This window comes from Sceloporus occidentalis, unplaced genomic scaffold (assembly GCF_023333645.1).
Source record: "Sceloporus occidentalis isolate IW3139 unplaced genomic scaffold, rSceOcc1.0.p SCAF_122, whole genome shotgun sequence".
NCBI classification, from domain to species: Eukaryota; Metazoa; Chordata; class Lepidosauria; order Squamata; family Phrynosomatidae; genus Sceloporus; species Sceloporus occidentalis.
In genome coordinates, this window is record NW_028317102.1 from 2,060,746 (window position 1) to 2,204,924 (window position 144,179).

General features: G+C 41.4%; 3 protein-coding genes and 1 pseudogene across 3 annotated transcripts; 1 reads left to right on the forward strand and 3 right to left on the reverse strand.

Moving 5' to 3' along the window:
* Positions 1 to 28,110: 28,110 nt before the first annotated feature.
* LOC149282149 (metalloendopeptidase OMA1, mitochondrial-like) lies at positions 28,111 to 59,958 on the reverse strand. The gene is made up of 9 exons (XM_089498588.1): positions 59,849 to 59,958; positions 58,523 to 58,751; positions 55,690 to 55,863; positions 53,747 to 53,854; positions 52,265 to 52,393; positions 51,631 to 51,705; positions 48,762 to 48,911; positions 41,582 to 41,728; positions 28,111 to 28,350 (listed from the first exon to the last, which is right to left on the reverse strand). Exons 1-9 carry the CDS (start codon positions 59,956 to 59,958, stop codon positions 28,111 to 28,113), a joined length of 1,362 nt encoding a protein of 453 aa, XP_089354714.1.
* A 2,552-nt stretch (positions 59,959 to 62,510) lies between these two features.
* Positions 62,511 to 75,123, forward strand: LOC149282150 (histone H2A deubiquitinase MYSM1-like). Its single transcript, XM_089498589.1, has 19 exons — positions 62,511 to 62,566; positions 63,264 to 63,342; positions 63,681 to 63,751; positions 64,281 to 64,358; positions 65,135 to 65,213; positions 65,327 to 65,425; positions 66,398 to 67,095; positions 67,542 to 67,672; positions 67,772 to 67,875; positions 68,660 to 68,737; positions 69,068 to 69,153; positions 69,967 to 70,021; positions 70,449 to 70,499; positions 70,617 to 70,691; positions 71,240 to 71,428; positions 72,052 to 72,184; positions 72,797 to 72,902; positions 73,685 to 73,742; positions 74,914 to 75,123. The coding sequence occupies exons 1-19, from the start codon at positions 62,511 to 62,513 to the stop codon at positions 75,121 to 75,123; spliced, it is 2,436 nt and encodes an 811-aa protein (XP_089354715.1).
* Positions 75,124 to 80,181: 5,058 nt separating this feature from the next.
* On the reverse strand, positions 80,182 to 82,500 carry LOC149282151 (CARD- and ANK-domain containing inflammasome adapter protein pseudogene; annotated as a pseudogene).
* A 22,981-nt stretch (positions 82,501 to 105,481) lies between these two features.
* On the reverse strand, positions 105,482 to 106,429 carry LOC149282152 (transcription factor Jun-like). The gene has a single exon (XM_089498570.1). It carries the CDS (start codon positions 106,427 to 106,429, stop codon positions 105,482 to 105,484), a length of 948 nt encoding a protein of 315 aa, XP_089354696.1.
* Positions 106,430 to 144,179: the final 37,750 nt, after the last annotated feature.

Consider the following 144,179-nt stretch of genomic DNA (forward strand, 5'->3'; position numbering starts at 1 on the left):
AACACACACAGGTGCTAACATATAAACACAGGCACATGCACAAACACAGACAGTCTAACATACAGTCACGCACACATCCAGATACTCACACACATACCCAGGTACATACCTTGCTTTCTCTGCATGAAGCCTCGGATTGTCTTTGATACAGCTCTCACACCATACAGTGTAGTGATGATACAAGATCTAGTATCTCTAGATCAAGGAACTATGCAGAGATTTTCCTATGAAATATTGTCAGACATTGACACTCACACCCCAAGACACACACACACACCAAAACACTGACATTCACACCCCTAACACATAGACATTGACACTCACACCCCCAGGCACTGAAACGCCCTTGAACACTGACACTCACACACAGACACCCCAGGACACTAACACACAACCTGACATGCACACTCAGAGACACACACTGAGACACTGAGACACTGACACACACCCTGACACACACCTCACTTCCCCTGCATTGAACCTCAGACCTTCTTCAATGCAGCTCGCACAGCCTAAGATGCTGTGTTACAACCAAATTTGCCTCTTCTATTTTGAAACCTACACCAGGACTTACCTCTTTATACTGGGTTTGCCAATATCAAATCGGGACAGATAACAACCCTATGCTGGAGCGACATATCAGGTGCTGCAGCGCTGCTAGTGGCTGGATGTGCCCAACGGTACGCTACGTGAGCATGAAAATCTATCATGTAGGTAGGCATATTCAGCCTTAAAGTGCCAGGGTGGCCCTATCATCTCCATCTGACCCTGTAATCAGCCATAGGCATCCAACTACATGGTGGTAAGGGGTCCACATCTTACCCTGGAAAGTGTGTTTTTGTGGGTGATTTTGTAGGACGTAGCAGAAATAGCCAATAGAATGGAAATGCTTAAACACCATATTATACAGCACCATATTAACGATCAGGTTTTGGCAATATTTTATATTAAACAGGCATAGGTCATAACTAACGTTCATCCTTTCATTGAGAATTACAATGTTGTTGAGATGTGCAAGGAGCAATAAAATAACTCATGAAGGTAATAAAGATTCACGGGGCAGCCTTCCTAAACGCTTCACATCTCTCAACACAAGTGATAAAGTCATAGATAAAGAGGAATAAACGCGGCATTGCTTGGCAATCAATAGGATTTAGTGTTATGTGAGCTAATACAACAGGGTCCCTCAATCTCGGCGTGTTCCAGTTCGTCTCACATTGACAAGTCAAGACAGGAGAGTCAACCTGCAGACCACGAGAATGAAGTCAGGTCACCACTAATAAGCAAAAAGTGCTGATTTTAGAACTTTCGCCAGATACATATGCCAGGGGTGATGGATTCTTAGTACGTACATCCTAGTTAATATCAGAGGAAACCTGACATGATATGAAATATGTATTAGACCATAGAATGCATGGTGAGTAATAGCCTATTTAGTGCTTTGTAACACAAAACCCACATTTTTTGACCCGGTACCATTTTTTTATTATTATTTTTAGAAAATCCTTTACAAAAAAGTTTCAAAAGTTAATTTGCCCCTTGGTGCTATTTCTTCTTCTCTTACCCAGTCCACTCTTGTTCTTATCCTTAACATCTTTAATCTCTCCTACTCCAGTGGGTCCTTCTTGTCCTCCTTTAAGCATTCCACCATAAAGTAGTAAAGAAAACTTTGTTACATTACATGTAATGTAATTATTTTAATGCCATATATTGAGATAATCATAGCCCACTCCGGAAATCCATTCAAACGTTGCCCTGGTAACCAATATAACTGTATAAAATAAGATAGGACTCGCCAAAATTGACAAAAACAATATATGGCGTATAGTGTGACGGAATCTCCCAAATTTATGCCTCAGAAGGGTGTTTTTTGACCGGTATTCTCTGGGTACCGCACTGATTTCTTGCTCTGTTTAAGGTCAAATAGCGCTACTGGGATCCGGAGGCATAAGGTTACAACTCGCCCTTCATATTGATTGATTAAACGAGCCAGAGGGACCGATCCGTTAGATACAGGATAAAGTCTTCATTTAGTCCGATCAAATGCAGCTTTTATCTTTTTTGTTGAGAAACAAAGTCGAGGTACATCCCATCTGCCATTTTCTCTAAACCTCGGGAAAAGATTAAAAACGCTAAGCTGCAAATACGTCCTTCTGAAAGAACATCGTTGAAAATTCTGAGGGTTTTTCAAGTTTAAGGAAACTGCTTCCAAAATGAAATTTCTCATTTTTGAAAATGAAATTAAAACTACAAATCCAATGCCACAAACAGGCCAGGATTTAGGTAAATCCTTGCTTTGAACAAGGCCTGGAGTTTGACATCCCTGATATAAATCAATAAAAATACTAAACAATATATATTGCTACTGATTGGTCACAAAGTCCAAGTAATGTAGCATACTAAAAAATATATATATTTTTAGAAATATTTTTATTCAATGAAAAATTCCACATTAAAATATCATATCAATAAAATAATATTTTATTTACAAAGCAGGTAGCGCTATCCTCTACAGTAGCGTACTAAAAAATGTATATTTTTAGAAACATTTTTATACAATCAAAAAATAATATATCATACGTATTAGATTTTATTTACAAAGCCCCAGCAGATTGCGTAGTGCTATGATCTACAAAAGTATACTAAAAAAAATGATTTTATTCAATAAAAAAAATCCCCAAAAATAAAAGAGCTTCTGAAAATTGTTACATTATAAGAAAATACAAATATGTCTTATTCTTAACAGAGGTGAAGATCTCGGTACTATTTGTATTAGTCATTTCTACATAACTAAATCAAAATGTAATTTTTTGTGGTTTTTAAAGGCCCCTGTTCTAGAAAAAATTCAGTATTCAGGGCCCGCTGCCATGATTCCACAAAGAAATTGAAAGCATGCCATCTGGCTGTATGAAATAATATATAAGATATTAGGAAGAGCTTGCTTCTGCTGAGGAGGGGGTTTTTTTTCCTTGTATTTTCTATAAATCATCTGTAGCCTTCAGATAACAATTTCAGAGTCTTTAAATGCCTTTAGTTCTGTGTTATGATACGGTGGATTTCTCATACTCCTTGTTAAGACTTTAAGTTGAGAGAGAGAAAAAAACAAAAACAATAATTAATTAATTAATTAATTAAATTAATTAATTAAATAAATAAAATTCTAGAGCTCTGAAAATGTACCATTACATAACTTATGGTGAGTAAAGGTGATGGAAAACCCTTCCACTAAAATTTAGGGGGTAGTAGAAGTATTATTAAACAGACACCATCTACAGACACCAGATATCTACAGACACCAGATAAGCCAGAAGGCTTATTTTTCCCTCAGAAATCTCATGGTGCTGCCACAACCACAAGGGATTCTGGGTAGGCACATGCAAATAAGGTCAACAATGATCACCTTTTGCCTCTATATGCACTTTATACATGGATCCCTTGAAAGTAATCGCCCGCTGTACAGGACAGCCTTTAGACAAAACTCAAGAAGAAATGCGATAGCCAGATCACCGCTCATGGAGAGCTGAAAATGTAGCAAATCTAATAAAATGTATCTTTGTGAGCGAGTCATGTTTGTCTTCCATGAAGCCTAAATCCTTCTTATTTAAGAAACCAAAATAGTTTTCTACCAATCTCATACTACTGTAAAATAAATCAGAAGTAGAGCGGATGTCAGCTGTTTTACCATTCGTAATTGTCACATTAAGATGATAGGGGTCTCCTCAGCTTCCGGGGAAGGACTTTTTTTTTTTTTTTTTGTTTTGTTTTTTTTGCGATAAGCACAGAAAATCATTAATGCGCAGGTAGCGATACAAAATTGTTAGTTAGTTTCCACCGTGGCCTTATCACTTTGGATCATCTACACTCGTCTTCAAACGACGACGGGAAAGAACGAGACATCTCAGACTTCAAGGAGATGAAAACAAAACTTGATTATTGTTACCCGTATTTTCTGTATTGTAGAAGCAGCGAGACAATGATGACGAATGATGGGAACTGGAACGGCAGATCGGATGAGTATGCGGTGATGGCACCCAGTGGCCCACTGGGCATTTGCCCGATGTGTCAGATGGCCAGTCTAGGGCTGGTGTGTGGTTTGCAGGATAAAAAATATTAGACAAGACTTTAAGTCTCAGAGGTTTAAATATAATTTAAGGAAAGGTTACTTTACTGAGAAGACGGTAGATAAGTGGTACAACCTCCCAGCAGAAGTGGTAGAGGGTAATTAAACATGCATGGGATAGACACGGCTCCTGAATCTAAGACGAGACCAACGACTGATTAAGGTTTGAGTCTTTATAGCCATCAAATTCTTTATTTCTCTGTTTAGATTTGGTTCTGAAAAAAAAAATTCAGAATCTAGAAAACAAAACACATTATTATTTACAAGAACGGTAATCCTCCTTCTTATCTTAAGGCTCCGGGGGATTCTGTGACATTTTTTAGCAATGGAAAATATCAGAATTCTCAAAATCTCCAAAAGCTTTAATTACCATCCCTTGACCTCTCCCCTCCCTTTTAATAAAATGTTTTATTGCATTCTCTGTAAACTTCAGGCAAAAAAAAGTGAAAAAAATGATCAAAAAGACAGTTCGGAGTCAAAATAATAAAGCAGTACAAGACCTTTCAAATAAATATGAAGAGGAAAATAGACACAAAATAAGGAAAATCTTAGAGGTGGAAAAACATGTTAAATATATTAAATATAATATCCCTAGGGGGCTATAATGGCGGCAAAATACATTTCACATTCTCTGCTGACTTTAACAGCATAAGAGTCAAGAGAACAATTACCTTGGAAACTGACTGATCATCCAACATAAAATCTGAGTTCTGTTCAAGACGTTACCACCAATGGACCAGAAGAAACGGTCAATCGCTATATTTCAGTATTACCCCCAAAATAGCTCAAAGTTGAAGACTTGCTTGAAATAACTGCCCCCCCCCCCAAAAAAAATGGGGTACATCAATAAATGCTTACATCCTGAATGTTATGGGGTGGTGGGAATTGCTTAATGGAAGCCGAACCCTGTCTATGATCACCCCATGTTCACCATGAAAGAGGGTGAGCTGTGGGTTAGTATCTCCAAGCTCTTGGCAGAGGAGTCATGCCCACTCCACTCATTTCTTTTGTCTTCTTGCCACACTACACTCTCACTCTTGGTCACTCTCTCTCTCACACGTTTGCCTACCTTCTCTGCCGACCACTTCCGCATCTTCTTCTGCATCTTCATCTTCTTTGGGTTCTTCATCTTCTATCTTCTCCCTTCTCTATCTTCAGTCTTCAATTCTTCATCTTTCTCCTTCGTCCGCATCTCCGCATTACCCGGCAGCAACCAAAACAGCGTCACTGCCTTGACGCGCCCCCCGATCCTCCAATCAGGGAAGAGGACGTCACCGAAAGCGCCGCTCTATTGCCCTCAGTTCACATGAGGGGAAAATGACGGCGCTCGCGGCCTCAGCAATACTGAATGTGATAGAAATTATTTATTATGTCTATAAAACAAGTTTATTTCTGATGACTCTTCCTTTATTGTTGCATCAAATTTATTCCACTAACTACAGCGCTTGCTCGCTGCTCTGTCTATAACTTATTTAAAAATAAGTCCTGAGTTTTGGGGGTTTTTTTGCTACTTTGGACATCTTCTCCAGCATAATAAATAGGAAATTATATATATCATATTAAATTAACCTATAATTTTAGTTCTTTGTTCTTTTTTTTTTTTTTAGAACCAAATTAAATATTCAACGCGTGTAAAATGCATCCAGAGAGGCCAATACATTGAATTAACAATCATATTGAATCGGAGAAAGTAAATTACATCAAACCAGTGGGTTCTACCGAACACGCATGAATCGAGACGACAGTTCCAGTGTCAAAAATGAGATTCTAATCAATTTTAAAAACCAGCAAAGATTAAATCGCAATTCAGATTTTCTTTGGTAAATTAAGGACTGTAAGAAAGCAAAATGAAAGATATGTTTTGTTCTGATTTTTACTTCCTAATGAAATTAATTGTTAACCCTATAAGTGCAGGAATGGATAGTCAGACTCTAGATTAGATTCTGTTAGAAATCATATTCTGATTCTAAATTAAGTATTTATAATTTACAGTCTTGGTCGATCACAGAACTTTATTACCTATTGGTAGCTGTTGAAGAGATTAAGACCAAATAAATAAAAGGCCAAAATCATTTTTTAGCTCCAAACTTTTGGGGGATCAAAAGAGGGACAGTTTTGTGAATCTGTGGGGTTCAAAGTAAATTGGACACCCAAGGAATTAACCAGGATAGCATGATCACAAATCTAGACTGTCCCACTGTGACACCTAGCAGATTTGTTGTACTATTGTGAGTTTTTTAAAAATATATATTCTTATATTAGCCAGAGGAATTTAGGAAGCTTTGAAAGGTTGCTGTGATGATAAGACCACTTTTTTAGCGAAACACAACAATAATAAATTAGAAATCCAATCTTGGTACAGGAATACACGGGACGTATATAGCTACGTTCGTGCTGTAGATTTATTCTTACGTCAATGAGTTCTTCCAAGAAAAATATCGCGTATTTTCCCATTTTGAACCTATTTCATTGTATTTTGTTCCAGCCTGCCGTCGGAAGACTATATCAAGAGTAAAGATCCACAGCGGAATGCTGAGATGGTTTCTTACATACCTCCTGAGATAGCCCAAAAAATCAAATATTTTCCCAGAACATACATTATTCTTGTACGTATCAGATAAAAGTGTCAGGATCAAGGAACGTTGTATATAGTTTCCATCCTGCCTTCCACATCACAGGGCTGAATGTGGCTTAGAACATCAATCATAACGTGGCAGGCTGATTTAATAAGTTTTGTGTTCTAACTAAAAATGAAAGATATGTTTGTATAAACACGAAGTGAGGGCAGATTGAAACTTGTTTGATAAGATCCAATTATTTTTTTTCATCATGTGCTCTCTAATTGATAGCATACCCATTAACCCTATGTAGAATGAAGAGTTCAAACTGATGCTAATACTCTAGTGGATTAAACATATAAATATCCATAAATATATATAAATATACATAAATATATATACATTAGAAGGAAAAAAGTATTCATTTTTAATTGACAGTTAATGTCAAATCTATACAAAACTAACTATTACTATTATCTTTAGTTCATATAGAGTGAAGACGAACCATAATATTCAGTGGCATGTTTTCTAGGACTAACCTAGGGCAGCCACCTTTGCTCCATGATCTTTAATGCTGGGTATGATGTCATATTCCAGGGCTCCGGTGAGGCGTGAGGCGACAGGCAGGAGTGATCTATGGAGGCTATGTCCTCCATGCTGTTAATGGGCAAGTTGGGGAAATCATTTATCTCTCTTTTAACCAACAGCGGTGCCCAAGAGGGTAAATGGCTCCTTGTTAGGCAGTTTTCACCCACCTCGACCTACCAAAATATACCAGACGGGGCCTATTCAAGGCTCTGGTGGGCCCTGGGCAAACAATACAATCACCAATGTTGATAGACATGAATTGAGGGGCCAGTGATATGCAGTGACATCACTGAGCTCACTGTATTTTTCATTTGTTAGTTATTTTGGATTAACAAAAAAAACATTTTTCTTAAAAAAAAATAAAAAATAAAAAAAGTTTTTCCCTTTGTGGGAAGAGGGATTAACAGCCTGGTCTCCCATGTAGCAAATTCTATCCTTCCATGATACCAGATTTGGTATCACATGACGATTTAATGTTCTCAGCATAAATACATTTTTCCTTGATTAAAGATTTTCTTTGGGGACGGGTTTGGACATTTAGCCGCACAAGGATTGATGTTTCTAATGTTGCTTTTAGTTACAGTAGTGCTAAATCGCACTGAGTAGGTGGAACGGCACCTTTAAATAAGATATATTTGGCTGTTAAAACCCACCAGATGTAGCTTTAAATGGAAAAAAAAGGGGGGGGTATAAAAACAGAAGCAGAGAAAAAAAAAAAAAGAATAAAATAATATTTATGTAAGGAATAACCCCGGATCCGTGTATTGTGTATCACTTTCCCGGACGATCGCCGGCTGCACGGCCCATTTCATTGGCTTTTATATATATTTTGGTTATTTAACTTTTAATACCGTCTGCAAATGCAATGGGGGTAATCTACGTCGGAGAGGTTTAATTCCGTGCAGATATATAAAGACATTTCATAGCTGTAGGGGAAATGTGACCTTCCTCCGGTTTTATGGCCAAAATGACATTTTATTTTCTTGACTAACTAAAAAACTCCAAGTTTCTTGGCTGTGAGGTTTTCTTAATAAGTAATTTAACTTTTTTTTTAGACTTTTTCACATAGTGAAGAAGAAACCGATTTTAAGCACGCAAAAAAAAGATGGTATATTTACTGGGAATATGGAACTAATTAAATTAATAACAATATTTATTAGTTACTCAGAATCTAGATAGATATGTCAGGTGTTTTTCCTTTGTCTTGTTCTCGCTTTTAAGAATGTGTAGGAGGAATCACTAAATGGTCATTTAAATACATAAAGGGATTTAATAAAGTACAGAAGGCACGTTTATTTCAAAGGCAGAGAAATGTTACAAGAGGCCAGAATCTGAGAGGGTGGTATATAAGCGGAACAGTCTCCAAGCAGAAGTGGTAGACGATAATACAGGGAGGGTATTTAAAAACGCACAGGATAGACACATGGCTCCTGAATCTAACACGAGACCAACGACTGATTAAGGTTCGAGTCTTTACAGTAGAAGAAAGGGACTAGATGGGGCCGATCTGCCGGCAAATTCTATGCTTCTATATAAGTTCAAAATATTTAAGTGTTAACACTTTGATAATAATGAAGGTTTCTGGTAAATAAAAGTATTTTGTAACTTATATGCATACATACTCTCTATACAGCTCCGCATGGGAGGTAACAAATAAGTGGGCGTTGTGCTAGCCCCAAAAATTTCTGAATGGGATATGGAGTAGGTGGAGCCAAGTGTGTCCACATTGAGGTGGTGGTGTTGTGATGACGTTTCAAAAGCTGATCATAAGTAACTACAGGAACTACTAGGAATAGTACATCTGCAGAGGCCATTAAAGTATACTTGGTTCTGCAAAAAAAGTCTGGCCCCATGGCCTTGCTCCTCCAATATATCCCATATATTTCCCATCAAGAAATCTCTATATTTTTATTTTCTTAGGGTGCAGTTGTCTTTGTGCGGCTCCAGGAATCCCAATTATTTAAATTTCAAATATCGTATACAGAAGATAATTTTACATGGTGGTTTTGTGACATTTCAAGGCCTTCCTGGGGATATTTGTGTGATATATAATAATGTGAATGTCTTTCTTTCCAAATTATGATCATTCAGCGAATCATATTATTTAGAGAACTTGCAGTTTATTTATACTGTTTGACACCATAATTTATATACAATATCTACCTATTTATTTCCTGCAACAACTGCTATTTTTTGTAATTTATGGTTTGTATGTAAAAAAAAAACTCAGTTTACATTATCATTTAGATTGATATCACCTCCAGTTTTCTTACTATTATTCAGTTCTTGACAATATAAATTTATTTTTTTTTAACTTAAATAGAATTTGGTTCTTTCCGCTTTATCACTATGTGGTTCTGTCACAGAAAAATAAAATATCCTTATACCCAGTAAAAAGGTATCATGCAGTACACATTTTTTATGAGTCCTTGGTTTGAAGAGCCTTATGGTCATATAAAAATAATCCTGAATCCAAAATTTGCATTCTTCGCTATTTGTTTTGAATGCACTTTAAAGGTCAACTGTTACTTTCCAGTTTAGCCCCAATACTAATTACAAATTATAAATAACAGTTTTTCTGTATTTTATCTTTCATTGACTTGAATAGGGCTGCATTCAAGTCTACGCAGCCCATTCAAGCTAATGGAGGATGCAATACATCCTCCAACCACTTGGGGCCGCTGGTGCACAGGAGTATATTCACACTGACTTTGCACTCAGATAAGATTACTTTTTTGGGGTGTTTTTAATATCTGTGTGGTTTTGCTCTTATTATTTCATTTGTTGGATGGTCCCTTTTGGTTACGCAGAAAATGAGGATTATTAGCTTTTTGCAGACCCATCCAGCAATTAACGGTAAGTGATCTTTCTTCCCACGTGCAATCTAGTGTGCCAAGAACTGGCAAAGCACCATGGGTATTGTTGTCCTTAGCCTGCTAAAGCATCAGAATCTTCCTGAATCTGAAATACCTAGATTTTTTTTTTGTAGCTGATACAATTAATGCAAGGTCATAATAAAATTATACGATTCCTGTTGAGGTCAACATTATTTCTCTTCCTCTGAATAGTCAGGTCCCATCGTGTCCTCACAATTGACCGGTTTGTAATGGAGCTATCACTCTGCACTGTTTTACAGCCATTAAACTGGGAAAACGTCAACAAATTGTATGAGAGTAACCTTTTTTATTGTGGCAATATTATTGTAACCTTTCTTATAGCAAACTTTGCAGACCCATTATTTTTTGTGATAAAGGAATAACACTTTCCTCTGCTGCACAGCTTACAATGGGAAGGCATGAAGGTCAGGGATTTGTTGGCACGATGCAACTGCTCGCCAAGCTGATATTAGTTTAAGGATGGCTCCCTCCTTGGGCGATTATTCCTCCAACAGAAGGTTTAGCTCAATAAAGCCCTTAGGTGAAGCAGCACCTTGTGGATACCACAGCAGTGAATCAGTAGAGTTCCTCTTGACGTTGGGAGATATGGTATGGGACAAATTCAAGAAACACCTGTGGTTAAAACCTTTGTTTCTTTACTGACATAACTACAAGTGCTGTTAGAAATTGGCTTAAGGTTAAACCCCTAGACAGTGTTTCTACTACACCACTAACATACAGAACTTCTGCAGCGCAGAGGGGCCTGAGGTCCCCTCTATAGACATTATGAAAAATGTAATGAGTGGACCACAAAGGATCCTTAACACAACACATTAGGTGTCAGGCTTCTTCAATAGCATGTGAACCCCTGCAAAAAGTCCATAAAAATGAGTAGTAGGAGAGAAATTTCCTCCCCAAAGAGTCAATTCACTGAGAAGCCAAGCGGTCAGTTGAGTAACCTCACTCAACTGAGGTCACATGAGGCCATCACCTGGACCCACAACATTTTGCAGGTTCACTAATGTGTGAGTTGTTTGTGTGCGCATGTGAGTGAAAGTCACTTTAAATTGTGCAACTTACACGCAAGGGCATGCAACTTCAACATGAACTTACATGTCCTCACCTGTAACTCCTAAGCTGCTTCTGAGCCCACCTCTTCACTAAAAATGGAAACACTTTCACATTGTGCTTTTATGTTATTAACTAAAAAAGAAAGAAAATATAGTGTGACAGTCCACATTTTAATATATTTTAATTTCTATACCAGGTTTGTTGGTCATGGAGATTCCAGTATTATATCATCTTTTTTCCATAAACTTTCTATATCTCGTTACAATCTGTTATAACTTTACTGTAAGCCAATAGCAAAAGTTTTACCATTTCTCTTTCCTACAAACAGTAACAAATTTGAAAACTCTGGCCACGGATCATCTGGGATTGGAAATAATTAAGTGTAAATTGACCTTTACAATAATTTAGTGTCAGTGTCCCTTTAATTACTTTTGGGAAAATAGGAAGGAAAAGGCATTACTAATGAGCCTGATTGTGGTGAGAGTTAATGAAGTCACATGGGGAATCATTGTTATAGCATTTGCGAAAAAAGCAACACTTTGAAGTTCCGCTTTAATGAAGAGTATACAGAACATGCACGTTTAACCCTTTAAGAGCCAGCCTGCTACGGATTATCTACTCGCTCTACTAAGATCCAAACAGATGCTTTGAGCATTAAAGCACAGAACCCAGTGTGCATGACAATGTATGATGTATTTACAGGCGATTAAAAATTCATGATTGATTCTCTTTAACGACGTATGTTTACATTTGGGACTTCAAAATGGGATGATGGATTTTCACACGCGTTGGGCTGGAAAGAGGTTAACTGAAAACAAAAAGGTGTAAAAAATATAGAAAAGCACTAATCTTTCCATATTCACAGTTTCTCAGCAGTAACATTTGAGCTGTGATATTTGTTATTTAATTAGCCGTGAGGCTCAAGGTCACGGTGTGACTTCTCAAGGTCATTGAGGAAGCAGACGCTGTATGGTGTCAACAGATGTCAATTAGATGCCATTCTTTGGGCAAAAGATGTAAAACATTAAGAATCAAAGATTCCTAATGTTTTAAGAATCAAAGAATCAAAAGAATCAAAGATTCGGAAAAATAAAATTATATATATATATGTATATATTGTAAATACATGTTTAGGCCTCACCAGAGCTGGCTGAAAGGGGACATTTTCTCGGACCACAGACATCTTTAATTGTGATGACATCACAACACATGCAACAATTTTACACACTTCTTGAAAAGTTGCACCGTGACGTAAACGTTATAACAATGTAGAAAGGATCTTAGGTGGAAAGTAAAAACACATACACACTAACACCGTATTATACCACTCGCGTACTCTAACATCATTCACTAGCACACAGTCACACACCCTCTAACACTCACACAATCTAGCAACATACATTAACACTCACACTCTAACACCATGCACTTACACTTACACAGTCTCTAGCATCATACACTAACACACACTAACACTATATCCTAACACCTAGTAGCATTAACCCTTCAACAACCTTTTTCACTTCTTTTCTTAAGCCTTAGAAGGTCAAGTGGACAGGAATATAAAACTAATACGTCCAAAATGTTTATAACAAATATCTTGGAACACGTGATTGGAGACCCCTATGTCCCAGCATCTGCACAAAGCTATGCCTTTGGGCTTAGTTGCGTATAAGGACCAAAAATGGTTCCATCTTATGGAAATGCTGGCAGCATTATCTGGTCTTCTCTTGTAAGTAACATTTTTTCCCCTTGATAATGAAAGTGTCATCTTGTGTAATGACTGTGAGTATATCATCATTAACAGAATCCCAGGGACACTTTGCCGTTGGGCATATATGTATAATGACACAAAGCTACAAACTCGTGCTACTGTAGCAGAGAGAAAATGGTAACAAGACATTTTCACGTCATGTTAAATAAAATCAGATTGATTATTAACTCTTTAACCCTTTCAGCGCAAGTCACATCCGTGATATGCGGTAAGAAAAGTGGACCCGGGATGCCAGTCACGTATATCATACGTGGTGTCACATCAGGGACCTTTCTCCCTTTTATCCCAGAGAAGTCTTGCATGTTTCACTGTACACGTGAAAGTTTGATTAAAGAATAAAGCTCTGTGTTTACTTTTAAGAGCAGTGGTTTGCTCTAAAGACAAGAGAAAGACAAGAGAAAGCTGTTGATTGGTCACAGAAAAAAACAAATAAATAAATATATTGGTCCAATATGGGTCCATGGAACAGGTGGCCTAATATGGCTGTTTGCTACCATGGCAACGAGCTGTGTGTAACAAAAAAGTAGCATCCTTTATTGTGAGGTCAGCAGACTGGCTTTTAAAAACCCGATCCCTGCTTACATGCAGGGATCATTGATCGTTACTTTAGAAGTTTCTCCTCCTTCTTGCGTCTCACCTTTAAAAGAAATATTCACAAGACTAAAAAAGCATACGCGATAGGGAGTTTCAGAATAGGGTTTCATTTCGGATAAATGCTGTGATGGTTACGGTTCCCGTTAAAAGAAAGATTTAACACAAATTGAAATGTTGGATCACAAGGGCTGCCCTTTCTCCCTTTCTAATCTCTTCTTATTTGCTCTTGTCTTTCCTCCTTCCTCTCTTCTCTCCCTCTCTTTTTTGTCTCTCACCCCCTTCCTTTCTCTTTCTTTCTCTCTTTTCTCCTTTCTTTATCTCTCTCTCCTTTTTCTTCTCTCTTTTCTCCTTTCTTTATCTCTCTCTCGTCTCTCACCTCCTTCCTTTCTCCTTCTTTCTCTCTTTTCTCCTTTCTTTATCTCTCTCTTTCTCATTTTTCTTCTCTCTTTCTCTCTCGTCTCTCACCTCCTTCCTTTCTCCTTTCTCTCTTTTCTCCTTTCTTTATCTCTCTCTTTCTCTTTTCTCTCTACTAAACCAAAGAGTTTAGGTGTCCCCGGTAAAACCATTAGGAAGGTTAGACACCATCTGTGTTGTCCTTATTAGCCCACTTTTGGACATATCCCCCCCCCCCTTCATCTATCTCTTTAGTAATATATATAAAATAATATAAAATATAACCAGCAGCACGTATTTATTACAAACACTCGTCTCTTCCTTTTTGGAAAGTAATCTCTCTGCCACTTTATTTAATCACAACCCAACATAAAAAGGAAAAATGCATAGTTAAAGCATTCGACGTGATCAAGCAATTGTAGATGATAGAAGCAATTTGTAATCATTGATTTATTAAAGCCAGGCTTGTGTAATAATGCGGTTTCGTAGAGTATACGCTCGGTGCCACAGAGGGGCCTTTTCAATAAATCCTGAGCTCACAAACTCAAAAGCGGTGATTTATCAAAGCTAAAAAACTGACTAATGCCGAATGCAGGAGGCTGGTAGGTTTTATTTATAAAAAAAAAATAGCTTTATCTGTCTACTACATTTTACTAAGTAGCTGGAGGCAAAGTTATATTATGTACCGACTTAAAGAGAAACTTTCATTAAATGATCGCATTTGTTTGTGCTTTTAATTATGTGTTAACGTGACGTAGACGGCTGCCTAGGGGCTAACGCTCAATTGTATTATTTTCTACATCTGCTGGTGTATTTAAATGTATTGTTTGTATTATAGGTGCCCCGTTATAAATATCTTTGCCCTGTTTCTTCTTTTTCTAGGCAATCAGAATGTTTGCTGGGTATGAGGGTATCGCAGGGTTCTACAGCCCTAAAAGCCCCGATAATGTGTAATTTATCAATTATTTTGATAAATTACATAAAAAGCTATCGATCGGTCACGGTCAATAGGTCAGGTCACGGTAAAGCCCCAAACCAAGTCGCCCCCTCCACGGCAGCCGTCCTCACCATGGGGCATTGGGATATGATGTCATATCTCGGAGCTCTGACATAAACGTGGCTGAGTGTCAGATCCAATAATCCCGTGTGTCGCCATCCTTCTAATGCCCACCTGTTACTTTTTTACCATTATCTTTTTTTTGTCTCTAATTGATTGGGCGTAGTAATTGTTGTGGTTTTTGGCAAATCTAATAGCCGACACCCTGCATCCCCGTTTATCCTTCTCTTATGACCAGCGATACTTCGATTGACAAAACATAGCGGAAACAAACTATCCAACGCAATCCAGAAACAACTACATCCTCCAAATGATTCATTATTTCAAATGAAGAACTTTACATCTACTTACTCCTGGTACTCGAGTGCTTGTACCTTCTAGACTTCACCTCTGAAGAAGCCTGTTGGCGAAACGCGTCAGGTGTTCACTTTTTTTAACTCATACAGGCTGTTAATACTATACTTAATGTATTGTTTTATTTATACATCATATTGAAACTGTATTTTATATTAACAGTCGCTTAGCCCAATAGCGCTTCCATATTGTTTCTGGGTGTAGTATTTTCGCCTAAGGGTGCCTCAGAGGGACACCAGCCCTGCCTTTAGATGTAGTCTATGCTTTTTTGCTAATACAAGTTGATTGTGGCAGCATAAACATAAAACATATGCCCTCAATAAAGACCAAACACTATTAAAGCCATCAGATCTTGGGTTTTTGGGGCACAATTTCCATTTTCCGCACATGGAAACACAACAGATTTGGGGAAACTGACACATTTATTTATCTTTTTCTGTTTCAACAAAGGGTCAGACTATTGCTCCCTATGACTGCGGCCAGCTTCGTTTTGGATCTGTTAAAAAATTCTCCAATGAATTAGACTCCAAATGCCAGATACTAGGGGGATGGTAACCCAACTGCAGCAGTGTCAGGTTCAATTTCACATTGTGTAGAAACAGCAGCCTCCTGTGGCTCCCATCACGGCAAATCCAGACAGTTCAGCATCCACAGAAAAAGACATTATTATCCCTCGCTGAGGTCTATTAACTCTTTAAGTATCCGTGGGTAAACAATGCGGTTCACTAGATGGGTCTACCAAAGGGTTAAGTCGTAACCTACACGCAAACTGGCCGGTCACACATTAGTTTGCTATAGAAGGATTTATTTTGCACTAGGAAATAATTTCCTAATATGATTTATTAAAGAATGATTCAATAGCAGTCTAATGATAATTGTTACAATTTCTCGCAGTTGTCACAAAATATCAGATCATTTTAATAGTTTAGGTTTTCTCTTTATGCCGAACTTTATAAAAAAAAAACAACAACAAAAAAAAACAAAAAAAACACTTTTCCAACATTTTAACGAATACTGTTTTTAAAGAATCTCCTATTCCTCTAAACTTTGAACTCTGCTTATTCCAGATCGGTCACCAATTATTTCAACCCAATACATATAAAATAACTCGCCTGATCGTGTAGTAAAAAAAATACATAAATAACTGAGTGCATTAGAAATGCTGCCAGAAAGTGGGTGATATGTAATTGGAAATGACATATTTTCTGTTAGCAGAGCTCCTCACAGGAGGACCGCATTTAATTGGGAAGACCCAATAGATAGATTCCGAGTATGGCATCAACCATATGTGAGATGTGATGAACATCACTCATGTTTGGTTGTAGTATGTTAATAATAAAATAATAAAAAAAAATGTATATGTATTATAAAATCTTTTAAGTAGTATAAAAATGATATTAGAAAAACTAAAAATTGCCATAACACAAGTTAATGTGCGCTTGAAGATTGTCGTTCATTGGCTTCTAGACGTGCATTTTTTTCTCTCTTTTTTATATTTTTGTTCATGGACCTTTTTATATTATGTTTTGTCGATTGATGTCATGATTATTTTTGGCGATAGGTGACTATTAATTCAGGTCAGTGATATCCAAACGTTTCCCAAACCCACACACACACACACACACACACTAACTCTGCTATTAGAAGCAAAATAATACAAGCTGTTGGCGTATAAATCGGTCCAGAGCATTGAACTGACCAAGAAAAGTGATAGGATTTATACCGGCTTTGGTCAGATCCTTATTTAATTGTGATTTACAGATCATTAACGTAATTAGTCTTCCCCAGTGGAAGAATTATCCTAGTTTTACTGCTAATAAGAAGATTGAATGATTTCGTTTTCCAATATAAATTATTTTACTATTCTTCAAATGGATACAAGATTTTCAATGAAAAGTTACACTGGAGACACGAAACCAATTCCGATGCGTATGCAGCCTTAGGAAAGACGCTAAGAATCTTAGCAAACAAATTAGTAACAAAAATAACAAAGTAAGAAAAAGAAATAAATCAGGTGCCGCAGCGTGGATACATATGCCCGGCCGCATGTTACATGAGCATAAAAACGCAAATTGTGGCCACACATATCAAGCCATTGGCCTGACTTATCAGGTGGCCGCTGGCCTTAAAGTGACAGATAGCCCCAAATAAAAACTAGTTGAAAAGTTAATAAGCTGAATGGGGGAATTACATAGCTGGTGCTTTTTGGGGTTTTGGTTGGGTAAAATTGGGCTGGAGAGGTTTAGGTTCAAAGTTTATCACAGGGAGGGTGACATGGTGGCACAACGTGGCACATTATGTTTCTTATCCTGAGGTTCTCTCCCTTCTCTTCCTCCCCACCCTTAGAAATACTGTCTGAACCAATCAAAAACAATCAGCAACTTAACCAAAGTGGAGAGATAACATAAATGGGAGGAATATTCATACAGATCAGGATGGCTGCTCCCATGGTAAAAATATAAGATAAGTTAATAATACATATATATTTCTTACTTTGCTATGTAAACAAAAAAAGTTTGGTTAATTTAGTGCATAAAACTGTAATATATAAATGAATTCTAAGGGTGAAAAAAACTAGTTTAAAGCAGGACCACAGTTATAGTTATAGTTAGTTATATAGTGTATATAACATGACTTTTCCTAAAACTAGCAGATTTTTATCAAAACTGATTGGAGGACCTTATCTGAAGACCAACGTGGTGGGAATTAATCCAGAAGACTGAGATCAGACTCCAATCAGCTGTATAAACTGTGATGGGAGGCCAGATCGCTAATCGAAAACGTATATTAATGATATCCCCTGTTCTAAGACATACACCATTATTCTCTCCTTTCTATTCGTTTCGGCTGCGATCATCAATCTCAAGGCTGTATATTTGCGATTTTCAAAACAAGACAATTCGCAGGTAGATTAGCCCGGCTGTTTTCACCTGCGTTCTATTGACTTTTCAATTACACGGGAAGCAGAATTTAGTGATAAAAAAAGGAGCATGATACAAAAAGAATAACTCTTAGGAAGCAGCAGAAAAAAAAGAGGGGATATTTCATATTTTGATGTCGACTAAAACAAGTTGGGAAAGAGCTTTATAAGAAAGCACTATTTTTCAACAAGGACGTGAAAGCTTTTGATGTCATAAAACACACACAATTCCCTGGTGTGAAAGTAATTGACGTCTCTATGCTGATGGCTTAGAGGTGTAAGCAATACAATTTACACGTTTATAATTTGGATCTATGCATTTGGCAAGCACAATGTATGGCCACAATTTGGCAGCCTGGGTACATATTTAAGGGACACTCCAGCTGCCATAAGTACTTAGCATATATGTGATAACTGCATGAAGGTGCTCCTACTGATTTTAAGGGGAACCTTTTCCTGCCACTGATTGGCTGCTTGAAAGAAACTTTGAAAAATATTGGTCTTCATTCAATAACCCACCTCAACCATAATTGGTGTTAATGGGAGTGAAAATCGCACGGTTTGCAGTTCAACCGCTAAAAACACTACAATAATAGTTAATGGAAACATATATATAACGTACACTAACACACTCCCTAACCTCTTTCCTTACCTCTTCTGTGTCCCTGTCTTCTTTCTTCTTTATTTCTGCGCTTCTTCTTTCCTTGTCCACCTCTCCGTGAATCTGGCGCACTTCCATAAAATGGCGGAGCATCTGGGCACACCCTCTCCCCCGATTGGAGGAATGGGGGAAAGTGACTCAGTTCTGTTGCGGAGGTACTCTAATGGGCCAGAATAATGCAGACAGATTCACAGAAGGAGAGGTGCAGAAAGGAGAGCAAGAAGAGGCCAGAAAAAGAAGTGGAGCTGCGGGATAGGAGAGAGAGCGAGACACAGAAGGGGTCTGCGCAGAAGGTAGTGAGAAATTAAGACAGAAAGTGGGAGAGAGTGAATGAGCGTGTGAGAGAGCATGAGTGAGTGAATGAGGGTGTGCAACACCAAATTTTGTTTTTGAGTGGTAAAAACCCAAAGGGCAGGAAACTAAATTATATACGCTGGGTACTCTCAACACGCTTCAATGCACAAGCCAGCCCTTTTATTGTCGGATGAAATAGAAGGTGAGAATAGTGTAATGTATGTAGTGCATATGTATATAACATGATTTAATATATGCCTGGACTGGCCATCGGGCAATCTGGGCAGGTGTCTTGTGCTTTCCTTTATTGCTGCTTGAGCGGCAGATTCCGCCTTAAAGTGCCGGGGCCCATTGTAATCCCCAGTCCGACCCTGTGGGTAATATACTTGGTTAGATCGATGTTATGTCACGCCGTAAGACAAATAGCTGGCCCTCGCGGTATTTAAAAAAAACACTAATACTTTTTCCTTTCTGGTAACAGGTAATCGATAAACACCAACTATCTTCCTCCTTAATATGAGTGGACACATTGAAACATGAATGAGCGTGGAATGACTGAATGCCCAAATCCGGGGGAAAATCCCATCAATACTTGGCGCCAGCCTAGCAAAAGGAACCTTTAGAAATAGAACGAGGGGACGTCTTTATATTTTATAACCACGTTTACATTGAAACATTAGACACCCGGCCTAAAAGGGTTAAAAAGACCTAATGCTAAAGAGCACCTCATTTATTTAACTAAACTGATTCCTAGCAGTTACGGTCCTTACTTTGTATCAGGAGATGGAATGGATTTCCAGTAACGTATCAGATCCATCCCTGAACATTCCGAAACGTTTCCAAAATACATGTAGACACAGAGAGCAAAGGGCTCATTGGAAACATCATAGAATGTGATGGCAGATCGGCCCCATTCGGCCCCCATCTAGTCTGCCACTTATTCCTGCTGATCAGTCGCTGGTCTCGTCTTAGATTCAGGAGCCGTATGCCTATCCCACGCATGTTTAATCCCCTCACTGTTTTACCCTTTACCATGTCTGCTGTGAGGCAGTTCCACTTATCTATCACCCTCTCAGTAAAGTAAAATGTACTGAAATGTGTGTCAGGGGCCGTGAATAGGCCTTTGCTGATCAGTTTGCTTCTATGTATTCATGTGTCAGGTCTCCTTGCGTGTTAGCAGTGTCTAACTGTTCATATTAAAAGGTGTCTGGCATTAAGAATTAATCTGTGACAATGACCTTTGCGGCTTCTCTGAAGGCTAATTAAGTAGAGCTGTGAGCGACTTTAAGTTCTTATCAAATAAAGCAAATTCATCAAACCTATTTATGAAACGCGCGCCACGTTAGTTCCCGTAAGAATGAGCATGAAGTTAGCTGCGTGATGAGTCTGGATCTTCCGTGAGCTTGAGTATTTTTATGATTAGACAGAGGTGCTAATTAAAAGGTGATGGTTGGGCTACCAAAATCCCCCGGGGGGGCACGTTTTCAATGTTAAGCATTTTAAATCGTCTTCCATACAAAAAGTTTGTAACACAAAAGAACCAACAATTTTTATGTATTTACAAAATGTTACAATGTAATTGTTTCCATTTTTTACCAAATGCTTTAAATAATCCTTTGATGTTTGTTATAATTTATCGTTTCTTATATTTGGTTTTCTTTTATATACACAGCAGGCTTTGAACTTTAGCAAATTAGGTGATTATATGAAATTTACATAAAACAAACTGATTCGGAGGTCTGTTCACAAAGGTTTGAGTTGTTTGGGATTAGTTCTTCTGGGCAGTATGATTGTCTTTGTTTAAAATGAGCAAGTTGTCTATTGACTAAAGAGAACTCAATTGTCAACGTCACAACAAGTTAAGTCAAGTAGACTACACTGTTTACGTGCGACGAGTGGCACAAAAATTCAAGTTGACTTGGCCATTGATTGGGAAAAAAGGAGTCAAATGGGCAAAGTCAACTCTGTTCCTCAGAAGGATGGTTGACCCAGAAGTTTATTAAGCACAATAGGGTTGACCAACTAAAGTGCTCACTCAGCTGATAGAGTTAACCGCTGACAATTAGCGGGCCTAAAAGGTTCAAGATCACTTAACTTCAACAGAATCCAACTTGACCCAAGAGTAAATTGTCTTTTCAACCCATTAGAATTACCTCTATAAGTCTCCTGATAACTTAAACTTTTGTGAATTGACCTTAAAGACATACTAAAGGTTCATATCATAGGGGTCATAAAATGGTAAAGATAGTATAAGTGCAACCACCTCTCTCCAAAAGTCATTGTAAAAGTCATCTCAGCGGTGGATTAAGTCCCATATGGACGGAAGGAATATGTAATTGAGACATTTGGTTTGCTTTGACATTGTGTAATAGTTTTACTGATGTATTACCAATCAAGACAAACTTTTATTCGGAATTAGGTCCAGCCTTGTGAGTCCTGACAACCAGAATCTTGAGTCTTTTTAGTGGTGGTGGTGTCGTCATATTTTGGACATGAAGGTGAAAGAGTGGACCTTAAGGCGTGGGCTTGGCTTGGTGGTAAGTCACCTCTACCTTCTTTATTCCTTTTTTACAGATCAGGCCTAAATAAAGAGTAAAAAAAAAAAAGGAGGAGAGAAGAGAGGTTTCCATGTGTGTTGATCACCCGTGATACATTTCCGGTTGAGTTGGATGTTACAATGGACCCAAAAATGACATCATGCTAGAAGCTGACAAGCCATCCATGATGGGGCTTCAGCTGGTTCTTGGATTATCCTTCTGGACTACAATCAAAATATGAAGATGGGAGATGTTTTAGCTACTTGGCTCTCCTTCTGAATGGCAGAGCCCAGACGAGCCTGGCATGGTCTCAAACCACACATTAAGACGCCATCAACGTGTAATATCAAATACAAAACGGTTGATATAATCTGTATCTAGGCATTGGATTCTATTTCTATTTCAACCAGACTTTCTTCCAAGGACTGGAGACTTGGTAGAATTCTGCAATAACCTGACTATATTTAAACCACATCTTTAGAGAGAAAAAAAAAGGAGATTATTGATTGTTTTATCAAGGTAGATTCCTTTAAGCACATATTCCATTTCTTTTTGTCCATTTGGTAATAAGGTGCTGTCACATTTCTTTTACCAGGTGTAATAAACATGAACTATTCCTCTATTAAACCGCTTCTGACACATTCTTTCCCTTTCAAGGAAGTTTTATGGAGCTGTACAACATGATTGATCAGAAGCGGTGGCGGCACATCAGTAAGAATGCATTTTTGTGTATGCAGCGCGGGGAAATTGTGTTCTGTCTCCCGGATCTAATGGTCTTTTTATTCAGTATACTTCTCAAAAATTCATAAAGGAATTCCTTCAAAACTATACAACCATTTTCTAGAACTTTATAAATACAAATGGCTCGTCAACCGAGCGGTCTTGTAAAGGACTCTACAGGGTGAACCTGATTCAACGGAGACCATAACCCGCCAGGGTGCATGCGCCGCATCCATGGAGCACCTGATGCTTTTGCAATATTATTTATCTCATTGTACAAAAATGACACATTTTTCCTCCCCTCACTGTCCCTTTAAAGGGAAACTATCATATCTAAGATAAAACCAAAACTGAATAAAGCATTTTGGTATTGTTTACATTTTTCACACTTATATTTTCCAGCTCTAAGAGCCACTAAAGATTATAAAATGTCTTGCTATGTTACCTTCAGCATACCAAGACATTTTGGACGATGCTCGGCTTCCAACTTTGTCGGAACAGTTTGGTGAAGACCCTTTTTCTATTCCAGTATGACTGCGCCCAGCGCACAAAGCAAGCTCCATAAAGACACGGCTGGATGAGTTTGGGGTGGAAGAACTTGACCGGCCGCACAGAGCCCCGACCTCAACCCCATCGAACACCTTTGAGATGAACTGGAATGGAGATTGTGAGCCGGGTGTCTCGTCCAACACCAGCGCCCGACCTCACAGACGCTCTACTGGATAAACGGGCAACAATTCCCACAGAAACTCCCCAAAATCTCGTGGAAACCCTTCCCAGAAAAGCGGAAGCCGTTATAGCTGCAAAGGGGGGGACCAACTTCATATTAATGTCTGTGTATTTAGAATGTGATGTCATCAAAGTCCCTGTTGGTGTAATGGGCAGGTGTCCCAATACTTTTGTCCATATGGTGTATATTATATACAGGTACATAACTTCGGCTCATGGATAATCAGAAATGTGACCGTTCCTCTTTAACTTTGATCTCTCCCCGAGAAAGCTAGAAACATTTTCTCGCACTCCAGTTTATTGGGAGTGACGGCTTCTCCTGCATGTAATCTTATTACCATTCTATATCTCGCTTTGTGTTGTAAGAACATTCTGGGAGCGGGCAGAATAAAGCACTTTAATATGCATTATGTATTTTCACATCGCTTGGCCCCTGCAGGTCTCGTAATGAGATAACAGACAGTAACATTTAGATTTCATTTCGAAAATTACCTTTTACAGTAAACAGCGCAGCCAAGAAAGAGGGTATGGCGTCTTCTAATAACCGGCCAGGAAAGCGGTATAAGTGCACTTTTCCAAACAACCAAATAACCCCGCAATTAAAAAATAAAATCCCATTAGGAAAGTACGAGTAATTAGCCCTCGATTTCCAGAATCTCGCGGGTCTTTTTGGTATCCTAAGCAGATATATGCAGGCAATAAGCCTAAAATTGCCCAGGCAAAGGTTGAGGGCTATGTAATCAAGAAATTATCCCTCTGAGGCTCAGAGACATGTTGGTTGGTGGTTAAGCACGTAATTGATGGCCAGACGCATCTGATTTTGTATTACATAGTAGGGGACACTTGTAATGAAAGGGTTAATTTTAATGGAGGACTTCCTTTAGGGGGGGGAATTGTATAATGTCGAGGTACCTCGCGCTTCTCCTTCGCCGTGTGGAAAAGTAGTGGCCAGGTGCTTCAAAAGTGGTAGGGTCACAGTGAAAACCAGGTCTTCTATGACCCTTCTGAAGAGAGGACTCACTGAAGTCTTCAAGGAGACATGGAAGCCAAAAGGCGCAGCCCACCACCAAAAAGCCGAGCCTTCCACTTTAATTTTATTATTATTATTATTTTTGTATTATTGTTATTAGTATTATTATTTTTGTATTATTGTTATTATTATTATGACTTATTTATTATTATTTAAAGGGTCTCCATCACCTGTCAGATTATCACCATTTACCTTTTATATTACATTATATTTTATGTATAGAGCTTTAGAAGATTCCACGCGGGAGTAAAAATTAACAAAACCAATAAAATTGACAAAATACAAAATTGACTTTTGTATTTGGCCCCGGCTCTATTAAGAATGTGAAATTGAGAAGTTGAGAAGATAGTTGTGGAGAAACCCTTGATTTAAAACTATTTATAATATATATATACACCATTACATAAGTTGTGGTGAGTAAAGCTGATGGAAAACCCTTCCACTTAAAATTAAGGGGGTAGTAGAAGTATTATTAAACACTCATCTACAGACACCAGACAAGCCAGAAGGATTGTTTTTTCCTCAGAAATCTCATGGTGCTGCCACAACCACAAGGGATTCTGGGTAGGCGCATGCAAATAAGGTCAACAATGATCACCTTTTGCCTCTATATGCACTTTATACATGGATCCCTTGAAAGTAATCACCCACTGTACAAGACGGCCTTTAGACAAAACTCAGGTAAGAGGAGCAGCAGCCAGACCACCACTCATGGACAGCTGTTTCGTCTTTTATGGGTAGTTTTAGTAAATTATATTAAAGCTGTGACAACATTTTCCCTTTAAAGTAATAACTTCTCCAACCGTTACTTACCTAAAAAATTGCTAATTGCTATTTTTATTTTTTAAATTGTGTTATTAACATGAAATATCCTCTCCTCACAGAGAATTAGGTATTATTATTTTTCCAGGAGGAAACGTTGCCGGTGGAATGATGTTTCTAGAGGGACATTAACAATGTGAAATTACTGCCGCGATTGCCAAAAATTGACCATCTTGCCTTTTTTTTTTTGCTGACACGCGCTACGTCTCGCCTGACATTTGGTGGGGGAGTCAGTGGAGAGATGCTGGGACGTAGGAAAGCTGACCTTTTCTTTTATCTCGGAGGCCCACAAAGTATCACTTGCTGCTTGTCTTGTTCAATATTGAATGTTTCTGCTTCTCTTTCTTCCCAAGTGCGGAACTTCAGCGGAATCTTGATTAGCTGTTTCCAGAACGATACGAGTGGAACCCGGATCTGCTTTTGTGTCACGCTAACAGAAGATGAGAACAGCCCGCCTGACGGGATCTCATTTTCTTTGTTTGTTTTCCTTCAGTAGTCATCTTTCTTGTTAACGGCACATGGTTTCTGGAGGATCTTCATTGTCCTCACGGAGAACGTCAAAGAAGAAAATAAATTAAGATTCCTATTCATCTCCTAGATGTCTTTCTGCTATTTTTTATCTGCTATGTACGCGGACGGTGGCATCGCGTGATATCAGTCACGCCAATACAAGAGGGTGCAAAGGCCATTGAGGAAGACCAGTCTAGAGTGGAAGAAGCTGAGCCAAGATAGACCCAAGGTCCTAGTGGTTGGAACATATATGTTGTTTGAGGTGTGGAGGCAGGGGCTGGGGTCAGAACTGAGACCGTCCATCTACATTACCTGAAGAGCCACCTTCAGAACATCGTGAGGGGCATTGTGGGAGCTGCAACGGCACAGACCTCCATAGCTTTTCCAGCCCCCTCGGCTGGTCAGAGGACATCAGAAGATTTCACCAACAAGCCCATGACCAGCTGCAACCTGGCGGGATAGGGCTTGACAATCAGGACTGTCCTGCGAAAAATGGGACAGTTGGGAGGTGTGAACAACAAACGTTCTTTATACAAGTCCTAAGTGTGTCATACCACTTTTGATGATATAATTCTTTGTGACAGATCCTAAAAAACAAATATTGTCCACGTACATGTTTTTTCCCATCCCCCAACACCATTTAGGTTTATTAACCTACCGCTACTTACAGCTCAAAGACGCCATTATTCCTGATATACTGTATATCGACAGGACACAATGACATCATAACGCTAATTGAATAATTCACACTTTCCCTTTTCATACATCAAAACACTCTCAGCACCCGACAAAGCTGTGATTTAACGCGGAGAGCATCTCAGAGTAACAATCATAAGTCCTCCAAAGAGTACTCGGCTCCGTCTAAAGCGGACATTAGTGTCATTTCTCAGCGGAAACTTATTACCGACCTCATCGGGGAGTTCGGATAAAAACACGGTGGACGCCTGCCACGGAAGGCATGGAATCACAAAAGCTTCTAGAAGCATCCTCGAGGAATTTAAGGGAACGTTCTAATTACACATAAGTGAACCGTTACGCTCGGATTTTATTGGCTTTACATGCCAGGAACACGTGGAGAAAGCCACTGAGTCTTTACAACAGGGCAGACCAGACAGGGGGCCGAATGGGGCCGATCTGCCGACAGATTCTATGTTCCTAGTTTTCAGCTCCATCTTGTTTTGTATTGTTTCCTAACTAGACATGGAGGAACACCACGCCGAGGGCCGCTAATAGACTTTGGATAGAAACCGTCCATTGTATATTGTTGCTGAATATGAATCTATAATATGAATCGATAAATAATAATAAATAACTAAATCATTTATAATCGTTTTACTTATATTCACTTGTGATGTTCTCCTGGAATAAAAAATAAGGAAAAGTTCTTCGTGTGAAGCTCCGGAGCTCTGTATAGAACGACGACGCATTTCACTGTAAATATACAATAAAATAGTAACATCAGAATGGATAAACAAGCAAAAACACTTCATACTGGTGTAGATTGTAAGCTCTTGCGAGCCGGGCCCTCTTTATCTAACGTATCGGTTCGTCTTAATCGGTCAGATATTTTTTTTGTTTTTATTTATTTTTATTATCCAACCTGCCACCCCCCCGTTACGCACATCTGCCCCCAGGCTTGCCACTCTGCCCCAGAAATGCCTTATACCCCCTATATGCCACTGTGCCCTATGAAATGCCTTTTAACCCTCTAAATGCCACTGTGCCCCATGATATGCCTTTTAACCCTCTATATGCCACTGTGCCCCATGATATGCGTTTTAACCCTCTATATGCCACTGTGCCCCATGATATGCCTTTTAACCCTCTATGTGCCACTCTGTGTGTACATAGGGGGTAAAAAATATTTTTGCAACCTGCCCAGATAAGTTTAGTAAAACGTAAAAGAGTAAAAAGCCACTTATTACGACTCCGCCCCATTAAAATTGTCTTCAATACAACAATATCCCCCAAAATTTAGTGATCTGACTATAAAAATTAAGTCTCGTTGTCGCTAAATTGACAAGAAAATCCAGCAGGGCTTCCCTTCGCGTTTCGCGCGGCCTTTCCATACCGTCGTGTCCTCTTACAGATAATTTTATTTCCCGGAATTGATCTGTAATTTCTGTATTGGCAACCGAGAACGTTCTAAAGCCGAGCAACTCCAAGCCCGCCTAGAAAATTGGATTTCGTCTCCACGAAGTCGGCACGACACGGGATTCAGTAAAATATTACCCTCATTTTACCCACACGCCATCTGGTATCATAAGCTTTATCACAACGTAATGTTAGATCCCAGCTGGACTTGCTTGCGCGAGAACATGCTATACCGCATGTTTAAAGCCTCGCTATTGATACATTCGCTGTTCCTGATCGCTGATCTGTAATTAGTAACACACTTACTTAAAGCATCAACACTTTTAAACGAGGCTAAGAAATACGGCGAAAAAAGAAATAAATCAAATAAAAGATCTTCTCGAGTTCTTTTACCTGTTTTTTTTTATGTTATAACCAGACCAGGACTGGATCTGCCGCCATTTTTATTTTTGCCGGACTGGCCTTGACCTTGTGGCTCTGGCGCTTTAAGACCAGCAGCTGTCTAATGGCGTAAGTGAAGTCAGCGGCTGGGTAACCGTAGAAACGTAGGCAGCCACCGGCTACACTTATGCCATTGACAGGCTTAATAATTCCGGGGGCCGGCTCATCCTCACCCATCCGGTCCTGGTTACAGCAAATTAAAAATATCTGAAAAGTAACAAAAAATTTAAAATAATATTATATTCTACATAGGCTGTAAGCTCATAAAGATCGAAAAAATTGGGTTCTTTTCTTTCGATTTTGGATATTGTCAAATTAAATGTTTTTGTTAATTTTTGCTATTGTAACAGAAAAATGTAACGTGATATAATTCTTCCATGTGGGGAGTTCGGAAGGATTTTTTGGGTGTAAATTCATGGAAATGGAGGAAAATGAGGAGGTTCCATGAAGAACGTGTTGTGAGTTTCTCAGGATTTCTAGTCCTAGACGAGCCTGGATGTCAAAAATAAGAGAAATGAAACCCCAAAAACCCAAAATATTTTATTTGAAGCCGCGGATCGGGTATTCTCAGCTGGAGCCAGACCACAACAAGTATCAGCTCCATGGGCAGACTTTGATCTCAGGGTGCCAGACAGTTATAAATGATCTCTCTCTTACCCCCTGACAGCCCGCTGGCTCCGTAACGAATGAACCGGCGCGCCAAAGAGCTGAGCCCGTGTATTTAGCAAACAGCAAAAACCGAGACAGCGACTGACTCCACGTGGACACGAGAAAAACAAATATGGGTTTTTTTTCTTACATTGACGTGATATGATGGATGTGTCCTGCCTAAAAGCTAGTTTCACTCAAGGCTACCCTTTTTTTAGGGTAAATACAACTAAGACGCCCCATAAAGACACAAACCCATCGAACGGTCCTCTTATAAATGACCGCAGTAATGATTAATCCGTAATCACGGCTAGAAGACATCAATTAGTCATTAAAATCATTGCCATGAGAGTTCCACGGCTCATTGATGCCCCTCTTTCCTCCCTGATGCCCCTCTTTCCTCCCCTGACCCCCCTCTTTTCTAGAAGCTCAGAATGTTTGCTGGGTATGAGGGGATCGCAGGGTTCTACAGCCCTAAAAGCCCCGATAACGTGCATAGAAACAATATGAAAAGGGTTAATAATTTCAAATAGATTAAATTCAATATGTAGCTGCCAACAGGCCACAAAGCCACTTAAAAAGTCTTGGTAAAGCCCCGCCCCAGTCACACGAAAAAATGTCCTTCTTTGCCAATAAAACAGGGTTCATGTTCTTCAGATGGCCATGTTTTGGAACATGAGAATTCTAGAGCAAAGGCAGATAGTGGGTTAAATCTTGGTAGATTTGTGTTTTGGTTTCTTATACGGACAAACTGGCAAGGGTTGCAGTTGTGGGACATCAGGGCTTTTCCATGTAGCCCGGCTAGAGATCCCTTCATGCTCCTCAACATCTGGTGGCGCTAACAAAGCATGGAACGTTAGTGACAAACGGTGACCTTCATTTAGTGAGGTCCGAAATCTGATGACCAAGTACCTTTTCAGAGCCGCCAACATTCCAGGTGGAGATAAGGAAGGCCAGACCGCAAGTGAGAAGTCCAGGGCTGCCCAACCACCTGAAGAGCCACCTCTCGATGCTCATCTACAGAGCCACATGGAAGCGGCAATGGAGACCTCAATCCAGTTACAGCTCCCTGGGCCGGTTAAGGGGGACCGGAGGGTCTTCACAACCAGCCCATGACCCCCGCGGCTCACAGAAAACAGGACAGTGGTGTCGCTCGGGACACTTGGGAGGTATGGATTTTATTTTAGAACTTGACGTGAGGAACACAATGTTCCACTACTCAGCGGGTAACCCTCAGCCGGCAGCCAAAAGGGCGAAGGCTACGTCTAAATGGCTTGCGGTTTGTAGTTACAATAAAATTGTCACAGAAATCCCGATTCTCTTCCCGTTATGTTTGTTTGGCTCAGAGCTGAAGGATTTAATGGCTAATAGAAAGCCAGAAGTCTGTCCTCGGACATTTCATTACTGTCATATTAGTCCCGTTAGAGTCCTCTGTCTGCGGCCAAAGGTTTTTTTTCTTCTCTCTCAGGGGACATTTGGAGCCTCCAGGTCTCAAGACAGAGCAGAGACAGCCATGTGTCATGGATACACGTCAACAACACGGACAACATCATTCCAGGCACCGATCCCTGTTATACCAACTAAAGTTTAAAAAAATACGGTCACATTTTAACAATAATTCCTGCAAATAAATAATTTAATTAAAATTGTTTAAAAAAATCTCTTTTTTTTCCAACACAAAAATTATCTGTGGTTTATTACTGGTTATACAGTAATAACCCCCAGCGCTGTATACAGTAATAACCCCAGCGCTGTATACAGTAATAACCCCAGCGCTGTATACAGTAATATAACCCCCCAGCACTGTATACAGTAATATAACCCCCCCAGCGCTGTATACAGTAATAAACCCCAGCGCTGCATACAGTAATAATAACTCCCTAAAAACATTATATTATGGGGCAAAAACTACAACTGGTTAAATAAGGGAAACAGCTGATTTTTTTGAAAACTTATTTTAATCTGATGCATAATAAAAAGAAATAATCGGTGGGCGTTCTCCTTGAAGTCATATTGCCAAACGTCACCTAAAAGACCTGTTTGTAGGAAGGCCGCTCGGGGGGCCCCATAACTGGAGGGATATCGTCTACACCAACTCGACTCCTTTAAACGCTGTGTGTACTTTATCCACTACTTCATCTGTTTTATTCATTCTGCAACTCGAAGAATAAATCCCCGGCACCGCGTTTCCAGCAGAAATAAAGAAATCTGATTCTCAGAGCGCACACATCCCGTTCAGATCAATGTAGCCAGAAGGAGAGAAATTTAATTACCCCGAATGCTGCTTCAATGCAAAAGACGAAGCAATGTGTCTAAAGGGGACCGAGGGTCATTAAAAAGTCAATGTAGGTTTGTGCGAAGCCACAGCGGGTTTGGAACTAATAACATTGTGAGTGCGGCGCGTAATAAATGTTACAATATTCAGGAACAAAACTTGTTACGCGAGATCGATCGTGGATACAGATGCCATACGTCATAGGAACAACCTTTCACAAACAAAAAAAATCTGATTTAACGGTAAGTTCCGAAAACAAATAATTGTAATAATCATGTTTCCAAATGCATAGGGTATTTGGCCTTTTCATAGGTCCCAAGCATCCCAGTTTAGGAGGGACAGTCCCTCTGTGGGAATGTTTGCAGGGTGTGAGTCTATCACAGGGTTCTACAACTCTAAAAGTCATAATGATGTGTATAGAAACAATAATAATAAGCACACACACACTCACATATACACACTCATGCTAGCACATACATACTCACTTACTACCTAATTCCCTTACCCTCTCTCTGACTCCTTCCTTCCACCCTCCCTCCTCTCACTCCTTTAACTTCCTGGAGCCATCCTTCCATACTGTGTGAGCAGCTGAGCGTTTATCGCAGGGTCACATAACATCACATTACGTGATCCTTGCCAAGTTCCTGCCTGCTCAAGTGTGCTGGTTTCCCATAGGGCTGCATAGTTATTAATACCTGGGACCATTAGGACTGTCTCACAAAATGTGCATGCCGAAAGAGCTAAAATACCAGCATTTGAAATACCCTGCAGTATCTAGTTTTCAAACATATAGTGTTTGATGGGGGTAAATTGAATTGAGCGGCTTTTTAAAATTTCCGAAATAACACATGGTGGCAGGATGACCTGATGTCAAAATTCCAAAATGAAAAACTGAAACGTGCATGTCCCAAATGTTAGCACCCAAACAACCTAACAAACAGGATATACTGTCCCTTTAAAGGTGGACGTGTTGTCCGATAGCCGGTAAGCATTGCTTCTGGACAATAACAAAAAGATATAAAATGATGGTTACTTAATAAAGAGGAATAAGCCAGAATATATCCTTAGACCAGGAAGTTAGAATGACTGCTCCCTTAGTGTTCACATAAGGGGGGGTTTAATAGATGCATATTGCTTAATAATAGCCAAATGAAGTGATGCGTCCCTTTAAACCGTACACAGGAGCTGCTCTGTACTCATGTAGAAAACACACTAAATAATATCGACTCAGTCCCCCCTGTTACCCGCTACTCCCGCTAGAGCCGCTGACATTATTTACAGATTAAACTTTGTTTGAAGTCATTGAAAATCTATTGTACTGGATAAACATGACCTTTATTTGTCGAACCCGCAAGTCTATTCAAAGTGGAACATGTGTGATTTATGACCCGTAAGCATATTGCCTGTACATACACCCTCTTACATACCTCCGACATAATAAATAGCTACATAGCCTTTCAAAGCCATGAATAGAGAATGAAGTTCTTGAACAGAGGTTTCTTTTTGTTTTTTTTGTTTGTTTGTTGTTTTTTTTCCCCATTACAAAGGCTGGCCTTTTGCTGGGGCCAAGAAGTCAAAATAAAAATAAAAATTGTAATAAATAAAATAAATAAATATTAAAATAATAATGGTATCGGCCATTTTTTTCGCCACAACAAATGGTAAATTCTATAATCACATGACAACCATGTTAAGGTTATTCTATACAATTACATTCTTAACCTCTTAAATGCCTGACAAAAATGCTGCCAACTGGTTTTAAACTTCTTAGTGGTATGATACAGATCACACGTCATGTGATCTAAAATAAAGTAGAAAATGGAAGAATTCAGCCTTTGAAAAATGTTTATTTTTATTTTGCCTACGTAGTAATCATACGATTAACCAATGTGGTCGCTTGTAGCATGGATATGACTTTATCTCCTGCATGGAAAAGAGCTGGGGGGGAAGGGCTATTGCATATGGGGGACTTCTGCAGCATCCCCCCCCCCTTACAGGTGCAAATGGAACATCCCGAAAGTTTAAAGGGACCACGCAGTTTTATATGCAGTAAAGCGCATATAACGGCTGGAGCGTCCCTTTAATAACCTCCGCTGAGATATTGCTGTTCAGACTGAGAAATCTTACTCCACTTCTTAGCAGTGTGAGGAAGACAAAGAGATCAGGAGTAATTTGCGAAGAGAAATGCAACTAAATTACATTTTTATGCTAACTGAAATCAATAAGTTATTTTACAACAGATAAAGAGAAAAAGTCACATTTGATGTAAAACTGTAATTGAATTCTGCTCTGAAAAACATCTGTCATTCCTTTTAATGTTCTCATTTTTTTCCTTTACTTTGAGATTTCTGTTTTGAAGCTCTGACATCACATCTGCCTCAACCAAAGGCAAAGCCGGGGCATTTATCCTGAATTTAAGACTAGACCAAGGACTGATTTAAGTCTTTACAGCAAGAAAAATCGTGCCGACTGGACGGGCTGAATGGGTCTGATCTGTCAGCAGATACTAAATTGTAAACACATTTCCCACAATCCCCCAATTGAAAATTGAATTGAAATCTTACTGTCAAAAAAATTAATAAATAAATAAATAAATTTAAAAAAAAAAAGTAATGTTTCTCCTTTAGGCTTAGAATTAACAAAAAAATGGTGGTAAAAATAATTTAAAAACAAATTAAAAAATTTCTGTACATGATCCAACTTTAACCCTGTAATGTCCAAAAAAAACAAAAAACACACCATGGCATATGAGGTATCTCTAAAATCAGGATAAAAAAACTAAATGAGAGGTTAATTATGATTCACAACAAAAAAAAAGCGCTAAAAAACCACACAAAAAAAGGGAAAAATAGCCTTGGTCCTTAAGGGGTTAAAGAGACCCAAAAACCATGATTTGTCTATTTCCATGGACTCTCTTGCATCCGAAGCTCTGGCTCTGATGATTGATGGAACAAGACATGTAAAATGCGCTTTCCCCCAGCATGGAATCTGACATTCAATTTTATCACAGCGCAGGTGATACACGAATAACTACGGGGTGTGTAATTCTGCTACAACGAGAAAAAAAAAACGACGTCCCCAAAACATTTTGTCACCGGCAGTGATTTGATCACAAAATGTTCTTGCGCAGGTCCAAGGCATTTATCACTGTGATTCCGCTGGCGTATTTCCATGGTTTTTTTTCGCCGCCTCAGTCTTTATTCTGAAAGACCGAGCGTTAACAACAGCCTCCGCAGGTGCCTAACTCGTATAATTATATAATTACTCGATTAAGCCTCCACTCTCCTGTTCTCCGCTGAGTACAATGCATAGACATTATCTGTACATTTAAGCTCGCTGCGACTCCGTGCTTCCGATATGCCTATGCTACTCTTACAAGCGGTAATTGCGTGTTTCTACCAATTTTGATCTAAATAATACCTTTTTTTTTTACTTTACTGAGACGGTGGTAGATAAGTGGAACTGCCTCCTAGCAGAGGTGGTAGAGGGTAATACAGTGAGGGTATTAAACATGCATGGGATAGACGTACGGCTCCTGAATCTAAGACGAGACCAACGACTGATGAAGGTTTGAGTCTTTACAGCAGGAGAAACGGGCGACTAGACCGGGGCCGGATGGGGCCGATCTAAGGCTACATTTAGTTACATTAGTGTTATATGCAGTAGAGAAGGTAGAGCGGCGGCCTCTGGTCAAGCCTTCCCTTTAGCAAACCAACCAAAGGCCACTAAGTGCAGACTTTGCGAGGCTATAATATTAATAGCCGACGGCCCGACGCTGTAAGATAATATATATTTTAATTAAAAGCTTTTTAATCTCACCTGGCCTGCAGCTCACAGTTTACTGAATAAATGCCTCAGAGGCGTAGTTTATTTCTGCTGATCTATGTAACAGGTCACATCTTCAGGTCCCTGTGACCTATAATGAGATGATTCCCGGACGCAGCGAGGCTATTTATTGTGGCGTGCCGCGCAAGAACAGAAGAACCTCACCTCTGGCCAGCATTCTAGAGAATTGTGACATAAAGCGCCACAAAGTCCCATTCAAAGTCAATGAATCGCTAAGATGTCGTGATGACTTCCATAATAAGATCGCATCGTTTCAAACATTCTATAGAGATTTAGGAGGATACTTTGTATACGTGGAATGGAATATGAACCATGAAGCCTTTTTTTAATACCGAGGCGTGATTTGAAGGTGGAGGACAAAATAAATAGGCTTCAGAAAGCATGGTAGATACCTGGAATTGGTCTACAATAAACCTAGAGGCTATCATTCTGGTCTACAATAAAATTAGAGGCTATCAAACTTTTTAGGTTTTTATAAACAATTTCAATAGAACTACTTTATGAAGACTTGGCACGTCTTGAATGGCCACTTAGTCTTCTCATCTACCACCTATCAAGCAGGCCAAGCTGAAGGAGCAACTCTTCAAGTCATGTAAAGTCAAAGCCATGATTAAGGATCTCGGTGCCTGGGACAAGGCCGGAGCTCCTATCCACCTCTGATGTGACATCTACCTTCGGAAACAGAAGGAAGCACAAGAAACCACATGGGGCATTGCTACAAAGCGGCACAATCGTACCTATCTTGGCCCATGGAAGTTACGGCCTCCGTGTCAAGAGTGACCAAAATAGAGGCCAAGGCATAACGAGATAAGGAGTTTACCAAAGTCAGTTGAGTTGGACGCCAAATAAAATCATGGTTTGTCAAAAGCACTAAGAATGGAGGTCCAGCCTGGGATTATTACATCATAATTAATGGTATTAAAAGAAACAAGTCAAATTTATGCATTCTCCGAGACTCAAAGGGTTAATTAATTAAATTTTCCATTTTGTTTGAGCTGGGTAAAAATATTTGCCTCTGCAAATGGACAGAAACTAGGCCTGGAGAAACTCTTACGGGAAAAAATGGCGCCCACTAAAGTACATGCCAAAACCGTAGTGACGCAAACATAATGTGACCACTTGTGCCATCACTTGCCACGTGGCATCAGCAGGGAGAAACTGATTTTGCCCTCATCGTCACTTTCGCAGGAGATACAGTAACTCGGGTCAACATTTGACATACTAACCCTACATTTAAAAAAAAAAACATTTCCGCAGAATCCACAGAGAAAAAGAACTCTTCCCAGTAAAAAACACCAAGCGCTAAGGGAATTGCTGCGTTTGGTTTGCATTTGTAAATGTTTCACATGAAAACGTTCCGGAGGTACCATCCATCATTTTAAAATATTGCACGAGTGGGGAAAAAAAAATCCCCCTAAACATTTTGTTTTGAGTGTTAAATCTGTGTAAACTCTGCACGCTTGTCAAACACAGTAACACTCCAGTAAAGGCAAAGTATGATGGATTCAGTTTGTGGTTTTGCGACGCCTTGAATCTTTTTATAATTGGCTGCGGAGGACACGGTGTGGCGGTGTAAGGCACCGGGTGTCTGGGTCGGCTATTTATCTCCCTAGACTGGTCTGTCGATGCCCTTTGCTGCGATTCCATTTTTTGGGTGCTGTCTCCGAACCCTGTGTTACAATCTTACCTGGGAACTTTACAGGTGGCGGCCGGGCTGGCTGGCTCAGGGGAACAAAATTCTTCACTGATGTCCACTCCGTCCTGGACCAGGCCACTCGCAGAAGCGGGAACAAAGCGGGGTCAAGTGACAACATGTTACATGACCCCACGGAAAAAATGAGGCTGCTCACACACAGAAAGAAAGCGGAGGGTGAGCTAAGGGGTGAGGAAGAGAGTGAGAGGGTAAAGGAGGGAGAGAGCATGTATGTATGTTAGAGTGAGCAGTGGCGGATCTACCGGGGTCGCAGGGGTCGCGACTGCGACCGGGCCCCGGCGGCAGGGGGGCCCAAGCCAAGGGGCCGCCCGAAATCTTTTTTTTTTTTACGTTATTTTTTTTTTAAATAAGGCAGGGGCGTCCAACATGCGGCCCGCGGGCCAAATGCGGCCCGCGAGACCTCGAGGTGCGGCCCGCGTAAGATCGGCAGCCAGGGCAACCGATCTTACACGAGCCGCACCTCAAGCCCTGCTACTTACTTGTGGGAGGGTCTTCTGGACAGCACGGAGGAAGCGGAGTTCACGTGACTTCCTACTTCCTCTGTGCTTTAGCAGAGAAGGCAGAGGGAGGCCGCGCCCCCTGCTGAAGTCTGTGAGCGGCATCGAGGGAGCTGCAGTACAGGTAAGGGGGTGGGGAGGGTGTTTGAATGAGTGTGTGATTGAGGGAATGAATCTGTGAATTAATGATTATATGAATAAATGAGTGTGTGTGTGTGTGTGTGTGTGATAGCATGGATGTGTAAGTGCTGGAACCTAGGCATGATGGGACTGTGATTGCTGTTAGCAATCACACTCCTATCATGCCAAGTCAGCCAGTACATGCTGAAACCTGGCCAGCTGCCCCCCTTGTGTAGTGATAATGCCAGCAGTATGGGGTCTGCACTTACAGCCACCCTGTACCAGCATGTACTGGCTGACTTGGCATGATAAGAGTGTGATTGCTAACAGCAATCACAGTCCCATAATGCCTAGGTTCCAGCATTTACTGGATGGATGTGTAAGTGCTGGAACCTAGGCATGATGGGACTGTGATTGCTGTTAGCAATCACACTCCTATCATGCCAAGTCAGCCAGTACATGCTGAAACCTAGCTAGCTGCCCCCCTTGTGTAGTGATACTGCCAGCAGTATGGGGTCTGCACATAACTTACAGCCACCCTGTACCAGCATGTACTGGCTGACTTGGCATGATAGGAGTGTGATTGCTAACAGCAATCACAGCGAGCACAGTCCCATCATGCCTAGGTACCAGCATTTACTGGTTGCCTAGGCTAACAGCAATCACACTCCTATCATGCCAAGTCATATTGCTAATTTTGTCCAATTGCGTGTTACCTACTTTTATTAAACATGTGAGTTTTTATTATTATTTTTAAAGGTGGGGGTCATTTTCGGTTTTGGCTAAGTGAACCCTGAATGTTTTGGTCCAGAATTTTCATTTTAGTTCATCCCTAGAATAAATCTAGGGAATCCTGAATTTGTAGTCGCAAAACTTTCAAGGCCCAGAAATCAGTGAGAGGAAGAGTAAAGGTTTTGTGTCATTTTACTTTATTTTAATCTGCATATTTTATTAAAGGCCATATTTTTTGTCACAGTGAAAAATGAGTGCGGCCCGCGCACGTATACAATTCTGATGAAGTGGCCCACTGCAGAAAAAACTTGGACACCCCTGGATTATGCCCTTTGTACATGCGCCCCTTTTTCTTTGATTATGATTCAATATGTAAATTGAATTTGTTGAATTAGTTGAAAAAAAATTGTTGGGTAAAAATCATGTTTTTTTGGGGGGGGTGAGGGGGTGGGTGGGTGGGGGGGCCCTTAACAGATTCTCGCACCCGGGCCCTGAGGCGTCTAGTTACGCCCCTGAGAGTGAGAGTGTATGTGTAAGTGTGTGTTAGCATGAATGTGTGTTAGGGAGTATGTTAGCATGAGTATGTAAAGGTGCGTTAGCTATGTGTGTTAGTGTGTGTGTGTGCTAGTGCACATGTGAGTTACTGGTGGGGCAAAGGGCCAAAGAAGCAACTTGGCTTTACCTGGGGAGCTGGTGTGCCTAAACGCTGCTCCCGCAATCTGGAGATAGAGCCCTGGAGAAGCAGGGTTTCACCTGTAGAGTTCCCAACTCCCAACTCTGCACCCCTTATTATTGAGGATCTAGCCAGAAGGCCAAAAGGGGCAGGTGTCAGGAGCTTCTAAAGCCCAAGAGGTCCATCTATTCTCCTACCACCAGTAGAAAAGGTAGGAAAACATAACAGGACGAACGTCTTCATCTACTCTAAATTCTAAGGAGCGGATAGTTTGAAATATGCTTAACGAGGAACAGTTACCTTTCTGATTTATTCCAAATACTAATTCATATACCTCTACCTGAGTTATTCTTCAAATATTTCCCAGCATTAATATAAAAATTCCCCTTATTATATGGGCCCAGGGGAAATAATAAATAAAATAAGCCATGGATGATTTTCAGCACCTAGTTATGAACCAGTTATACCAGTCTTGGATGAAACAAGTTTCTGTTCACCACTCCAGAGCACTATAGTAGTGAATAGTAGTGAATAGCGCCATAAGCTTTTATATACATTCACTGCTAGAAGCTCAATAGTTGGGTGCAGAAGATGAATGTCCAAATCTCCTACTGAAGGCATATAACTGAAGAAGGCAGGCACGTCGACTCCATCCCACCACTGAGAACATTTATCAGACATGGGGAACTACCAGCATCACGATCATACAATCTAATGCTTTTTTTTAAATTTTATTATTGTTTATTATCAACATGGTCAGCAGCGTAACTAAAATGTAGGAAATTATTCTTCTCCCAGCAGAACCTGCTTGTCTTGGGCTTTGGTCCGGACAATGACTAGAAAGGAGAATTTGGAATGGTTGGATGGAATTTTGATCGCATCTCCGTACAGCCCATCCGCTTCGATTTGTGTTTCCGGACAAAAGGATCTGAACAGAACTACTGGAGCTTAACAGATAACCGTCCACACGATCTACAAAATATAATTGCAGCCGAGATCCTCTGCTTTTTAAAGGAAAGTCGTAGGAACGTAACGGGGACGGCCCTGCCATTTAACGGTTAGATGCCCTAAGCTCAAATACAAGGCATATCACAGAAAGGACCTAAACTAATTGTGATAACTCCGTGTTACAATGAAACAGCTAAGCCCATCGAATTTAAGTTACATTGTGATTGCTAAATTACATGGAAAAAGTACAAACACTTTATATATATAAACAGCCAAATATAACCAAATTGGTTATAATTTAACCCCTTAAGGAGAATGGGTTGTCCTTAAACCCATTAGAAGCAATGCATTGTGAGCCTGTACATGTACGGGCTTTGTCATGAAGGGGTTAATAATCCAATTCAATCAGTTATTTGAAAAATAATTATTTTGGAGCTGTAGGTTTTTAAACATTAAATAAATTGTAATTCTTTATAATTTAGATGTTGGATGTCTTTTGTGATACTGGCCCTTTAAGGGACCATTTGTCCCCCTGAGTTAAGAATAAACTAATTACGGTCGTTAAGGGGTCTGTAATGTACTTTATTATTCCAGATGAAAATAAAATAAACAGCTGGTGAATATTCATTACAGAATTTTTTTTTTTTTTTTTTGCATATTTGCATAATGTTTTCTTGATCAAAAATACTTTCACTAGCGGTGGATATGCTAATTATAAATGGAGGCCAGGGATTGATGACAGGCGTCTGGGTTTTACAATAATCCATAATGATTTTGGATCAGATTCTGATCTTTAATGAGTCACATTGGGATTACCCCTAGGCTTTGATTATCCAGAGCTTGATTACAGGATTTCTATTTGCCTCTCTTTAAAGGGAAACAGACACCGTTTTTTTTTTATTTCTGGGATTATCTTGAAAATATATTTGTTTAAAATTGTGCACTTTTTTTTTTTTACAAAAAAAACCTAGTTTTTGCACAATATTTTTTTATATAGATGCATATTAGCCGTTATCATATTGCCTGTGAGAAACAATAGAATGGCTCAGTCTTAATCACCTGTGGGACAGTCTGACTAATGAAAGTCTATGGAGGAACGGACTTCATTAGCATTGCCGTAAAGCATCAGCTCAGTGTGGTGTTTGATCCGGGAAAGTCACCCAAAATATCACATGACTGACAACAACGGCGGCTCCAGGTCTGCAGAGAAAGGGCGTTTATTGGAGCAAAATGAGATAAAACCCCGTTTTTGTTGATGCTAAAAATATTAAATATTAAATGAATTCTACCTTTTCAGACCCATTCATCCTTTTTTTTTGCAATTTTTTTTTATAATTTCTACTTTTTTTTTTTTTAACTTGGACATTGTCTGTCACTTGTGCACAGAAAACTTTTCCCTGCATGCACTCGGGCTTTAATCGGATTGGCTACTCAGTTTGTATACTTGTAATTACTTGATATGTGCTTTATCACCTGAACAGAAATCCAGGGCATTGGTGAGGGGCAGCTGAGAGTCCTAAAGACCCCCCAACCTGATCCCTTCCAAATCAGATACAGGAGTTTGAAATGAACTACCGAAAAACCTTAAAAATGGCTATAAAAAAGTGTTACTAGAAAACAGACATTTTATGTAAAATTCTTTTATATAAATTAGTTTGTTTTTCCCGTTACAGATCGAAATTGTTTTCATAATCAGCATTATTTGTGAAAGTTACACAATTACCACTGTCCAAAAAAAAAAAAAAAAAAGTCTTACCATTTTGAGATTATTAAACTAAATCTTAAATTGAAAATAATAGAAAGAAAACCATAATATTTCCCCGAGGAGAGCCGAGAACGTGGTAACCCCGCCGAGGTCTAGAAGACACTTTGAAGCGAAACGTTACATGTTGTCGCACTTTTTCGCGATCAATTTAGTTTTCGAAGTGTTGCGTAATCCACTAAATGGCTTTGACTGCGGGAGGCAGCGGGACTCGCTCGCTCACTCCGATGGGCACGAGCTCTCCTTTTAGCGCCTTCGACTCCCTCGTCTCAGAGGATTGTAGGAGACGATTCACGCTCAGGCTGAAAATTAATCTCGGGTCAGGAAGAGGTAGAGGAGGACAGTTGCACATTTCCCTTAGTTTCAGAGCCTGGAAAACAGAAACACGAAGAGCTTAATATACAATATTACTTTATTTAGTGAATATATATATATATATATATATATATATATATATAGTTAAAGCGAAGCGGTATATATAACCCGAGCAATTGCTCTAGCAAAATGATTGCACTTAGTAGATGCAGCCCTAGGATTTAAAGGGCAGCCGTCACGTGTCAGATTAGAGCACATTTTGTACATTTAGTGATCCATTATCAAATTACGGATTTTTGTATTTTCCAGTTTTATATGGGTTTTATATGCAAATTTCCCTTCCTTTCCCATGATCCCTCGGTGACAACAGCAATGGAATCCTATTGGCAGCCCAAGTTGTAACCCGCGTCCTGGGTTTGTTTTAGCGCTACCGATTTTACGCAGCTCTGTAAAGTGATTACTGCAAATATGTTAGGGTGGAGAATCGATTTAAAATGTGATGTAATGGCCCCAAAACAGCACAAAATAAAATAAAAAAAAAAACACAAATATTTTTATATTAACATATGACAATCTCATACGTCCCTCTTGAAAGCCCCCAACGAAAAAGGAATAAGGCGCGACTGTCCGATATTCTTAACCCTAAGCAGTCCACGTTGGCTTTTCTTACTTGTTTAAATGTAAAAATAATACATGATGGCAGCTGTCGTCTGATCTGATTGGTCCCTTTAAGTTTTCGTGGTGCCCCCAATTCTGAAAAAGTCCCCCATATGCTTGTACCCTCCATTCATCTCTTGCCACCAGTAAGCTCAGTAGGCATTCCGGGGGAGGGTCTAGCAAGCCCCACCCCCGCCAAGCAACCAATCTTTGGCAGGGAACACTGTACTACAGAGGAATCATTTGACTGCAGCTTCTCCTTAATGTATTTCCTTTTTTTTCTTTGCAGGTTTAACAAATACATATCAAAGTACTTACAAAACCCCCTTCCAACCCAGACACACTTCTTCCCCTGTGATATATAAGATATAATATCACTTACACATCATATTAATATGTATTATTTACAGACATGTCATATATATATATATATACACACAATGTCAAAAAATAGAGTATTGCAGAGTATGCGGTGATACCTTTTTTATTGGACTAACATAATACCGTATTTGCTCGATTATAAGACGACCCTGATTATAAGACGACCCCCCAAAATCTGAATATTAACTTAGGAAAAAAAGAAAAAGCCTGAATATAAGACGACCCTAAAGGAAAAAAGTTTTACCAGTAAATGTTAATTCATGTAAACTATTTTTTTAAATAAAAGCTATGATTGAGAAAAATATTTTTTTTGTTTTTATTTCCTTGTATTTTCCAACCTGTCCCCCAGTTACGCACATCTGCCCCCAGGCTTGCCACACCAATATGGCACTGTGGCCCATGATATGCCTTTTAACCCTCTATATGCCACTGTGCCCCATGGTATGCCTTTTGACCCCCTATGTGCCACTCTGCCTCCAGAAATGCCTTATACCCCTATATCCCATTCTGGCATTTAGGGGGTTAAAATGCATATTATGGGGCAGAGTGGCATATAGGGAGGTATAAGGCATTCCAGGAGGCAGTGGCATTAAGGGAGTTAAAAGGCATTGTATAGAGCACTCTATAAGGCATTTCAGGAGGCAGAGTGCTCTATTAAATGCCCCCTTAACGCCACTCTGCTTCCTGAAATGCCTTATAACTCCCTATATGCCACTCTGCCCCATAATATGCCTTTTAACCCCCTAAGTGCCAGAGTGGCATATAGGGGTATAAGGCATTCCAGAAATGCCCTATGTCCCCCATTTAACACACACACGCACACACACTTACCGGTGCTTCCAAATTCCTGCTGTATTGCCGGGGCAGCGGGTTGACGTCTCCTTCCGCTGCAGCCGGAAGGAGGTGGAGTTGGCAGCGGGGGGTTGTCTGCGTCCGTCGCGGATACCTTTCCCGGCTGTCAGAGATCAGAGTTCCGGCACCTGTGCGGGGAACTCTGATTTCTGACAGTCGGGGAAGGTATCCGCGACGGACGCAGACAACCCCCGCTGCTAGCCACACCTCCTTCCGGCTGCAGCGGACGTTGTCTACGCGGATCGCGTAGACGTCAACCCGCTGCCCCGGCAATACAGCAGGAAGCACCGGTAAGTAAGTGTGGGGGGGGGGAGACAGGAGGATCCAGGTCCCCTGCAGCGGTGCGGGGGATCTGGATCTTAGTCTCATAATCAGACCTCTATTTGAGGTCTGATTAGAAGACGACCCCGATTAGAAGACGAGGGGTATTTTTCAGAGCATTTGCTCTGAAAAAAACCTCGTCTTATAATCGAGCAAATACGGTATTAAAAAGACAAGCTTTCGAGAGTTATCCTCCCTTCATCAGGTCTGAAGCAATACTAATCAACATGATAGAGGTTACAACTTAAAACAAGTGATGGTAGGTGACACACAGTATACATGATACAATGCTCTGCATGTGACAAAGGAGGCTACATTGGAGAAACGGGGCTTAAGCTGCACCTTAGAATGAACCTGCACCGAAGCTCCATCAAAAACCATGAGGAAGAAAAATATCGCACCCCGGTAGGACATCATTTCACACAGAATAATCACTCCATCCAAAACCTAAAAATTAAAGCACTCAAAGGAAATTTCAGAGACTCTCAGGAAAGAAAAACATTTGAGATGAAAATGATTACACATTTTAACACCATAAAAGAGGGACTTAATGTGGATTCTGGCTTCCTTACACACTACCAGAACTTCATATGAACTTCATCGAGTCCTCCAATAACTAATTGCTGTTATCTTTGATGTTTTACTGTGGTTATTGGTTTCCCTAAGTTTATTTGTTCTGTCCCTGGGTTATCTCTCTACCTCTCTGCATTTCTCACCTCCAGCCCTATTATTTACGACACCCCACTCAACCCCCCCCCTTCTCTTATACCATCACTTGTTTTAAGTTGTAACCTCTATCATGTTGATTAGTATTGCTTTGGACCTGATGAAGGGAGGATAACTCCCGAAAGCTTGTCTTTTTAATATTATGTTAGTCGAATAAAAAAGGTATCACCGCATACTCTGCAATACTCTATTTTTTGACATCGTGTCTACTGGACTGATACGGCTTCACCCTTTTACATTACTATGGATGATATATAGATATATATATATATTTATATTTTTTTTCAGCTCCAGAGAGATCATAATCTAATTTTGACAGTATCCGTAAAATGTATACATCACAAACAATATCAAAATTTTATATAATTAGACTAAATTTAACTTGATGGAAACGTCCCCCCCCCCCCCCCCACGTGACCAGCCGGATTGTGAACATTCTGTTTCCGTGGGGCTAAAATAATAAACCACCTCTTAATTAACACCTTTAGCGCTCGTTAAAAGGTCATTAATGATATTTGGGACTTTCCCGAGGAGCTGTCGCTTTTTGACAGATCGTCCTGTTCGGTTTTATCGCGGAGAGACGTCGCATCGAACCAACGGAACATTCAAGGACGTTCGTGCTTCGTCCGACTAGAAAGATTTTCCAGATCATTTGCCTTTCAGCCCTGGCATGGCGGATGCGGCTGTCAGAGTAACTCTCGCGCGTCAGACGCTTAAACTATTAAAAGGGAAGAGGACGCTGCGAACGGGAAAAGAAACACTGCCAACCGGACCTGCGACTCGCAGAGCTTCAAACCCCAAGTAGACCTCAAATAAACAATGCGGCGGATACAGGGCTGGGGGGCTTATACTCCATGGAATATATATTGTATTTTCTGGAGCACAAGACAAGCGCAACAATTCCAAATGGCCAACCCAGTTCTTGTTGTTTCTATACACATTATTGGGGCTTTTAGGGCTGTAGAACCCTGCGATACCCCTCATACCCAGCAAACATTCCCAGCTCAGAGGAAAGAGGGGCATCAGCAGAGGAAAGAGGGGCATCAGCAGAGGAAAGAGGGGCATCCGGGGAGGAGAAGGGGGTATAGGGATCAAGGTACAGAAGATGGACAAGTTTCTCGGAAAAAAGACATAGCGGAGAAGTACACTAAAGCTTCAGCACCAGTCACGGTAGTTGCCCTTGAGGCACCAGTATCATACCGTGTTGTCATACTGACGTTATCATTATTAAATCCCTAATAGGTTCCCCATCCTGTCCATAACATCCCCATGCAGATCATTACAAACATATTTGATCACTTATAGATTGACACATTTGGTAAAGACGATACATTTATCGGCTAACGGTCTCTTCTTCTGGCATATAGATGGTCCAGAGAGGCTGCATTCTATAATTCTTCATGTTAGCCGATAAAAGTAGCACCTTTGCAAAAGTTAATCTAAAAAAAACAAAAACACAAAAGAAAAGAAAAAAAATAAAATAAAAAGCAGTTAAAAAACAGGATTCTCCCCGCAATCTCCTCTCTCTCCCCTGCGCTTGGAGATCAGATCACGCTATTCACATCTTCTGCTCGGGAAGAAAGCGGCTTTTGATAACGTCGATTCGCAACTATTTTGGGAAGCATCTTGTTGCCAAGAGACGGGTCTATGTTTAAATAATACCACGGCAACGGGAGCAACACAGATCTTTGCGAGAAAACAATCTTCCAAACTATTTTCCAACATATTACAAAAAACGCACATTTTTTTTTATTTTTTTTTTTTATAATGTCAGCCCTGACTAACTTGCAATATATACTGTTATACACGACTGTTCAAAAGTTTGGGGTCACTGAGCTGTTTTCATGGAAAACAAGAAAATGTCTTGCTGTAATATAATTGCAAAAGGGTTTCTAACCATCAATTAGCCTTTTAAACTTAAACTCGGATCAGCGAAACACAACGTGCCATTGGAACAGAGTGATGGGAGTGATAAAGGGCCATTGGAACACAGAGTGATGGGAGTGATAAAGGGCCGTTGGAACCCAGAAGTGATGAGAGTGATAAAGGGCCATTGGAACACAGGAGTGATGGGAGTGATAAAGGGCCACTGGAACACAGGAGTGATGGGAGTGATAAAGGGCCACTGGAACACAGGAGTGATGGGAGTGATAAAAGGCCATTGGAACACAGGAGTGATGGGAGTGATAAAGGGCCATTGGAACACAGGAGTGATGGGAGTGATAAAAGGCCATTGGAACACAGGAGTGATGGGAGTGATAAAGGGCTTCTTTACACCTATGAGATTCCATTAAAAATCAGCTGTTTCCAGCTACAATAGTCATTTACAGCATTAACCCCGTCTGCTCTGGATTTCGGATCCATTTCATATTATTTTAATGGACAAAATTTGCTTTTCTTTTAAAAATTGCACATTCTATATGAACTAGTCCTTCACTCGCACCTTTGTATAGAGGAAGCAAGTGTCTAGAACTAAGTGTTTACCAGCTTGCTAGCAGATGTCCGTGAGCGAGTCACTCCGAACCGCACAGCGCAGAAAGTGCACTTTTCCACAACGCAATACAGGCCACCTGGTGCAGTGGGTCGCTGGCCGGCGCCCTATACTCACACCATCTGATGGTCCAGCGGCAGACGAGATGGCCCCAAGAGAAAAAACATCTTAACCCCCCCCGTATATATATACATGTTTGCGATCCCCCACCTTCCGCCTTTTTTTGGCTCAAATAAGGTCGAAATCTTTGTGGACTACAAATCCCATGATCCTCTGCCAGCCTGAAGATTGAGGTGTTCCTCATCTCTGAGCCGTTGAATGATAGGCAGGTGCATTTACAAGATTAAATGTTTTTTCCCCACAGGGTCGTTTGGGGGAAATACGGTAAATCAAAGCATTCTTTCGGACTTTGAAGCTTCATCTTTTTAAATGGGAAAAAAAAGTTAAAACCTCAAAACCGGTTAATTGGAGGATGATGGACTTGATGAGCTTCCAGAACGCAGTCATTGAAGACCTTCCGATGTCTTCTCCAGGCGATTGCTCAGATTTACCCCCAACCCCTTTCTTTTTCTGTCCCGACGACGTTATTCTTCCGCTGCACCTTCCGGAATTCTGATACAAGCGTATCATTCTTCTGGATGTTCGCCCGTCCACGGACCATTAAGTATATTTAAAGGCAGACTTACCGCGTTCAGTATTTTTTTTTTTTTTATTTTTTTTTTAACATTAAAAGAGTCGTCTTAACAGCTCCTGACGGGATTTTGGTCCAAACCCTTGTAATTTAACCCCAAAGCGTGGAGAATTCCTGCATATTTAAGATCACAAAGTAAAAGCGGCGCGACAGTCTGCAGCCATAGAGATTACCGGAATCCGCCAGCGTCTTCTGTCTGCGGGATTTACACGCTCAGACACATGAGAAGCGCAGACTTAATAAGACCAATTGAAGTGAATCCAATTCTATCTGTATTCGCAGCATTATTCGGCTCATGCGCGAGGAACTTTCCGGAATAATATTCTCGTGTATTTTCTCTTGAAGGGAAACTAAGAACACGTTATTGGACTCCTTGGTAGGTAGGAACTCATCATAAAAGCTTCATCATCTCTCTGACAAAGTGGAGCGTTCTTCATCTGAACAGGAGACCTCTGAGGTATGTGCAACTACATATATAAAAAGGTATCACCATTGACTAAGCAACCCATTATCTCTTGGGCTAACAGCCTTCTATCTCATGAATAGAATACATGATTTAATGGATAGCAAAAAAAAAAAACAACACAACATAGCGAATCGACAGGTAGAGTGTCAGCTCACAAGATTAGGGCCCTCTTCTCTTTCTCCTCTTTTCTTGGGGGCCGATTTGCCGGCGGATTTTAGGTTTCTAAGAAATCCGGCTCAGTTTCTATGGCAACAAAATGAGGGTGAGTGACAGGCCCCTCGGCCAAGTCGGCTGTGCCGCGGATCTGAGGTCTGAATAAAAGACGACTTTTTCTTGTCTTATAGATCGGTGAATCCGGCACGAGGAATGCGGTTTGTGACGTAGGGTTATCCAGCAAAGCAGGTGGAACAGAAGCTTTAATATCGTCATAGTAATTCTGAATGATCAGTCCGCTGAGCGAAGGGTCCATGTACTGGCGGCAGGAGTAAGAGAGGGGCACTCACCTCCGGTATGAGCCGGTCGAGGTGGTCGGCGCGGTTTTCGTGGGATGGGTGGGTGGAAAGCCACTCCGGGGTCCGCGGCTGCCCTCCCAGGGTCTCCGAAAGCTCCATTTGTTTCCAGAAGACCGAGCTGGATCTCACGTCGATGCAGGCCTGCGAGTCACAAGCAACACGTCAGCGAAACCGGGAACTCATAACGCCACAATGTATCACCGTATACATTCTATAGGGTATTCTATGGGGCAGTCTAAGGGGCATTCTATAGGGTATTAATGTCTATCACATCCCTGAATCAAAGCACTCGGCCCTTGAACTTCAAATCACGGCGGCTAATGTCCGATGCCAAGACTTTCAGACCTAAATAATCTACTACTCACCCCGACTCATTATCATACCGCCTGTGGGGAACAATAGAATGGCTCAGTCTTAATCACCCAGCTGGACACCATGACTAATAAAAGTCTATGGAGGAACGGACTTTATTAGCATTGCCATAAAGCATCAGCTCAGTGTGGTGTTTAAGCCGTGAAAATCACCCAAAATATCACATGACTGACAGCAACGGCGGCTCCAGGTCTGCAGATAAAGGGAGTTTATTGGAACAAAATGAGATAAAACCCAGTTTTTGTTGATGCTAAAAATATTAAATGAATTCTACAATTTCAGACCCATTCATCCTTTTTTTGCAATTTTTTATTTTTTTTTATAATTTCTACTTTTTTAACTTGGACATTGTGTGTCACTTGTGCACAGAGAAAGGGAGTTTATTGGGACAAAGTGAGGTGACTGTATACAGCGCTGGGGGTCAATCCTGGGGGGGTTTTATTACTGCATACAGTGCTGGGGGGGGTTATTATTGTATACAGCACTGGGGTTTATGCTCGAGGAGAGAGATATTTCCATCGGACTTCCCCTTTACATGGAGTGTTGAGGTATCCATCATTCTAATGTTTCTGGGAATCCACCTGCTCTGCACCGTGTATTTCTAATAACACCTCATTTACCTGCGGGGGGGGGGGAGGGGGGGGAGTCAAATCAACTTTTCCCGCGCTGAGATGAAAAGGTAAAAGTTATTGCGTATTGATACCAACTTACGACTGCAAAGACAGAAATACACACAAAGTGCTGCACAAAGTGTCATTTCCATTCCGGTTTCCTGGATACATTTTACACCCAGAAACGCAGAACGTGCCGGCAGATCGGCCCCATTCGGCCCCCGTCTAGTCTGTGAGTTTCTCCGGCTGTAAAGACTCAAACCTTAATCAGTCGTTGGTCTCGTCTTAGATTCAGAAGCCGTATGCCTATCCCATGCATGTTTAATACCCTCACTGTATTACCCTCTACCACTTCTGCTGGGATACAGTTCAATTTATTTACCACAATCTCCGTAAAAAAAAAAGGAGTTGTAGTTTCCCAATTATTCTAGAGAAACACCCGTTGGCTATACAACAGAAAATGTAATATGCTCTCTTAAAAGTCTAGAAAATAATAAATATTTGTCTTAAAACAAATCAATTTCCATAATTACCCGCTGGCTCATAGGAGTTGCAGTTCTGCAATTATTCTATTGAATGACCTGTTGGCTAAAATATATATAGATTATTATATATGCTCTCTAGCAGGGGGTCTTTAAAGCAATAATGAATATCTCCACCAGGTGGCGCTGTCTAAAGAGTAATGCAAAGTATCCAGGACGTTGTCTCCGCGCCCGGCGGGGTTCCGTGTTCCGTCAGCGTTCTTCTGGCATGTGCCATGTCTGACGGTGGGATCAAGACGCCGCCGTGCAGCGCCCAACCTCGTGCCGTGACATTTCCGAGGATGACTTTCAACATACAGAGCGTCAGACGATAAGACACAGAGCGCCCAGCGGGATTTCAAATCTGGTATTCAGAACAGAGGCGCTATTTGCATGCCTACAAGGATTCGCACAAAAGGAGGTTATTCTGCCGCGTCCTCGGCCTGCTGCGCAGACAAATTATCACGCAGACCTGCCCTGCTTTTCCTGCGCGTTACAAAAACCTTCAAAGCGTATGCGGCTGCTCTAAGAACACAACGTGAACTACAGGCCTCCGATAACATTTACTGTATTTACGATTAACTTTGACCGTGATGATCAAGAAAAGGGGATAGATAAGTCAAACAGTCTCCCAGCACAAGTGGTAGAGGGTAATACAGCGAGGGGATTAAACATGCATGGGATGGGCATTCGGCTCCTGAATCTAAGACGAGACCAACGACTGACTAAGGTTTGAGTCAAAACTGGTGACTAGAAGGGGGCCGAATGGGGCAACAAATCCACGTTAAGATTCTGAAACCCCTTTCAGGGCAACAATAAGTAGCCCGAGTCTAACAGCGCATGCATCTAAATGAAGTGTTAGCTCCTGTGGCGCAGCTTCTGCTGGTGTGGAATGGGTTAATGTTCTCTGGGCCTGTGGCAGCCGGTGGGGATAAACCTGCCCCAATCTTCACCAACCCGTTCCAAATGTGCCGCTTTTTTGCGAACGCCTGTACTGCCACCTGCTGGTGAATGAACGCAGGGGTCTCTCTGCTGACACCACAAGCTGTATAGGTGCGGGAGGGAAGTTTGTTTCAAATGATAAATGGTAGAAAAGGAGGACCTAAGATGTAATGTAAGGTAGCTTTGATGAGAAGGTGGTAGATAAACCCAACAGCCTCCCAGCAGAAGTGGTAGAGGGTTATACAGTGTGTGGATTTACGAAGGGTCATCAAAACTCGCTTTCGGCTCCGAATGTGGATTAGAATTTACCCCAAGCTTTTAGCTACTTTGTACACCAACTTGCTCAGCCCCAATACGCCCCCCCCCGGCCGCAGATACCCCTATGTCATGCGCGCTCTAGGACCCGTTGAGTACCTTGGCGGCCAGCTGGAGTCCCACTCGGTCGGCTTCCGCCTCGAGCGTCCTGCTGAAGGGTCGATCAAACATATACTGCAAGCAATGGGAGATTCTGCTGTGAGATCAGGACACTGCGGCGCTCCAAGAGTTAAACACCGAAGAACGCAGAAATAACAGGGAAAAAAAAAAATGACAGTTTTAAATATTTCCTCCGAGGGCTGAGAGAGGGAAAGGCCCGGCTCGGGCGCTACTTATTGCCGCGCTAACACGCAACATGAGATCGTTATTCCGACTTGACATTTTTGCGCCGTGACCCACCAGATCCCGGCGGCCGCGGACTTTTTTTTTTTCCCGAGAAGAATTATTGACATTTTTTTCTCCAGGCTTCCCAGTCAATAACAGTTTTATGAAAGGGCATTAGAGCCGCGTTAAGAACGTCGGGATGGAGATAATTGCCAATTATTCCCCGTGGATTTTCCAAAACGCCTCCAAAATAAACGGTTTTACAGCCGTGGCGTCTTTTAAAAGGGACTTTAGAGACCCCCCCCCCCCCCCAGCGGACCCGTGGACTCTTCTTGTGCTGAAATCTACGATCTCTAAGGGCTTTATTCACTAAGAATAGCAGCAGTCTGGAGGGCCACGTACGTCTTACCTCTTTAAGTCTGGACTGGATCCACTGGCCGACCACTGCGAGGCTGTCCATGGGGCAGAGAGCCCAGATCGCGGCAAGCGAAATGAGGAAAAGGAAGTCCAGGAAGTGGCTGACGCTGGCCATCTCGGCCTGCAACGAACAAACCAACAAAGGGAATTATTAGGAGTGTGCGGATGATGCGGTATAAGTAGCAAATCCACCCCGGTCTCTAAATAAATGGAGAAAGTCCAATTTTGGTCAAAACGTTGCGTGTTCTGCCCCAGAAAGGCTCCGTCCATCTATTACTCCCTGAAGATTCTATTTCTGTATGCGGCGGGGATAATTACGTTATGAGGTCACAGCGGTATCGTAACGTATGGCGTATGCAGAAAATAATCCCGTCCTGATCATGTTCATTATTTACCAAGCGCAGGGCATGAAAAATACTCCTTAAAAAGGGAGAATCCGGGTATTCTGAGAATTTTTAAACGTTGACGCACATCTTGAGCACTGAATGCAAGTGGGATACGTGGGATCTTCCTGGGGTAAAGCTCAGCATTCACTAGTACTGAGAGTGCGAGCGGCCAGAAGGGAGTGAAGGAGGGGAGCGAGAGCGTAAGGGAGGAAGTATGTGTGTACGTACAGTGTTATAGTGTATGTATAAGTGTGCATGGACGTGTATGTGTAAGTGTTTGAGTGGGTCTATGTGTAAGCGTGAGTGTGTTAGTTTGTGCAAATGTGAATGCGTGTGTAAATGTGTGTGCCAGGACGTATACAAGCGACTGGGGGGGGAGGGGGCTCATTACTCCCCAGGTGCTATACTGGTCATGAAGCTTCCAGGGACCTCAACAAATCCAGCTGAAGCCTAAAATAATAATAAATAACTCCCCGAACTCAAAGGAACGACCGGTCACTTAAAGCTTTGGAAGGCGCAGACACCTAATATCCATAGAAATGGGTCCCCCCCTCGTTACGACCGAGGACGGCCCCCAGTATCGATCTCCGAGAAGCTCCGTCCGTCACTCCGGGCCTTCATCACACGGCATGAAAACAGATTATTTGCCATAAAATGATCCAATTAAGGTTTTTATAGCCAAAGCCAATGCGCAGATTCGTGGTCTAGAACAGGGGGTATTAACCCGTTATCGTCCTTACTATAACGTATAGATTCTTACATTATAGAACCCAAGAGCTTACAGTCTATGTGCCAATTACACAACGGAGGGAGTTTGAACACACTTACGCCACCAGACGTCAACGATAACAAAAGGGAAGGCATATTATATGAATAAATACATATTAATATTATACGAGCTTCAAGGTACAAAGCGGATCAGAAATAATTACAGCTACCCTGATTTATATATCGGCACCATATTCCGTGGCGCTGTACAACAAGCAAGCATCTGATGATGTATGCAGACTGTGGTGTCATATAATGATATTAACAGAGGGGTTTATTATACTCTGTAAGTCTCTTTGTAAAGTTGAATCTGCGCTTACCGTGTGCTCGAGGAGGGCATGGGCGAGTTCGTGGCCCAGGATGAAGGAAAGCTGGTGGGTGTCCGCTACGGCCTTCAGCATGCCGGTAAAAACAAAAATCTGGCCGTTCTGTAACACAAAGAAGAGAGGAGCACTATAAACATATATAAAAATATAATAAAAGATGAAATACATATTAATATACAATATTTATATAATGTATAAAATAATATAGTAAAAAATATATAATAACAGAATTCTTAAGACTTAAAAACTACGCACCGCTGCTGGCCAAACTACCTCTGCGTAGTATGTATCCTTGTAACAGGACATAAAACTTCCTTACATTGCATGTAAGCGTATGACTTTCTAAGCTTAAAGGGTCAGAGGCTTAAATATAATGTAAGGAAAGTTTACTTTACTCAGAGGGTGGTAGATGAGTGGAACAGCCTCCCAGCAGACGTGGTAGAGGGTAATACAGTGAGGGGATTAAACATGCATGGGATAGACATACGGCTCCTGAATCTAAGACGAGACCAACGCCTGATTAAGGTTTGAGTCTTTACTGCAGGAGAAACGAGCGACTAGACGGGGGCCGAATGGGGCCGATCTGCCAGTGGATTCTATAGTTTCTTGTAGCCCCGTCACCCGCTTGGTATTTAAGCAGCAGCCAGGAGACGAGAAACGGTTACATGGCTTCAGAACGCGTGACTTTGTTACAGAGTAACGCTCTTTAATTTCTGTTTGCCGTTTCTCGGCTTGCCTTTAGAAGCCGCGGCTGAACTTGGGGGTAGCTGCGCAGTTAAAGCCGTTTTATGTTCTCTTTGAACGTTAAAAAAAAAAAAAAAAAAAGCAATAAAAAGAGCAATAAAAAGAATAATTCCCGTCCCCAGCCCCAGGGCGCTCGGACTATTTAAAGAATTGAGATAGTATCAGCATCTCATCCGAGTCTCAGGCGGCGACGTCCGTAACCCGCTTTATAACATGAAAAGCCCCCCGTTTCAATCAGCGGCAATTCCTCCGGCTTCTGAGAGAACACGCCGGGTCCCGGGGACTACACTCTGTTTTAATACTTCTTGTATTCTAATAAAAAGAGGGAGTTATCATTTTACTTTGTTTTCTTTTATAGGTTTAATGGTCGTAAAAACAGCTCAAAAAAAGATTAGGAAGCTTGGCTGTTTTTTTCTTTTATGCCAACAACCAATCAGGGCTTGCTTTAGTGTCACATGACAATTAAGCATTCCCTGCAAATATATGAATACGTCACAATTTAACGCAGTTAAAGAATTGCCTTAAAGAAAGGGTTTGGGGATCCAACAGCATGATAGTCAATAAGAACGGATGTATATTTTTATAAGGTATTGGCTATAATAAATACATTTTAAAAGACATTTCATATCACCTAAGGCAATATATATAGATATATATATATATATATAGGGGACATTAAGGGAACTGTCCCTAGAAAATAGGGTCATCTTGTTACTTCATGCTAAATATGTTTTTTTTTGTTTTTTAATTTTTTTTATTACCCCATTCTTTTATTTTCATTATAAATCAATACAGAAAATTATTTTATTCTCCCCAGGTTAAGACCAATAAAAAGAGCAGATAAAGGCTGTATCACCAAAAAAGTCCTTAAACCCGACAACTCAAGGTGAGTGAATAAGATGATATTTTTATTTACTGACAGGGGTGTAGATAAGTGGAACAGCCTCCCAGCAGAAGTGGTAGATGGTAATACAGCGAGGGGATTTAAACACGCATGGGATAGACATATACGGCTACTGAAGACGAGATCAACGACTGATTAAGGTTTGAGTCTTTACAGCAGGAGAAACGGGCGACTGGATGGGCCGAATGGGGCCGATCTGCCGTCGAAGCCTATGCTTCTATAAGCCGGGTGGTATATTTTACTCTATAACTACATCAAATATGAAATTTGATGTTTCCTTTTTCCTTACCGGCAGCACAAAAGCGTTAATATCTGGTTTCTCCACGACGTGGACGACCCACTCAATTTCAGACACCCCTGGAAGGTCACCGTTGCAGGCGATAAGATGGTCTACAATTTTCTGGACAAGCTGATAACGAGAATCTTCCACGGGAAGCGTCGCATCCTTAAATTCTTCAATCAGCTGGAAAGGTAACAAAAAAAAACCAAGAAAGATACAGAACGACCTGAAAAAGCAAAACTCAGCAGATTTGGAGCTTTAATCTCGCTTCGATTTTAAATGGAAAATCCGCCTTCGCCTCGCAGAGCTTCGGGAAGAAAACGCAGGCTGCAGCTTTGAAGTTAGAAAACCCGAAAGGATATTACCTGATCCCGTGTTGGAGAATTTAAATAAAATAATTGGTTTTATTGTTTGTTTCAGGGAGATAATATGCACAAAAATAGCCTTTTATGACTTTTTTTTTTTTTTTAACACTTTTTTTATGATTTAAAAAAAAAAAAAATTATAACGCTTTTAAATATTAATTTCACAAGCAGCTTGTCAGCGATTTATTTATTTATTTGGCCTGGCATTTATGGGGTTATTACTATTTATTGATTTATAGTCATATTTCGCAGCTCTTTATAACGGATTAACATCATTTGGATTTGCAGAAGTAAGAAGGGCCGTGCTTAAGCCCAAAACATTTGATTTTCTTCCCAAAAATAAAGCTCATGTTTAAAATAATAATAATAATAATAATAATAAAAAGCAATCTGGGGTAAATCGCTCAGAGGGAAGCCATTGGTTGCTATGGTGACTGCACCAACTTTACAGAATCAACATTTTTTTTTTTTTTTTTATATTTTACTAGTAAAAGCCACATTTTACTTTTTTAATAAATAAATAATCAGATGGATGTATTTTGTACTGAAAAGACCCGGCTATTTTTTTGTTTGTTTTGTTCTCAAGAACATATTGAGCTCTCCGTGGCTCAATTGAACGCGGTGATTACTGCGTGACGCAAGGAGAAATTCAAGTATTTTTTTTTTTTATTATTACACGTTCGTTCCATGCTGTTTTACTAGTTTGGTCTTGAAAAATGTTACTTTTTTTGTTTGCACTTAAGTACTTCTTCTAAAATTCATTAGCTTTTAATCAAAGGGAATTGTTCACAGCTGGTTCCTAACAACACACACAAGATCCATTTTCAATTCCTTAAGTGGATGACAATTTAATTCCTTTTTTTTTTTTTTTTTTTTTTACCTAATCATTGGTAATATTAATTCCAACAAAAAGAAATTATCCTTTCTGGATAAGAATGACATAAGAGAAATAGGTTGCGTGGTTGTAAGGTTTAGTATTTACTCCCCCCGCAAATACAGTGGCATGAAAATGGACGAAGAAAAGGCGCATGTCACTGCAGCTTCTCCTAAAGATCAGCGCCTTTGTTTTAATGTCTAATGGGTTGAAGAATACATTTTAAATTATGCGTTATTTGTTGTGAGGCTTCGCAGCACCATTTAATCTTGTGATAACCCCACTAAACACAGAAATCAGGGCCCATTCACCAAACTAATAATTTGTAACACACACACATATTATATATATATATATATATATATATATATATATATATATATATATATATATATATATACACACACACACATACACAATGTTCAAAAGTTTGGGGTCACTCAGCTGTATTCATGGAAAACAAGGATATTTCTGTCTGTAACATAATTACAAAAGGGTTTCTAACGATCAACTAGCCTTTTAAACTTAAACTTGGATCAGCGAACACAACGTGCCATTGGAACACAGGAGTGATGGGAGTGATAAAGGACCATTGGAACACAGGAGTGATGGGAGTGATAAAGGGCCATTGGAACACAGGAGTGATGGGAGTGATAAAGGGCCATTGGAACACAGGAGTGATGGGAGTGATAAAGGGCCTCTTTACGCCTATAATGAGATTCCATAAAAAATCAGCAGTTTCCAGCTACAATAGTCATTTACAACATTAACCCCGTCTGCGTTGGATTTGTGATCCATTTTATGTTATTTTAATGGACAAAATGTGCTTTTCTTTCAAAAACAAGGTAATTTCTAAATAGTAGTATGCGTATATATATATATATATATATAATTGTCTATTAGGGTTGTGAAGGTACCGTTAGAACATTAATCACATATATTGTTAGATAAGAGCATGATCTGTGAGCTCAGATTTCCTTATCTGTGGGATAATTGGTTATTAGAGGCTTCAGATGCGAATCAGTAATACTTTGATAAACACAGAGTGTTTCTGATTACATACGGCAGGGGGGCTGGAAGAACAGAACAAAGATTATCCATCAGTCTCGCAGCTCAATGAGAAACTCTCAACGGGATATATAACGGTAATACATAATGACTGACACCGTACTACATGGGGTTAATAATTACGTGTAAAATTTAGAAACCAGAAGGACATATTTAGGCCCAAAAAAAAAAAAAAACGAGAATAAAAAAATGACAGAGAAATATACACCCTACGCGGGTACAGGACTAGCATGTTATTCGTAGTATATAGAGCTGGGTGCAATAAAAACATTTACAGAGAGGGTGGTAGATAAGTGGAACAGCCTCCCAGCAAGGGGGTTTAAACATGCATGGGATAGACATACGGCTCCTGAATCTAAGACGAGACCGACGACTGATTACGGTTTTAGTCTTTACGGCAGGAGAAACGGGCGACTAGACGGGGGCCGATCTGCCAGCGGATTCTTTGTTTCTATGTATTACAGCTTGTAGACTTTGTTTATTACAAGTCGTGCTTTAGTGAATAAACGGCTCTCCCCCGTAAACGCAAACTCACGCTCTCATACTCCAGGTTAGTGAGGAAATCGTAATGCTCTTTTCTGAACACCAGCAGCCGGCTGCGCCCCGTGATGGGACTTTCCTCTAAGTGGGTGCAATAGAAGAGAACGAAGACGATCCCCAGCGCGGCGACGCTGCCCGACAGCTTCCACTTGTTCCGTCTGACGTTCTCTTTGAACAGCTGCCGCTTGTTGGAGGGAAGACTTTTCCACCATTTCCTTACACTCCTGGAAGACAAAAACGACACGCGTCTAAATCTGTGACGGACCCCGCGGGGTTAAATTACAAACGCCCGAGACAAATCCACGACTCTGCTGTAAGAGACGAGCTTCGCCATCGCGATCCCGAAACCCTACCCAATCTCGTCGAGGGGACTCAGCTGCTGCCGTGTTGGCCGCCGATGGAATCCGTGGAATACAATAAAGGCAACTTAGTAGCCTTTAAGTGGGTAGAATTTCTACTAAATGTGGGTTTCATTGGGATTCCCCTTTTTCTGTGTTTGATGATCCCACACAAATTATACATCCTTTTCATTGAGAACTAACGAGGCTTTAACTTGAAACCATGGCGACGTGCAAAAAGTGATAATTCTGAACGCTAGTGAGTAAAAAAAAAAAAAAAAAAAAATTATATTTTTTTCAGTTTAGCTCAGATTTTTTTTTTGTGGGCGCTGCTGATGAACAATGACCCCCCCGTTTACAGAAGTACACCACATCCATCCCATACATAGTACCCTTTAAAAGGTAGTATTTTTAATACTTCTGGCTTAAGGGGTTTGGGGGGAAAGTTATCATTTTTTACATGTAGTATACTAAGGATGAAATGGGATGTGGGATTTTTTATTATAATTTATTTTTTTGCAATATGGATAGAGGTCCCTTTAAGGATCTCTTTCAAATCTTATGTATGCCAGTGATGTCACAACGACATCACCGTGCCACTCCTACGATAGCAGCGTGGTCCCTTTAAATTTTCATGGTGTCACCATACTCATTTGCCCCTCTTTCTGCCCCCAGTTATATGCCGTGCATCTCCATGCCCACGATATACTCACCTCCGGCACTGGCTTGGACAACGGTGCTGACTCTTCAGATCCCAGAGCGCATGTGCGGAAAGTGCTCCCATTAATGTCAATGGAATGAAAATTCCTATCTTTTTTTGTTAGAACGCTTATAAAAGAAGGACCTCTGAGGTTTTGAAAGCTTGTGCAAATGTACATATTTTTCTATGTTGGCCGAATAAAAAGGGTAAAAAACTTTTAATGATGGAGAAATTAAAAAAAGAATAAGAATTTATATAAAATTTTAAAAAAAATAATTTTTACCTGCCAAGGATTATCGCAAAGAGCTTCTGTGCCGGTTTAATAAGAATCCACACGTGGGGTGGCAGCAGAACGTTACGTTGAGCAGTGGTGTGGATGGGTCTGGAGTACATGGGCTGACGGGTCGGCGAACGGACGGCGATTTCATCGATTCTTGGCACGCGCGGAGTTAAGCAGCCCCTCTGTGACCAGTCAATACTTAACACCCCGTTCGTTCTGTGAAATGCGTGTTGGCTTCTACTCTGTGTTCTGTCCTTCATAGAGAAGTCCGATCTATGGGACAAAAAAAAGCTGGGACGCTGGAGATTCGGATCACGCCGATAAAGTCCCGGACTTATATTCTTGCTCCATGTCGGTGAGGATTTAGTCTTTAACGCAGAGCAATGAAACGTATTTCTGGGCAGACTCTCTGAAACGAGTCCGGCAAAAGTCAAGATCTTCTGTTTAGCGCTCCGAAAATGGCAGAAGAATTCCATTTTCTTTCATGTAAATGTTGAAATGAATCTATTAAAAAAAAATAAAAAATTAAGCATGTTATTTAAATGAAATTTTTTTTAAAAAAAATCTAGCATATTATTAAAGAAATATTATTCTGACGGCTTCAATAAAGGAAATCTGTTCAATAAAGAAATTGGAAATTTGTATAAAAAGTGGTCTTATAGCAACCAATGGAACGGCCCAATCATAAGAAACAGCCATTGGTTACTATAATGATAAATTGCGCGGTATAAACATAGGGTAAGCTGGTGCCCAAACTATTATCTGAATATAACGCGATCTGAAGGTACATCGAATATACTATTGAGAATAATAGAGCTCTACGGAGGACAGGGACCATCGAGGAAATTTGCACCTCTCGGGGTAAAACTGGACTTTAGCCTGGGTTTCCGAGAGGAACTAAAGCCAGAAACCACCAAGAGGAGTCTTTTTTTTTTTCTTGGAACTGGATTATTACTGTAAAATTTTATTACATTTTTATTTAATCTTTAACTATAATATTTTTAATATTTTTGTATTTTTATATTTATAGGGCTCCATTGCCTTGCACAGATGATTGCAGTACCCGTGATCAGCCTGCAGGGGGAGAGCAGCGGTCTCAGGAGGTTCTGGACCTTTTTCCTGTCATTGGTTCTGGCCAGCATAAGGGCGCCGCCATCTTGGTACAGTCATGCTGCCTTCCAATACAGCGCTTGTGATCGCTCCAGCATCGCCATAAAGCATCAGCTCAGTGTGGTGTTTGAGCCGGGAAAGTCACCCAAAATATCACATGACTGACAGGAATGGGGGCTCCAGGTCTGCAGATAAAGGGAGTTTTTTGGGACAGAATGACAACATTACGGTATACAGCACTGGGGGATTATTACTGTATACAGCTCCGGGGAGGGGTTATTACTGTATACAGTGTCTGGGGGGGTTATTACAGTGTACAGTGTCTGGGGGGGGTTATTACAGTATACAGTGTCTGGGGGGGGGGTTATTACAGTATACAGCGCTGTGAGATCTACCTGTGGCAAAACCCCTCACAAATGAAATTATTTTAAAATATATGATCAAAATTGCATACAATGTTGTGACATTCCATTTCCATTTACAAATAAAATATACTCTGAAATCAAACAATTCTCATTTTATTGTATATACCATATGTGTATCATACAGCGTGTGTGTATGTATATATATATATATATATATATATATATATATATATATATATATATATATATATACACACAGTTATTAAGTACATCAGTATTGAAATGTCCCAATGCGGCAATAAAAGCGACCCTTGCCCTGCAGCTTATACAGACTGTAACTCTAATGATATATAATTAGTTTAATTACGGTCTAATAACTCCGCCAAACTTTATTGCGGGAAGAGCCTGGCTGTAAACAGAAGGAGGAGGCAGAAGCCAGCCATGTCTGTCACATTCACCTCTGCCAGGCTTAGAAATGTACCCCCAGGACTTACCCCAACTTGGCTTGGAGGGCAGACAAGGGCAGGCCAGGATCACAGGCTACAGCCGGCCCGGTCCCAGGGACCACATGTGTAAACGTTACTATAACGACCACCAGCTACAAGTGCAGGTCAGGAAGCTGTGCCTGGGGGCAAGGAATGCCCACACTCGGAAGGGAGACGGTGGCAAAGATCTTGCTTCCCTACAGAGGGCGCCATATTTGTACACCCATCTAAGCCACCAGCTTGTTCATCTCGTTATCGTGCAGAAAGTTTAAACAAACAATGTGCCGTGCATATATTTTCACCTTTATGGCGGTTACCCCGACAATAGTAATTGTTGTGGGTGTACAAAGATGGCGCCTGCCTGGCTGGAAGCGTAAATAAGTATTGGGTGTCCCAATATGGCTCCCGGAAGTCTCCTTTTCCATTTCATGCTGCGGTACATAGAGTGTACAAAGATGTCAGCTTGCGAGGGACACAGGAGGCTTCTGATTGGCTGTTGGGTTAGTGACGTGTTATGTTGGTGTCTGCAGGCCCAGTTACCCAGTGTGCGACTCTAACGAGTCCGTGACGATGTTCTACCCGGTCCAGGGCACTCTGTCTGTCGCTTCCTCAAGTTGCGGTATGGGGTTCAGCTCCTGCCGGTAGAGGCTGGATGGGGGAGACTGGAATGTGACCCCCGGGCTCCCTCTGCTTTACCCGAGCATTATGGCGGAAGAAGTAGATGTTGATATTGAAGGGGATGAGAATGAAGCCAGTAGGGGGTGAGGAGAGATATTCCTTTATTTAACTGACATATAATTAATTGACGGTGTGGGGGGGGTCTATTAAGGCACACCCCTGTGAAATTTAACGGGTTAAACACATCCTGAATGGCTTAACATTACATTGCTAAGGCACTATAAGATTATGGCTCCAAGAGCTGGCACTCTAATACTTTAGGCTTAAAGGTTAAGTTATACACATTTAAAACCGAATGCGTCACCAGAGACATCATTGATGGGTTTGCGCATGCAATAATAACTTCTTGCTGGAAAACACCTAACTGTACAACGCCGCGGAATATTACGGAGTTATATAAAACAATAATATGACGCGACGGCCACTGATTTGGTTGGCGTCACAGAAACCGGAAAAGGCGGGTTTTTTGATGTATATAAACATTTAAAATGAAAAAAATAAAGTGACAGATCGGCTTATTTGCTTTACATGATTAATGGTTTATGTAAGTGGTGATTGTAAGCTCACGAGCCAAGCTCGTCCCTGCTTTGTCATCTGCACTGTAGACTAAATAGTTGCAATTCAGCCTCCTTATCTGTTAGACCCCATCAGACAGCTAGAAATGAGACTAATGGGCTTTAGAAATAACAGCCATTGTTACGCGTAACCTCTATAGTGCTGACATTATATATATATATTATATATCATAATGACGTGTGTTTTGTTTGCTGCATCTTACAGGGCTCCAGAGGACCTGCCGTCCGAGTTTGGTGCCGATCATTACTTGGACTCCGTGTGGAGAAGCGACAGCGACCTCACCGTGAGTACTTTGACTGTCCAGTCTCTGCTTGTAAACGGTTTTAGACTTTAGATTGCAAAAAAAAATAATACAAGATCCCCTAACCTAACATTAATATGCCCTTTAAATTTGTCTTAAAGGGACAGTTACGTGAATTGTTGTTATTTAGGTGTGTGCGTGGTGTTTAACCCCTTAAGGTTTTTTTTTATAATTCTAAATGAGAAACTTATTTTGCTCTCGTGAGCTTTCCTTCTCTTAAATCGTGCTCAGCTCCTTTGCTTAAAAAAAAATAAAGCAGAACCACAATAGGAATTATTTGCTTTCAGGAGATTCTCACCATTTAATCTTGTTTCTTTCAGCCGTGGACGCTGGACAGCACCATCAGCAAAGAAAACAAGGCAGCCATTGAGAAAATGCTGCTTGAGGAAGAGTATCCTTACAAAGGGGCGCACACACCTCAGAAGAAAACATATATATATATATATATATATATATTTACAATTTAATAGATTTTAAATATATATATAATATTTACGCTATAATAATTATATATATATATATATATATATAATAGGTTTTATACTGTGTGTATATATATATGTATATTTATATAATAGATTTTATATATATAATATTTACAGTATAATAGATTTTATATATATATATATATAGCTATATTTACAATATAATAGATTTTATACTGTATATATATATGTATATTTATAATATAATTTTTTTATATATAGAATATTTACAATATAATAGATTTTATATATATATATATATATATATTTATATCCCTTTATTTTGAGCAGTGTATATATATATATATATATATATATATATAATATTTACAAACATTATATACTTGTTTAGAAACTAGGCATGATTTGAAAATGTTCCTTTTAAACCTAAACCCCCATATGGAGTCAGCGGGTCTTCCTTTAACAATTCCATAGATATTATTTGTCTAACAAGCCACTTTCTGCAACGTTCTGGCCACAGTCCAAGGATGGAGAGAAACGCTGCTTCAAAAGGTCTGTCTAAGAGGGAAGGGTATATTTTTTTGTGTTGTTTCATATGTCCTATTTACTTGTCTAAATAAATCGGGGCTCATTAGGTATTAGCAGTGAGGATAAAGGGGTGGTCAGCTGTCTCCTGCATCCATACCAACATACTTTGTGAATACTTTAATATGCATTGTTTAACCTGTATGAAGAAAAAAAAATAGAAGCTGCAGAGCTGAAGCTCACTCTTCAAACATTTAAATTCTAATGATCACTAAAAATGACTTTTTTTTTTTCTTTTTTATTGGGGGGGGGGGATGCTAGAAGCCCACAGAAGAAAATATCACGCGTTCTGTAAGTAACTTCTCTAAATAGAGATTTGAATGTCCTTAATTTCTCATTTCAAAAAGTATTCAGTGCAAAAGAAAAATGCAGCTCTAACTTTCTTATGATTCATTTCTAGGAAATGTTTGTTAATTTTCAGACATTTCAATCAGCCTTTTGTTTTATTTTTTAGTGTTTGTGAGCATTTTACATTAAAACTAAATGCTTGAGAAATCGATTTTGTACGCTTTTAAAATTAGAAATACTTTTGTAGTAAAATGGCATGCGGGGTAAGAAGTCTTATAACCTGAATTTCCATTATTTTTTACTTAAATAAAAAAATAAATAAATAAATTATATTAACATACATTAAGGCCTGTTATGATATCGTAACTCTGCTTAGTTAGCATGGTTAGTTGTAAAAATTTTTCATATCACTAAGAAGCCTGATTTTGACATTTATTTGTTTTATTAATATGAAGGATACGTTCATCGGCTAAACCAGCAACCAGCCCGGTGAAATGGACCACGGAAGAGAAGGAACTCTTTGAACAGGGGGTGGTAAGTTCATTAATTACTGATTATATTTTAAAGGAAGATGTTACCCTCAAAGCTTTTTAAGTAGCAATTAAGACTATTTATTCATTCAGAAAGACCAATCTTTTGTGTTTTAGGCAGAGTTTGGAAGAAGGTGGACAAATATTTCACGGCTGATTGGAAGTCGCACCGTTTTACAAGTTAAGAGTTATGCCAGGCAATATTTTAAGAATAAGGTAGGAACTTTTGTTTCAGATGTCATTGACTTTCCATACATTATGTTATGTTTAATTAAAGCTGCAGTAATAACATAGGGTATAAACGAGCGCCAGTCATGAGTATGTGATTTCTATAGATTGTGTGGATTCAGGCGACCACGTGCCCCCCCCCCCCTTTTTTTTTTTTTTTTTTTTTTTAACACAATTATTATTCTAACGTTGGTAAAACAAAGAAATATTTTCTAAAATAAAGAATTTAAAATCTCTGATAATTGGTGAAGCAGTTTAAATCTAAATTGGATAAAATGTTTATATTGCTACAATTAACAGTAAAAAAGCAAAATGTTAAAAAAATAAATAAATAAAAGGTTTTTGTTCGTAAACGCTTGAGTAAATAAGTAGCACTTTTTACCTTCATATATTTATTAATAGCTCAGAGGTAGGTCTGTTATGTTCGTATCCCCATTTTGGTTTTTGACACATTTGTTTTGTGTCAGAGGTGAGGGAAACAATTTATTCTTACTGCTCACCTCTGCCCCATAGAAAAGGTTCAAAGCCTTTCTGTGTTCCAGAATTTCTCATTAACTTGGTCAGAATCAACAAAAACATAGTTTAATCCTTTTATTCTTCCTCAAAATGTGCCCCCCCCCATCCAATGTTACACCCTAAAGCAGGGTTCTCAGCCATAACACATAAAGCAGGGGTTCTCAAACTGCGGCCCTCCAGCTGCTGCAGGACTACATCTCCCATACTCCTCAGCCAGCCCCTTAGCTGAAGGAGCATTATGGGAGATGTAGTCCTGCAGCAGCTGGAGGGCCGCAGTTTGAGAACCCCTGACATAAAGGATTGTAATTCCTTTCGCTGCCCTCGTGGGTGTCCCAGGTGTTGTGTGGGAAATCAAGTCAGGCGTCTTCCAACAAAATGAGATATTAACTGTAGATATTGGATGCATGTCTGCCGAGCGCTAATAGTGTGGCTTGTGTTTGACAGTGCAAGCTGGAGGACTGTGAAAAAGAAGAATCCAAAAGTAGCCCTACGGGTCTGCTGGGTTTCTGTCATGGTGACCATGAAGAAGACGGCGTGATCTCAGATGAGCTCCCAGTGTTCAGAGGTCGCGCTGACCCAAACCTCAATGCTGTTAAAATCGAAAAACTTTCCGACGATGAAGACATCGATATAACGGATGAGATGGATGAGATAATCATCGAGAAACCAGATCCTTCATCTACCAACCGTGACAACGAGGGGACATCACAAAGTGTTGCGCAAAAAACTCCTGTCCTATCAGAACCATCACAGACGGAGGATCTAAACTCCGATCCACTTTGTGAACAGGCGGACATAGCAGACAAGGAATTATTTCATTCATCTGCCTGTCTGAGCCATCACGATAATATAGAATGCACGGACCCATATGGGCCGGGGCTTGACAGCTCCCCCGATCCACAACAGCTTCCGGTTGATACGGACTTTGCGGCCAGTGCCAACCAATCACCCGCCGCGTGTGACAACGACTACGACAACCAGGAGGAAGGGGATGAGCTTAAACCACCTGACCAGGAAATGGAAATAGACCGGAATTCCATAATGGAGGAAGAAAAGCAAGCCATTCCGGAATTTTTCGAAGGTCGCCCAGCAAAAACTCCAGAGCGTTACCTTAGGATCCGCAACTATATATTGGATCGATGGTAAGGTTACACGCGGTATCAATATGATTGCTTGTTGCGATACTTGTTGTGTTCACATTTTTATTCTTTTAAAAATATGTCCGTGTCTGAAGAATAAATGTGTTTTTGATCCGACGTGTGAACGAGAATCTGCTTCAATACGGTCCTCGATCTCTAAATGAATATATTGAAGTAAGAGAAGAATAAACATTCTGGTCCTTGAGGGCAGCTTACACAGGGCTCCAGAAGGCATTGTTTGGATGCAGAATTTTAATTTTCAGTTGTATTTTAATTACTATTCTTAGAACTTTGACACAATTACCCCTGTCAGGGATGGTGCGGAGCCAATGCTACTTTAAGAGCTTCAGTAAAAACTTGTTATGAAATTGTAATTACCCATAAATACTTTTTTTTTCTTTTTTTTCTTTTTCTTTTTTTTCTTTTTTTTCTTTTTTTTTCTTCTTCAGGGAGGAATGCAAACCCAAATACCTGAATAAGACTTCTGTGCGCCCCGGCTTAAAGAACTGTGGGGATGTGAACTGCATTGGGCGCGTTCACATGTACCTGGAGTTAATTGGAGCCGTTAACTTTGGATGTGGTAAGGCTCTGTGATTAAAAAAAAAAACGGATATTTACCCAAGCTGAGAAGACCATATTTCCTGATTATTTATCTGTGCATTCGGAATGTTTTTTTTAGAGCAAGCGGTTTATAACAGACCCCGGCCGGTCGATAAAATAAGGTCCAAAGAAGGAAAGGACACTCTTGAAGCGTACGAGTTGGCTCACAGGCTGCAGTCCATGGTAAAACGACTCTAGGGTTATGTAGTTGTGTATGTAGAGACTTTACATTATTAAGCATGCCCCATGGGTATGGGCAGCCCTAGAAATGCCCGTGTTGTATATTTTAGGCTAGCTATTGAGTAATTGGGGAAAATAACAGGTTTTTTTTTTCATATCAATTCACAAGAAGGTATCTACTTAAAAGTTTGGGTTTCTCTGTATTGACTTAAAGTTGCCTCTCAACCAAAGTACAGCATTAGAAAAATAATTCCTTGTACTATTCAGTTTTAGTTTACTAAGAGGGTATGTAGATAAATGGAACAGCCTCCTGGTAGAAGCGGTAAAGGCTATTACCGTGAGGGCAATTTAAACACGCATATGGCTCCTGAGTCTAAGACACCTCCAAGGGGCGAATGCATATGGGGGGGGGGGATTCTGCAGAATCCATGTGGAGCTCCAAAATTTAAAGGGACCACTCCGCTATTATATGCATTAAAGTGCATATGAGTATTGTATTAAGAGCTGCGTTAATGGTTGGCGCTATGTAAAGAAAAGATGATAATAATAATGGCTGGATTGTCTCTTTAGGCTGAACATCATTGTTGGGTTAAGCCGACGGAACCCTCATTGTTGTAAATGAGTATATGGGGTAATGATCAGAAGTCGGGGATTGGGGACTCCTCCACTGCCACGGAATACCCCACAGGGGCTTCCTCAAGTCTTGTCGTGGACACTGCTGTCTTTAGGGGGGCAGAAAGCGTTTCTTACTGGAACCTGCCTTTAACACCCGTTTTCCTTGTCCTAGCGTACCCGCCGACGGCGTGTCCGAGACCCTTGGGGGAACTGGTGTGATGCAAAGGACCTCGAGGGACAAACATTCGAGGTTTGTTTAAAAATGAATAGAACCTCAAAAAAACCGTAAACTTTTGTACTCTTTAAGAACCAGCTGTTTGAAAGTTAAATTTCAAGAGTGCAGGAGGAGCGTAAGAGTTTAGGATAACATCTGAAACCGCTTGTTATATTAAGTCTATTTGAGTCCACGGCCCATTGGGAGTATCTTCCTGTGGGGAAGCTGAAAGAGAAAGCATCCGCTTTTACACAGGAAAAGATTTATGATTCTCTGTAGCGGCTGGACGTCGATAAGATACTCCGGAGCGTCAGGGGCTGTCTTGCTAATTATTACCCTAATGAAAATACCGTTCCTGTCTGCCAGCATCTCTCCGCAGAAGAAATCGCAAGAAGACGAGAAGACAAGATCAAACTCCCGAAGTGCTCCAAAGGATCCAGGCAGACCAAGAGGTCAGAATTAACATCTTAACGCTCTGCTGTTTTGTTTGAAGTGCGAAAGATGTACCAGACTTTGAAGTTTATCCAACTTAACTCTTTATGTCAACAAGGAAAGTATATCCATCAAGTATATTATACCGAATCTATATAATAATTATGTAGTGGCAGCTCTCTTACCTCTGTCCTGTACACATCTTCTAATACTTCATAATAATGAGGGTATATACACCAAAGATCTGGCAGATGGTTTGAACATTTCAGATCCTTGACTTCGCTGTGTCATAGAAGAACGGCAGCGAGGAGGACCAAGGTGGTCCGCTTTAATGCATAGTTAAAGGAACACTCCAGCCGTCCCATACATAGGATAGCTGAGTGGTCCCTTTAAATTTCCATGTGGTCCCCACTGCTAACGCATGCGGGGTTTCTGCAGAATACCCCCCAAATGCATTGGCCCCGTTCACCAACCCCAAGCTATTTGGGATACAGGAGATCAGCTGAATGTCAGATACTTACTTACCGCTCGATGAGAGAGCTCTCAAGGTAAGCTTTCCTAAATTAAACGTGGCTCTGTCACGTTTCCCAAATCCTACAGTTACATACTCTAAATATACCTATGCAGAGCAAAGGCATCTTTTTTTTTTTTTTTTTTTTTTTTTAGTTAATAATTCCTCCCCGGTGATAGGAAATAATTCTTTAGTTGTGTGATCTTCCCAGTTCATTTCCATAAGGTTTTACAGGGTACTGTTTTTTGGAACAATACCTTTTAATTGTTGTTTTGCGGTTAATTCCTTGGCTTTTAAAGAAGATCTTTGGTTTTTTTTTCAGTTCTCTTGACCCCTTCAAGTTGATCCCCTGCTCTGCTTTTAACGAAAATAAACCAGTAAGTATGCTTTTTTTTGTCACTTTAAAGGGGTTTGAAGAAACTGAGATGAGGCCACAAACCATTTACTTGTCTGAAAAGAGTTTCACGATCCGACACAAACACAGACGATCTAATAAGCGGCTTCGCAATTTTTGAAGGATCCTCCCCCAAGACCCCCCAGAACCAAGCAGTCTTTTTTTCTCTACGGATAGACAGATCCTGAGCAGCCGGCTCTGACTAAATAGTTTGGGTTGCCGGGAACTCCATAAGTGATAATCTATTGGGATCTGGCGGAGTCACTGGTAAGACCCCATTTGTCCAAGTCTGGGGGGGGGGGGCGTCTGCACTGCGTGACTCCTTCACATTAGAACAGGATTGGTGAGCCTTGGTCTGGGGAACGTTCGCATCTCGCTTTGTAACATCTGCCTGTCACTTTCTGCTTTAGGAGCCGTTTCGGGTGAAAGTAGCCGCCGAGGCCATGTTAGTGTTAGACTTGGTAAGCGTTGTATGTAGCCTGGACGATTACTGTCACCCTGCCCCTCCCCCCTAATTCTGTCTGAAATTGCCAATGAGTTTTCATCCTCGTTTCTCCTTTTAATTATTTTATTTGAAGCATGCTCACGTGTCCATGGCAGAGGTGATCGGCCTGTTAGGAGGACGATACTCAGAATCCGAAAGAGTTGTGGAAGTAAGTCATTTCTTTTCATTTATTCTCGTCTATTTCCTGAGAGTCGTTGGCTATCTGTAATTCATGTACACTTTCCCTTATACCGCCCTATAACTTCTCTTCACACACGCTTAGTTCATTTTTACAGCCTGATTTATATCCTGAGTGCCTAAGTGTCCTAATTCAGATAACCCAGCCCTCCATGTATGTAAAATCCATATTGAAGGGGGCTCCACATGGGCTCCGTATCAATTTTCTGCAACTGATGCAGACATTCTTTAGTTATTTGTTATAGAAATCAAGACCTCTAGACTTATTTTCCTCCCATGGCCGCCTCCACTGAAGCCAGAAAGCATACTTAAGTATGCTTCCTGCAGACGTGTTGTACCTCTCATTGATTTGAGCACTTGGATGGGAATATAACTGTCCCTTAAAGTCATTGTGGATGGGGTCAGTCATCTCTGAGTGATTTGGACACTTGAGTCCCCTTCTGAATCTAACCTTCTACCATACGCCATGTTTGTACATGAAGAACCGTTCGTAGACATGTTGGCGTGTTTTATTCACAGATCTGGGCAGCCGAACCATGCAACAGCCTCAGCACAGGGATGCAGTGCGAGATGGACCCCGTATCCCAAACGCAGGCGTCGGAGGCCTTGGCGGGGCGAGGGTACGGCGTCATCGGATGGTACCATTCGCACCCTGCGTTTGATCCCAATCCCTCCATCCGTGATATCGACACGCAGGCTAAATATCAGGTACGGGGTAACGAGCAGAATCAATACGTTTGAAATATCGCCTTTGTGCGATCAACAGCGCTCCTTCCTCCCTTTTGAAGTAATAATTGGCGGCGTATCGATCCGGTGTAAGGAGCTTGATTAATGATCCGCAGGTCTAACCAGCCGGTCCCAATCTTTTTCAGAAATATGTCATTACTAGCTCGTTTACCATTAAACACGGCGACATAAGCTGCAGCATGGTATAGACGGCAGTTGTCACACCCCTTAAATATATGTATTGTATGATAAAATGTTGGTGACATATAAATAAAAGATAATAGTCATAAAAATAATAACCTTTCATCGTATCCCAGCATATACATTGAGCTCTATGGAAAAGCCCTGATGGAGCCAAACGCGTTGTCTGTGTGTCACGTGTAGAGCGTGTGTTTACATACATACATACCTTGTGCATGGCACTCGAGATGATGATGATGATGATGATGTGTAGTACCTGCACCCGACCCCACCACGAATTGCAAGCTCTCTCTGTAAATTACTAACAGATCCCACCTCCGATATTGCGTAATCATAGTTAGGAAGACCCCCGCCGTGTTTTGTGTTAAGAAGTATTTTAATGTTTGTGTTCCGTTTTCTTACAGAGTTATTTTTCTCGAGGTGGAGCAAAATTCCTGGGAATGATTATAAGTCCCTACAATCGCAGTAATCCTCTGCCGCAGTCCCAGGTGTCCTGTCTGATCATCGGAGACGACCTTAGCGAGGATCAGTCTTACAGTATGTTATGTCGCCTGTTGCGTTTTATAACCAGGAATGATTATAAATGTCCATTTTTTTTCTTTCTCCTTTTTTTAAATATGGCGCCAGCAGATACAGTAGTGCAGCTACACAGGAGTGATGGAGTGATAAAGGGCCATTGGAACACAGGAGTGATAAAGGGCCATTGGAACACAGGAGTGATGGGAGTGATAAAGGGCCATTGGAACACAGGAGTGATGGGAGTGATAAAGGGCCTCTGTATGCCTATAAAGAGATTCCATTAAAAATCAGTCATTGCCTCTCAACCAAAGTACAGCATTAGAAAAATAATTCCTTGTACTATTCAGTTTTAGTTTACTAAGAGGGTATGTAGATAAATGGAACAGCCTCCTGGTAGAAGCGGTACAGCATTAACCCCGTCTGCGCTGGATCTCTGATCCCTTTCGTGTTACTTTTATTGACAAAATGTGCTTTTCTTTTCTAAGCGACCCCAAACTTTTGAACGGCAGTGTAAATTCATAGACAAACCTTTGTTACTTTGCATCAAGCGCGTATTATTTCGCCCCGTGCCTGCGCCGTGACATACATGCTAACGAGGCATCGTGCGTTTCCGTGTTTCCCGTCTCCCAGGAATGCCGTACAGGTTTGAAGTTGAGCTCATGTCGGGAGAACCGCTCTGGGATGTGGTGTTTGAAAAGACGAGATGGATTATCGCGAAGTACAGATTGTCTCATAGGTATGGAGTATGGTTTAAAGGCCCAGTTTGTGTAACGCAGGATGATCTGTTTAATACTCATACACAGCTGTTAACCCTAACAATTCCAGTGATCACGGGGAGAGGGGCACGGAAACCTTGCGCACGACTGAATGACCCGTCTGCGCCTTAATTCGTTTTAGACGTCGACCTCTACATAAAAACAATTCGCCAATGGGAATATCTGCCCTTTATCGCTCGGCCGAGTCTGCAGAAACGTACAGCTTGTTAAATTCATCCATTTTTCTCACGTTTTTCCTGCGCAGAGCAGTCTAAATACACTTCATCACCGACAAACATTAACTCTTTCACTGCCAGAGGACATTTTCTAAGGGTCAGCATTGCATTGTTACACCGAATAATTGAAAATATATATATAATGTTGGAATTACTTAATAAGAGTTGTTAATAAATGAAAAGTGCATGGATTTAATAATATTATGGAAGAGATATTTTTATAACCCCTCTATTTAATCTTTTTTTTCCCCCATACTTTTTTTTTTTTTTTACTTTTCATATTCAAGCATTAGTTATTTTCTGTGTGTCATAATTTGTCAGATATATATATATATATATATAATCTCTCTCTCTCGTATTAATAATGCAGATTATATGATTTTTTTTTTTTCTTCACCTTTTATTTCCATTTAAATTAATATCTCTAAACAAAAAGCACAAGCCGAGGGTAATTTTCAGTAAAGGAGGGCGTTCTGGCGGATTCCTGTTCTAACGTTTGACATCGTTGTTTGTTTCTTTTCGAGCAGCAGCGTTCCGATGAACAGAAAGTTTCGCCGAGATACCGACATGACCTGTCTGCAGAAGGTACGAGCGCCACTCACAAACGTTTATTCCTGCTAGAATGGTTCTGGCCACCAACAGTGGTCGGTTTAGTCTCTCGGTTCTAGGTTTCTTGTTAGTCCACTTTAAAGTTACTTTGGAAGTTGATGTGTCTTTTACAAGACAGATGAAAATTTCAGAGATACATCTCTGGGGTCTATTTACTAAACGGAGAGCTGTGGTTTCCCAAAAAAAAAAAATTAAAAAAAAAAAACAGCAAACGTTGTCCATATTATCCCATATATAACCCTCATAATATCTATCGGTTTGTCATTTTCCGATACTTTGTAAATCATACAGCATCATGTAGTTATTCTGATGCTCGGTAATAAAGAAGTTATGATACCAGAGGTTTTTTTTGGTTTTTTTTGGGTTTTTTTTTTTAACAATGGGATTTATTCACTAAAGGGAATGAATACATTATAAAGGCCCTTTCCCAATAAGCTTCAGCTGCAGGAAGAGCTTGGCTCGACCCTGTACAATGTATAGTATAAATACTATCATTTATATGGCGCCAACAATTCCCGCAGTGCCTCTTACAGTCCCTGCATTCAAAGGAGCTGACAAAACTAGAACTGAACTAACAAGATGACCCAAAGCATTAGGTAACGAGGGCCCGGCTCGCAGGCTTACAGCCAGTGGGACTTCTTCAGTATCTTTACACATTGAATTATACATTATACGGGGGCTGCACAGCCCCATCCTGCTGGGGGAACCTGCTGACGTTGGCCCTTCATAATGAATGGTGAAGTGAGGGGGTTGAAACCACAAAACTCCGACAAACCCCCCCTAATTAGAGAGTAGACCCCTTCAGCCAAATGTAATGCGTTGATTTGTGTGCAGTACTGATTATCTGCCAGCAGGTGGCGCTGCATTACACATAGGTGCATTTACCTGTCTGTAAGGAATGCTAGCACTGTATGTTTGTGTAATGTATATGTTTTTAATGTAGATGTGAATCGTATTGAACGATTCCTGTACATAATGGGGGTTAAACACTCCCATGATGCATTGCATTTTGTGTGACCGGGTGCGTGTCCCTCCATACCCAACGTGGTGGTGGTGGTGTTGTTATTACTTATTGTTTTATATAGCGCCATCAAATTCTGTAGCGCTGTACAGCGGGATAACTACAGGCTGACGTATTCTCTTACAGCTCCTGTCTTCTATGAGAAAAACGCTACTTTCTACAAACTGCACCCACGTCGCCGATGCTTTCCTGACCCGTATCGAAGATCTTTTCCGTAGCAGCTATACAAGTGCTAAGGATGCAGACGCGATGGAAGAACCGGAAGAGTCTCAGAGCCCCGAGTCACGGAGCATTGCAACAACTACCGCCGAAATGGACCATTTCCTGGATAACTAAGACCACCTGGACCTCATCAAAACTTTACCCAGTAATCCCGCCGATGAAATGGCTAAGCCAATCAGCTTACTGCATATTAATCTACATTCACGTACGCCATTGTGTTCAAAAGAAAAACAAAAAATATACTTTTTTTTTTTCTGCCGAATGAAACCTTCTACGTTGTGACTTCCTTTTTTCAGTCTATATTAGAAGAAAACAGATCAGATGGAGTGTGTTGGTCAATCTCCTGCTGTGTATCGTCACATCTTCACACACACTTTATTTTTTCATCTGGTATCTAAAAATAAAGACGTTTAATGTTTTTATTACCGGTTTATTACCTTAGCGATCTTAACAACTTGTTTAGATATCGGGCCCTGGGTGAAACGTGTTTTATGTGAGTGACCCATAGTCCTTGTGGTGGTGGTGGGGGGGTATAACTAGGGTTTAACCAGGTTAAAACATTTGTGAAAAATATCCACTCAGGACAAAAATAGAAAAACCTGACAGTCCCATAAAATGCTTAATACACACACATATACACACTCACACTCACACTGCCAGCATCCTCAAGGTTAGTGCCAGTACCCAATGCACAGAACACTGTTTACAGAACCCAAAATTCAACTTGAATTCACTCGAGGGGCATCTCTGTCGCTGAATATGCCCGGAGGGTCTTCGTAGCAAGGGGTACTCAGTGCGTCAGTTCTCTTCATCTGAAGATGTGTAACAATCCAGACCTAAAATCCCTCCACCGGTTCGGCTTTTTTTGCTCCCCGCGTTAACGCTTCCTATTTGCCGCGGACGATCGGACAGCAGTATGTCTCTCAGCGCCTGTGTCTCGCGGCCGTCTGTGTTGTAGGGCGACCTGAGCCACACGTGTTTTGGATCGGAGGTCTCTGTATTGAACACGAGGGGTTTATCCTGGCTGCCTGGATTGATAACGGCGCAGCCCGGGGTGAACGCTCTCTCTTCTTTGCCCGAAGAAGCCTCCTCTTCCGAATCGCTGTCCTCCTTTACAGTGGGATTAAGGATTGGTGTGCTGAGTAATTTATCACCTTGGAGGAGAAAAAGCTTGGTTAGAATGGGCTAAATAAATAAGATTATTTTTAATAACCTCTAAAAGAAAAATCCCACCGAGCCAGTGAGATTTTTTTGTACGGACGAATAAAGCTCTCGCGCCCCAGAGTCTTTGGTTTGTTTGGTATCGTACCGGGGGGGTTTGATTCTACCCACGATGGCGCTTTCCCCTCCGCCGTCCTCTTCCTCGTGTAACCCCGCGGCTTCCAGGGGTGCTCCTTGCACTCCGGGTCTAACCTGCGCAGCTTCCAGAGGTGGCTTTGATACTCCTTCCTCAGGGACTCGATCTTTTCTTGGAACTCCTCGATCTTTCTCTCGGGGTAGTGAGGCAGCTGGGATTGCTGCAGAGAATACAGTAAAAGGACTTGGTAGACTATAACTCCCATCATCCAAAAAATACATTCATGCAAACAGGTGCAGAGGTAAGAGATGGCTTTTAATGATAAGAATGCATTATGCATGTTTAAATCCCAACATTGTATGAACTGCTACCTCTTTTGCTGGGAGGCTGCTCTACTTATCCACCACCCTTATCCATCTAAGCCTCTGACCCTCTAGTGTTAGATTCTGGCCTCTTGTTGTAACTCCCCTCCTGTACTTTGTTAACCCCTTTTATATTCATACACAGCCAACCTCAGCCGATTGTAGAAAAATTAAACTGCAGGCCGTCTCGGAGGAATTTTTTTTAGATAGTTTTTTTTGCTGCCTTACCTCTAAATAGTAGTTGATTTCATTTTTAATGCTGGGTATCCACTTCTTTACATCTGATGCTGTATTCAGGACAGACTACAAGAGGAATTCAAGCCGTTAAAACAGATACATCTGCATATTGCGTTACTTTGTGTGTGTTAACGTATATATTATACGTGAAATAGTTTATCAAGTTATTTCAGGACATATTTTAAGAAGAGGCTATTTCAATTTTGTCCAACATCATTGAAATTGACAACAATTTAACAATGTTAAATGTTTACAAAGGATTCCCTCACTGTATTAGCCTCTGCTACCTCTGCAGGGAGGCTGTTCCACTTATCTACCACCCTCTTAGTAAAGTTAAGCTTCCTTACATTCCAGAGACTATTTTTTTTTTTTTTTTTTTTTTAAACTATTAATTTATTTGCTTCTCATACAGCATCCACCCAATACACCTCACCCCTGGACATTTGCTAAATTTGCCCCATTAACTTTCCAACTCTAAACTGTATTGCATTATTCAATGCATGCTGGAGTCTATGTTGTACGGTCCCCGATGCATTTTACTGCATGCAAATCGGTGCAGGCGTTCTTTAGTTATCAGGGTAAGAAAATCAGACTTCTGTATCATGTAACTCCTCCCCCTGATCCATCTATTGAAACCAGGAAGCATTCGTCGGTACACTTCCTGTACGTGCTTTTTTTTTCTTTTTTTTTTTTAAGAAAGAGAGCTGCAGTGGTAGGGCCAAGGGGGCAATTGAGTCCCCAATCTTAATCTTTCAGGACTGCACTCCCTTCCTTTTCTCCTAGGTTGAAGCAAGGGCAGGCCAGATATTCTATGGTTATCCCCATAGATGAGGGGTCACTGAAGCAACAGCCAATAGCATGTATGCCAGCAAACCATCCGTTCAGATAGCTTACATGTGATTGGTTACTGTGTGCTGGGGAAAGAGTTAAATTGGACAGAGGGCTAAGGTTCTAACTCCAGAATGCCTGCACAGATTTGCCTGCCGTGAAATTCGTTGGACTCCACGTAAAATGTCCTCGAATGCGAAGATAGGGCAGGAGCGCTCCTTCGATAACTTACCAGTTTGGGCCGGTTACCGCCGACATCTTTAATGTGTCCCTCTGTCAAAGAAAACGAAGAATTCACGACAAATTCATCGCTTATAAATGTACGATTAGAACCTTTAAGGTCTCAGAGGATCGTTAATTCACCCCGATCCCCAACAAAGCCAGATATTTCTTATACGCTGTAAGCGCCATCCGTCCATCCATCCATCTGTACCAATCAAAGCTCATGCATGGAACATGTTATTACGGCGCACGGAACGCGTTAATACGGCGCACGGAACGCGTTAATACGGCGCACGGAACGCGTTATTACGGCGCACGGAACGCGTTAATACGGCGCACGGAACGCGTTAATACGGCGCACGGAACGCGTTAATACGGCGCACGGAACGCGTTATTACGGCGCACGGAACGCGTTATTACGGTGCACGGAACGCGTTATTACGGTGCACGGAACGCGTTATTACGGTGCACGGAACGCGTTATTACGGTGCACGGAACGTGTTATTGCGGCGCACGGAACGCATTATTACAGCACACGGAACGCGTTATTACGGTGCACGGAACGTGTTATTACGGTGCACGGAACGTGTTATTACGGTGCACGGAACGCGTTATTACGGCGCACGGAACGCGTTATTACGGCCCATGGGCTCTCACCTTCCCTCTCCTTCTGCAGCCACAGCCTGTTCAGCTTCCCAAACTGCTTCTCTTCATTCCTGGCCATGTTTTCTTCCACTTCCTGGTGTGTGATGTCACAGGGTCACATGATAGGAGCCGTTGCTATAACAACGAAACATCAGCCGGGCGGTTCTCCTCTTCCAATCAGATGGTGGAATAAGCAGGGGGCGGGGATTAGAGTGTCCGTAGGGTGTGTTGCAGATTTTTATGGTTTTTTTAATGCTTTATTTCTATGATTTCAGCAGTTTATAGAAAAAATATATATTTAAAAGAGAGAGGCGGGGGATGGGAGGGACATTTAAATACTTAAAGGGACAAAGGAGGAGAAAAGTTACAAGAGACCAGCGACTGATTAAGGTTTGAGTCTTTACAGCAGGAGAAACGGGCTAAACGAGCTTTAATTTGTTAATTATATGATAATTTAGAAAAAGGAAAAAAAAATCCTAATCCCCGGTGTAATCAGTGGTGAAACCGGTTTGCTTATGTTTCTACTAAAGGGTTAACAGTGAAACTGACAATTTTGTATTAAAGAAAGTTTTATTTAGAATACTTTTTTTTTTCCCGTTGTGTGTGAGTGTATACGTTGTAGGAGCGGAGCTTTAGGTTGAACCCTTTCAGTGCTGGGCTGAGTTGATACCTACAAAGATTTTTTTAAGGCGCGACCAGGAAGTTTCTTATTAAAGATTAAAACGCAATTTACAAGTAATCAGAATTCTCTAAATTCATTACATTTTAACCCCTTAATTACAGGCCTAACGTTTCTCTTCCAGCAGGAGAACGTAGCGGGATCAGCAGAAAGAATCTATCGATTGCTATGGCGATAAGACTTTCACATTTTTCACAGTCTATTTTTATACAGTTTATGTTTAATAAATTATATTAATTATTTATATTTACAAATGTATGAAATCAAATCAATTATGGCGAGATTTGTTAGTACATATAGAATGCTTAATCCATACATTTGGGCGGTGTTATGCAAAAGCAGGTAGGGTGTGAAAAAAATGGTGCTAGTGGGTGGAGCTAAAAGCAATCCACACCAATTTTGGCTCCTGTCTACAGAAGGCCAGATCCTCGGGGGAGGGACCAATTAAAATATACAATAAATGATCATTTAATGTAACAGCAACTGTGATACAATGTTTCATCTGTATCCCTCCTGCTGCTGCTGGAGCGCAACTCCCATCACTCTTCTACAGTCACAAATGATTGATGATGATAACACTGCAAATCCATATACACCCAACAGCACAATATAATACCAGATGGATTTATACAGCGAGAACAGACCAACCTGCGGGCCTAGAGCTGCTGTTCCTGTACTGCAACTCCCATTACAGCCAGTACTTGTCAGCAATCTGTCGTGGCTGCCTGAGAATGATGTGAGTTGCAATCCAACAACAAAGCATACGACTGCAAGATGCCAGACCTCACATTTAACCCACTGGGTATCATTTCCCCATCTAAAGATAATCACAATGACAACCTGTAAACAAAATCTCCAAAGGGTATCGTATTTCCGGCGGTCAGCTGTTTTAATACGATGTATTATTTGATTAAGTGCATTTTCTTTTTCAGGAAGGTGACGATTTGCTGGTGGCTGTCGGTGGTTCCGGACTCCGCAACCTGCAGCGGTGTCTTCTTCAGACTGTTGGTGAGCTGCAAGTTGGCTTTTTCTCCTTGCGCCCACCCCACGAGCGTTTGCACCGAGGAGAGGTGCCCGGCTCTGCACGCGCAGTGAAGCGGGGTGTCTCTGTTGTTGTCCAGAGAATTTACAGCTGCCCCGTTGTTTAAAAACAGGCCGATGAGGTCGCTGTGGCCGTGCTCAGCCGCCACGTGCAGAGGGGTTTTTCTCCAAACGTTTTTATCGTCCACATTTTTATTCTTTCCAGCTTTCATCAGCGCTCTAACTATGTCAGCGCTTCCCGCGGTCGCGGCGTAGTGAACGGGCGTGCAGCCGTCCATGTCTTTGGCTGTAGACCTTGCTTGGCTCCTCAACATGGCTTCCACCATCTCCACCTGTCCAGCGGCTGCGGCCACATGCATTGGGGTCTTTTTATCTTTATCTGTAACGTTGGGGTCCGATTTATTATTTAGAAGCAATTGCACCAGATCTCCGTTGCCTCCGTCAACAGCGAGACGCAAGGGCGTCCTTGAACCCTTGTCCTTGGCGTTGACGTTGGCTCGGTGGTGTAGAAGACGTTGGGCGACATCGAGGTTGCCCCTCTGGCTTGCGATATGCAGAGGAGTCACTAATTCTTTGGTTACGGCATTCACGCTGGCTCCGGCATCAATTAAAACATCGACGATGTCTTGCTTGTTATGGAAAGCAGCCACATGAATCGGGGTTTGGTCTCCAGGGCCAGTGATATTAATATTCATCCCCTTACGGATGAGGAGCTTTGTAATGGAAACATTTCCTCCTTGAACGGCTAAGTGTAAAGCCGTGTTCTGATTTGGCGTCCGAACATCAAGATGAGCACCCTTCTCGACCAAAGCCTGCGCGGCTTCGGGCTTTCCGAGTTCGGCGGCCAACAGCAAGGGCGTATATTCAATGTCGTTCCTGGCGTTAACCTCAGCACCCTTATCGACTAACGCGTTGATTATTCCGGACAGATTCATCTTGACAGCTTTAAATAACGCAGATATCATGGTGTCGGGAGACAGTCCTTTGGAATATTCCAGAAGTAACCCAAAAATGGCTTCGTTGTTGGTACTAAAGGCTGCGTCGATAATACCGGAGTCAACGGACGCTCCATTTTCTAGTAATACTTTAACGGTGGCTTCATGCCCTGCAGAAACAGCGTTAAACAAAGCGGTGCGCCGTTTGTCATTAACAGCGTCCACCGGCGCTCCATTTTCCAAAAGCAACTTCACCAGTTGGCTATCGTCCTTCTCGGCCGCCATATGTAAAAAGTTGCGTCTGTTTTTGTAACGTCTGGGTTCCTCGTCCAGAAAGACCTTCAATACTTTTCGATGATTGTTCCGTGCGGCCAGGTGGACAGCGGTTAGGGAGTCGCCATCCAAGCCGTAAATGTTAGCTCCGGCTCGGAGCAGAACCGCAACGGCCTCAGAATGTCCATTCTCAGAAGCTTTGTGCAGCGGTGTCCTCTTTTTACGGTCTCTGGCATCTACTTTAGCTCCTCTGGCGATTAAAAACTCGATGGCGGGAACGTGGCCATTAGCTGCAGCCACGTGCAACAGAGTTTCACCCAATGAATTTACAGCATTAATATCCGAACCCTTTAACATCTCCTCCAGAAGCGAGAGGTCCCCACTTTTGACAGCATCAAAGACTGAAGCTCCTTGTGTTCCTCTGGGTGTTCCTCTGCTTGTTCCTTTGGGGATCTGAGATAAACTACTCTTTCTCTTGTCATTAACTTCCCCATCAGGCAATTTCCTCGGGGTCCTTTCAATTTTGGGTAGAATCTCCCTTTTGGACGTTTTCTCCACCTTTTCCTTGGGAGGTTTCTTAAGATCCTCTTTGTCTCTCTCAAGCAAATATCCCACCAGCTGCCTTCTGCCATCTCCAATCATCTCATTCACCGTACTGACATATTGTCTCATGCTGTTATACAAAGTGGGCTCGATTTGCTTAAGACAAGGAAAGAAAAAAAGGCGACAGGCCCGCTCACCTTTAGAAACCAAAATGTCCAGCAGCCTGGAGTTCTTCTCTGTTCTGGTCTTGTAATAAGACATTGCCGCTTTTTTTTCTGGAGAGAATATTCCATGGTCGACGAGCCAATTGAGGAGATTATCCGGATTCTGGATCCCGTCTACAAGTTCTTGTTTTTTGGTCTTTAGTACCTCGATTGCGTAAGGATTTGCAAAAAGTCCTGTGGAAGGGACAGTTGGCAGCTGTACCATAGAGACAGTACTCATTTTCAAAAACAGAGAGAGTCCGCTTCATCTATGTTTGATCTCCTTGAGACCCCCTTCGTCTACGTTTGATCTCCTTGAGGTCACCTTCATCAATGTTTGATCTACTTGAGACCTTCTGGTCTTGAAGCTCATGATCTTCACATCAATCGAGGTAAAAATCCAAATGGCTTTTTCGAGATCCAGAAAAGTTCAATCCAAGTCACAAACGTTCAACGCGTTCGCAGCAGCAGGTCAATACCTTTGTTGGGAAGGAACTGTTTGTTTGCCGTGTGAGTGGAAGAAATGCACTTTGTCAAGATTAACAAACAAGCATCAACACCTTAGTTACAGTTGCTGTAAATACAACAGCTTAAGTGGTAGATTCCACCCAGACCTCTCCCAAAAGTAAAGGAACGGACCCAACGTTACATAAAGCATGACTTGTAAAAAAGTCAAGGTGGGTCGGAGAGACAAAAATTATATAATAGTAGATCTGTCATCTGTCAACTTATGGAATAAATAACCGCAGCCTTAAAAATGTTATGAAAAATCAGAAATATATAAAACATATATTTGTTACAACACTCTTCTCTGATTAAAGTTATATATATATATATATATATATATATATATATATATATATATATAAAGAATATTTAATGTCGTTGGTGTAGCTTTTCCATTGATTCCCTTATTGTATTAGTCTCTGCCACTTCTGTTGGGAGGCTCTTCCACTTATCTACCACCTTCTCAGTAAAGTAAAACTTTCTTACATCTTTACTGGAAGTCTATTCTAAATACCTACTAACCATTCTGTAAAGTAGAGCTTTTTCAGTCGTCCACCCTCTAAATCATGTTCTCTAGCTCTGGCTCTCCTTTTTTCATTAAAAATGTTCCTTCTTGAACTTTATTTATTCCCTTGACATATTTTTTAATGTTCCCATCATGTCTCCTTTCTCCCTGATCTAGGGTGTACTTTTTAAGTCTTTCCTGGTATGTTTTGCTAATAATTGTTCATTTTCATCCGGACAGTATACATTTTTTAGATAATATTTTTAAAGAGCAATAATGGAACAAAATTCAACATGTGGGTCAATTATAATAGTAAGCAATGGCACCTGCAGCATATTTAGTGAAATAGCCCATATGTGCCTTTTTTCTAAATAATAAACATCAATCTGCCACTAGGTGTCGCTGTTTCGTCACCAAAAAAGGCTAAACTGGAATGAATGACTCCGGAGATAGCGGCCGCTGTGGCCGCGCTGGGCGCTTCTCCCAAACTGGATTCTCTGCTTTTGAGATGTTCTCTGGCAGAGTATAATCATTTACCCAAGGAGGTTATATTCCTAGTATCCTTAACCCTTTATGGACACTGTTAGAGTAAAACGAGCAGAGTTGACAGGGTTAAGTTCCAAAGGGATTAAAGTTGACACTTGGTATGTGATGCCTTTGGACCCCATTTCTTACCATACAGCCTTATTTGACTTAGTATTTATTTAAAGTCAGGATTCTCTTACATCTCGATATACGACTGGTGATAACGAGGGCGCGCTGGCACTTTAAGACCAGCAGCCGCCTAGTGACATAAGTGTGGCTGATAGCCGCGTATCTGCGCGGCTGCGCGTTTCATTCTTATGCCCACATAGCGTGTGGCCGGGCATATCCAGCCGGTGGCCGCAACACTTGCAGTATATAGCGTGATGTCGAGTAGCGGCCCAGCGTGCCAGATGTCCGGTCCCTGTGTTGATGTATTGAAATCGTTACATTAAGCAGAGCAAAGCGCCTCCTTTTTTTTTTTTTTTTTAAAGATCTGCAAAGCGATTCTTGTAAACTCAGAATTTACACGTGTTTGTATGATTCATGGTCCAAAACCATGTTTTGAGAACCAGCTGCATAGTTCTGGCACGCGGTATGCCTCTTAACCAAAACGAGCAACGAAAGACGTGCCAGACAAAAAATAATCATTTCCATGCTCTCTAAAATCTTTTCCAAACCGAAAGCTCTAAGTCAATGGTTTCTGAACCAAAATGGATTCTAGAGCCAAGTCTGGATTGACTTAAAGGCACCATAATGCACATGCCTATTTTTTTGGGGTGCGATCCCACTTCTTCGTACTATACATAGAATATGCCCTGGATATCTTGTTGATTGGTTCATTGTAATCTCGGGTGAGCAGGACACTCCTTACCCTTTGTTTCTGTCCAAATTATTATGTCATGGACTACTTGTTATGTCCAGTTGGCCCAATGTATAACGCTGCGGAATATGACGGCGCTATATACATCATTTAATAATAATAATAATTGACTTTCTGGCTGATTGGTTGAAACCTTATCTTGACGATTCGTCCGCATCCCCGATTACATTCCTCATTTACGTCTCGTAATTTTTTGCTCCCTTATGTTTTGGAAGTCGCCTGATCCCCACTGGATCTCCCGTAACCTTCCAGATTCCACTATAATGCAGTGTGTTTGAGAGAGTCCGTCGTTTTTTTAACAGATCTACGGAAATATAAAAATGTTCTTGTCTTCCTTCACAAAATAACTTTCTGGTTTGCCCCGGGCAGTAGACGCTCCGGTAAGGCAACCGACTTCCATTGAAGACATTTACCCCGGTATTTTCATTTTATATACATTCTCAGCTAAAAAATGTGGTTTCTTTATCAAGTCAAATTCCTCGCTACAGTTCAGATATTTCTGGGGTTTTTTAGGGTGTTTTATCATATATTTTTATGGTATCTCCTCCTATTACGGGAGACAAAGGACATGTTGTGCGGAGAATGAGTTATTGATGTCGGTATGAGGGGAGGGGGGGGTCATTCTATGGATGTTCCTTCAGCAGCAATACCCTATTCAGAAAGAGCTTCAAGACCGGCAAAAGGACAATAAGTAGTCATTGGCGACTCTTCATAAAGATCTACTGTACATTCATTGCTTTAAAACAAACGGCTTCATGTGCAAAAAGCCTGTTATTGACCCGTTTGCTCTTGCAGCGGAATGTTTAAATTCCATGAATTCCAAATTCATTGTTACTGGTTTTGTTCTGATAATAATATATTTGTTCTGATATAATGTTAACAAGTGTATGAAAAATACTTCTATTCTAACTGGCAACATATGTGCACATGTCTCATATAAGATATCCAAGCATGCAGCTGACCCCTACTCCTTCTTGGTTTACGGCTTACTTGATGAAGGTTTATACGAGTTCCCGTAGTTTCATAGAGTCAGTAGTTGAGTTGGCCTTTAGGTGTCTCAGTCCTATGAGGTTTAATGGTGTTTTGGGTCAACTTACCTGCCCTTGAAGAGTCAGGTTGACACTTTTCCATTTGGAGCTTCTCAAGCTTCTCTGGCTACTCAACTCTATTCAACGTTCTATGACCAGACAAGGTGTTCTTCATGTCATAGCAAATTGGGAGTTTGTAGCCAACCCGACTTACATTGAGTCACCTACCTGAACCGTGGTTGAGTTTGCAATTCACTTGAGTGAATAGATAAATTACTAAGTTTAAGTCAGGGGCTTGAGAACGTCGACTCATCTGTTGACTTAACTTAGGGCCGAACTAGAATTGGTCATGCAGCCCTGCTAACTTTTGCCTGCTCACATAGCATGCAGCTATATGTTAGCCCTGCTGTCCATAGGTCCAGTCCAAGACAACCCTTTTGACCAAAAAATAAGTCATATTTTAATTTTCACACAGTTTGAACTTACCTGCCCTCAAGGAGTTAGGCTGATCTTTTTCCATTAGGACCACTTTTCAAGCTTCACTGTCTACTCAACTCAGGTCCACTTGAGAATTTCCAGTCAACCCATCCTGAATCAAGTCAACTACCTGAACTGCGGTTGAGTTTGCACTTGAGTGAATAGACAAGTTGCTCAATTTTGAGTCAACTCAGTCAACGGCTGTCACCTGTCGGCTAGACACAAGTCGAAGCTTTAACAGCAGATCCAAATAATGCCATATCTCCGATTCCTCCTGGTTTGACGCTGGTTTATCAATTTGGTGCATTTAACTCAGGAGCAAACCAGCACGGAAACTTTTAACCCCTTAGTAAATGCGCCATACTGGATATGTTGTACTTTATAAGCTGTCAAGTCGCCGAGCTCAGTTATAAGGTGATTTTTTTTTTGTGCTCAAGATGAAAGACGACCAAAGAGAAACAATGTTCCACATCCCTGCCAAGTACCAAATGCCAAATTAGCAAAGAGAACAACAGATCAAAGGCAGAGGACCAAGGAATGACATTATCTGGCGAGATTCACAGCCGTATTAAAGACGACAAACAACGCAAACAAGGCTTGTGTGCTTACAGCTCATAATCGGAGACTTATCCACCGGTGCTGTTCTATAGATCCCATGAAGATATTCAGGTTTCATCCGTCTTTCTTTCACGCACCAAAATTCACAAATTCAAGGCCATCATTCTTTTTCTAGAATCTGTAGAAATGTAGTAATTTTTTTTGGCTATGTTCTCGTTGGCTTCAAAAATTCTGGCTACTAGTTGCACGTGTAGATATGTATGTCTCACGTGTCCCAGCGCACGCGCATGCCTACATGTCATACAATGAGACGGCGAAAGAAAAGAACTATTTGCAGAAGAAAGGCTGCGCGGACCAATCAAAAACAATCAGCAACTTATAGATGAGAGATAACTTAATGGGGAGAAATAAGCATATTATGAGAATAGGAAGTAAAGATCTTTAGTATATTGTGGATGTAAGATATAATTATGGGTTTTGTTACTTAAAATGGATAAAATAAGATAATAAAACTGCTGATTTTAAGTAGCCAGAAGTGGTTATTTATTTTGCCCCCCTTTGCCAGGGGTAACTCAGAATTATACTATTACCCCCCGGTGTGGATAAAAGGCAATGAATCTCTTTTCATATAAATGTTATCTAATCCTGTTTATGTCCGTTGGCTTTTTGGTTAAACTTTCTTTAAAGTCATTGTTTGTAGCGCAGGCGGGGAATATCCTTTGTTTATACGGAATAGGAGGCAGGCAGTCCGGGGATAACAGCGGAGGCAGGAGACCAAGTCATCATTTTAAGGACAGGCAGGAAAATGTCGAATTTTGGGCAAAAGGGGAAATGAGACCTCTGGACCCCAAACGCTCTCTTTCTGCTATTTATGTGACAGGCGTTTAAAGCGTGATTGTGACGAGTGTATAGGTAGCCTTTGTCGGTCGTGACAATACGGTAGCGCTTTTCCTGGAAGCCTTGACTTGTCCTCCAGATGTTATCTGCCCCTGGAATACAGGTTGCCGGCGCCTGCAGTAGTTATTAACACATGCCCTGCCATGTTTGTGCGTTTAACCCTTTGGCCAACAAAGATTGTGATATCTGATAACGCAGCTGCTTAATCTGGTACTTGTTTAACCCTATGTGTACCATAATAAGCCAGCCGCTCCTCACCAGACTTCATTTTTACCCGCCGTTTCTCTCTTGGTGAAGTTTAGGACAGGCACCGATCTAGAGGCTGGTAGATGAATGGAAAAGCCTCCCAGCAGAAGTGGTAGAAGCTAATACAGTGAGGGTATTAAACATGTATGGGATAGACATACGGCTCCTGAATCTAAGACGAGACCAATGAATGATTAAGGTTTGAGTCTTTACAGCAGGAGAAACGGGCGACTAGATGGGGGCCGAATGGGGCCGATCAGCTGTCAACTTCTATGTTAATAGAGGGCCCTAGGCATGTCGGAGATACGGCAGGTTTGCAAGAAAGGCAAAAAAAAGAGAGGAAGAGGCAGTTTCCTGCAACAAAAGCTAAAAAAATTAAACCCAAGAGGGTGATAAATGCTTTTGCGTAAAAATCCAGAAACAGAAAGTGTTCCACCTGCAGCTGCAATCTACGAGTTACGCGACGCGAGGAAACCGTTCATTAGCTGCCGCGGTTCATTGTGTTTTAGGATTCGGTTTCATGTTACAAATGTAAATTTCAGATTTTATTTCTGTAGACATTTCTCCCGTCTAAGTCCTTAGGATACATATTAGTACATAATAATAATAATGAAAAAAGCTAGGAACGCTGGAGAAAAATGTCTAAGTGGAACGGCACCTTTAAATGGCCTAGCCGGCTACTGATCCTTAGGGAAATTATACTTTATTAGCTCATTGGAGCATAGCTGCCAACAGTCTCAAATTTTTGGGAGACACTTCTAACAACTTGGAATATGTCCTGGTTGTCCCCACTTATGTTTTCATTGTAGTCACAACATGACCCAAGGTGAACGTACAGTTAATTTACAAATGTTTTCATACCGTATCAGCAGAAAAGATTGTAAAAAAAGACTTCTTATCTTTTTTTAACTTATTTAAACCTGTTTATGACACAATAAAACGACAGAGCCTAAGCCCAAGCCTGTTACACAAAGAAGCGTAACTTTACTTTTATCCATGTTGAACACCACCTTTTACATTTTGATTTAATGATTACTAAAAAAAAATGCAAGATCTGCAGGAATGATTTCTATTGGTTAATTGTTCCCTGTTCTTTTTAGTAACCGGCATTTTTTTATGGAATTATAAAACACTTTAATTAAAGAGTAAAGTAAAAACTGGTTTTGTTGTGAAATGCCGAGCCCGTCGTCACGTAGCCGTGCTGTGTAAGTGAATCTCATATGAAAGAGTATTAGGACAGCTAATCATACTTTGCGGTAAGGGCGAGCTACGAGGAATCATTTCAAAAAATGCTACTATTCAGTTTTTTTGGCATCCGGGTTTGGAACGAGAAAAGCAATCGTTATAATTAGTAAGTGGTTTGGAGAACTGGACGTGCCTGGGAAGGGAGTCATTGCGCAGAGGAAGCAATCAGAAAATTAAAGGGAAATTACTCCTGTGAGATAAATATATGAGAAAAAAAATGAAATCACCAAAAATAGCTCCAAATCGGCTTGAAAAAAGGTTTTTTTTCCAGCATTTTTTTATGTGTTTTTTTTTTTTATGGGTTTTTTTTCAGCTTTTTTTTATTGTTTTTTTTTTTTTTTACGTTTTTTTTTCCCAGCATTTTTTTTTTATTATTTTTTTCCCCCAGCATTTTTTAATTGTATTTTTTTTTAACGTCAGTTGGTTTACCAAGCAAGGCTCCTGCAGAAGACGTTCAAAACTCCTCCCTTAAAACATGAAATGCAATTTCTGATGTGTTACAGAAACAAATCTCCGCGTTTTCTCCTTTTATTCATTTGCTCTGAATGTTTAATCTCATAAAACAAATAAAAAATTTATTTTATGGCAACAACCAATCAGTGCTTGTTTTTGTGTCACATGGCAATTAAGCGTTCCTTCAACAACAAAAAAGTACAAAAATTGTTGATTCCCCATCAGAGTCAGTCGGGGGGGCTTCCTAACGGGGGGGGCAAAATTCCCGATTTTAATTTGTTGGGCATAAGCCTGCTTAACACCAGCAGTAATTGTTTAAATATTCAAGCACTGGATAGCGCTCGCTCATTTTAATCATTTGTGAAAAACATTCTGCTAAACGAAACAATTAACAGGAAATCAAAATTAAAACCGACAATTAAAATGACCCCAGCGGGAGGAAGTTGGCAGAGACTGGAAATTATTGCAATAATTGTTTTTTTGTAAGATATCTCTTTACCAACGTTTCCTGCTCAAAGAACACGGGTGTCGATCAGACAGCGGAAAACGTTTCTTTTAATGACAGCGACTCTTGGATCCGAGTGGACAATTGGTCGGGCCCATGAAGTTGAAAGTTTATAGCGGGACTCTAAAATTAGATTTTCATTGTAACAAATAAGAGAATATTAAAGATCTTGGGGTGAAACTTTTTCAACAGGTACACTTTTTTTTGTTTTTGTTGTATTGGTTTTTAGCCAATCAAAAATCAGAAACTGAAAAAAAAGTGACATTTGGGGAAGTCACGTCACGTGACTTCAGGACTAGCCACGTGATTTAAATGCCTGAAAGTACTCACACATGATTTGTTTCTGTGGGTGTTTCTAAAAGGCATGGACACCCCCTACACAGAAGCAGATATATTTTTCTCTAGAAGCCCAGGGTATCTCCTTGCCTTGTGAAGAAAGGAGCCATTGTATTGAAGTTCCACAGGGGAAACTGGATCCCCAATCATCCATTTTCAGGGCTGCTCTCCCCACATGGAGGGGTACGTGGCCCCTTCCTTCCCTTCCAGGCTGAAAACCCATTGAAGGCTTCAAAGAGGGATGGTTGACAAAATAGTCAGCTCACCCTCCCCTCCTCTAAAAGTAAGTCTTGGGGGATCGAGCTCTATTTCCAGCTCAAAAACAAGAATCCAAATAAAAAAAAAATAACAATAACACACATGCATAAAAGCCCCACAACAACAAAAAAAAACATACTCATGGATGTGAGAATATGAAACAAAAAAAAGTCTCCCTCCACCAACCATTGACTAAGGTACCTTTACACTTGGGGTGATCGCCAAGAGATCCTTGAAGGGTGAAATACCACACAATAAAGGCTTGAGATCTACTCACCGAGAACAGATATCTACCTCCCTGCTCACTTGTGCCTATGAGAATACGAATCGCACCCCACTGACGAGGGCCATAAAGGCCGAAACGGATGTCTGGGGTTGTTGGTTCCCTTGTGCAGAGGAAATTAGCCTCATAATTTGGTTCTGGACTGCCCTTTGGGGGGGCGGGATTAGATTGATATGGAGATTTTTCCTCTGTAATGGCACAAGAGAGCGAAAGCTCTGAGTGGGTTTCCATCCTCATTGAATTAATCTCCTACCTTTTTTTGTATGGTATTTCGCCCTTCAGGGAGCTCTTGTGGCCCACCCCAAGTAGAAGGGTGAGTCTAAATGTGTCCCTCCATGCAATTGCATCCTACTGTTGACACCAATGGATGTGAGAATGTATATGATGGTGGTGGTATTTACATATAGCTTGTTACTGGACTCCTTTTATGGGTTGAATTGGGCTGTCATTGCTTAGTGGGGCTGCTTAGTGGGGCTTCTGGGTGGGGGCACAAAAGTTGTTAAGCAGCTATTTCTTCTCAACTGAGTTGTTATTTAAGGGGAGTTTTTTATAGAATCTGTGGATGGGGTTCAATGAAGCAAAGTGGGTGCCGCCATTAAACAACTTGTGTATTGAGTAACGCTATGTATGTTAAAGATGTGTCTTCTTCTTGAGTTTTCCCACTCACTTCCTATATTACTTTCTGGTGTAACTGATGAAAAATCAAAGCATACGGGTATGTTAAGCAATTTCACGTGAGATTAACCCCAACATTCCCAGTTTGCCATAAATATTGTTTCAAAAATAACATTCTGTCCTACCGAAATTTGGAAATTAGCACTTTTTTTTTAATTTCATTGACAATATGATGATCTTGCACCTATGCCATGGTTTTTGTTTTGCAGGACAGCGTCTGAAAGAATTACATTTTTTCTTTATTTAAAGAAATTTTTTTTTTAATGAAAATTAACATTTATGTAAAAATCCCCATTGCTTTATACAGTAAAAATAACACCCCAGCGCTGTATACAGTAATGTCAGTCAGTGACAAAAATCTGGTTTTATCTCATTTTGTTCCAATAAACTCCCTTTATCTGCAGACCGCCATTGCTGTCAGTCATGTGATATGTTGGGTAGGTTTCCCGGCTCAAACACCGCAGTGAGCTGACGCTTTATGGCAACGCTAATGAGGTCAGTTCCTCAATAGCCTTTTATTAGTTAGAGCATCTGGGTGATTAAGACTGAGCCATTCCTTCGTCCCCCACAGGCAGTATGATAAGGAGTCGCGGTGTTTAGTAGATCAGGGCTCAGACAACAGAGCGAGAATTATACAAATGGCTGATATGCAGCTGCCTGAGAACATTATGTGGGGGGGGGGCTACAACTATTTAAAAAAAGAAAACAGCGCAGTAATTTTGAAACCATATTTTAAATCTGATAATAATAAAAAAAACCTTGGTGGGATTTCCCATTTGGTTTATGCGGGGCCAGTCCAGCCATCCTGCGTTTCCGGAGAAACTTGCTGGGATGGATCTGTCGTAATGTGGAGTGAAGTCAGGGGATTGAATGTCTGAACACTCTGGGTTTAGTTAAGGGTTACATTTAGAGTTCTGGCAGGGGCAGGAGTATGGAGTCTCTCATCTGCTTCGACTTCTAAAGAAAGATAAACAGTCTTGGTTCTGTGCAGTGAATCACACATCCGACCAGCTCTGTATAGTCTTCTCGCTGGGACCGTGAAACTTACTGTCTGGGAAAGCCCATCCCCGAGGACCCGGCAGGCAACGAGCACATCCTGGCTTTTCAAATGAATAATGTTGCAATCCAGATCGCACGTATCAAATAAAACCCTTTGGCAGCATAAGAAAGCTTTGGACGCTGAGACGTTTTCCAACTTGAATTGAAATGTGTGAAACGTAGATTTTTACATTTTTTTTTTCTTTTTTGTACTTTAAGGGAAATCGCACCGGGAAAAAAAATGTATCATAATCTTAATGTCTCAATTATCAGACATGTGGATATTACGTCATCCAGAACGTCAAACCTCACAAGTGTCCCTCTTAGGAGATAGTCCACCTGGTACGCGGATCCTTCTATGTCTCTCTTTCCTCCTCTGATGCCCTCTTTCCTCCCCTGATGCCCCTCTTTCATCCCCTGATGCCCCTCGTTTCTAGGAGGTCAGAATGTTTGCTGGGGGTATCACAGGGTTCTACAGCCCTAAAAGCCCCAATAATATTAATAGAAACAGCAGAAAATGGGTCTACAAATGGCAATTTTAATAATATTAGAATTTAAGAAAATGCAATATATTTATAGTGATTGATAGGTCACAAAGTCATTAGAAGCCCACCCCTAGCCACACCTCTAAACAGACCCCCTAAAAAACAAAAGTGCCCCTCTATGGCCATTGGGGTTTATTGAATATTAGATGCCTAAAAGGTGTTGTGGCTTATTTTTGGGGGGAGCACTCTAATAAAACGTACAATTTTACCTAAAATTGGGTGAAAAAACAAGTTTTACTTGCCATATAGACGCCTGGCTAACATATACTTTATACATCACTTTATGCAAAAGCCTCACCTGAGGCCTGTGAAAAAAAGCAAGATGTCTGCCTAGATTTTGTTCATTTCTACCAACATATATACGAAAAAGATGAAAATTGTGGTGTTTTTAAAGAGAAGTCTTTAAGGCTTATTGCTTGTGGAATTCAAGGCTTGGTCATTTTGAGGTATAGTTGGCCTTTAAGTTGTGATTCCTGTCGCCGGGTATAAAACTGGTGCCAAAAAAACACATATTTGTGCACTGACTAAAATTCCAACAAGAATTTAACAAAAAAAGGAAAGAAAGTTTCCTGCAAAAATACTTCCTGTGAGTCACACGTAAACAAGGAAACGCTGCGTCAGTTGGCATTGAAGATATCTGGTAACGTTAATATTTTATAATTCATAGCAGATAATATACGGAATGCGGACGAAATGGTTGGAATTCTGAGATAATTCTCAATGGCACAATGAAGTAGAGCCAACGTTGCGGCATCCGGTAGGTTTAATGGCCTTTGGCGGTCCAAAAACACGCAAAAAGTGCGATCAAATATAATGTGAGACATGAAGAAGAGAATCGCATACGCCTCAACTTTTTAGGTGGCCTAATCGGGACTCCTGTGTTGGGGTGGAGGCAAGAGGCAGAAATGAGCGGGGCTGCCACTGGAAGTAGGTAGGGCAAGTGGCATGGCTAATACTATCCACGCATTCACGCATCTTGGCCGCCTTCCTAAACACCGGAAGGTGGCCAAGTGGAAGCTGCGATGGAGGCTGCTTACCCCCCCAACTTTTGTCTGTGGATGAGATTTTTTCGATAGTTCTCTTTAGGGAACAGTCCCTTTAACGAAGTTGAAGTTGCTCCACAACCCCAGGACATACCGTGAGGAAGCGTGCATTTCTCCCCATTCTGGAACGCAGAGGGTTAATAGTGCCAAAAAACCCCAATATGATAATTCCTACGGATATGGCCAGGAAGGTACTTAATAACCACACTGGATTCGCCATCTGTTGTTGCTGGACAAAGACCTCTGTGTCTCGGCGTTCCCCTTTTAAACAGCCGGGCACCTGTTTCAGGTCCTGTGAGTCTCCATTGTGCCGAGAATTAAAAAGCGGTCACGTTGTGAGCTCTCATTGAACTTGCTCTGAAAACCTGCATTATAGGTAAAACGTGAGTGAAACTTTTTTTTTCCGCCCTCTTCCTGTAGACACCTTGTGAAATTTTCCAGCCCCGCCATCTTGAATGCATTTCTTTCTTGACCCTAATTAGTGTCATTTTCTGTTATTCTTCTAGTGTTATGAACCGCCTGTGACATATATATGTTTCTCGTCAACATACAGTTCTGAAAAATCCAATAATGGCTGTTTATTGACTCGGAGAGAAATGAGCTTAAAGGGAAAATGAACAGAACTCGTAAGAATAACATCAGCAAAAACCGTTAACTGGGAAATTAATTACAAATATTATTTTAGCAACACCGAACACATATTTTATTAACCCGCATTCTATAAATATTAATGTATGGTTGGATGAAGCTGTAAGATTTCTTCTCTTAGAGAATGCCTTCAAAGACTTCCGAGCGCAGAATTATCACAGGTCAAGATATTATACCATCGTCAGTTGATGTTGACCACGGCCACATTTGCACTTTTGAAGCCACTTGGGCAATTTCTATACAACTGGAAGTAGCGCAGAGAGAAACATGGAATTTTTTGGTAAATAAAACCCATTTGCCCCCATCTAATCTGCTCATAAAACCTCAACCAGCTCTTAATCTCAGAACCAAAATACAAAGCAAACCTCCTCCAACCAGGAGAACCAACACCCCCAGACAACGCATATCAGCCTTCATGAATCAATCACCAACAGAAACCCCCTAAGTACAAATGAGCGAGATAGTCCTCATCTGGGAAGACCTTTACACTTGGGGTGAGCCCCAGAAGACCCCCCCCCGAGACAAAAAAAAACATGCAAAAAGTTTTATAAGCAGCTTAATAAGCCTTTCCTACTGTAATTTCTGCTCAAGATTCCGTTCTCTTGCATCTTTTAGAGGAACAACCAACAATTACGCATCAATCTAATTCTACCGTAAAGACATTCTAGAACTGAAACACTCAACAAAAGAAACCATGACCCCAGTGTCCTGAGTTTAATGCCCTAAGTGTTTGGAAGGATGTTTTAGAGACTCGTCAATAAGATATTTATAGTCTGTACTTATCTGCCCCAAAACAGAACTTCAAAACCAACATTTACCCTTGACTTCCAATCTAGAACCAAAACCAACACATCAAGTCCAAGTCCATGGGGCAAGTCCAATGGTCCTTTGCCAATAGTGTGAGAAGAGCGACTAAAGTTGAAACGACTGTCAGGTTGACATAAGACATTTATTTTATTTATTTCGTTTATTCTCTTCGGCTCTATTTCTGCTTGTGTGGCACAGAGAAGACCTTTTTTCGATATGTTGGTCGCCATTTTTAAAATGTCACCCCCTTTTCAGCCACACCTGGCGCCTTTAACTCTGAGTTTGTGAATGAGAAAGCTCTAGAAGTGTCAGTGACATTTCCTGGCCCAAAAGAAAACACAAAAATGAGGTCACTTAAGCAGCTGACACAAAGATATGAGGCCTGGATTCTTCTTAACTAATAGGTTTTTAGGGAAAAATAAACTATGATTTTCTAGTATATATTTCATGTGATAAATATTATCTTCCAGCATAAGTGGTTCTTTAAAAGTCCTTCCTTTCATGTAAAAGATGTGAGGCATACAGCTGATCGTAAAATATGGTGTATATTCTCCAAAATAAAATCTCAGGCCCTTTTGAAAACCTTAAGCACCCCTAGCTCTGTATACAAAAATAACGTAGAGCTGTTCTTAATTAGAAAGTATCATTATCGCGTTATTAAAACTTATTTTTATAATATAAGTGTAATATTTTATCAAATCATTTCAAGAAGAATCTTAAAAACAATCCATTTCAAAGTTTTTTCCAAAATGTATTTTTTTTTTAAAAATAATGTGTTGGCTTTTTGAATAGTTTTATTTTAAACAAATATATTTATTATATATGAATATATTTATATATTATATTTATTGAAAGAATATATTATATATTGACCATAAGGCATGAAACAGATGGATGCTATAAAGTAACAGTTTCCAATAATGAGTCAAGAAGACGGTCGCTTCAAAGCCTGCCCCACGGTGCGTCCTCGCTTGTGAGCTCCTCATTTGTGCCATTGTCGGGGGAAAAATCTCCATTGACATATCAGTTATCCTGCCCGCATATGTAGTCCAGAAATGAGTTGTGAACAACCCCAGACGTTAAAAAAAAATAATTTAATCAAAAGGCATGGTCAATAAAACATAATATTTACATACATTGGTAAGTCATTTGAAGCAGGGCAATTTACACTTCGAGCTTCAATTTCATGGTCAGGTTCAGAGCATATGGAGGACATATGCAGACATGGCACATGTCCGGGACTTCCAACAAAGCCTGCTCTCCGCAGTCCTTGGCTTAACACCCATCATGTTCCTTGATGCCTTTGCCCACATTCAAAAAGAACCAAGGCATAGTCCAGCTGTGAGAGATGGATCTGGCCCACTTTTCACACTCGAGTTGCCTCCACAAGGACAGTAAGAAGAAGCAAGCAAAGCCATTTCCAGCAGAGCGTTTGACTGTCTTTGGGAGTCCTGCACACACAGTTACATAGTAATACATCCTAATAGATACTAATACATAGTAACATATAGTAACACAGTATTTTACGTTGAAAAAGTCCATCAAGTTCAACCCTTCCATCTATCCTTCCTGCTTTTGATCCAAAAGAAGGCAAAAAACCCTAATTAAGGTTTGTTTTTTTTTAATTTAAATTTAATGGAAAGGGGGGCACCTCCTTGCCTCCACAAAACAACCAGATTTATCATCGGAACAAGGAGCTGCATAGAAAGAACGCTCTCGGTACGGGAGGGGAGCCAGACACTCCTTTGCCCTCGTCTTGAGTATCCTTGAACATCGCTGTTCGTTTTGGGCAACCGCAACATACTCTTTAGCCGTAAACAACCACGTCAGCAAGGTTCAATTTGATTTCCTTTGGGCATACGTGAGCAAGGAGGTCCACGTCTGCCCTCACCTTTACACTTGGGGAGAACCCCAAGAGAGCCCCCCCCCCAAAAGAAAATACTGCGTTCCATATTTTTTTTGGGGGGGGTGAGAATTTAGAGAATGCTCATTTTTAATCAATTATCAATAATATATATTTACAGCTCATGCTAATAAATTTATTGTGTATTTTCATTAATTTTAGGCTTGCCCTCTTAGTAATCTGATGTTTTTTCTTCTTTTTTTTTTGAATTCGCTTCCTGTTTCTGCTGACTGCGTTCGCGGCCAAGGAAAATATATTTCACAATGCCATATTTGCAAAGTGTTCCCTTGTGAGCACAGCTGGGGCAACACAGTGAGAGATTTTCTGTGCGGGGCTTGAAGGGAGCAGTTAGTGGGAGTTTCCTGATACGAGTGGAGATGTGTGGCTGTGCATGCGCCTAATCAGTGCTTAACCCCTTAAATACAGCGGACTTGCCTGAAAGCTCTTAAGATTTGACCCCCCCGAGTCTTAATGTTTTTACCCCAATCTCTGCGTCACGCAAGTCTGGAGCCGCGATCTAATACTATTCAAGCATCCCAGATGGTGCATTTCTCACTCCTAGATCACAGCTGAAACCAATGCTTGAATACAGGTGGCTTCATTCAGAATATTTTTACCTCCTGAAAAATCATGAATTTTTATAAGGATGTTGGTAGAATGATTTGGTTTTCATAAGGACTGTAGTTAGAACCATTTGGTTGACACTATTTGCAATATTTGTGACGGACTATTAAAGGGTTAATATTTCTGTAATCTCGGGGCCCCATTAGTTTCTAGGTATGGTAACTCATTACTTTGGGCCGTTCATAGACAGCCTCTGTCTAGTAGGACAGAGATGAACTTGCCCTCTGTTCTTGGGCACCCAGGTTGCTCTTTTAACCAGGACCTTGCTAAAATCATGTATTTTATTTAATTAAATGCTGCTACTCCATGCTCGGAACATGTGTGGTAGTGGAAGCAGCATCACTTTACCTGCAATTCCACATATGGCCACAATGGGGCACCTAGAGCAGGAGGAGGAAAAAAAAATAAAAAATGCTGCAAGCCTTGCCATCTTGACTGGATCCTCCCTGTGCTCTCACTATTGACTTTGCTTGCAGCGATGTATTGAACAGCCCAGGACGGTGCTTGTTGGACTTGCTGGGTGTACTTTGGGATTGCCAAATTGCCTTTTAGACTGTTTGAGCCATTTGGAGCCCGGACTGAATTCTGAAGCCACTTCTTACCCACTATCAATTAACAGGAGACCAGAAACTCTTCACATCTAATTTCCACATCTCTGGACTCACCTGATAGGAGTTATAATCCACCTATTTTATTTTACATATTGGTGTAGGGTGTTACCCATAATACCTGATAATGGCATATTTACATAACGCAGCATTTTAAAATATATATTCTATCGCATTAAAGGCCTGCTACAAAAGCGGGTTGCCCCCCTAAGATGTAGGTGGGTCATTTCATGACACCATCAAGCCACTCACCCTACCTAGGAGGAGACTTATGCTAATTCCAACCAGTCAATGCACTCAACTGCCCACTGCAAAACAGGACTGTTGGGTGTTATGACATTATTTTTTTGCAAATTGAAAGGAATGTCTAACACCAAAGCTTGTTCACAACTGTGCAGACCCTCTGTAAAGCTATTATCACTGATATCTTACATAAGTTATGGTGAGTAAAGGTGATTGGAAACCCTTCCACTTAAAATTAAGGGGGTAGTAGAATTATTATTCTACAGACACCAGACAAGCCAGCAGGCCTGTTCTTCCCTCAAAAATCTCATGGTGCTGCCACAACCACAAGGGATTCTGGGTAGGCGCATGAAAATAAATTCAACAATTATCACCTTTTGCCTCTATATCCACTTTATACATGGATCTCTTGAAAGTAATTGCCTGCTGTACAGGAAGCCTTTAGACAAAACTCAGGTAAGAGATGCAGTAACCAGATTACCACTAATGGGCAGCTGTTTCGTCCTTAATGGGACTCGTCAGCATGAGGTTGTGATACCGGCTTAATAATAATGTATAAAGTGGATATATAGGTAAAAGATGATTATTGTTGACCTTATTTGCATGCACCTACCCAGAATCCCTTGTGATTGTGGCAGCACCATGAGATTTCTGAGGGAAAACCAGGCCTTCTGGCTTATCTGGTGTCTGTAGATGCGTGTTTAATAATGCTTAATAATGCTTCTACTACCCACTGATATCTTAAGGAGAGGGTCCGCAAAATGATGGATCTCCACTGTATACACCAATATCTGATATTTCCTTGAGCAAGGTCACCAGATTTACAGCATGGAAGAAATCACACAAAATATGCCTCAGGAAACTAATTTAAATACAAAACATATGCAATCCTCATAAGCCACGCATTCATAAAAGAGTTCGAAGCAGCAATGTCTTCTCGGCCTCCTGGCTAAGGTCCAGTAAGTGCCCGTAAGAAATGCAAAGCTTGGATGCTGGACTTAAGTCAGAGTAAGTTCAGTAAGCCCGAGGTACACATTAGGTGTCCCCTGGTTTTGGCCACCGGGAAGGTAGAAGTAAATCGGACCCTCCTCAGGCTTTAGCTTGGGAGAGAAGGGGCTGCAAATCCCTTTTTTGGGGAGTACAGCCCCGGCAGATGAACAGCTTTCAGAGAAATGATTTGAATCCTAAAAAGCCAGAAAAGCATTTTTTTTTTTCAAAGAGAGATGGTGGTGGCTGTGCTTTGTAAGGTCACAGCAGGTACCAGGTCCCAGTTGTCTACGTTCACCCCTAAGGGATATTCAGCCTCGTTCTCCCTACCTTGGTAAGAACCAGAGAGTGGCCACTGAAGTCTTTAAGGGAAAAGGTCTACCCTCACCACCACTAAATAGCTTTGTCTTCAGGGACCTGGCATTTCAAGTGTGTAAACGTTTGTGAGTAAACTTGATCAAGATTAAACAAACAAAACAAACCAAACAAACAATAAAATAATCATCTGTTGTATAAGAAAAACAACAAAAAAGTACTATGAGGGCACCAGTCCATGATTGGCATTATCATTGTTTTTTCCACCATCTATAGACCATGTGCGACGTAATGGTTCAAGTGGCAAGGGTCTACTTACCACTATCACCACAGTACGTGCTAGAAGTGTAACCTTCACTCACACCAACACTAGTGGTGAGTGCCCAAGTGGCTGTAGCCTAAGGTTTCAACCACAATCATACATTCTGAGTACTATAGGGCTTGAAAACTGGTTCAGGGTACTTCCAAGTCAGGGTGAGCTTTTATCTCCCATGCTTTACTTAGTTGAGTGATCCTTTAAGCTTTCTCCCTAACTGTAAGACGCAATCAAGACCAAGACCTCTTACCTAACGTCTCTGATTTCACAGGTCAGCTTTCGTCAGGAAAGCTGGTTACCTAGCTGAAAGAGGGGATATGTGGTATCCTCTGTAGTCCTATCACCTTAAAGAACAGGTTTGCTGTTTTGATTGATGAAGGAAAGTCTGGAGCTCCTCTGCCTTATAAGTAAAAAGTAAATAGATGCGGTGTGGTTTTGAGACAATGTATCCCAGCATTCCACAGTGCAGATGGTGGTAGTAGAAGGGGTTACTGCCCTGCATTAAGCTAAGGGGCAGCACTGTTGACCAGTTTTCCACATTCTCTGATGATGTCACATGTGGGAGAATGTGACATCAAAAGGAGGTCTGTCTGCCTGCTTGCAGGTACTGGATATTAAAAAGTGATGAAAGCTTTCCGATTTGGCTGTGAATTTGTTGAGAACTTGCACTGACCACACTGTTAACTGCCCCAATTAGATTTTAAATATTATATATTTTGGGCAAAATGTAAAGAATAGCAAAAGGAAAGATTAAAAAAAGAAAAAAACAAAAAGCTTAAAAAAAAACATTTAGGAGCAAAATTACGGTATTGGCACCTTCTTTTATTAATTCCCAATATATAATTTACCATTTACTTAGTAAATTTGCTCAAATTGTAAATAAAAATAGCCCTTTTCTGTTAGTATTCTTTCATGGTTTCCATGGCTATATGTTATAAACAAAATATTTTAGTGAATGTGCAACAATGTATCTCAGTTATTTTAAATAAAGTTCCACCCATTTGAACGGGAAATAATTTTTTTTGGTTTTCCTTATATGGTCAGAAGGAAGAGAACATCCTCCTCTGATGATGTCACTGATTAATATTGTTAAACAATGTTAAGGATCCTCCCAGCCACGACAATGCACCTAAAACCTCTCAAACATGGCTAAAGACTACAATTCTCAAGCCAAAATAACACAATTTATTGTAAATATCACTACTACTATTATTATTATTTTTATTATAAACTTTTTAAAAATTTCAATAAAATGATTTGTTTGATAATGGCTTGTCTGATCACGCTGTTAACCCTTTCAAATATGTGGCTGAGCAAGATGAGGCAACAATAGAGTTCAGAAAAATAAAATTAAATTATTATTTAAATTATTATTATTTCATATACTAACTTTTTGGGATAGGGAAGAAATAATCTTTGGCCTTAAAGCCGAGGTAGTTTACCCAAGATGCATTCTGGAAGGCCTGGTTAACGGGGCTGATACCGGGAAGAAGCAGACATATACACACACACACACGCATACGCACACGCACACGCACACGCACACGCACACGTACACGTACACGCACACACATATATACGAGCGCACACACATATATACGCGCACACACACACACACTTACACATATATATATACACACACTTATACACACGCACACATATATACGCACACGCACACACATATATATGCGCGCACACACGCACGCTTATACACACACACACACTTACACATATATATACACACATATATACGCACACTTATACACACATATATACGTGATACATGTACACACTTATATACACATATATAAATATATACACACATATACACACACACATATATACATATATTTTAACACTTGTGTGCTGGATAATACTTTCCATGTACTGATACGGTTCCAGTTTACATTTAAGAAGCATTCTTGTTCTGTAGTAACATCTTAAACTTTAGCATCAGTGTTCATGTCAGCTGCCACTTATGCAGTAAATATATGCGTTTTCTTCTATTTGCTAAAGTAGTACAATTGCTTTCCCATCATGCTTTGCTTCTAAGAAAAGCGTCATTATTACTTCCATTTTTTGCTTTTTGTTGTATCCCGTTTCCCAAAATTAGTCTCATTTTTACATTAAAAAAGGATTGAAGATAAAAGACTCCTCGGCTCGATGTGTTACAGGTAGCCACAACTAATAACAATAATAATAATAAATAATAATCAATACTACTAGGACAATGATTTAGTCGGTGGTGCTGGGTAAGTTTTTGGTGGGGTTATTAATGTATACAGCACTGTGGGACTTCACTTATTTCTTTACATTGTGAAGAACCAACTAAGCTTCTCACAGTAAAAACTCGCTGAGGTCGGCTGTTGATTTGCATAAAGAAGTTTATGAGATAAAATAGAACTCGCTGCAACTCGTACCTTAGGTAATAAAACTCTAGGACCCGGAAATCTTTCATCGCATGTGATAGTTGCAAGGGAGGCAAGTTTTAGGAACGCATCAAGTACATGATTTCTTGAAAGTCAGCTGATTTAATTATGCATTGTGCAGGGCGGGAAATCCTTTGCCAGGGATGGTCCAGCATAAAGCAATGATATCTGTGACTTGAAACGCTCAAACCTACTCCATGTGTGGTTTGCCTTTGGCTTACTGTACACGCTGGGATCATTTAACCCTTTAATAGATATTATTACTATAGCTGATTGATTAATATAGCACCATCATATTCCACAGCTCTGTACGATGGGTAAACAGGACATAACCCATTGTACAGCGCTACAGGATTTGATGGTGCTATATAAAACAATAAATAATAATGATAATAACAAGTAGTGCATCTCACACAATTTGGACAAACTACCAGTATGCAAAAAGTGGAGCTAATGTTCATATTTTGACTACTTAATGTATAACAGAGACGGCCTGAGCTCCGGAACTTAAAGCAACTGAGCCATTTGGTGACTTGCATATATAAGGCTTAACCCCTTAAATAATGGACTCTATTAACATACTGTAAAAACACTCAGAAATAACGGTGTTAAGTTGCTACATTTCTAAGAATAATCCCCTTGACTCTGTGTTTAGGAAAATCCCTTTTTACCCCGCATCTTTAACCCTTTTGTTGAGCACCCTAGCATCCCCCCCAACATAATCGGACTCGCCTAAAGAGGACCTGTTGCTGCCTTTAATCAAAACTAAATGTATGAACTAAACCTAGTTGCTGTTTGTGACTCATTTTTCTTTATGGAATCGGAATTATCTGATCACTTCATCATCCTGAAGCTCTCTCCCTTACCTTCCTATCCCAACTTCAAGGGCACCCAGAACCAATCAACAACAATCAGCAACTTAACAATAGGGGAGAGATAAAGAGGGGAGAATTATCATTCATGTTTTGAGAAGAAAAAGTTCAGATTTAGTACATAAATATTGCTGACTTTAATCAGTAAATAATTACTAGGCTTAATGACAGATCTGCTTTAAAGGAACCGACATCTATTGACTCACGTTACACTCTTGGCATACGATAGCCTCCCATCCCCCATGCCGCAGTGTGCTACGAATCACGTTAATTTTATTGTTCGTGAAAGATGTTACACCGATACCTGATCCCGACCATATAGAACTAAGTAAGGAATTCTATTTAAAAGAACGTATCATATTAACACACTCTTTAAATTGTAATCGTTTAGGGTAATAAAAAAAATTGTAGGCAGCGGATACAAAGTATGAACACCCAGCTCCAACAGAATACTCAAAATATCCCAGGAGACACTGGACACTGCGGAACTTAATATAGTCTACTGAAATATATATATAAAATATATACCGGTATATATATAATAAATCTAAAATATATAAATATATATATATATAAAATATATATTAAATATATAATATATATATATGATAAATAAATATTAGTCCATTACAACATTTATATATATAAAAAAAGATATTGTCTATTAGTAACAAAGGAAAAACAAGTACACGAGAAATAGTTTATCATGCATGTTTATTGCAATGTAAAAAAAATATAAATAAAAAAAAAAATTCTAAAATTTTCAAATCTTTTATTTCTTAAATATATTTGAAATTCTGGAATTATCCTCCGAAACAAACATAGAAAAATTATATACTTTATTACAAATGGTAAACTGAAGATCCTCTTATTTACAAAACAAACAAAAAAAGGGTCGATAAACCCAAACATACAATAAATTACAAAGACTGGAAGCTGTTGTTTTTTTTTCCCCGACATAAATTCAGCTTTCATAAAATAAAAAATAAAAAACAGAACAAAACAAAAATCTTATTTACACATACACAGTTAAGAAGAAGGCAGGCAGAGTTGTCATGAATTTTTTTTTCAAAGTCCCAAAGTGCCTCCCTCCCGCTGCCCCTCCCTTTTCAAGAGAACTACAGAAACGATCTAGTCTCTAGAGCCGTTTTTAACCTTTTTAATCTTAATACTGAATGATCATCGAATGTTAGGTCCATGCATGTCTTGGTCGATGCTAAACGCAGGTCGGATGTCTCGGAACAGGAACAGCACATGTCAAGTGCTTTCTCTTGGCCACTTGGCTTTAACCGTAGGCTTCGTCAGACTCGGCGCACAATCTCGGTTCGACACAGTCTGGTCTCAAAGCCTCTCTCGCTTCCAAGCAGAAGTTTCAACCTGAAACTTATTTCTTTCCAAAAAAAAAAAAACAAACAAACCATATCGTTGGCCGATCTCCTCTCGGAGTCCTTTCAGAATGTTTGCAACTGTTGCGTTAACATTAACTGACATCCACTGTTCACGTGATTCATAACTTTCTGCTTCAGCTGGGCGACCTGCTCTCGGAGCATGTTGGCCGTGGACGCCAGTTCAGAGTTTTGGGATTTAAGTGTTTTCACCTTGTCTTCCAATCGAGCAATCCTTTCTAGCTTCCTTTTCCTGCACTTGGAGGCAGCAATCCTATTCCTCATGCGTTTCCGTTCTGCTTTAATCCTCTCCTGGGACTCCATGTCAATGGGTGACAGCGGTGGGGTCTCCCCTGGCATTTCAGGGACAGTCTGGGGCTCTTCCTTCAGAGCCTGGAGTCTGGGGTGCTGCACTGAAATCGGTGGGGTGCTGTGATGCTGAGGACCAAAGCCCAGGGTATTGCTGCTGAAGGCAGGGGTGGCGTTGATGGTAGTGGTGGTTGGGTTAAAATTGTTCAGGTTGGCATATACCGGAGGCTCACTGTGCAAAGTGCTGTTGAATCCAGTGCTCCCAGCTACGGAAGAAACAGGTGCGAGTCCCGTACTGGTAGGCTGAGGGGCCGAGGTCACGTTCGGCAAAGTGTTCTGGTTGTGCAGCTCGGCTAGCGCCCTTACAAATCCCTCCGCGAAGCCCTCCTGCTCGTCGGTGACATTTTTGGGGCACAGGAACTGGGTCGGTGTCGGTGTTGTGGTGATCATCCCATTGCTGGACTGGATAATGAGCCTTTCCAACTCGGGAGAGGCAAGTTTGAGAAGTCCAACATCTGGAGAGGTGAGGAGGTCGGCAGCCTTGTTCCTCAGGTGAGGCTTTATCGTGCTTGAAGGGTCGGCCAGGTTCAGGGTCATGCTCTGCTTTAGGACCTTGGGGTTGTATCCGTAGCCGGCGGCTTCGGGCTGGATAAAAGCAGCGCTCAGAGCATCGTCGTAGAATGTCGTTTCCATCTTTGCAGTCATAGAACAGACAGCAAGTCCCCGGGAAACGGATTCTTCCTGCGGCGAGTCCGGTCCACAGGGTACTTCTGCAGAAGGGGGACAAATGGGTTAATAACTGACACCGTATGACACTTCTACCCCTCTCCGGCCAGTAAACAGGGAAACTTCTGAAACCCTACGACACTTCTACCCCTCTCCGGCCAGCTATTCCTCTAGCAAACTTTTTTGAGTGTTCTGCTCTCCTTGGTCAACTATACGCTATCTGCCCCTCTTCCGTCTATCTACCCTTACTAACTTAATTTGCCCTTCCTCCTTCTTGTTCTCTCTCTCTCTCTATGGCATCTCCTTCGCACCCCAAACTCTCATTTACAGCTGTTCTGTCAAACTGTCACTCTAAACTCCTTCACGTGTTAAATTCTCCCTCTACACCTTCCATGAAATCACAAACTGCCCCTTCTGCCCACTTGCCTGCCCCTCTCGCAACTTTTTCTGCCCTTCTCTTTACTTCGCTCACTTCTCTCCTCTCCTTTTTGCCACTTGCCCCTGTCCCCACTGCACTTGCCTCAGCTCTTACTTTGTCCTCCGGGTGTGTGAGCTGCGTGGGGAGCGGCTGTCAGAGTACGTGTCCCCGGGAGCCCCGCTCAGTAGCACTGTGCTCCGGCCAGCGTGCAGCTAACACTTATCAGCGAGCTCTCACCCACTAAAAATAGACATGATGTCACCCCCAACGCTGCTTATTGGCGGATGCTGTGGCGGGCGTGATCAGATTTGCAAATGAGCCTCGGTCGCCATGGAGACCGCACTAGAAATTTCTGACTGCCGCGGAGGTTGTCGGGATGAGGTAATGTTGGTCACAGCGCGCGGTGTATTGTGGGCTGACGTATTGCCGCTGGGGGTGTCGCTCCCCGCTTTGCTCGCCGGGACGTGTTTTTGATGTGGGTTCCCGCGAAGGGCTGGCTTTCCCGCCACCTGCACCCCGCACTACGGTCTCGAGGGGGGTCTCCCGAGGGACTAGGGCAAGGGGGTAGTTTTAGTGTGGCGGGGGAACGGGGGCGTTTGTACAGTAGCTTTCCGATATGACATGTGGCTGCTGCGCCCCAGGCAGGCAGGGGCATTAGTGCGGGCCTAGCTGTATTAAAACGTCACTTAGACCTCAGCTACTGCTGAACATCTTCCCAATCACTGCCTGTCACTGACTTTTTCAGTGGGCCTCAGCTGCTTCTGATCCTCTTTGCAGGATTAGCTGTCCCTGTCAGTCGTCTCTATGAGACCTCAGCTGCTGCTTAGCCTCTTCATTCATAGCTGCCACTCTAACGTCTTTAGTAGACTGCAGCTGCTGCTGAACATCTTTGCGAGATTAGCCGTCATTATCCGGCATTTTCTGTTTACTTCAACTTTGCGAGATTTACAGTCGCTTTCGGGCAACTCAAACGGACCTCAGCTGCTGATGAACTTCTCTCTGAGGTTAGTGAGGGTATCAGGGAAGGGCAAAGTCGGTCAACGAGGGATTGCAGCTCCCATGTTGCTCAGCCAGCACTGAAAACTGACTTCCTGCGTTAAAGGACAGCTTCAGGGACCACAGCAGCTACTGCTGATCCTCTTGTGAAGTCTATCTGAATGGCATCTCGATTGGTGTGGATTGCAACTCCAAGCATGCCGAGCCAGCAATCATGGTCATAGTGTTATTCACAGTGCCAAAAAGACCTCAGCTGCTCCTGAACCTCTTTGTAAGGGTGTTTAAGATGTCCTCAGGAAAGCTGTGATATCCTAGCTGCTGTGGATTACAGCTCCCACCCTGCTCAACCTAAGATGCTGCCGAACCTCCTTGCAAGAGTAACTGCTTCAAAAGACCTGAGATGCTGCAGCACCTCGCTGTATGATTTCAGCTGCTGCTGCGCCTCTTTGCAACTGAAGCCATGCTAATGCTTATAAAGAGGATCTGCAGCAGCTCAGTATTATTTACCTGTGTGTTTTTAAACCGGTCTTAAATGCTGTCCCCTATCGGTATAGCGCCAGCAGATTCCGTAGCGCTGTTACAATAGGGGACAGCCAAAATACTTCCAAAAAGCTTACAATCTAGCAGTCTCCCTTTAACTGAGCTGCATGAGCCATCCCTGCCATTGAAAGGGTTAAAAAGAAGCTTGGCGTGCCAAAGGCTAACCCACTAATTGCTGGGTGCCAATCTGCTGCTGAAGGGGTTAAATTGAATAGATTCCAGTCTATACTCAGCCTGACTGCTTGTTTTTTTGTAGGTACAACATGTAGGGGGCAGGGGTAGTTGGGCATTGGTCAGGGGTAATTGGGCATTGGTGTAGTTGGGCATTGGGGGAGCTTAAATAGAGGGGTAATTCATCCAGTTTTAGGGTAAAAGGCAGGCAGCAATGGGTGGTTTATTAAATGATTAAAGTCCTGTGTGGATACAAAGGAGGTTTTAGGGTTAAACATTTTCCAGAACTGGGAATCGGGGTCAGACAGACTATTGAGCCGGGGGGGGGGGGGATTTAGGGCCAGGTTCCTGGGGGCGGAACAAGGAAACCCCTACTGAACTCTTGTGTTTTGTAAAGCGAAGCGAAGCATGTCCTATGGAGATAAAGCAGAACTTCCCTTCTCCGTACTGTAAATATTTAAAGCAATCCAGACAACGAACCTTCTTTTAAGGATTTGTTACTGTTTCAATTCAACTGATTTACCATGAAAACAAAAGGATTCTTTTTAACCTTTACAGTGCTGGTGGCGATGGGGGTAGCCTATTATTGGAGTTACTGGAAATACATTTAATTAAAAAAAAGTATTTGGATAATTGTATGTTTCCATATTCGGATTCCCACATTAACATTAAGCCCTTTCTGCGGGGACCGAGTGCCCATCTGGCATTTAAATGGTCTGCGTGGGACTGTATTCCGCAGCTGTTTCCCATATCACTAAAACCGCTGTCCCTTATTGCGAAAAAGTATCGGTTTTATGATATCGAGAGACCAAACTGGGGACACCGGCTGGGGGATGGGGCGGTAAAGAAGAGAAAATGACAATATACACCACGGTTCAAAAGTTTGGGGTCACTGAACGGTTTTTTATGGGAAACCAGGACATTTTTGGCTGTAACAATAATTGTAAAAGGGGTTTCTAATCATCAATTAGCCTTTTAAACTTAAACTTGGATCAGTGAACTCAACGTGGCATTGGAACACAGGAGTGATGGGAGTGATAAAGGGCCATTGGAACACAGGAGTGATGGGAGTGATAAAGGGCCATTGGAACACAGGAGTGATGGGAGTGATAAAGGGCCATTGGAACACAGGAGTGATGGGAGTGATAAAAGGCCTCTGTAGATTCCATTAAAAATCAGCCCTTTCCAGCTACAATAGTCATTTACAGCATTAACTCCGATTTCTGATCCATTTTAATGTTATTTTAATCAAAAACAAGAACATTTGATCAGTAGTTTGTGTGTCTTTAAATTGTTATGAACTACTTGTTACCTCCTGTTTACCCATTGTACTGCACTGCAGAATATGCTGGCGCTATATATGAATCAGTAAATAATAACAGCTGGTGTGTGTTTTTATAATCTCTGGGAGATTGAAGACTAAAGATAAAGAAAAAATATTCTCAAAAGTTCTATCTTCTTCAAAACTAGAGCAAAAAACCTAAAATAAAAACAATTTGTATCTTTTTGTATCCGGTTTGTTTATTGTGCGTATTGTGTCTGTTGTTATGTAGCCCGCTTGTTTACACGGTTAGTGATACAGTATCCTTGCACCCTTCAGGCTGTGGTGGAAGGGGCGGTTGTGTTGGGAAAGAGTTAATGAGATGGGGTGGGAACGTGATCTTGTTGTGTTGGATTACAGGGCGTGTACCGGCTTCTCTGTGATTGACAGGCATTGTATCCAGTCCTGGGAGAAACTGAGATAATGTCCATATTTTGTGTGTGGGCTGTGTGGAGCTCCGCCCCCAGGAGGGGCCCGCCTGACATTATAAAGTCCACTAACACACTTTAACTATTTAAGTGCTTGGTATATGTAACAATCAGTCATTCTTTACACACCCAGAACATCACAATTCAATTTAAAATATAAACGTAAGGTTTTTTTTAAAGCCACACAATGCTATTAATTGTTGTTTTCATCTATAGTTTTACAAAAGACTAAGTATTGAAACAATTATTGTCGTCTTTTCTTCATGGTGGGGAGGAATCAGAGGAAGAACATAGAATCTGCTGGCAGATTGGCCCCATCCGGCCCCCGTCTAGTCGCCCGTTTCTCCTGCTGTAAAGACTGAAACCTTAATCAGTCGTTGGTCTCTTCTTAGGAGCAGTATGTCTATCCCATACATGTTTACATCCTCTCACTGTATTACCCTCTACCACTTCTGCTGGGAGGCTGTTCCACTTATCTCTCAGTAAAGTAAAACTTCCTTCCATTTCATCTAAGCCTCTGAACCTCTCGTTTTAGATTGTGGCCTCTTGCGCTAACATTTCTCCTTCTTTGAGATAAACGTCCCTTCTGTACTTCGGCCATCAATGCCTTTTGTCTTTTTAATTGTGTTTGACCGGCATTGTTATTGTCTCATCGTGCATTCTGTAACACGGTATATGATTTCATATGGACGGTAAATGAATCAGGAGCACGCCTGTTTGGGAAATTGTTGACTTGATTTCCATGTCAAAGCTAACGGGGCAGTTTTATGAGTTAATACCCTTTGTAACCAACATTAGATTATTGTAGCCCTGCTGATATAATCTAAAGGCATCTGCACTTTGGAATCCTCCATGCAATCTCCCCATGTGTTTAATCTTCTAAGCCTATGGCACTGACTCTGCGACCATAATCATTGTGTTAACCCCTCGTCTTCCAGTTAGTGTCCACTAACAGCCTCAAGTGTCTGGCTGGCCATAGTGGAAAGAAGGTCAGGGTGGAGGGTAGATCTTTTGAGGTCAAAATAGATTATATTTGGCTCAAATTGAAGCATTAACCTTGTAGTGGGCGGGGCATTAGGATAAAGGCGTGTCATACCCTCTTTGGATGGTGCCCTTTAAATCACCACAGGGGCTCTTATGAGCTGCTTCTGTGGCAGAGCCACCTGTTCCTTTAGACACTCGTGTAATTACTAAATGCTCATTATGGTTTTGATTTTAATTGGCTTTGATCTCTATGGATTAATTTCTCCAACTAAGACACGAGCAGAGAGGGTTTCACGGAGGTGTTCAGTCTATTCTGCAGGTGTTGATTTCAATTCTTTTCCACTTCACTCAACGAAGACTCGGAAAATACCTCAAATTCCTGATTGGCTGCGGAATTATTCTTCTTATTGCTTACAAATTGCCTGTGTTTGGAAATTACCTTTTCGTTTAACCCGGCAGTAAGATATCGGGGCTAATTCATCAAGGACTGTCCTTCATCTTGGGATATTCACTAAAATGTTTAAAGTGTTATCACTCAGAACACTTGCCAGGCTCTTTCATGACATTAGTTAGACCTCCTGGCACATCCGGTGGAATCGTATTCATGAGATTTCCCCCCAAATTGCCCCCTTTATTATGACCCCTTAAAGCTTTGTGAAATATAGAGACATTTGTGAACGTTCTAAGTCGAGGGCGAGTTCTAGCCCGCTTCAGTGTTACCGGGCGCGTAGTATTTAGCACGTAGATGTTGGAGGCTCGCTCGATATTTAGGTTACCGTTCCCGCGTTTGATAAAGTTGCCCCCCTGCGCTCACGTCCCGAGTAATCTTTAGCCCGATATGCTGATGCGGTTCCACCAATGATTTCATGAAATGTCACAGTCACACCTCCCCACGCCTGGCATTTCGATCGCCCACATCTCTGTTACCGAAGGGTACCGCCGGCCAACAACCAGGGAATGATTTTGCAGGATGGCGAAGGAGGTTCTCTGCGCAGCGGAAGGTGGGGGAGTTGCGGGGGGGGGGGGGGGTAGGGTGAAGGGCCGGGGAGAGCTCCAAGACGCAGGGAGCGCATGATTCAGCCCTGGACAGCCTTAAAGCTACAGTACAAGCGAGAAACATGAGACGGTTCCGCTGGCTTCAGAATATGCGGAAATAACTCGTAATGATCACTTTTATAATATTTATATTTTCTTGCTGGTTTCCAAAACTGTAGCATTTTTTTTTTAACCAAAGTGGACTGAAACCTAGCGATCCCCGTGACAGGTGTCTGACCATCTATAGGGTCCATTAATGGCGGATAAGTAGAAGGAAAACAGGTAGTGTATTAGTAGCCAGACTAATCTGCGGACAGATTCCCCCCCCCCCACACACACGCCGTAAAACCATGTATCAACAAGTAAATTAATTGGGGGGGGGGATAAGAAATAAGGTTTCCATTATTTTCAGGATGATAAAGTGTATTTTTAATTAGGGGCCCTGTATTCTTTCCCTTTCCTGCTGTAAGATGTGAAACCTTTCCTGGTCCATATCCTTTGTTTTATGGACAGCCTACCCCTTCTGCTGGATGGCTGCTCCACTTACCACCCACCCTCTTAGTGAAGAAATCCGTGTAACACATAAGCCTCTGTCCCTTTGTTGTCACAATATGGCCTTTGGTTTTATTACCTAGTTCCCTCTTGCACTTTGTTGTACTAGAATGTCCAAAGTTTTGAAATTGAAACAAAGCATTTGTTCTCTGCCTATAAAATATGTTTACGTCTTGATTAGTTTGCTCACTGTATTAGCCTCTAACACTTCTGATGGGAGGCTGTTCCGTTAATCTACCACCCTTTCGATAAAGTAAAACTTCCATACATTCCATCTAAGCCCCTGACCCTCTTGTTTTAAGTAATAGCCGCTTGTTCCAGTCGGCGTTCTTCCAGTAAGTAGAGGACGCGGTATATCTAGATTTGGGGGCCAAATTGACATTTTCCGTGTGCTTTATTTAGCTTTAATTATCCATTCACCTGTCCTGAGATCACCTCTTTTCTTGTCGCTCTGCCTTTTAAAGCTGTCGAGAGACACAGCTCCATCATAGAAGAGCAGTCAATCAATAGAGCTAAAACGAATTCTCCCAGGGGGGGTCAGGTTTTAGGAGGGGGCAAACCCCAATATTAAATGGCGTGTTGGGAAAGATGATCCTTAAGCACTATTGTGACAATGCTTACCTCTGAACGTGTGACGGCCATCATCAGGTCCAGGCATAGAGGGAGAGGGCTACCTATTGGTCGATCCACTGCTCGAGAGATCGCTGTGATAAGGACCAATCAGAGATCACAACTCGCATGACAAAGCCAACCATTACAAAAGCTGCCTTTTTTAGGGGCCCTGTCTATGTCCCTGCGCCACGCTGATCGGGAAATAGGGATGCAAAAAGAGTACGAAGTGGTAACAGCCCTCCCAGTAAAGATTTAACATCTCGATGTATTGATTTCTATGGCACCATCATACTCCGCAGCGCTGTACAATGGGTAGACGGGACATAACAAGCAGTGCATCATATAACTATTCAGAAACAAAAGGTTGGGGGGGGGCCAGAACAAAAGAGCTTACAACGTGTTTACCATTTGTGAATATTTAAAAATATTAAAATACAAAAAAAAACTACTTATTTTTTTATATTATCATTTTTGCAGTTATTTTTAAGTATGTACCGGATCTTTCATATTTACAGATTTGATGTGCAAGTTTGTAGCCTAAATTTATAACATCACGTGGATGCAGAGTATCTTCGTAACATTAGCTCAAGTAAAGTACATCCCTGTTAACTTTGTGTCCTTATTGTATTATAATTATGTATTGTTCTCAAAGCGCAAACAAGTGGCAGAGTACTTTTCAATAGGAAATTGTTACAAACATAGCAACAGGAGGAAGCCACGGTCCCGACTCTGCAGCTCGCGATCTGGAGGAAATTAGACCAAAAGGAAATAAGTGCCTAATGGTGTATTGTGAATCTCATGGCCGTTAATAGCCAGCTGGTGGTGGCCACCGTCACATATAAGAACTCAGTTATTTGTACCATTGTGGAAAAATATGCCACTGTAAACTTGGCCAGTCCCGAAATGACATCCCAGGATCAAATACAACCGGAGCCGCCGTCCTTGTCCATACAAATGGCGAGTGTCCTTTATGAGAAACCCAGCCCCGTAGCTGCCAGGAACTCCGGTCACAGCTGGGAACAATGTCATAAGCCATCATCAGGTCTTTCCTCGACACATTGTAACTCAGACAAGGTCAACTTACCAAAGGGAAGAGTCCAGGTCACTTGTCATCTTAACGGCTTGGAACGAAGTACCACCACATGGGGCGTTTCCAGGTATATTTCTATAAAGGTATAGATGTTCCGTATTAGCTGTAGAAACAAAAAGGGCAAGTTTAATATAATATATATAGTATAATATTTTGCAAGCCTACAAGACTGTCTAGGTCTATTCTTCAGGCCACGTCGGGTTTATATTTATGCAAACAGTATGTGCAGAGGGTTCAGATGGCTTGGTGACGTTTGGTCACGTTAATTAGCATAATGGTATGGTCCAGCAGAAGGAAATTCAAGCCAGCCAAAGGTGTATAGAGGGGAAGCTGAACTAAAGATGGGGAAAGAGGGAAAAGGAATGGAAAGGAAAACCCGTTAGAAGGGTCAGAGGAGAGCGGAACAAGTAAAGAGGTGGGTTGGAAAAGGTCAAGAAGGGTGGTGAAGTTCAGGCGAAGGTGATGTAATGGGACAGGCGAATGGAGGGGTGAGTTGGGAGGGCTCAGGACTCAGCGATGGGGGGGGAGCTGGCAAAAATGGATATGGGGAGGGAGGAAGGGGTATAAAGCTGTATGGTTGACATGGGTGATTATGTAGCAAAGATGAAATGAGGATAGAAGATGTTCATGTAGTGGAGAAAGCCTGGTGTAATAAATCACTCCGTAATGCTTGGATGAGAATTTCTCTTCTGCGATGGCGATTATTGATTCCGCTGCGTTCCCACTCATTGATTTGTGGACAGAGTTCACTTTATAAGAAATGATTAAATTATCACGTAAACGCAAATCGAGACTCACACTTCTGAGCCGTTCCCGGCAGCTTTCCTGCCTCGTGATGATCTCCTTGCTCATCTGGTTTTTCTGGTGTTCTCTGTAATAAGCTCGGTAAATACATTAGTATTTATTCCAGGTTTATTTAGAATTTTCTCCTTTCAAGATTGACGACGGGAGTTTTTCCCATCAATAAGCGACTTCTCTTTTCAATACTTGAGTGGGAAACATAACCAGGTGGTGGTCTCTGCCTACGATTGGCCAAATGAGATCCCCCTTACCAAAATCCCCAAGCTACAGGTATTCTTAATACATCGGCTTCTTTATGCTAATATCGGAGAGCAGTCCTCGTTAAAAGCTACAGTTTGAGCAAATTCATATTCCAAAAAGTCCCAAATATTTGAGGAAAATGGAGATCATTCTGAGTGATTGATCGGTTTTTTTTTAACTATTTAAATAACTTACATCAAATGTCTTGGCCTAAATCTCTTTATTTCGTTATGTATACATCGGTAGCACTTTAGGAACTGCGTGCGTGGCATTTCTCTGTTTTGGGTAGAGGTCTCATCGGTCTCATCGGCACCTTCAGAAGTTCATATGTTCTCCAGTAACCAGCAGTGATTGTCTGAAGAAAAAGTCACCAGGTCACTTTAAGTTGTGTGTCATCAGTGATGTCACATGTTAAAGGGACACTCCAGCCATCATATACATTTTCATAGTTATGAGAGCACAGCGGTGCCTGTTCATGGAGGATACTGCAGAATCCCCCATAAGCATTTGCCCCGGTTGGCTACCCCCAGATATTTATCGCACCCGAGATGCATTCAGCGGGACAGATCTCCTGGGATGTGATAGATGTTCCTCCGGGCAGCTCCAACGCCGGTCACGATGCAGTAAAGACACTCCGATTGAAATGCAGCCAATCAGTGGCGCAAGTCATTAAACCATGGAGGAGGTGGTGTGAGGCAGCTATGGAGCTGCAGCTTCTACTTTAGGTAAGTTATTTTTTTCTTTCAGGGTTAATAAATGCATATTAACGTACTTACAAACTACTTTAATATACAATTCTTAAGGGGACGGTGTCCCCTACAGAGACCCCTACAATCCTACCAGGAAGGAACCAGATGATCAGTGTGCGGGGACACCGAAGAATGTCTTTTCTGTCATAAAGAAGGCATTATGGAGAGGTTTTGGTGCCTGAGTGTCTTCTGATGACCAACTTTAGGTCACGTGTAGAAGCAACCAAAAAGTAAATAAGAAACAAAAAGATACTCAGTACATTTTCCCCATAGAACTCTCCCTTTTAGTTGTGAAAAGTACAATTCCAAGGTTATTTCCATCTTCCTATCGCGATGTCACGCGGACCCCAAGAAAACCGGCAATTCGAGTTTGGCAATCGCCCCAAGACCCGTGGTAATTAATGGTGACGCAAAACTCATCTTAACCCCTTCCCGAACCTGTGACATACTGCACCTGCAGTGTCTAATAACCCTTTCACTCCTAAAGAAAACGACATTATACAACTAGAGGAGCCTCAGAGCCATTTAATGAAACATCACATGACCGGAAGACCTGGAACAAGGTTCTCAACGTATGATTTGCCGCGGAAAAAATCTAAATCAATCTGTTTCTTGAAATCTTGATCTGTAATGTCAGCATCACCAGGGGCTCGTACTTATTTTATCTGATTGCCGCAGGAAAAAACGGGCGGACTAGATAGGCCGACTTGGTCTGATTTTCCGACAACTTCCACTTTTCTGTCTCCAAAACGTCCTTTTGGTCTAAAGGCTTTATATTTACTGTTCGTTTTTAAGTCCTGTTTAATTGGCATAATAAATTTGACTTTGGAAATACAGATGAAATTATCACCAGGTCGCCATTATGGCTGAAAGGAAAACAATTCGTGTTTTTTTTATGAAACTCCCCCCCCCTCTTTCAAGTAAATATATTAAAATAAATATATATATATATATATATATTTGTAATATTTTTCTCGGTAAATCATATACAAACTGGGTAGCTAATATGCCTGAATGGAAAACAATGTTTATATATATATACTTGATATATAGATAGATAGATAGATAGATAGATAGATAATTATATTTATTTATATTTAAAAATATATAATGACCGCTTTATATCTTTGATTATTTTTTTTCATAAGTCACTTACTGGCATAGCTCCCAACATTTTGAAATGGCCAAACATTGTCATTTTTTTCTGACGTGGTCAGAGACTTTTTATGTGATATTGTGGTTTATTGATAACCGTTTACGTTACTGAGTGGGGCATTTAGGAGAAGAATAAGGCTTTTTATTTACACTCTTTATAAAGTCAGTCCCTGCTGTTTCTGTACACATTATCGGGGCATTTAGGGCTGTAGAACCCTGTTATACCCTCATACCCAGCAAACTGAGCTCCAAGAAAGGAGGGACTGTCCATCCCAAACACAGACACTTGGGAGCTATACAACTGCATTAGAAGTAAGCTAGCAGAGTCACATTACATTTATGTTTAAATTAAGAGGTGATCATGAGACTAAAAATATCTTCTTGGGCTGGGGGAGTGATTTTCGGTTCCAGCTATTGAGAATGGCAGGTTGGTGTTGTGTGTTGCAAGGCGTTGCACCAGCCCAGCCGGTCGGCAGATCACATGACTCCGTCAGGCTGACTATGGATAGGTTTCTGTAAACGCACTTCCGGGAAGAGGGAAATTTTACCACTTGTGAGCAGTTTGGTATCGTCTGCAGACAAGCAATGTGCTAACGGGACGTGAGAAACGTATATCTTTGTTAAATCTCATTAAGGTCTGTCCCATAAATCCCCGGTTTCATTGAGCGGACACTCAAAACGCGAGTTCCCGACGGATTTCTCATGTTAGACAACAGGTGGAAGGGCCCAGCTTGGACACCCATATTTTCTATGCATGAAACAAAAATGAACATCCCAGTCCTATTCTCACAATTTATCTAACAGACCCCTTTATATTAAAACGAATGATACTGCAAACCCGTGGAGATTCGTCACTTTCATGAGAAAGTTTCAGCACATCTGCGTATGATATTTACAGTTTTTTGCTGCTTTGTTATACACGTTTTCTAAAATACATACAATGTGTGGATGACGCGGTCCTCTGACGTTAGACGTGTGTGTCAAAAGTTTGGGGTCACTCAGCAATTTCCTTGTTTTGAAAGAAAAATTTAGTCCATTAAAATAACATAAAATGGATATGGAATCCAACGCAGACGGGGTTAATTTTATAAATGATTATTGTAGTTGGAAATGGCTGATTTTTAATAGAATTTCTTCATAGGCGTACAGAGGCCCTTTATCACTCCCATCACCCCTGTGTTCCAATGGCCCTTTATCACTCCCATCACTCCTGTGTTCTAATGGCCCTTTATCACTCCCATCACTCCTGTGTTCCAATGGCCCTTTATCACTCCCATCACTCCTGTGTTCCAACAGCCCTTTATCGTTCCCATCACTCCTGTGTTCCAATGGCCCTTTATCACTCCCATCACTCCTGTGTTCCAATGGCCCTTTAACACTCCCATCACTCCTGTGTTCCAAAGGCCCTTTATCACTCCCATCACTCCTGTGTTCCAACGGCCCTTTATCACTCCCATCACTCCTGTGTTCCAACGGCCCTTTATCACTCCCATCACTCCTGTGTTCCAATGGCCCTTTATCACTCCCATCACTCCTGTGTTCCAATGGCCCTTTATCACTCCCATCACTCCTGTGTTCCAATGCCACTTTTTGTTCACTGATCCAAGTTTGAGTTTAAAAGGTTAATTGATGGTTAGAAACCGTTTTGTAATTATGTTACAGCAAGAAATTCCCTTGTTTTCCATGAAAACAACTCAGTAAACCCCAAAATTTTGAACAGTAGTGTATACATATTTACATTGGGCTAGTAAAATTGTTTGTATAGAAATTTCTCTTAAAACGTAACCCTTTCCCATGTTTTTTTAATATGGTTGCCTGTGTGTACGGCGCATGCACGCTGACCCATATTGCCTTCTGTTCTATTCCGTGATACTTTACACGTGGTCACGTGCTGTGGCAGCCATATTTGTAGTTCTCATCTCTATGCCGGTTTCATGCCCTTAGAATGGGGGGGGGCAATAAAATAACTCTTTACCTATACATTTCCTAGCCAATTGGCTAACACAATGTATAGGTGAAGGGTACACTTTTTGCTTATTGCATTTTATACTCATGTGCCAAATTTATACACTTTCTTTCATTTATCTTTTTAAAACTAATAAACGTTTCCCTTTAATGTGTGATTTTTTTTTGTAATAATAAAATATTATTTCTGTTCACTTGTTCCTGACATTATATTTTTTTAACCAGCATGTTTCAAGCAGATTTGTCTGAATCAGACAAAAGGACAACGTGGCACCTAAGAGCTGACACTCTGAAACACATACCGGCCTCATCAGCCACAACACCCATGATTCCGAGCCAAGAAAAGCCTGTTTATTACACTTTTCCACCACTATGGATATAATTCATCTAGTTTTAGATAAATGTTGAGAATGTAAACTCGTTTTCACAGGCCGGTTGCAGTCGAGGATACAATTCAGTGTCCGTAAGACGTTAGGGAGTTCGCCGGCTCGTCGTGTTGTGTGTATAACCCCCCCCCCCCTCGGGAACACAATGCTGGGGTGTTTAGAGTTTGCTTGTTGTTGCGGTTGCATTTTTTTCCCCATCTGTGTCTCGCAAACTCTATTTATTTTGGCTTTTCTTATAGAACAGAAGGTGTGTCCAGACTGGATGGGATCCCCCATCTCCTCGCCGTCGCTAGAATACTCAAAACACGAGCCAAGCCAAGGAAAACAGAGGAAAGACGACAAGCTGGGGGGGGGGTAGCAGCGGCCAAGATGTGGGATTATCACGTGGCCCGGCGACGCTCGGAACACTTTAGCCACCCTGGGCTGTTCTTACAGTCCATTCTCATCGAGCGTAACTTGACAGAATGCCTGGCATCGAGCTGTCCGTGCCAGGCCCGGCTCAACTGTCCCTCCAGTGTTTACTCAGATGGTATAAATACGGAGGCTTTAAAATGACTCGGCCGCGTTCACGCTTTAAGCGCCCCTTAACCCTTTCAGTACCAGAGAGAGACGAGCAGGAAATAGATTGTAAGCTCCTTCGAGCAGGGCCCTCCTTACCCCGACTTGCTTTGTTATGCACTACTTGTTATGTCCTGTTTACCCATTGTACAGCGCTGCGGAATATGATGGCGCTATGTAAAACAATAAATAATAAATTACAAAATGCTGTATTTGGCTTGGGTATCCTAGATAAGGTTTAAGTGGATTTCTGGTTATCTGTTGACATTTTTTAACACTGTATTCTTGTGAGGTCTCAGTTGGCTTTATTGGAACCAACTGAGATAAAACCAGGTTTTTATCACTGCTGACCGAAATGACTGAGCGCTGGGGGTTATATTACTGTATACAGCGCTGGGGGTTATTATTCTATACAGCGCTGGGGGTTATATTACTGCATACAGCTCTGGGGGTTATATTACTGTATACAGCGCTGGGGGTTATATTACTGTATACAGCGCTGGGGGTTATATTACTGTATACAGCACTGGGGTTATATTACTGTATACAGCACTGGGGGGTTATTACTGTATACAGCGCTGGGGGTTATATTACTGTATACAGCGCTGGGGGGTATATTACTGTATACAGTGCTGGGGGGTTATATTATTGTATACAGTGCTGGTGGGTTATATTACTGTATACAGCGCGGGGGTTATATTACTGTATACAGCGCTGGGGGTTATATTACTGTATACAGCACTGGGGGTTATATTACTGTATACAGCGCTGGGGGGTTATATTACTGTATACAGCACTGGGGGTTATATTACTGTATACAGCGCTGCGGATTATTACTGTATACAGCGCTGGGGGTTATTATTGTATACAGTGCTGGGGGGTTATATTACTGTATACAGTGCTGGGGGGTTATATTACTGTATACAGTGCTGGGGGTTATATTACTGTATACAGCACTGGGGGTTATATTACTGTATACAGCACTGGGGGTTATATTACTGTATACAGCGCTGGGGGTTATTACTGTATACAGTGCTGGGGGGTATTACTGTATACAGCGCTGGGGTGTTATTACTGTATACAGCGCTGGGGGTTATATTATTGTATACAGTGCTGGGGGGGTTATTACTGTATATAGCGCTGGGGGTTATATTACTGTATACACCGCTGGGGGTTATTACTGTATACAGCGCTGGGGGTTATTACTGTATACAGCGCTGGGGGGTTATATTACTGTATACATCGCTGGGGGGTTATATTACTGTATACAGCGCTGGGGGGTATATTACTGTATACAGCGCTGGGGGGTATATTACTGTATACATATCTGGGGATTATTATTGTATACAGCACTGGGTGTTATGGTGAAGGAGAAAAATATTTTTCCCCTTTAAGAACATATTTGTACCGTATGAAAAAAAGATAAACACGAAGATTTGGAAACCAGGGAACGCGCAGAACAATGGGAACTGAAGTCTCAGCTTGTGAAGACAAGAGAAGAAACGCCACCTACACGTTTGTTCCCATGTAGTTAAAGATTATATGAATCCCAGTTGCTTTCAAGTGGTATTTGGCTGGGAATGCAGCTGAGAATTCCCAACATCTTTTTTTTTTCCATTTAACAAATGCATTTTTTTTTAATTAGTCTCATGTTCTGCCAATTGGAAATGTCAGTTTACGCGGACGCAAGATTCTGAGTAATTAGACACGCCGCCTATGATGCCCACTCAGTAGCAGCATGTTCTATATAATGGCCATCATGTAAGCTATACATCCATTATTATTCTTTATTGATTTATATAGCACCATGATATTCCGTAGTAAAATTCATAATTCCCATCATGCAAGAATTTTCCTCTTCCCGATTGGCCAGTGATGGTCCAAATTGCTAGAATTTATAGCTTTTGAATTATTTACTGCAAATAATGGGGACTAATGTTAACACACAGGTGTTAGCCGACACGTTTTAACGTGTTTCATCATATCCATGTTTAAACAGCTTTTCATGTTATATTCCGTGACCCGAATTTTAACGTAGATGGCTACATAGGCCAAGTGGTTATGCGGGTTATGGCCTATGGCCTTTTAAAGAGGAAGATATAATTATTGGGGAGCATATACACATTTGGGGTACACCTAAATTGTAAACTATCACCATTTAAACCTGGTGGACACTAACCCCTTTGTGGCCTATCAGGTCCATCATGAAAAGGGGTCCATAGAGGACCAATGGCGTACATGTACACACAGAGTCAGCGATGTAGTAGATCACTCAGTGACCGAAGCAATCAGCCTACAGCAGATTCCAATCACTTCCGTGCGCGATCCCTGCTACTTTTATAGTGGCTGTGGATAGTTTATATACATATAAAACTGTGAATAAATGTGGGTTCAACATAAAGACCAACTTGTCCTGAAAACAAAAAATCTATATTATTTGTGTGGGTTCACTAAAGGTGCAAATAACAACTGAAGAAAGATATAGCAAGAACACGAAAATTGCTCTGATGCTTAAGGGGTTAAAGAAAACTCTGGATTTCTTAAACCCCTTATTTTGGGTGGTCCCAAAACCCATTGAAAACAATGCATTTTGAGTGTCATTAAGGGGTTAAACAAAAATATTCATTAATTTTGTATTTATATTTAAACTTGTCTCTAGGTGCGAAGAATCTATATCACAGAATAAATATAGTCAAAAAAAATGATGCTAGTGAATTTAAAGGGATTGCTTTCCCTTTTGAGGTCTTGAAGTGTACCGGACAGCTGGGACACCGGGGGTCACACACCAGACTTAAGTAGATTAGGGAAGCCACTTTCTTTGTGACCCCTACAGAGCACTTCATCCAGCAGCTAAAAGTAATTCGGAGATCACATTGGGGTCACTTGTCACCGAAGGAGTTTTAATTTAGTAGCGCATTGTAATGGGCCAAATGTCTGCTCGGTGAACTGCGAGACCCCCATGGCCGAGGCTGCAGCAAAGACAATTAATGATAGGAAATACTACAATATGTCATTTTTGTTACTTAAGACCCCAAACACATTACCGGTGCTCTAAATAATAATGACACAATGTTGCAAACTTTTGGTGGAATTAGTGGCAGTGAACGTACATCCTATTCATTTCACATGGATACATTACAAAAAAAATTATTATTTATATATATATATATATATATATATATATACACTGCATATATATATATATATATATATATATACCGGTAGGTAGGGTAACCATGGAAGGTATGAGCCTGTTACAAAAAAATACCTCCCTAAGAATAGCACAAAATAGTAAAATATGATACTGGCCAGTAAAGTGTTAAAGATTCAGACGTACATCAGTTAAATCTTGGATTAAATCAGTCTAGCCAGCTATCTGAAACATTTACAGACGGCTCTCAGCGCTTTAGCCTCTGGTTCTTTCATAATATCTGTTCCGTGGAATTTGACGCATAACTGCGCCCCGTCGACTTTTACTGCATTTTTACCAAAATCGGGTTTGTTAAAATATTGTAATAGGGCGACAAAAAGGAAGACAAAGTACTTTGTTGATGTTGATGCCGTTTAAAAAGGGTATATAGTTGCATTAGCATAGTGGCCTCAGAGGTCTCTTCTTCACATGGAGTTAATAGAATTTGATGTCAGTTAAGACCCATCCGGCCCCCGTCTAGTTGCCCGTTTCTCCCGCTGTAAAGACTCAAACCTTAATCAGTCGTTGGTCTCGTCTTAGATTCAGGAGCCGTATTTCTATCCCATGCATGTTTGAATCCCCTCACTGCATAAGCCTCTACCACTTCTGCTGGGAGGCTGATCTACATATCTACCACCATCTCTGAGATGCCCAAGGGCTAAAAAAGCTTATGTGACTTTATGATGACCCAATAAAAGATATCACCTGCTACTAAACACACCTTTAGAAGAATAAGGAATTATATTCTATTACGAATTATTTATTAATAAATCATAATAAATAATATATATATATAATAATAAAGATTATTATAAATAAATTATTATTATTATTAGACTTGGGCACCAGGGGGCTCTTCGTGTTCGTCTTCGTGCTCGTCTTCGGCAAAAAAAAACAACTTCGTATTCCGCGAATATTCGCCTGGTCCTGTCTTCTCTTCGGGCGATTATTCGCGGACATTCTTCGTGTTCGGGTTTTCTTCGTTTTCCCCGGTTAAGGGGTTAATACGGGGTTAAAGCCGCTCTGGCGCCAGGAGTTTAAATGTCCGTATGAGCAACTCTATTGGTCGTCAGCAGGGGGCTCATCTGCCATTGGTTGATGGCAGACGAGCCCCCTGCTGGCGACCAATAGGGTCGCTCGTACAGACTGTTAAACTGGTGCCGTAATTGTTCGGCAGATCCCGCTGGTCTCCCTGTTCTATCATTTATTAATTTATTAATCATTTATTAACTAATAGAACAGGGAGACCAATGGGATCTGCCGGGTAAGTTGCAGCATTGGGGTTTTAAAAGTCTGCACGAGCCACTCTGTTGGTCGCTCGTGCAGACTTTTAAAACCCCAATGCTGCAACCTACCCTGCCGATGCCACTGGTCTCCCTCCCTGTTCAATTAGTTTAATGTTAAAGGGTTAAGGGGCCGTGCAAGTGAGCCTATTGGTCGCTTGCACGGCCCTTTAACCTATGGATTTCCGCTCCCGTTAACGCCTTCGATGCTGTGTTAGATAACGCAGCATCGAAGGGGTTAATGGGAGCGGAAATCCATAGGTTCGCTGTCAGGGGTTACAAAGACCGTGCGAGTGAGCCTATTGGTCACCTGCAGGGTCTTCCTCTGGCATCAACCAATTGGTTGATGCCAGAGGAGGTCCCTGTAGGCGACCAATAGGCTCATTCGCACTGCCCTGTAACCCCTGACGACGAACCTGCGGATTTCCACTTCCGGGAACTGCCGCGATGCCGCGAAGACAAGGTAAGTTAGAAGGGGGGGGGGGAATGGTAGACGAAGACGAAGACAATCACGAAGATCTTCATGGTGTGAGTCTTCGTCTTCACCTACGTTTTACCGACGCCGTCTTCTCTTCGGCGTGTCTTCGGAACGAACACGAAAACGCACTCTTCGTGTTCGTTTCCATGTTCGCCCGAAGACGAATGCACAAGTCTAATTATTACAACGTACTGGGATCAGACTCATAAAAGGTGTTATTTAGGACGTTCTCGATGTGGGGCTATGTAGACACGGATCCTTCCGGATTTTAATGCAGTAAATGTGGCAGGCGTAGCCACTGAATATTGCGAAAGAACCAGGGGCTAAACCCCCATCAGCAATGCGTAGATGCTTCAGATAGCCGGGTAGGATTTTGTAATCGCATTTTTACTTTAAAAGTTAAATTATTGCGTTAAGAATACAAATTGATTTATGGCTGGGTTTTTTTGTAACGCTTTTTTTTAATTATTATTTCGGTGTTTTACAAGAGATTGCATCACAAGCCTTCTGCACGAGATAATTACAGAGCGGGTGATTTATGTGAATTTAATTATTGGGGAAGGCTTATGATAGGTACATACCTCCTAAGTATCACTGTTTAGCTTGGCCAGTCCCTGTGCTCCTCTTTCCTGATGCCCCTCTTTTTTTAGGAGCGCAGAATGTTTGCTGGGTATGATAGGATTACGCACACAGGACCCGGGGGGGGGGGGGTCTCCTACCCGCCCGATTTCTGCCAAAGCAGCCTCCCTATTGGTTACTGAGCCCTGCTCCGCCTACAGGGAGGCGGGGCAGCAGGGGGAAGGTGGAGCCCTCCCCTCCTGACCAAATATAACCTCAGCAGTTACTTTGACTTAGTGCAGACGCCATTTCCCCTTACGCCAGCAATCTAGTTCGTTGTCCCCGTTTGACCCTCACCTCACCCCGTCTGTCTCCTGTCCCTTGACCACGGCTTGTTCCTCGACCTCGGCTAACCTGTTCTGCCTGCCTCGTCCTCTGGTTTGTCTGGCTAAGCCCACTCGGCATCCTTGGGCCATCTGCACCGCCCCAGTGCCTTACGCTCCCAGCCGCGCCCCGATACACCGGGCTCTCCAGCCCTAAAACCCCAATAATGTGTATAGAAACAGCAGGGCAAACGGTGTATTTGGATAAACGTACAGATAAATGTTACTTAAGTTTATCGCTGGAAGGCTACTGGGGTTTACGGACAGTTTTTAGTCTTTTTTCCCACTGAAACTGCTTTTACCCATTATTAATCAGTTTATTTAATTAGTGTGTGTGGGGGGGGGGTTATCCACGGCTGACCCAATGAACCGAAAACAATCATCACAAAATCATCGGCACAATCCAAATCCTTTAAAAAAACAAAACAATATTGTGGCTTTATTGCGGTCCGTAGTCCATAGAGAATCGCTGTGTGGCTATGCGGCCGTACGGTTAACGCGTTTCGCACATTCTGAGCTTTTTCTTCAAACGCCGCCCCAATGACCCGTTAATTCTTGTTCAGCTTTAAAAAGAAAGACGGATGATTACGCTCCGCGTGCTCCGGCTTCTTCTCCCCAACCTACGCGAGATGGGACGTTATCTGCATCTGGATGGCATCTGCGCCGGAGGAAAGGATATCGCGGCTTCGGTGGAAGGGGAAATCTCTGTAAGATGGGGATCGCCTGTAATTATCTTGAAGGCTTTCTCTGGATTGAGCAGAAGGAGTCAGCCGCACTCTCTCTTCCTGGACCTATTATCCACAAATACATTCGCCCCGTATCACCGAAATGGGGTTATTTTTTGCACTTTCTGTTTTCTTTAAAAATACATTTCAGCCTCCCAGGAGAGGAACTCATTATACAAAGAATGCCGACGGTCAACCCTCACCCCACGCGTTACAAGGGATACTCAAGCCGCCGTATGCAGATTATAGCTGAGAGGTCCCTTTAAATGTACGTGGTATCCCCTTTTCAAATATGTAAGCCCCCCCACCCACATGCGTTTATCCCTTTCTCTACTACCCCAGCCATTTGCCGTGCCGGAGATATATGCTCAGCCGAACGCATCTCCTGGCATTTAATGTACAGCGCCACGGACCACGGTGGAGGAGGAGGGCAGCTGCACCTCTGTAGCTGCAGCTTCCCTGCTTATTTTTTCCCAAGAACGCATAATTATAGCGCTCTCAAAGCACTTTCATATGGATTCTTCGTCAGTGGGGCTGTCACGGACAAATTTCTGCCACAAAAAAGATTTAAACAAGCAGCCAATCAGTGAATGGGGGCCATGTGCATCCTGGGAAATATATATTATAGTATGATTTATTTATATATATATATATTTATTTATTTAAATGAATAATAAAGAGACACGTGTTATGTAGGGATTTATGAATTATGCTATTATTAGTTTATTTTCTATTTAGTGATACATTTTTTTTAAGCGAGGTATCCAACTGGAACCAGTTTGGTATCAGGAGCTTACACTCTATGCTGCGTGTGGCCTATACCATGTTTGTTATGCTTTACCGTCTCTTTAATTGACTATTTATAAAAAAAATATGTTTTAAAAAATAAAATAAAATAAAAAGACCCTTCAGAAATAGTCATCCCGGCTTGGATCCCCGGAGCTGCTTGGAAGCTGATCCGTTGACATTATGATTCACGATGAGCTGCACTGTTTATCCGGTAACAGAACATAAACCGAGGCAGGCACTCTCCGGCCCTTCGGAAGTCCGAGGACTGAGCCTCCAAGCATTCAGATTCGTGCTTTTTGTTATTTCTCGGTCGTTTAACGCTTCCTAAAAGCTCAGCTGTCTGCAGGAAGCAGAATGTGTGTTTTTCTTGAGGTCTAAATTGTGTCTCTGAGAAGCTTTTCATTCATTTTTTTTTTGGCCCAAGATGAGCTCCAGGCTGCGTTTCAGTGACGGGGTCAATGCCAGCTGCTGCGATTCACTAAATCGACCATTATTCATGTCAGCCGTGGTCACCTGTGGAAGCCTTCACTAAGCACATTGTATCTCGCGCATGCTCGGATACAGTCCTCTTCCCTGGACGATCTAGGCTATTCTCAGCGGTCACTACTCCAAAAACTGGCATTGTTCTCCGTGCCCTGGTCTCCGCACTGATACTTATTACAACCCATCTTCACTTTCGTGTTCGGAAATGGTGAACAGGACTCGTGACCCCGTGAAGGGGCAGAATTTAAAAACAATTTGCTGCCTTCATAAGACTAAGTGTTTTATGTATCCGTTCTGCGCAGGTCACAATTTTCCTGCCAGCAGCAGGTGCTTCCTAAATCCCTCAATGGTCACAACGGAACGAGAGGCCGACGGGCGATAGAACTCTACATCTGCGCTGTTCACCTATAAAGTCATTACCAATGATAAGGTCTGTGGCTGGAAACGGTTCCCGATTGGCCAGTCTCAACTCCGGCTTAGCCTCCGATGCGCACGATGTCATGTTGGTAATGCATGCAGCGCATGTGATGTCATCACTCGCTTCTGGTATCCCAGCTTGGGATGCTTCCAGACATCGGCTACCCTGTTGAGGGGTGTGGTTTAGCAATGGGCGGTGCTTACTGTGAACACCTATCATAGCAGGGCCAGCCCCGGTTAACTTACACCTGTATGGTGGTGGGAGGGGAATAGAGAGGGGAGTGGGCGTGTCTAAACACCACTCCAGTGACCCAGAAAAGCAGAACTCCACTCGGAGTCTCCGGGCAACACCTAGAGTCTCATCATCGTCCAGCATATACCTCGTGCCCCTCATGAATGGCTGCGATCCCTCGAAAGATCATTTGAATGAATACAAACTGCGCTGATCACCGGCTGGAAACTCTTTAGTCTCCCCCCTAAAGATGATTTGACTACAAATAGAAAGTATTCAAAAACATGTCTGTTCTCTCTGGGGCCATAGCAAACATATTTAAATAATCGCCAGCTGCAAGCGACACGGTGCCGCAGGATTATACTGGTGGAGTCGCTGGCCCATGGAGCTTACGATCTAATATTTTCTAGAATGAGGATAACCCTCAGAACCTCTAATCGTGCACAATATATTCAGTTGGTCAGCCTTCATCCATATCCATGCCAATACTGAGTGTGGATAATGGGAATTGCAGTTGGAGGATCTTATTTAATATTACACGCCATTGAGCACGGAAAGCGCCCGGCGGTAAATAGTTAAATGCATTCTTTTGATCAGAAAACAGCTGCAGGTCTATAATTATTTTCCGCTGCCGCGTATATCACAACGTGGGTGAACCTGACAGCGCTTACTGATGGAAAAAATACTTTCCCTTAATTTTGACCTGTAAAACAAAAAAAAAAGATTTCTTTTTTAAGTGCTAGATGGGAGTGTGAGTATAGGGCATCAATTTACTAACAAGATTCTTAATATGTAAACCCTAGGAGAATGAGGCTTGCCCCCCCCCTAATCGGCATACCTGTCATGGGGGTGTGGCTAGAGGCTGGAGTGGGCGGGAACACCTGTCCACCTTACTTGAAAAGGCATCCCATGGCGCTCAATTTAAGAGCGTCAAAGGGTGGTCTCGTGAGAAGTACAATGGAGGTTCCAACAGCAGACGGCAAGAGACATAATGGGTTGGTTTGATTTACTAATGCAAGAAAATAATATTCCCTTTTAAAATATATTTTTTTAATTAAATAAGGAGTTAATATTTGTGACGAAAAGGTAAATATATGTCATTTAAATATTACAAATAAAAATTTAAACCTATTGATAAAATCATTATTTTTGGACTTTGCATGGCTGTTATGTGGCATTGGGTCAAATTGCCTACCTTCGCCTCTCCATTGTCTAATTTCAGAGTTTAATAAATCGTTTAGTTTATTATTTAATTACATTATTATTATTATTATTTTTTAAATATTAAATATTATAATTACCTCTAGCGGACCCTGCCATCCACGTATATATAAATGGCAACTTTAGAACTGAAAGCGTGATTTTTTTAAAAAAAATAATTTTTAATTAAAATGCCTTTTTATAGAATAAATAATGGAGGTCGAGACCTTTACTAATCGATCTCCCGTTCTAATTTTGTGTTCACAAAATTAGATATTTTTTTTTGTACCCACTGCAGAAACAGACAGAGCTTGTTTAATAAAAAAAAAAAGCAGAAGTCACCTGATTGACAGAAACCTCCTTCGAAAAACATTCTTGCTGACGTTGGGTGGAAGGTGTTACATAGCTCCAAATATTTGTTGATCCTGTTGCCGTGGTAACACTGGCACTGTGGTTTCAAATAGAACACAACGTATGTGGCTCAGTGTTTTAAGTTAGAATGCAGAAGTTTGGCTTTCATGTTGCCCTTTTGGCGTATATAATATATATATATATATATATATATATATATATATATATATAATATATATATATAATATATCGCTATATACTTACCGCTAGTCAGCTCTAGTGCTGGCTTGATAAACGCGGCAGACGCTCCCATTCATTTCCTGCTACTGATTGTCAGCTTCAGTGGCAAGAATCATTGGAGCAGGAGGGCAGCCGCTTTGACATGCGTTCCTCTTTAGGGGGGGTATCTGGGGCAGTAAACTGTCCCTTTAAGTGTCTGGCGGCCAATCTATATATCCCTGTGTAGGAGTCCCATTCTATAAACATTCTATATACAATGTAACTGTAATGTAACTTCTGTCCTTCTAACTGTAGATAGGAGGTAAATAAAAGAAACACAGAAACAGGGATTTAAAAAAAGGTAAAAAAAATCATAAATAAAAATAAAAAATAATAAAAATTATATATATATATATATATATATATATACATACACATTTTTTGCACAGTGAATGTAATATAGAGATGCAACATAAGCATTTAGTGAAACTGGCTTATTCTAAATGTCTTAATTATTATTATTTTTTTAATTATTATTATTTTTTTAATTATTATTATTGAGCTTATAACCGCGCGTCCCCGGGACAACCCTGGCCCTAATTGCGTCTTTGCTCCAGGTGTGGCTAGTAACGTTCCCCGGAGTCTGTTCCTGCAAAAAGCCGGGCTTTGTTAAAGAACGATTCTCAGCCGTCCGTGTCGACGGACTTTGATTTCCAATATACCAGGTGAAACGCGACACACTGAAAGGACCTATTTATTGCAAATTTTGGGGCACGTTAACAGAAAGCGAGTTTATGAGGTCGTTCCTTTATTTATTTATTTGCTCTACGCGCGTCCTTAAAGTAACCACTAAACCAAGAACGAGAAGTAAAAAAAAAATAAAAAAAAAAATTATAATAATAATTTAAATCAAGGAAAAAAGTTTTGGCCACGTGCCAGAAATAACTAACGAGGCGCATGTTCACACCAAAGGCAATGTTACAATGCACCTGTACAAATATCGTGTAATCTCTGCCTGTTCCATAATATTCTGCTTTGTGTTTATTACGGCTGCATAGAAAGAACCGAAATGCCCAGGAAAAGAGATTTTTTTCCCCCATATCCTGCGGAATATTTTCTTGAAGTAGAACAGTGGGGAAATGTAATTATTTCAGTATAATTGTTGCATTTTTTTTTAGCTAAAGTGATGTAGAACTTTGTTGCTGGTTCTATTAGACTCTCTTAATAGAAATGGATGGGCCATCAAAGGTCCTGGAAATCGGCTTTCCACCAGACAGCTCCACTTCTCCTTCTAGGAAGCATGTCTGGAAATCCAAAAATTGGGTGAAGAACACATAAATTAAATAAAAAAAGAAGACAAAAACATAACATGTAATCTTTGTTTTTGGGTGTCCATTAAGACATTCGCAGCTATCAACATTTTATGAGTTAACCTTCTTGGACATCTGTCTTCTTTCCAACCTTGATAACTATTTGATTGTAACTACGACAAACTTTGCAAACTTTCTTGAATAGCTTGACGGAAAACAGGCAGAAGCTTAACTCAAGTGCAGACCGCATGTAAAGGTGTCACGGGGTCAGGTAGCAGGGGAGGATCCAACTATGCAGATATATGGACGTAGCGTAGTCCAGTCAAAAGAGCAATGGCAAACAGCGAGGTCAAAACGTATCCGAGGTCGAGGCAGGCAGATAAGAGGCAACACGGTATAACAGGTCCGAGGTCGAGGCAGGCAGATCAGAATCGTAGTCAAAGAGCAGGCAAGGGTCGGTACACAAGGCAAGGTAATGTCACAAGGAACAGCACACCCCTAAAAGCAATATACTTTGAACGGGTACAGAAGATAAAACAAATGGCCTTTAAATAGGGAAATGTCTACTCACAATGAGGCCGCGGCGTGCCGTGCGTGACGTGCGCCGCGTGACGTCATCGCGGCAGTCTTCCGATCCGCGATCCCGGTGGGGGGAGGTGGTGACGCGCCTGCACGTCCCTGGCGAGCAGGCGCAAGCCCGAGTGAGGACGTGGAGGCAGGACCTCCCTGCCGGCGTCTGGTTGCGGCGGCGGTGAAGCCGCGACCTCGCCGCGACCGTACGGCGTCGGCGGCATCGACGGGCGCGCCGCCGGGATCCCCTGGCGTGCGAGCCGCGGCGGCGCGCGTGACGCCCAGCCGACATCGGGTCGCGGCGGGGGCGGAGCCGCGACCCCGACGTGACCGCGCGGCGTCAGCGGCAGGACGGAGGGAGCTGCCGCGAGCACACAAGGTAAGTGCCGCGGCGGCTCTCGTGACAAAAGGGATGGATCTTTGGTGTATCATGGATCTTTTGAGTAGAGGTGCCATCATGACCTGTGACCACGTTGGACTTGCCCACAACAGCAGACATAATAGAGACCCCTGGAGACGTATAGGCAGAAGGGGTTACATGACCCAGCCATGCACTCAGGAAGGAACTGGGGGAGGATTTGGGGTCAAACATCGGTCAGCGACTCAGTATCACCTGGGTGGGATTTATTTTGGAGGGAAAATATACTGTATAAATTTATGTGAAAATAACCATATTTATTATTTCAAACTGATATACAGAGGAGAGAAGATTCCCGCCCTCCCTCCCCGAGTCTAGGAGTTCAGCGGAGGATGGCTGCATTGGATTGCGTTGGGATCTGGCGGAGTGATCCAGAGGTTTTTAGACCTTGATCTTTTGTGGTATGGGCATACATTCATGTTGTGTTAGATGTTAGATGTTAGAGTGATGCCCATACAGGTTTGCTACATTCAAGGTGTTTATTGCCCCGACCCATCGTGTCATGAGTTTTACAACGACCGGTGGTATCTGGCGGGGCTGGTGTCGTCTATAGGACCATTAAGTTATGGTCGGTTCAGTTTTAAATTCAGAATTTTAAGACGTGTACATTTCTTTAATACTGTTAAATTTGGAGTAATAAACAATGTCGCGGCATTTAGTAAATAAATGCCGTGGCCAATTCTAAATCCAATGTGCCTCCGTGTCATTTATTTGGTGTTCGAACAGTTTATACACAGTGCCGTAATGATAATGTGTAGTGCATGGGTCAAGTTCCTGAGGACCAAACTCCCATCGAGCGGACTAGTTTAAGATTACTCAGCTCCAGTTGGCCTTCCTCTTCTCTTTGCAACCATAGCCGAGCTAGTTGTTGGTCTCAAGCCCACCTTAGACCATATTCTGCCTGTGTGTCTCTAGTCGACCCGTAGACACATACAGAGTGCCCGTCACTCAGAGAAAGCAGCCTGTAACTTACAAAGTGCAGGCTGCTTTCTCGGAATACTTTTTGTGTTTTTAAAATGACTCTGGCCAAAGTTAAATTTTATTTTTAACGTTTAGCACCACTATAAAATAAGGTTAAGAACTTTACTCACCATTGCTTTTTTTCTCATTCTTAACAACTATAATAAAGGTTATATTTTAATGTTTTTGGAATTAAAGTAACAAATTATTATTTAATTAATTTTTTTACATTTTTTTTTTATTTTATTATTTATGGATAATTTATATTCCACAGCGCTGTACAATAGCAATTTGTAATTCATATAATATTTCTGCAAATTACCAGATGAGAGTAAAATTGCAGATAAACCCAAATTTTGAATTGCTTCCTTTTTTCACATCAACATTGCATCTTCCTGATGTTATTTTAAGAAAATTCTGCCCTTGGTTCCAAAAGGTTCCTGTTTCTATAATAGTTTGTATCCTCACATCAACCGATTTATAGGTCGAAGGATGCACGAGTTCTGCGGAAAGTTAACAGAACAAATCGGGAGATCTTAAAAAACCTTCTCCATCCCTGTATTTAATTCATACAGATTTTGGAAATTTATTCTGTTACCTGAAGAAATAAAAAGAGCAACATTTGGTGAAGATGATACCTTTATTGGTGAACTGAAGTATAATAGATTGTGAGCTTTGGAGCCTATCTAGGTCTATTCTTCTGCCACATTATCCCTGAAGAAAAGACCAAGATAGTCTTAAAAACTTGCAGTTTATTATACTTAGTATAATTTTTTACCAAATTAACTTAAAATATATCCATAAGTGCCTGCAATTTTGTAGTTGAATAGGAATTTTCACATAGATTCCAATAGAAATAGATAAAATGTGAGATACGTGGAGCCAAATCCATTAAGTGTGATAAAATGTATCACTGTTTTTTTACCATTTCTACTGCAAAATGACCGGTATTCAATAACTCGGAATATATTGGCTTCCCGATTGAAGCTTATTATTTTTCTCGCCGCAACACAGATTGTAGCATGTATCAAAACTCATCTTTGTGATATTTTGGTATTGAGGTGCCTAGGAAGTCTATGGCTGGACTCGCTTTTACATTTGGAGTGAACCCCAAAAGATTGCCCCCGAAGGGAGAAACAGCCTACAAAGAGGTATGGGAACAAATTTGTTGATGGAAGGCTATTAAGTTGCTGTCTTTTTTTGGTTGAGTTGCTCTCAAACCTCTTTGTATGCAAATTTTTCCTGGGGTCCCCCCAAACACGAGCCAGATGTGGACCTCCGTCTTCATGTGTGCCTACAGAGGTCCGACCTACTGAAGTATAGCTGGATTTGTTCACGAAGAAGAACCTTGCTTTGAGTTTTGGTTCGGAGCTGCTCTTGTCCATAGAATCGGACGGATGTAGAAGAATTCTTCGGTAATAGTGCAAGAAAACTATCCCAATGCAGAAGGATGTTCCGAGTTAGAAAATTACGTTTCTGCCTGTTTTCCGCCAGCTATTCAAGAATAAAAGAATGGAAAAAAGTTTGCAAAGTTTGTCGTAGTTACAATCAAATAGTTATCAAGGTTGGAAAGAAGACAGATGTCCAGAAAGGTTAACGTATAAAATGTGGATAGTTGCGAATGTTTTAATGAACACCCATTTTTTGTCTTCATTTTTATTTAATTTATGTGTTCTTCACCCAATTTTTGGATTTCCAGACATGCTTCCTAGAAGGAGAAGTGGGGCCGATTTCCAGGACCTCTGACGGCCCATCCATTTCTATTAAGAGAGTCTAATAGATCGAATCTTTAAAATAGTTTAAGATTTATTTTTAGTTATTTTTTTTTTTTCCGTCTGGGACAGAGCTCTCTGGTAGGCATTTTTATGAAGCAGCCTACAGGCAAGGAAACTTTATTTCCTTGAAATAAATAAGGAGATGCTTTTCGTTCTTCAACAAGAGTCTGTTGACAGAGAGTGAGCAAAAAAAATAATAAAAAAAAATGCTACAAGAAAATAAAAAATGCCAAGATATATATTTCAAGGAACCTATCAATTTAAATGATCCGACACTCATATAGAATCTAACCTGTGGTCTTTGTACTGAGTTGCGACTTTACAGGAAGATGTTAAATAGAATCATGAAGGCTCTGAGGCTGCAATGACGTAAGTAGTGGGAGACCCCCAAAAGACCCCCAACAGGGCATCCGGCCTCCTCTATACCTACTGACAGACTGTTAAAAAACAAAACAACACTTAGAAATGAATGTCGGCAGCGTCAGTTTGGCTGCTAGTAAAACATAAAAGGGTTCCGGCGTCTTGGCGTTCAGCCACACGGTATTGCGCAATAACAGGTCTGTGATGCCCTTGGAGGTCCGGGGCCGCATGTGGATCATTGCGTGTCTACCCGTGGCAGACCTGAGCGGGTAACCCACTGAAACCCCGCTGTGATAGGGATTGCAATTATCTTCAATGTACAACAAATTCCCACCAAGTGCATGTTACAAAGTTGCATTAGGTTTTAAGAGCTTAGATGGGATGTAAGAAAGTTTTATTTTATCGAGAGAGTAAATTAGCCAAAACCCAGACAGTACCCCCCCAAAAACCCCTTTTCTACCTTCATCAACAAAGTATCAGTATCCCTTTACACTTGGGCTGAGCCCTAAGAGATTCCACCCCAAAGGGAGAAATGTCCTACTAATTGCTTGCAAGCAGGATCAAACTGTTGATGGCTAAAACTTGAGACGATTCGAGATGGAACGTAAAGCAGGATATTTAGCAGTTGTCCGTTCTTGGTTGAGTTGTCCTTGTACCTCTTTGTATGCAATGTCTCTCTTAGGGGAATGCTTGGTGGTCACTCCAACTGTAAAGTTGAGTCCAGACATGGACCTCCTTGCTCCCGGCTACATACTGATACATGGACTGTGAGGGCTACAATGGCTTGTGTTATGGGTTCTTGATATGGATCTTCTGCCTATTATTATACCAAGTCAGGTGGCATTGGAAGCAGTTGATCTCCTGGCAAATTAAGTTACAAACATTCTTTTAGATATGTATTTAGGGTATTATTTTCTTATCTGCTCTCTTTCTGCCCTCTGGTTTCTTATCAGCCCAACATGAAGCATGAGTGGATTTCCCGTGTTCGCAAGCAGTGTTGAAACAGTATTCTAAATGTAGTCGTAGTCAATGAGAGGAATTTATTTCCACCACATTCACAGAAAAAAAATGTGTCCTTTCTCTTCCCTAGGAGGTTGGATGTTTTGAGCGACACACACACACACGCACACACGCACGCACGCACACACACACACGCGCGCGCACCCTGTGACCGTACAAACGTATATCATTTATTTCCTTTATATTATTATTTTTTATTGATTTGTATAGAACCACCATATTCCACAGCCTATAGAAAAGGTAAGGAAGGCCCTGCCAAAGGAGCCTACAAAGGAGCTTCAACCTGATCAGGTTTGAATCTTTTAAATACTTTTTTTTTTGTCTTTGTGTACAATTTCAGGATTTTCTTTTACAAACTGCTGAGAAAGAGTTAAACCGTACTGCCGATACCCAGTGCTGTTGTTTAGTTCTGAGTTAAAACACACTTTTACATCTTTAAGGGGTTAAATTTCACTGTTGGCTCCTTACAGAAAGGGAGTCTTCTCCATGTGGTCGGATGACTCTCCATCTCTAATGTGGTTGGTGGTGACACGCGCCATGCGGATATCAACCCCGCCAGACCCCGAGAGGAGGTGACAGGCACAGAGGCACCTGACCTTCCATATGAAAGTTGGGGGGCTGTCTTCTGTGCCCCTAACCACGCATTAGACACCCTAAAGATAAACCAGACCCTTAGGGTTGCATTTTTTGCCCCTCGTCCCAAGGACGCCATTCTCCTTCCTTCTCATCATACATGTTACAGGGGTCAGGGACCTCAATGATTTGAAGGAAATGAAGATTGGAGAAGTTTGTCAGCAGAGGGCTATAAAGCGAGGCCCTTCTTCCTGGGCTGTATGAACGCTGGCCCCCTGTAAGCCTTTCGAGTGGGTTTTTCAACGAGGACGGCCATTGTCCTCCCCGGCTGGGAAAGCACTCAGAAGCTGCAGAGCCGGAGCGCAGCGCGTCCTTGTTTGTTGACTTATTGTCCTGAAGGGCTTTCCAAGCCTCTCCACGCAGGCCGAGCGAGCGTTTGCCGGGATGTTCTCAGACAAAATCACCAGCGGGACCATTTGTCTCTCGTTCCTCTCAGACATCTGTAACTTACTGTCTGGCCAAAGCCGGCTCCGGTTCACATCACGCTAATTCACATCCTTTATGTATTGTCTCAATAATTGAGTTAAAAAAAAGTTCAGCGGCCCCTGGAGAGCAAATCTGACATGTATGTGATGGATGTCAGAAGGTTCTAGTGTGTATCTGCGTGTGTCTGTGTGCGTGCATGTATGTGTGTGTGTATATCTGCGTGTGCGTGCATGTATGTGTATATCTGTGTGTGTGTGTGTGCGTGCATTTATGTGTGAATATCTGCGTGTGTGGGGGGTGTGTGCGTGCGTGCGTGCGTGCATGTATGTGTGTGCGTGTAAATGTGTATCACCATTTCGCTGATGTCTGCTGCAGATTGCAAGCTCGGTTATACAATTATACCTCTCAAGTGTCTCTGTGTAAAACAGGCAGTCCCTCTTTAGGCCCCAGATCCCATGTGCCCCTCTTTTCTCCCCTGATGTTGAACCAGGACCTCAGACCTATGGAGGGGTGTCACAGATATTTGGAAATGAAGTGACGGAAGCGGGGCTGCATGCAAAGGGGGGGTACAAAAATGAACGACGCATGGGACCAAGGTATAGGGCTGGGCTTGGGAGTGATGGTAGTTGCAATCCTTTAAAAGTCCCACACTGGGTCCATCCAGGACACAAGATGGCCGAGAATGTCCTGTCTCCATCTTTTTGCTTGCACTGTATCTGACGCACGCTCTGTGAGAACAAATCCATGACCGCTGGGATACCTGTACCATCAACTTCATGGTTGTGACTGTCCTGGTAAATTGTGGACTGTTGGCACCAATGCTTTTACTCCAGAAAGCAAAGACATCTCCAGAGTGAGTGAGCGAATGAGTGACACATCATACTCCAGATAGACATCTTTCTGAACATGCATAGAAGCTTTGCTGCCTCCTTAACGTGTTTCTTGCCTGAAACACATGATGTTTTGTTTGCTTTGACTATTCGTGAACCGTCGGGTCATATGAGTGCTTCGCCGAACCTCAGAAAGCCCTGAAAGCAGAACGTTGGGAGGAGATGGCCCCGGGGCCGTCGCTGTATAAACACACATTTCTCAGGTCTCACGGTGCGAGGAGGATGGAATTTCGTAAGAACCAAAACTATTTGAAAAGGCCATAAAATATATCGCTACAAAAAATAAACTTTACGGAATAAAAATGAACTCATAAATCATTTGTGATGTCGTTGTGTCTGTTATTAAGTTAACGAGAACACAACAGGGCGGCCCCTAATATTACCTCGTTAAAAAAAATAACTTTTATTATTATCATGAAGAAGAAATACTGATGGGAAACAACATCAAAAGTTCAACATTAGAGCTGCTCTGTGGTCTGTTGCTCAAAGCAGCCAATCAGTGGCAGGAAAGTGTTCCTATTAACTTTAGTGGGAGCGCTTTCTGTACATGCTCACGGGGGGGTCTCATTGGACCCCATAAATTCTTGCTAGGCCAGTGCTGGGTGTGCTCTGTGGTCTGTTTAGTGCCACTGATTGGCTGGTTGAAGCAGCCAATCAGTGGCAGAAAAGTGTTCCCATTGAATTCAATTGGAGCATTTTCTGCACATGCTCACGGGGGATCTCATTAGTCTCTCCCCCTAAATTCTTGTTGGGCCAGTGATGGAGCTGACCGGTAGTGAGTATATCATGCGCAGAGGGATGTGTTCCGACAAACACATTTTAAAACCTGCCAACTTTTACCCCCTGGGCATTCTCCGGTCTTCCATACATCGGGACCTCGGGATTGTGGTCTCAAGAGATATTGAGTGACAAAATCGGGACTGTCTCGCGCCAAGCAGGACAGTTCGGAGGCATACATCTGCCGCCAAGCCAAATTGACAGTGGGGAAAGAGACCAACGCAATTGAAGGGATTCTATTGGCCCTTTTAATTTGAAGCTTTAATATAAGGAGGCCTTAATCTACCCCATTGGAGTCCCCTCTCCTGGTGTCATCTGAGCCGGGACTCCGTGATGCCCTCAGAAGAGTTGTGTTTGAACTTTTTATAAAGATGGCACCAGTTTTCAGGTTATAATCAGAAGAGTTTGGGACAATCAGCTCGTTGTCATCCGGCAGCGTCATTAATATAAGTGACTTTACACAAAGGAACAGAATGATTTATGGGAATTCCAAGCCTGGGATGGTCATTTTATTTAGTTTAGCCTAAAAAAAAAGGTTGGGCAAAAAATGCATAGAAGCTTCAATAACAAATATGTATTTTTTTCCAATCCAATGAAGTTTAAAGGTATAAGTTCCAGATAAAAATGCCCATTTTTGTATTGCAAGTGTGAATTCTCTTATTTCCATGCATGCCTATGGGGGTCCGACCAGACCCCCACCCGCAGCGCAAAATTTAGAAGAATTGTCAGAAACCAAAGATTTTAGCTCTGAATTGCTTCAAACGAGCTTTTATCACCGTATGCTCAGAACACACGTACTATTACTGTATTCCATGTTATAAAACGATGGGAGTGATCCCAATAACTGCAGAATTCCAATAAAATTTTATTTTTTGTTTAAATATGTCAGGTTTTATATCCTGCTTTGCCAAGGACGTCCGTTCACTTCACATTAATTCTGCCTGTTGCTGCTAAGAAGAAAAAAAGTTAATAACTTTAATAGAAAAAAGGCTTTTCCGTCTTGTTGTCCTTCAGCCGAGGGCGAGGTAGCCCCAAACGCTCCGTGTATATAATTCAGGCAACCGGCCAGATTATAGGAACGTCCTTTAAAATGAACGCGGCTTTGGGCAAGAACATCATAGGTCATAAAAAAACATTAAAGAATAAAATTTAGACTAAAAAGGGCACATTTTATGATCCATTTTACATATATGAAGGGTTTGAAGTGTCTGAGACCCATACAATTTTTGCCCCAAGACCCTGAAACTAAATCCCAGCACTGCGGTGGGTTGTTGGTCTCCAGCGGTCCAATAGTAAAGAGGAACAGATGGATTTGGGGGACCAAAGAGGGACTGGCCACACTAAACAGGGACAGTTGGTAAGTATGCAAAACCTAAGTCAATGGAATACATTAAGCAAAACAGTGATATTTTACACAAGCGCTAATGACACCCACTTTGCGCATATGTGTTGCCCCCCCATACAACCATCTGAATAGCAGCTGTACTGTAGCCGGTGGCCAACTGCGGGGGATTTGGAATTGGGGTAAATGTTACAATACAGCTCGCGACGTCGTCCTGCACGATGTGATTTTCAATAAAAGGGTTAAAGATCTTAAACATTTTCAGTGCACACGAACAAAGGGTACACGGGGGCTGCAGCCTGTACTCAGAGAGATCAGTGCGAGTGTGCGTGCGTGCGGTGATGTGGGGTGAGAAAGCCCTTTACATTCGGAAGACAATAGCTGGTTGGATGTGGGTGTGCAGAGCCCACCTTAGCGTCTTCCATTTGCATCACCGTGACGATAAAGCCCACCTCTGCCTCTGACGTACAAGCAGGGAATTTCACTGCATTTAAAGACACGTTGGGGCGTCTATGACACCCAGCCGCGCACCTAAAATGTGTCCCCTAAGAGCCAAGCTGTGGATACATTGTGTGTTTTTCTGACTATTGAAGCATTACACGGTCATAATAATTCATATGTGGGGCCATGATTCAAACAATTGGGAGAAGGAGCGGGGGTTATGTATAAAATGGGATTTTGGTGTACGAAAAGTGCTCTTATCACCATAGCAACCAAACAAATAGTCAAAACAGCAGAACCGTTCTGTTGGTTGCTAAGGGGAGAAGGTCATTTTTCAAACTTTTCAGAAGAACCCCCTTTTTATACAGCCTCCAGTGAGTTTACAAGATAAAGATATTAAAAGAGAGAAAGGGAAGGGATAAAGGCGAGGAAGAGAGAAGGGCAGAGGGATGGGAACACAGGTAAGGGACAATCAATGGGAGAGAAGAGGGTGGCAATTGCCCCCTGGCCTGCTCTAATTTGAAGACTTTGGGCCTCTTCTGAGTTTTGCTTGCAGTTCCACATAAAGCCACTAGGGTCTAGATTAACAAAGACTTTAGGTTGTAGTTACACCCTAACTGTATCCTTTCTGTGCTCCTGGTGTGGACTTTCTATAATGTACATTTTGGCAGTGGATAGGACTGCATTATGCATATTGAGCATTGATATCCAATTTTTTTGTGTCTCTATAATATTGGGCCTCTAGTTGGGACTGAATGGTGCCAGCTCTCCCGTGGCAGAGGCAAATGGGCAGCATAATGATCAGTCAGGGAGAGGGGTACAGGGTTAAGGTAAGAGAGGAGAAGAGGATAAAGGCATACGAGGAAGGTGGAGGGTAAAGAACATGTTTTAGGTAAGGAAGAGGGGAAGGCAGAGGAATAGGAACAACATTAAGGGACATAGAAAAGGTTAAAGGAACTTGTAATGAAGGGGAGAAAGGAAGGAGAACGATTAAAGCGAGGAAAGGAGAAAGGCAGAGAGAAGGAGCAGGAACGTGTTCCTCTGGAAATCAATCTCTCCTGGGTTCCCTTTACTACAGGCCCTATGTGAGGATCCAACGCCTGAGCGATGTGCTGAAACCATACAGAAAGGCCCGAGCGCGAGACTAAAATTAATTAAAAATATTGTAAAAATAAGCAAAACGATCACATTTCATTTCAGAGACATTTCCAGACAGAGCTTTGATTTCTCAGCCTTCTCAGGACGGCATTTCAACAGAATATCTGAAATCCCGAAACACCCAATATTTCCTAAACCGCGAGGGTAATATCGCGGCAGATTTCCTCCTCAGAGAACGACCTTCTAACTTAAATAACGTTAAACTCATAGAGGAAGAAAATAAAAATACGGTAAATGTATCCGTTTTTGCTGATAATGGCTGTGAATGTGCCAGTAATTCCTTTTCATATGAAATATGTACTTAACCTTATTTAACTCCCGCACTCTCTGCCTCCCGTCTGTGGATGGATTTTCGTGCCCGTACAGTTCTGGGACGGATACTTATTTCTCGCTGCAGCTGGTAACAATTTAACGCGTGGACCGGTTACGGGCGGTCATTCATGGATTGCAAAATTCATACATTCATGATCCCCCCCCCATGTTTATCCTTTTATTGAAACTTTTATTGGGTGAGGCTGGCAGGGTTGTTGATTTGCCCCTTTAAAAGGGCAAGTTCTTTTTGCGCTTGCTTCACTGACTCCTGTATTGACATAAACGGGTCGTTTGATTGGTCCTCCCAGTGTATTGATACCGCTTGATAATATCGGCTATCCAATAGCATTAGAGGGACACTCCAGCGACCCAGGCAGGGTCCTTAAGAAAAGGGCCGGAATGTCGTGGTGGCCCCTAGCACTTTAAGGCCAGGGCCTCCTCATGGTGTAAGTGCGACCGAAGGCTCGATATGCGCACCCGCATGCTACGTTTTTCCGTTCACATAGCGTGTGGCCGGGTATATCCAGCTACTGGCCGCATGTCATGGCATTCTCAGCCAGCGGCCCGCCAGGCACCTGCCAAATAAATGACTCCTCCGTGGTCCAACGTTGAGCACCATTGATTGGCTGCTTGAAGCACATGTTTATGGGGGTCTCATTAGAACCCCCTCAGAAACCTCACAGAGCCAATGCTGGAGCTGACAGGGGGTAAGTATATCATGTGCATACCTGGGAAGTCTCTGGAGCCCCCCTTGGGTGATGAGGGTAGGGGGTCCTGTTGAGGTCCTATAGATTGTAAGCTTGCGAGCCGAGCCATCTTTGTCTTTGTCAGTTCTAGCTTTGTCAGACCCAGTAAGAGTCGCTGCGGGAAGTTTTGGTGCCATATCATTATTTTTTTTATATTTATTGTTTTATATAGCGACATTAAATAAATAAATAATATAATAATAATAATAACAAAACAAATAATAATATAAAATACCTGATTATTCTCACAGTCTGTGGCTGTTTGCCGCTTGTATATGTTAT

What these genes read in the sequence shown, in the direction of transcription:
- LOC149282149 (XM_089498588.1), bottom strand. Translation starts at nt 59,958, where the DNA reads ATGTACTCCAGACCCATCCACACCACTGCTCAACGTAACGTTCTGCTG. An exon ending in TTAACGCTTTTGTGCTGCCG is followed by an intron (nt 53,855 to 55,689) that starts GTAAGGAAAAAG and finishes TTTGTGTTACAG; the next exon opens with AACGGCCAGATTTTTGTTTT. An exon ending in GAGAGCTCGTGCCCATCGGA is followed by an intron (nt 28,351 to 41,581) that starts GTGAGCGAGCGA and finishes GTTACTTTTCAG; the next exon opens with ATATTTTTAATTTGCTGTAA.
- LOC149282150 (XM_089498589.1), top strand. Translation starts at nt 62,511, where the DNA reads ATGGCGGAAGAAGTAGATGTTGATATTGAAGGGGATGAGAATGAAGCC. An exon ending in AACTATATATTGGATCGATG is followed by an intron (nt 67,096 to 67,541) that starts GTAAGGTTACAC and finishes TTTCTTCTTCAG; the next exon opens with GGAGGAATGCAAACCCAAAT. An exon ending in CCATGTTAGTGTTAGACTTG is followed by an intron (nt 70,500 to 70,616) that starts GTAAGCGTTGTA and finishes TTTTATTTGAAG; the next exon opens with CATGCTCACGTGTCCATGGC.
- LOC149282152 (XM_089498570.1), bottom strand. Translation starts at nt 106,429, where the DNA reads ATGACTGCAAAGATGGAAACGACATTCTACGACGATGCTCTGAGCGCT.